This window comes from Saccoglossus kowalevskii, chromosome 4 (assembly GCF_978046115.1).
Source record: "Saccoglossus kowalevskii chromosome 4, keSacKowa6.1, whole genome shotgun sequence".
NCBI lineage: Eukaryota > Metazoa > Hemichordata > Enteropneusta > Harrimaniidae > Saccoglossus > Saccoglossus kowalevskii.
In genome coordinates this window covers 30842932-30958909 of record NC_140644.1, presented here as the reverse complement: position 1 = coordinate 30958909, position 115978 = coordinate 30842932, and the positions used below count along the sequence as shown (strand labels likewise).

Sequence of the window (115978 nt, the reverse complement as noted above, 5' to 3'; positions counted from 1 at the left end):
TGTAACTGTGAGTCATGATTTTACAAGCACATGTAACTGAGTTATGATTTTACAAGCACATGTAACTGTGAGTTATGATTTTACAAGCACATGTAACTGTGAGTCGTGATTTTACAAGCACATGTAACTTGAGTCATGATTTTACAAGCACATGTAACTGAGTTATTATTTTACAAACACATGTAACTGTGAGTCATGATTTTACAAGCACATGTAACTGAGTCATGATTTTACAAGCACATGTAACTATGAGTCATGATTTTACAAGCACATGTAACTGTGAATTATGATTTTACAAGCACATGTAACTGTGAATTATGATTTTACAAGCACATGTAACTGTGAGTCATGATTTTACAAGCACATGTAACTGTGAGTTATGATTTTACAAACACATGTAACTGTGTGTTGTTTTTACAAGCACATGTAACTGTGTGTTAAGATTTTACAAGCACATGTACCTGTGAGTCATGATTTTACAAGCACATGTACCTGTGAGTCATGATTTTACAAGCACATGTACCTGTGAGTCATGATTTTACAAGCACATGTACCTGTGAGTCATGATTTTACAAGCTCATGTACCTGTGAGTCATGATTTTACAAGCACATGTAACTGTGAGTTATGATTTTACAAGCACATGTAACTGTGAGTTATGATTTTACAAGCACATGTAACTGTGAGTCATGATTTTACAAGCACATGTAACTGTGAGTCATGATTTTACAAGCACATGTAACTGAGTTATGATTTTACAAGCACATGTAACTGTGAGTCATGATTTTACAAGCACATGTAACTGTGAGTCATGATTTTACAAGCACATGTAACTGAGTTATGATTTTACAAGCACATGTAACTGTGAGTTATGATTTTACAAGCACATGTAACTGTGAGTCATGATTTTACAAGCACATGTAACTGAGTTATGATTTTACAAGCACATGTAACTGTGAGTCATGATTTTACAAGCACATGTAACTGTGAGTCGTGATTTTACAAGCATATATCTGCAAAGAACTAAATGACTCTCACTACCCCTGGTAAATATTTATAGGTTAAGAAATGGCTACATACTTGCATCACATTACAGAAACAAACAATGTAACATACATGTAACTGAAAATATAACCTGAATTGTTACTTTTAGAAAAAAAAAAAATCAGCAAAAGATCTACAATGGCTTTGTTAAACTTACAAGCAGATTGGCAGGGGTTGGATAAGCTTGGCCAATGACTGCCTTACTCATAATTATATGCAGACAGACATGTATTTGGACAATCTAATTCGTTCACTGGCATTCTAGAAAGTACAAGCCTCAGAAATGGAAATTTCATTCCTTCTTCAGGAAAATAAATAACGAAAAACTTGAAATTGGCAAAAAAAGACATTTTAAAGTTCCTATAATAAGCCAAACCTATTTTGACCAGAATCTCATTTGAAAGCTATTTTAAAACTTGTTTTTATCAGTAAAATTGCCCCCCTTGTTATGATAAACCAATTATAAGAGAAGTAACACCAAATGTACTGACAATCAGGAGATGTGAACACCTTACATCTTATGTTTTTAATTATGCTTGGTGTCACAATAACATACTTTTATCCAAAGGGAACTTGAAATGTTGTCAGAAAAAGAAGTGAGACACTGACAGTCAGATGTTTAATAATATTAAGAGAGAGTTAAATCATTGTAAAAAAAACATATCATTATTCCAGGATAAATAATAATAATTTATATCACATTAAACCAAACCTTTTGAAAGATGAGGCAAATGTTTGGTGCTGAAAATGTTAAAATTCTCACAATAAGTTATGTCATGCACATAGGAAAAACAATTTTTTTTCCTGAAAACATGCTCAGCTATATTTGCACAAGTATAAAAAATTTAATAATTTAACACTGTTTACAATAAATCTCACCTGACTATTATCTTATTACAAAGTAAACAAACAATGCACAACTAGATGTCACATCTTTTTTATATGTTTTGCTCTCACACTGTGAAAAAGTATTTTTCACTTAAAAAAAAAAAACAGTTTGGTACAGAGATTAATTTTAAAATAATACCTGAATATATTCATTGAAATCCTTGAATATGTATCACTTTTATTTGGCGGGAAATAAGAGCATTCACAGTGTCAGAATAAATAGCAACTAGACAGTATTTATAATATATACACAGCAAACAATACAATCAGCCATATGTCTAAATTTATTTAAAAAAAATGTCTTTAAGTAGTCGAGTTGAAGTACTGTAAATTTCTTTACAGTCCTTGGGGTTTGGTCTTCGTTGTGTCGTATGCACGAATCAATTCAGCCTGAAAGCAGAAACGGAAAAAAAATATGAATATTCATGAGGCAATTTGAAAAAAAATCCATAAGTGGTCCTGTTTGTTAAACAGAATGGTCTGATATAAATTATTACATGCTGTGCTGGTGTGAAGAAGGGAGGTGATGGGGGCTGGTGTGAGGGAGGGAGGTGATGGAAGGATGGGAGCTGGTGTGAGGGAGGGAGGTGATGTAAGGATGGGAGCTGATGTGAGGGAGAGAGGTGATGGAAGGAAGGGAACTGGTGTGAGGGAGGGAGGTGATGGGAGGGAGGGAGGGAGGGAGGTGATGGGAGGGAGGGAGGGAGCTGGTGTGAGGGAGGGAGGTGATGTAAGGATGGGAGCTGATGTGAGGGAGAGAGGTGATGGAAGGAAGGGAACTGGTGTGAGGGAGGGAGGTGATGGAAGGAAGGGAGCTGGTGTGAGGGAGGGAGGTGATGGAAGGAAGGGAGCTGGTGTGAGGGAGGGAGGTGATGGAAGGAAGGGAGCTGGTGTGAGGGAGGGAGGTGATGGAAGGAAGGGAGCTGGTGTGAGGGAGGGAGGTGATGGAAGGAAGGGAGCTGGTGTGAGGGAGGGAGGTGATGGAAGGAAGGGAGCTGGTGTGAGGGAGGGAGGTGATGGAAGGAAGGGAGCTGGTGTGAGGGAGGGAGGTGATGGAAGGAAGGGAGCTGGTGTGAGGGAGGGAGGTGATGGAAGGAAGGGAGCTGGTGTGAGGGAGGGAGGTGATGGAAGGAAGGGAGCTGGTGTGAGGGAGGGAGGTGATGGAAGGAAGGGAGCTGGTATGAGGGAGGGAGGTGATGGAGTTTCCACACTCTTTTGAGTGTCAATAAACCATGATCAGTGTATGTGAAAATTTCAAAAGAAATTGAGAATAAGAAAGCCTACCTGAGGAATAACACCATGCTCTTCTTGAGAAAATGCATAGCCATCTGTAACATGAACACACTTATTTATTCAGTTTAACACAAAAATAAACAGAGTAAAAAGGTCACATTCAACTTGTCAGCAAACCTCCAACAGTTCACAAATTGTATGATGCAGTAGAAACAACTCTAGACACTAGATGGCACTATTTCACAATATTTTGAACATCAAGTCATCCACAATCTCTCAGCGATCTTGGAGTACATTGAATTGTTGTTTGCAATTACTCACAGTGCAGTAAATGTTGCCTTCTGGCTCATGGCTAAAACAATGATGCGTTAGTTACTTAGCTAATCACCATGTTCTATCTAGTACAAGAATATACAACAATATAATGCACATTATAATGCCGTGCATTGCCGTATACTGAAATGGCATGTTCTGATTGGTCAAATAATACCACGTGTAGGTGATATATCACACGATATACAACAGTGTTCATTGAATATATCCAATCAGCTGCTCGGTCCATAACAAGCAGATGACAGGAGTCTAAATCTGTGTGATTTGCAGTCGATATGACAAATAACAATATGGAGGTAGAAAAGTATTCTGAAGCAAATTTTGATCTCAATTTTAATACCGGTACTGCTGACCAAAACGATTCCAGACGAGCTTGTCAGCATCAAGCAACAATGAAACAAGTGGGCAACGGTAAAACAGACGAGTGACAGTGACAGCGGGGAGTGACAGCTTTCCAAAGTAAGTTTAGTTATTGACTACATTTTTCTGTCAATTACATTGGTATTATGATTGTGTCTTATTTTATAAAGTAACTGTGAGTATGTGTTTATGATTGGGAATATCAGTCAGTGAGTTTACGTGGGGCGATAAGAATGAGTGAATACATGATGTAACCGTCTAAATACCTGACATTATTCACCAACTAAAACCAATACAAGTTTTTCATATTTTGTTCACAAATTTAAACAAGACCTGTAGCTAAGAGACAATTATGTCCACTTTGATCCAAAACAAAGAAATCATTAAAGAAAATGTATAAGGCACCAACATTTTGGCAGGAAAAATAATAGCATTTAAAGACCATCTTATAAAAAAAGTAGAGCAAAATTGTGGAATCACGACCACTCCCCTGTCAGTGTATCCTTCGCTGTAGAAGTGAGTTGAAATGATAAAATTATTCCACTGAACACCTGAATGTTTTCTAGTCCTCTACACTATTGCATAATTGTTATGTGATGTACCTACTTATCCACCTTACTGGCACACAATGTGGTCCCCATAGAAAGCAATTAGTAAGTGAAATGCATGCCACTTAAGTGTCAGTCTCTAGTTTCCACTGAAAGACATTTTTTTGTCTCATACAGAACCCTTACCCCTAAACAAGGCTAGGATAAATATACTGTCACATACAAGTCACAGTTGTTATCATTTTGGCCCAAATACTATCACCAGTCTCCATCAGCCACAAAGACCAATGATGAACAAGTCTCATACTAGCAACTAAACTTTATATATTGTTTGCTATTTTACATGATTCAAACACAGAAGTTGAAATTAAAAGACAACTTATAAACAGAGAATTATGTAACATGTTGTCATGATGAAAAGTTGTCTTAGTTTTAATGCAAACAATGAAAATACCTTGCAGACAAACACACAAGACATGCAACAGTACAGCTATCAGGTAAGAAAAGTTGACCACTTACGTTGTGTCAGACAAACACACAAGACATGCAACAGTACAGCTACCAGGTAAGAAAAGTTGACCACTTACGTTGTGTCAGACAAACACACAAGACATGCAACAGTACAGCTACCAGGTAAGAAAAGTTGACCACTTACGTTGTGTCAGACAAACACACAAAACATGCAACAGTACAGCTACCAGGTAAGAAAAGTTGACCACTTACGTTGTGTCAGACAAACACACAAGACATGCAACAGTACAGCTACTAGGTAAGAAAAGTTGACCACTTACGTTGTGTCAGACAAACACACAAGACATGCAACAGTACAGCTACCAGGTAAGAAAAGTTGACCACTTACGTTGTGTCAGACAAACACACAAAACATGCAACAGTACAGCTACCAGGTAAGAAAAGTTGACCACATACGTTGTGTCAGACAAACACACAAGACATGCAACAGTACAGCTACTAGGTAAGAAAAGTTGACCACTTACGTTGTGTCAGACAAACACACAAGACATGAAACAGTACAGCTACCAGGTAAGAAAAGTTGACCACTTACGTTGTGTCAGACAAACACACAAGACATGCAACAGTACAGCTACCAGGTAAGAAAAGTTGACCACTTACGTTGTGTCATTTCATGAGGATCAGTGACACGACGACCTGGTGTTTTTCTAAACAGGCTCTTCAGCAGCCGAGATGTCTCAGTGAATCTGAAAAAAACAATGGTAAAAAACACACACCTTGCAGTTGAATTATATGATAGGTCAAAACCAACTGGAATAGGATTTCCTGATGTCAGCCGAGGGAGTCCAACTACTCATTGAACAATGGATCAGTTGAGTGGCAGTTCAGCTATAAGTAGATGGTGTGATCAGTTATATGTAAACACAAATAACATAAAATTGTGATGTCTCAAGGAAAAATTTGTTTGAAGGCTAAGTTGTTTTGTTGACTAAGAAGTTGTATTATTTAGTTCCCCTAGCTATATCATAATAAACACCAACCAGTAAGACCCCATAGGATAGTGATGAGAGTACAAACTTTTTACTATTTACATTAGCTGGAAAGCTAGGTGGTCATATAAACATTTATGAAAGACTAGCCCCCTAACTCCCAATAAATAAATAAAAATGCCTTCGAACAAATTTTGACTTGCGATGATATTACCATTTTTGAAGTTATTATTTTAATTTTTTAACAAACAAGACAAAGCAATTAAATCAAGAACTGAAAACAACATTTTTGTGATATTTCTACATCAAAAATTCTCATTTGAATAAATCTTTCAAATTCCCACTCAGAGTTTGTGACAATAGCTAGGCAGTGTGCAATATATGCAAATAAGAAAAATGAATAGTCATGCATGCTCATTTACATATCATCATTGATGCACAGGATTGTGAAACTGCATTCAAATATGTAAATGATAAGTTTTCCTAAAGCAAGAAAAACCGACTGCAAGACCAACATATTCATAAACATTCAAATTGTATAAAAAATTGCCATGCTTATCAGAGTCGCATTCTGAAGTGGAAATAGCTTTATTCTCGGCTTCTCATTACGTTGAAGTTTAAGAGTGCATTGCATAGACGTACTAGTCAGATACATTCAAGGAAGCATCAGCCATTGCAACTTTTGATTTGCTAAACATTGTAGGTGTTTTCAATGAAACAAACAACAGTTTACGTTCAACATGCACTACTCCTTAACTCGTTTTGAATAATGAGAGCCGAATACATTCAGAAGATTTTGAACTGTAAGTAACAAGGTGTTCTGACTTATGTTGTCGTTAACAATGAGACAACTTGATACTTATGGTTGGGAATTAGTAGTTGAACAAAGCAGAGACCTCGTACAATGCAATGAACATGACATGTACACAGTCACCTTTACGCTGCTCAATGCGCATAATTTTATTTTAAAAAACACATGTGTGTATGGTTAGTAAGACTAAAGCAAATGTAACCCACCACCAGTTAGCAAAACTCTACTGTGCACTCATAAGACTGGGGAAAACAAGTTTGGCTATAAATTTAGAATATGCCAATTAGAGATCAAAGCGAAAACAGAACAGTCTTTGAAATCCAGTATTTTGTCTAGCGAATCAAGGTTTCTTGAGAAGAGATTTTTACACCCACCAAATACATGTAAGACAATATTATATTAAAACAATGAGAACAAGGCGTACACAAACACAGACAGTCACCACAACCATGGATAGTTAAAAAGAAGGCATCTAGGTAACTATATTATAACAGGAGGTTGGTAAACAATCAGCCATGCTTTGACAAAAGATGGTCTGACTTGGAGGTTGGACTATCAACTGATCTCTATCAGGGAGGAATAGACATGTTGATATTTCAGAGTTACATTACTAAGAATTATCCACTTACTTTTTCAGAGATGGTAAATGTATACCTGCAATTAAATAACCCAACAAAAATGAATCGTAAATTTGGATTGGCTTTGAAGTGAAAATGTTGTCACAGTATTGACCAAATTGTTTCAAAATGATTTCAAATTAATCCTCCACAATTTAGACTCTGTCATGAAATAACCTTTTAAACTCTACTTAGGGTGTTTTCAAGGACATGTAGCTATTCTTTATATAAAGCTAGGGTTTTTTTAAGGGGTTAGGAGCACAGATGAAAATTGAAAGGTGATACTGTGACTGCCATACTCTACCCAACACCAAAACAGCAACATTGCCACCTAAGTTGCTGACTGGTTTGCTATGTACGCCTGGAGATCGTTACATGATTAGAACCAGTTGGGTCAAACCAACTTCAACAGGAGACATGAAACTAATAGTGGGGGAGTCGGATATGTTGAATGTAAATAGAAGATCGTGAAATGGCAAAGTTATCCAAACAAAATGTACCAGTATGTACTGACACAGTCAGGAAACAGTCACTGGTGTGTTTGGTGTGTGTTATAGTTCTCGTCAATGAGAACATTTAACCGAGTGGCGAACCCTCGTAACTAGTTCTAATCATATATCGATCTAAGGACGCAAATAGCAAACAAGTCAGCAACTTAGCTGGCTATGTTTCTGTTTTGGTGTTTGGAACAATATGGCAGTGATAGTAATAGTTGGTTCAAAATCGAAAGGACAACTATGTTTTCATGTGGACAACCAGTTTCTCAGTGATTGCAAAACTTTGGCAAACTTGTTTCAATTTTATGCCAGGTAATTCTACTTTTATGATCATGAACTAAGTAAAATTTTATATAATCGATAAATGACATCAATTCTGTATCATGAATGTACAATATTTGGTTAACAGTGAGAACCAAGGGTACAAGTTTCTGAATGAAAAGTTCTGCACATGGGTTTAAACGTTTTGTTTTGAGGCGTTTGCTCGAGAAAAGCAATTGCCCATAGATAATTTTGGGCCTAATGGATGGAAAATAAATAATCCAGTATCTATGACAACCACTTAATTAAACTAATCAATGTTTACTGTAACACATATATACAAGATATGTCACAAAAAACCCAGAAAGCCTAGATTTGAGGGTAATTTCTGTCCTGTTTTAGAGATTAATAGACTACTGGTAATAGAGATTAGAAATAAATAGATTTATGGAAATAAGCTAAGTAGTCTATGATATCACTACAAAGGCACCCCTAACCCCTTACAGATAGGTTGACCAAGTTACCATGCTCCTTAGCCTGCCTTCAAACCACCAAAATAAAATTTACATGTATACAGAAACTCAAAAAACCTTGATTCTGCGTGTCATGGATTGTGCGTTCTAAAATAATTTACTACGTGTAATGGGCATGGCACACACTATGTCCAACATACCACTAATACGGCTGCCTTTAATCTAATAAACTCATTTTAATGCAACCGCCTCTAAAGACCATCGGGAGTCATGTACATTGCATCTCGACCAGTACTGATAATAAGTGGCGTAGTTTCGTCAGGCGACTGAATGAACTTATAGCTGGGCAAAATAAATAAAGAATTGAAAAAGAGAGTGGTGCTCCCCGTTGTGGGAAACAAGCAAACAGACCAGGCAGCAATCAGTTAAAGTTACACCATATCCCAAATTAATTACCAAATACTTGGTAAATAGGTTCACCATACCAGTCTATGGTTAATTTTATTTGCTATCTCATCAAAAGGTTAAGAGCACGGTTACACATATACCACGAGTCTGTTGGTGAAAAAAATAACAAACAAAAACAATCTTTCATTGATTTTACTATTTGGAAACTATTATGACATTCGTAATCCAATTTGTTCTTAGAAGAAAAAACAATTTGACTGATTGAGATGGATGGATGGATGACTCACATGGTGGTGGAGTTCATCATGAAAAAAACAACAAAATAATTAGCAACTAATGGATTGAGGGCGCTCTACAAGCCCATGTATAGTTGAAGGCCATGTTGTCAACTAGTCTTTGGCGAAAAGTGTGATTGGTTTGATATACAGACCCGCCATAAAGTATTTACGCACCTGTCATTTGATCGTTTTCGTAACTAAAATAACAATTCCGGGTAACATGATGTGTTGACTTTAAAATATATTAAATTTAAGAAGAACTAGTGCATTTTAGTCAAAATAAAATGGTTGATTTGTGTTTAGTTTTTTTGTATGTAGACGTTTTTTCAGTGAGCGAAAATCCCCATGGTTAACTCTATTGGAGCGCGCTCATTTGCATATCATTTGCATATCATTAAAACTTCGCGCCATAAAACATGTGCGATAGTCGTGTCCTTTCTCATGCAAATTTGAACCAATTGAGAAGCTGAAATTATTTCAACAGACACTTCTGGGCGGGAATACCTGTCAGTTGTAGTTCATGAATATTCCTATAGAGGTCATAGTGTCAGATTTGTAATTTTTATTTACAAACATTGAGCCATGCCGAAAGTTAGGGAATTGTCAGAATTTACTAAAAGGAACATTGAAGCACTGTATACAGAAGGAGTTTCTAATAGGGAAATAGCAAGAAGACTGGGAATTTCTGAAGGCTCCATACGTTTCAACCTGCGAAAACTTTGTCTGCGAAGTAGTATGGGCAATCGTCGTCGATCAGGTCGACCAAGGCGTACAACGCAACACGAAGACCGGCTACTCATCAGGTCTAGTTTAGCGAATCGGTTTCACAACGCCCATGATTTGCGTGCCAATTTTAATCAACTCACTGGGAAAAGATTGAGTTTGAGCACAATAAAATCAAGACTATATAAGGATGGTAATCTTCGCGGCTGTGTTGCTAAAAAGAAACCAAAACTACAACCTCGACACATCGCAGCGGCAGATAACACATCGACTGGACTCCGGCGCAGTGGGCTCAAGTTATCTGGTCGGACGAATCAAAGTTTACGGTGTTTTGTAGCCGTGGAAGATTATTTGTACGTTGGAGACCAGGTGAAGAGTACGAGTTGAAATGCATTAAACCTACAATAAAATTCGGTGGTGGTAGCGTCATGGTGTGGGGATGTTTTTCGGCTACCGGCTTAGGGTCACTAGTCCGTGTACCGACGACCATGAACCGATGGAAATATTTGGATATCCTACAAAATGAAATGATACCGTCGACACTAAGACTCGTTGGACCCAATTTTCATTTCCAACAGGATAATGCCCCCCGTTCACACAGCATTGGCAGTGAGGGATTTTCTAAATAATCCACAAGAGTACGGATATCTTTTCGACAACTTTACCACTTTGAATTGGCCTGCATAGTCTCCAGATTTGAACCCTATTGAGAACCTTTGGGAGTTGATTGATTTAGAGGTGCATTCCCGACCAGTTGCTAACATCGAGGATTTATACGCGAATATAATGGAAGCTTGGGGACAGTTCCAGGTGAACATGTGTCGGAAACTCGTCGATACCATGCCAAAACGGCTCAGAGAAGTCTTTCAGCGAAGAGGTGGACACATGCATTATTGACAATCGCCGCGTTCTATGTCTCATGAATAATCATGAGCTTGCGTTTACACGGTATTCTTCATTGAGAATTCGAACGTTTTTTCACCGTTTCGTTCAGACTGCCGTTTTTATTCAATCTGGCATGACAATGACAATTTTGTTGTTTTTATTGTGTGTAAAACCGCATATTTTATTAGATATATAAATATATATTTATTTTATTGAATGATATCGTAGGTAGTAACTGCGTGTAGTGTGGTGCGTAAATACTTTCTGGCGGGTCTGTATATCAGGTGATTAAGACATATTTATTAACTCAATTATTAACGTATGTCCCCATGCCCCAAATAAAAAAGACACAGAGGGTATTCAATTCACGGATGGTGGACGTCTCATTAATTTATTTCATTAACTTAAACAATATACATGTTGTGATGAATCTTGTGACAGTAAAATATCAATTTTATGTAAGGTTTCTGGTGTGCACGTACATCAGTTAAAAATGTGTCGTTCACAAGATTTTTAAAAAAAAACAAAAATATTCATCAAAATTGGAGAATTGAAAATATCATCACGAAATTAACAAGTCTGAGTGAGGTACACATGTAGTACATATATATGTCATATCAAGGCAATCAGACTTGTGGTTTTTAACAAAAATTACAAAAATATTCACTAAAATTAGAGTTAAAGATATCACCATGAAATGAACAAATCTGTAAGAGGTCTTCGTGTAGTACCTATATATGTAATATCAAAGCAATTGGACCAGCTGTTTTCAACAAGAAGTCGAAAATATCACTTTTTAGCAAAAATTACAAAATATCCATTAAAATTAGAGAATTGAAGATATGATGAAATGAACAAATCTAAGAGAGGCCTACACAAGGTACATATACACCAAGTATCAAAGCAATCAGGCTTGTAGTTTTCAAGAAAAAGTTGAAAAAGTAAAACATTGACACAGATGGACAATCACTCATATATAAGCTCAGCTCGACAAAGTGGACCAGAAACAGATGCGATAATCATAAAAAAATTGTAGTCACTTTGTATGCGCTGGTAACTGTGCGGGCAAACATGCGCAAAAGCAGCCTGTTAATACTTTCCAGCTGTTACTGAGGGAATGGTTAGCCCAGAAGACATGAAATGACATGAGCAAGATTTGATAATATGGAATTCATTATAAATACATCACATGACAGTGACTTTACAAACATCAAAACAAAGACGACTAGAAAGCAATAATTAATAACTTACGTTTTACGCGTGGCCTGCTCAATTACGGTAGTCGGGTCTTCATGTCGAAGCTCAGCCTCCTGTACTTTTTCAGCTAAAGATTTAAACATTGTACGTCTTATGCTGTAAACAAATCAGAATGTTATAAATTATCATTTTGGGGCGTGAATAAGGATAATGTAAATTGCTTTAATTTTGTTGGAGACAAATCTGCTCTTAGCTGTAAACAACTTCACACAGCTTTAAAGCAGATATTGGAGGGGGACAAATGTGGAAAATTCAGCAGTTCATTTCTGTATCAAACAACTAGAGGTGTATTCTCTGATGAATGAAGGACTATATTAGAATATCAATATTTGATGTGAAGCAGTTTTTATTAGTTAAGTCTGACTTTTGAATTGTTTTCCACCCTATTAATGTTACAGGATGACAGGATGACTATTTGACCACCAAACACAATGTACATTTGTACTTTCAAGGTCTGTTTTGTTCAGAACTCATAGTAATTCAAACAGCAACAAGTCATTGTCAATGACACGTCCCCGTTCCGTTCATATTTGAGTGACATATACATTCAAAGCAGATCATGACCGAAATGCACCTGCATATGTACAACACATTGTACTAAATCTTAACAAAATCCATCCATGCATGACTGAGATCTGGTTCCGGAATTGTGAAAATACGTGATTTTAATGCATTTTCGGTCTTAAAATGGCCATCATTCAGCTATTGTTAAGCGGATCATGAAACAAATGCACATATCTATTTGTGACATGATGCACCATGTGTGTGTGAAGTTTGAACTTGATCAATCCAGACATGTCTTGGATACGGATCCAGAACTGAATTCTTTAAGAAAATGGCCGCCAGTCGGCCATTTCGAACTTGATCCGGAAAAAAAAATTACGTGCATCAAGGTCCTATTATGTTTAATGTAAGTACCAAATTTGAACGAAATCCGTCCATGCATAACTGAGATCCGGGTTCGGAATGGTGAAAATGTGCAATTTCAATGCATTTTCGGCCTTAAAGCGGCCGCCATTTGGCTATCGTTAATGGGATCATGAAACAAATGCACATACATATTTGTGACATGATGTACCTTGTGTGTGTGAAGTTTGAACTTGATCAATCAAGACATGTCTCGGATACGGATCCAGAACTGAATTCTTTAAAACAAAATGGCCGCCAGTCGGCCATTTCGAACTTGATCTGAAAAAAAAAATGACGTGCATCAAGGTCCTATTATGTTTAATGTATGTACCAAATTTGAATGAAATCCGTCCATGCATAACTGAGATCTGGGTCCGGAATGGTGAAAATGTGCGATTTCAATGCATTTTCGGCCTTAAAGCGGCCGCCATTTGGCTTTCGTTAATGGGATCATGAAACAAATGCACATACATATTTGTGACATGATGTACCTTGTGTGTGTGAAGTTTGAACTTGATCAATCCAGACATGTCTCGGATACGGATCCAGAACTGAATTCTTTAAAACAAAATGGCCGCCAGTCGGCCATTTCGAACTTGATCCGAAAAAAAAAAATGACGTGCATCAAGGTCCTATTATGTTTAATGTATGTAGCAAATTTGAACGAAATCCGTCCATGCATAAATGAGATCCGGGTCCGGAATGGTGAAAATGTGCGATTTTGATGCATTTTCGGCCTTAAAATGGCCGCTATTCGGCTATCGTTAATCGGATCATGAAAAAAATGCATGTGCATATGTCCCATATAATGTGTGATGTATGAGTGAAGTTTGAACATAATCGGTCCATGCATGTTCGAGATACAGGTACGCACGGATGGACGAACGGACGCACACAGGGCAAAACATAAGTCCCCGTTTTCGGACTCCGTCCGAACGGGGACTAATGAATGCTTGGAGTTAATGTAGTGCAGACAATAAATGGCACAATATACATGTCAGCTTTTGATCAGTATAACTTCAGTGAACTCTGTAACTTCAGATCTGATTATTGACCAATTTTCTTAATACTATATTAAGTACACCCAATGCACACTAAATCATTGACTCTAATTTTGTACGCTTCCAATAAACAGTATAGTGAGTGAACCGATACATAAATTTGCATGATAACAGAAGTGGTGTTATTTTTTAAACATGCCACAAGTATGTAAACTTGGCAAGTCAAGATTGCAAATGTGTTTACCAATGAGACCTCACTTGCTCATTTAAAAAAATGGAATCCAAGACAAAATGTCTATATTAGCTCTGCTATCAAAATAATTCAAGTGTTTAATATTTGGTTGATTACAAGTATATTTGCATGTTTGTATACAATTACATACTTTCCTATGTCCAGAAAGAACACTATTCTGTTTTGAAATACTTACACCTTCCATACAATGTCTCTCATTAAGACCAAGACAGGCATCAAAATTAATAATATCCAGAAGATACCTGATGAAAACACTGCATGTGCCTGCAATCAAAGGTACTCAGTGAAAATAAACCATTAAGACAAATCAAAATATAAAATATTGCAATAGCATCAGCCTAAAAATGGTGTCAATAATCAATATTCTTCATGTTCATTTTTGTTTGACAACATTGACTAAAATACATACAAAAACGCATTTCTTCTTTGAATCATTGAAGAGTTCATAAATGGCATTTACCGTATTTTTTTAATTACCCATTTTTTAAATTTATTATGTTCATTGCCCAGCAATTTGCAAGTTATTAGCCAAAAAATACATAGTATAAACTCTTTGATTGTTAAAGTCAATCAAAATGTCATTACTCATTTTATACAGGGAAGGTAATTTTGGATTAAGATTACATAAATAAATTGGCAAACATACAGCTTTAATAAATAAATATTAGTTGAAACAAGAATTACATTAAAATTTTACAATTCAAAATGGCGTCTCACATGGGGTATACAATAATTGCTTTATTTTAAGCGAGCATAGAAACCTTTTTCAACTGTAAGCTTTCATTTTGATGTAAACATATTGTGCACAGTAGGGAATAAAATCTCTGTAATGTCTCCATTGAACCCTTGGGTCACAAAATAGCATACAAGGAACATGCATTCAAATCATAACAGAAATGCAATTTACCTGACCAGACATCTCCGCTGATATTGGCACCGTTGGCCACAGTGCTGAATACACACCAAAGAAGAAAATCCACAAGAGAATACTACCCCAGATAGCAAGGTGAGAACACTGGTGAAAATAATTGGAATATTAATTAACTCATTTGCATAATTAGTGATGGGAATGGGTTTCACTGATTTTAGTGAATGTATAACCAAGCAGTATTCGATCGCTAACAGTGCACGCTTGCAAAAATGGCACATTAAATCAAAGTACCGTAAAAACCCTCAAATAAGAGCCACTTTGTAACACTTTCATTTCTGGGTGGTGCTTATTTGAGGTAACATTTTGACAACTTTGTAGCCAGTGGCTCTTAAACCAGGGTGATCAAACTTTTTCATTGTGAAATGGGGAAGGGATAGGCAAACACACACACACAACCAAAACAGACAAATAATTATTAATGATGTATCATTGCAATTAATTTATTCCGTAAAAATACTGTTATGGGAATAACAAATGTCAAATAAATAAGAACGGCTGCTCGCCGACCGTGCTGCTTAGCGTACACGACGATTCGACGTTTCACCGACAATGTGTAGCGATGCCTGAAGTCATGTTTCACTGACAATGCGTAGCGATGCCTGAAGTCGGATTTTGTAGCACTCTCAGGGTCTGACCCACACTTGTACTTCCGTTGTACAATTGTTTACCAAGTCTGGTACGGCAAACTCCAATTTTTTTCTTGAAAACTGGGAATAACTTGCGTGGCTGTGGCTGGCGTGGTGGTTGATTTGGTGACGATATAAAATAGTTTCGATAGAATTTATCTGACCAGCAGCGACAGGAGCATGGAACGAATGAAAAAAATGATGCCCAATCATTTGTATTTATGGCACAAACAATAAAGAAAAACACGTTTTTCTATAGATTTTTACAGCTTGGGTACTTGGGCATTGTTTTAATTGCGCTAGACGTCTGAAAGTACAGCTTTGGTTTATATATTCCCTGTTTCATAATCAAGCCAGCTTATAATGATATGTTAATGATATTCACGTACTTCACAGTCCAGGCAAACGGGGTCAAACTATAGCCCCACCCCTATATAACCAAATACGAAACGATACCGAGAAAGTAACAATTACATGTATTAAAAATAATTTCCTGTGACCAATCGGAGAGACTAAATCATTTACGAAAGCCCAGGCCTGTTATAAGGCATTTTCTAATTGGTACAAGTCCAGATTATTTCCAATTCTCACAAATAGCTAATTTAAATATTTGGGTCAGGCGGGTCACGTCGACTTTGCTTTGCTGTAAAGTTGATCGCGCAAGTTTGTGGAACTAATCCATTCGACTTCAATTTTGATTATTTTCGGCAAGAGAGTCCTCTCCAAACTAATGCCAGTTATTTTGTCACTTCCCTGAACATTTTGTCTCGAATCACCCCAAAACGAACGTCTCAAATGAAATGCCAAAAATAACCCAAAACCACGATCAGCGAGAGTGGGCTGCGTAATCATTACATTCTCACAGTCGGAGCTAAGTCACGATCCCTCAAACGTTGCCAGGACCGGATTAACACCTCTGTTTCCCCCCACGCTAACCAAATTTCCCCCACGCTAAGGAATAAATCTTTTGTTTTCTATTGACTTCCTGTTCCGGTCCATCTGTGAGAAAGTATTTTCGATACCTCCGATTTTCCGATAAAGGCGTTCTAAAATCGTGACGTTTTTTACTTGGTTATAAAGACAACATTGGCAATGAATATCTCAACGTGTCCTTCGGTGTTTCGGCAAAAAACATAGTTACTACTAAATAGTTTTGTGAATTGGTCGATTGTGTGTCAGAAATTTAAAATAGACAAGTTGACAGTCACATTCACGCTCTCAGTGTATTTCTTTCGTCTGTCATTCTTCCGTTTTCAATTATACTGGACATCAGGCAAGCTATGGGGATAATCTTTATTTGTCTCACACCTTCTGTGGGGCAATAAACAATGCAGGGTGGAAGTGAGGCACGACAAGCTTGTGTCTGCCTGATTGTAAACAACCGGGCGGCTGGCGCTTATTTCTGGTTTCTTATTGACAAAACCACTCAACTCTTGGTGGCTCTTAATGGAGGGTCAAATGTAACAAATTTTCACTGAGTGGCTCTTAATTGAGGGTGGCGCTTATTTGCGGGTTTTTACGGTATATACCATATACAGTTACCATTGGGAGTTCTTTCTTGCTTACATATGCCATAAATGTTCTCATTACTTCACTCATGTTTTACAAAAATACTTACCCAAGTCCAGGCATCGGTTTCCAATCCAGACTTCAAACAGACCACTACCACTACATACTGTATGGGTAAGATAACAATTTAGCATAAAATGAAATCAGACAATCTACAATGATACTTGAGAGATATACATTCAGCCATGGAATGACAATTAAAAGCTTTTGTACGTGTTATTACATTTGCGCACTCAACAAATAGACAATGGTATTTTTAACATGACTATCGGTATACTTTTTTTTATCAGATGTCTGAAATCTAATTGGTTGAAATTAAAATTGAAATTATTTTACGTTTTATAAAGGCCAGTACTGGCTGCAGTAGATCAGAGAGAAACATGTACAAAGTATTTCCAATCTGACTTAATCTGAGGTATTTATAATAGCTTTTGAGTTTAACCAACAATCTATGCAGGTAATATTCAGTATGACTTCCTCTGACTAAATTTGTAAACCAATCAGAGTGTGCCTTACAAAAAAGTTCTCATTGGTTGCTAAGCCTGTGAGATCTGAACACGACTCGCAGTGTTTCAATACTGCTGTTACAAAATGAAAAAGAAATGAAGATGAATAATCATTGATGTGACTGGCCTTAGCACGCAAATGACCATTAATCTCTTTGAGAGTATTCAAACAAGTCGAGTTGAACATTTGTATCAAGAGATACATTGTTTATCAACAACTCCTCTCCAAACTACATTGAACTCACCGTATAAACCATGTTGCCTAGGAAATAATGGTCTCCTGTTTGCCCATTGCCCCATGCAACGTCGACCACAAGTGCTCCGAGTGGAATCCAGAATAATAACGCTGAATGATAGAAAGCATTAAGTGTCCACATCCAAAACACCTGCAACAAAATCCATTTTGATAGAAAAAGTATTATTTCATAATTTTCAAGAGTAGTGCTTGTAGTTTTGTTGGGTATCCAATTTTATAAGCCAATTCACAAGTCACCTTGCCAACATGGTGTCCTACAACTACTTACTGTAAAGGCACCAAGACAGTTGACTATATTTGACAATGAACAGATATGTGAATTGATCAATTGACAGGCTTACCTTTGTATTGAACAACTCTGAGTTCTGAGAAGGTTTATAAAGCTGTGGAAACTGAACAAGACTATGCTCACTGCAGTTTCTATCAAATAAACCTATCACTATTGGAGGTAATGCTGTGAAAAACTGAAGCACATGAAATGATTATTTTAATTATTTCATATTACCGGTAAGGTTAGATATAAAAGCTAAATTTACATAAAGAAAGACACAAGAAGAATTCTCAGTTTCTTCAATATGAACATATGCAACTTGGAACAGTCTTTATAATTTTGTGCTTTGCCTAATAGCAATAGGTCTATACAAAGACATTTGATTAACATTTTGGAAAAAAAAACCATTTAATATAACCGTTACAGTCATCAGAAGTGCTCGAAATTCATAACCAGCATTCATATGTAATGATTTGGTACGCATTATACACTATTTGACAATGATAGACATTCCTAAAATGCAGTTTTATTGATTACCTTACAACAGAACAAGATCTTTGCCAAAATGAAATACGAGATGTGTGTGTGTTGGATTGAAATCACTTTGTGCGATGATTCATCATGTATGCACAGTGAATGATATTAATACATTCTTATCATATTCTCAGCAATAAAAATGCTTATACCGGTATATAACGTTTTTTCAATCAGGGTTCCAACAGTTGATTTTATTTCAAGCTTTCCATGGATGAAGACCAACTCAAAAGAATTGTTGACACAAATATTGAGAAAAGTAAACATCATATCAACACTACACATTTAACGCACAATATTAAAAATAAATTCAACAATATGCCCTGAGGTAAAAAAATATAAACAATTGAAAAGTCATAATCTGTCAGAGTTTTCATCAACAAATTCTTTCTATCGTTGACAATTTTAATTTAGCATTTCATCGTAGCAGTGAATGTTTAACTGGATCTTCAAAGTGACAACGTCATCAAAACTGCATATAATGAGGGGCTCACACATCAGTCAATGTTTACATATTAAAAACGTTTTTAGAGTTTTGCTTGAAATCAGGTGTGCATATCGAGGCAAGTACATTAAAATTATTGTCAAAATTATTTGTCATGCTTAGCCAGAGTTAGAGGTACTGTGTCATGATAAATGTTTACTGCATTTGAATGAACTTAATATAGTGCGCGTACAACCAATCAAAGTACAGACGATAAATGGTAGAATGAGTACATTCTAGTTCTGACAAAAGTGTCGTTTTAGGTCACAAAGTCACCCTCAAATTGTAAAAACAAATTTTGCAGTTTAGCATTTGTCAGACATGATCAAAACCTTGAAAAAGATAAAAACACTGGTTTAAATCTTTGAATACCTGAGTCAAAATGTTATATTACATGCACAAAATAAACTCACATGTAATTGTTCCTACATATCACACTATTTTCTTATGCGAAAATAAAGTATGCAGTATGGAATTTAAAAGGTTTACCCACGCCTTGTTTATCCAGACAACTCACACCAACACCTTAATCTCAACACTTCATGCACATTTATTAGTACAGTTTATCTCAACACTTATATCCACACCTTAATCCAGTTAATCTCAACACTTCACACTCACACCTTAATCTAGTTAATCTCAACACTTCACATCCACACCTTAATCCAGTTAATCTCAACACTACACACCCACACCTTAATCCAGTTAATCTCAACACTACACACCCACACCTTAATCCAGTTAATCTCAACATTTCACACCCACACCTTAATCTAGTTAATCTCAACACTTCACACCCACACCTTAATCTAGTTAATCTCAACACTTCACACCCACACCTTAATCTAGTTAATCTCAACACTTCACATCCACACCTTAATCTAGTTCACTCCAACACCTCATACCCATGCATTAATACTGTTTATATCGACATCTAACACGTACACCTTAGTCCTGTTATCACAACACCTAACGTTCATGCATTAATTGGGTTTATTCTTGCACCAAACATTAACTCACTGCAAAAAAATATAAACAAAATTTTATAATTTACCACCACCAACAAACTATCCCGAGACCTATAACCAAATATAATGACAACAATGCTGAGAAGACAGCGACTACTGAGTATCGCGACGATACCAGCGTTCAGAATCTTACCACGTTATAAAATGCTATAGTCCACGACTCAAATACAGCTTGCCCAGAAAATGCAGTAACAAATTGAAACCAAAACTAGAGAAGTAGAGAAGGTGACAAAAACAAACACAACAACATGTCTATTAAAATGTGAAATGTACATAAACAAGCACATGTCAGCACGTACTTGGACACTTACCACATTGTAGAAGCCAATACACCAACGATCAAACAATATCTGAGCTGAAAACCCGTTAACCCATATGAACCAGAACTAGATAGGTCAAAAATGGAGAATACATGACAAAGAAAGCATGCATGGTTAGACGGGATATGGAACGAGATCTACATAAACAGGCCACAGTAAATAAAATATATGCTGGATGTCACAAAGCTTTTAAAATGAAACATAAACCAAAAGACATGTACTTTAGGTAATAAGAGAAAGATATCAAAATGAGTTGTACCAATATGTTCTAGTAATCAAGAAATGTGAAGGACATCCAACATAAAATTTAATCACAGTGGCTGTAACTTTATGGGGAAATACATTATTTTTATTGTAACTAAAGAAAACCTTATTTCCCCAGTGATGAAATACAAGAATACAATGCAAATCGTACTGTGGTGTACAGTTGCAGAAAATTCATTATCAATTGGCCTCATGTGACATTTTTATTTGCAGATATAGGAATTGCTCTCTAAATAAATCTAGGCACTAATCAGACAGTCATTACATAATTTATAAACATGTCACGATGACACAAAGTTTTTTGCAGACCACTATAAAAGGGGTACAGGAATGCACCAATATGCAAGATGTGTCAAACGAATTGGTCTGCTGCGTCAAACGAATGAGTCTGCTGCGTCAAACGAACGAGTCTGCTGCGTCAAACGAACGAGTCTGCTGCGTTCAAAAGAATGGGTCTTCTGCGTCAAACGGCTGCGCAACTATAATCTTTTTCTGTGACACACTACTGTAAAACCATCTATTTTCACTGGCATTTAATTTTTTTATTTTGAAGTTTTGAGCAATTTCACCAGATTTTATGACTTAGCCAGAACAACAAGTTCTATGTTATTTAACATGGATTAAATTTAGCGAATTTGACTTATCAGTGTAAATAGCAAAATTAAAAACCAGTGAGTAACTGATGTGTTTACAGGATATTGTTCCCACATTGGATGAAACAACGGAAAATGTTTGAATACAATGAAAATAATCTATACCATGTTGACTGTGAATACACCAAAACTGAGAACAAGAAAACTTTTAGAGACGTTTGAGTCAATATTATAGATTATATGTTCTCTATGCTTTTATTAATTACGAGGTCACGCAATCAGGATACCGAAAATGAAAATAAAAATTGTGCCATTTTTTCAAGTGTCCGAAATGTCATGAAAAATGATCAAAATTTGTATTTTTACAGTGGTTGTTATGGTGAGAATATTTATTAATATTTCAAAATTTTGCTTGGAAACATGGGATGATAAGTCATATGTTATTATGATACAAATTCTAACTGTGTGAATACATATCAAAAAATTTACATAATTTAGTGAGATTTCTGGATGTTTCCATTATATACAATAAGAGGTTGACTCCCACAATGCATTGTGTATACATGAAGTAACATGCTCAGTAGTGCAAAATATGAATTAGGCTTGAATTGCCTTAACAGAAAACTTAATTTTATTGTTTTCTGTGTTGGACATATAATAAACAAAGTTTTTACCTCTATGATGTACAATGTAATATTCTTATAGAAGGAATACAGAATAACTTTACTGAGTCTACTATAACTCCAAACACCGTGTACCAGCAATAACTTGATAAGAAAACGGAACTGAGCAATAGAGTAATCCGAGGCACATGAAGCCTGGAGTCCTTCTTGACCACTAATACCCACTCCAACATGAGCAGACTGCAATAAAATACAGTAACAGTAGATATAGATAGCATGGCTGCATTCTGTCAGGATTACCAGCACTGTGCTCCCACATTTTTATTTTTTGGTAAAATTAAAAGTGTGACCTCAAAACAAATTTGACTTGTGTTTTTATTTTACCGATAACTTGCTGGAAGTTACATCATATGGCCTTTTAAGATGTCTCTCCCATTTTTTCCATAGAGGGCATACTTTTATTGAATTGAAGTATGGTTGATGCACTATGATATGTTGATGTGTTAAATTAAGCAATCATGCTTTCATACCACTGTGCAATAATATTATCACGTATCACCTGATATCATATGTTCGTTGACATGAGTGACATCATGGGATAGTATTATCCATGCATTAAAGAAGAATGACTTATGACACCACAAGTATCAGCTGGTTCTATGAATAAGTGATAATCTTTTTATTTATCACAAAACCAACTTCAAGTGCCAGAGACATTTGTAATTTTTACAGAACTATGCAGACAAATTTATACCAATGAAGTGTTATACATAAGAGTTACTGTGAATGAGCCTTTATCGTTATGGTTGCCAGCGGCCATCGGCAAAAATATTACCCTTCCATCAATATTTTCTAGAAAAAACTTTTTGTTGATAACAGTCCAAGTTAGTCTCATTGCAACATTTGAATGTCTGTTCTTATCCAGTCTGAAATTATTGTATTGTTACAATAATTAAGGTATCACCACCATTGCACTGTTTGAACACAGTTTAACATGAATATGGAGGTTTACCACACTATGTCAGTCAGTCATATTTCATACTAAATGTCACTTCTGTGACAATGACGTCCACCATGGTCATGTGACAATGCATGATAACCACTCATTGAGTCTGGTAAAATGATGAATACATAAGTCAAAGTAATTTAATACCTGAATCATGCCAACATCATTAGCACCATCTCCTATGGCAAGTGTAATGGCATTACAACTCTTTTTGACCATCTCAACAATTTCTGACTTCTGTAAAGGTGACACCCTAGGTTGGTGAAAAAAAATCAATATTAGCACATAGTGACACCCTAGGTATAAAGGAAAAATCATGATCAGCATGTAGTGATCATTTGATGCACTATGCACTTGTAGCAGGTCGCTGTTCTTCAGACATCACACCAAATTATACGCTTGAAATAAATGTGACTGTGAACTTGAAGCTAATATGAGCAACAGTTACAAATGACATCACAAAGCATTTCTGGATGCTAAAAATTATCCATGAAGACTTTAGACAAACACAAATATTTATGGTTGACTTGTCAGTGACGTTGAAATATTCGTTCCATAATTGATGTCAAATGAAAACCACACCGATTTTTGAAGGGCCATTCTCGTCTTTACACATTGCATACTTTGACCTGTATTATATGCTGTTCAGTATTTCAGTATAGTTTATGTCATTATTATTAAATCAACAAAATGCTATTACTTATGAAGAAATCAAATAAACTATGAATTCCTATTACAAATGATTTCTTGCATCGTCACTTACCTGCAGCAAATTACAGCCTTACATGACACAGCCAAATCTAGGAAGTCTTTTCTCAGCTCAAAAGAGAGGGCATACTTTAAAGACTATAAGAACAAAATAAATCCCATTAAAATACTGGACAGTCGCAAATTAACACAAATGTAATGTAATAACATTTGACTCTATAGTGTGTTCAATGCACACATACAAATAATAACATTTGACTCTATAGTGTGTTCAATGCACACATACAAATAATAACATTTGACTCTATAGTGTGTTCAATGCACACATACAAATAATAACATTTGACTCTATAGTGTGTTCAATGCACACATACAAATAATAACATTTGACTCTATAGTGTGTTCAATGCACACATACAAATAATAACATTTGACTCTATAGTGTGTTCAATGCACACATACAAATAATAACATTTGACTCTATAGTGTGTTCAATGCACACATACAAATAATAACATTTGACTCTATAGTGTGTTCAATGCACACATACAAATAATAACATTTGACACTATAGTGTGTTCAATGCACACATACAAATAATAACATTTGACTCTATAGTGTGTTCAATGCACACATACAAATAATAACATTTGACACTATAGTGTGTTCAATGCACACATACAAATAATAACATTTGACTCTATAGTGTGTTCAATGCACACATACAAATAATAACATTTGACTCTATAGTGTGTTCAATGCACACATACAAATAATAACATTTGACTCTATAGTGTGTTCAATGCACACATACAAATAATAACATTTGACTCTATAGTGTGTTCAATGCACACATACAAATAATAACATTTGACTCTATAGTGTGTTCAATGCACACATACAAATAATAACATTTGACTCTATAGTGTGTTCAATGCACACATACAAATAATAACATTTGACTCTATAGTGTGTTCAATGCACACATACAAATAATAACATTTGACTCTATAGTGTGTTCAATGCACACATACAAATAATAACATTTGACTCTATAGTGTGTTCAATGCACACATACAAATAATAACATTTGACTCTATAGTGTGTTCAATGCACACATACAAATAATAACATTTGACTCTATAGTGTGTTCAATGCACACATACAAATAATAACATTTGACTCTATAGTGTGTTCAATGCACACATACAAATAATAACATTTGACTCTATAGTGTGTTCAATGCACACATACAAATAATAACATTTGACTCTATAGTGTGTTCAATGCACACATACAAATAATAACATTTGACTCTATAGTGTGTTCAATGCACACATACAAATAATAACATTTGACTCTATAGTGTGTTCAATGCACACATACAAATAATAACATTTGACTCTATAGTGTGTTCAATGCACACATACAAATAATAACATTTGACTCTATAGTGTGTTCAATGCACACATACAAATAATAACATTTGACTCTATAGTGTGTTCAATGCACACATACAAATAATAACATTTGACTCTATAGTGTGTTCAATGCACACATACAAATAATAACATTTGACTCTATAGTGTGTTCAATGCACACATACAAATAATAACATTTGACTCTATAGTGTGTTCAATGCACACATACAAATAATAACATTTGACTCTATAGTGTGTTCAATGCACACATACAAATAATAACATTTGACTCTATAGTGTGTTCAATGCACACATACAAATAATAACATTTGACTCTATAGTGTGTTCAATGCACACATACAAATAATAACATTTGACTCTATAGTGTGTTCAATGCACACATACAAATAATAACATTTGACTCTATAGTGTGTTCAATGCACACATACAAATAATAACATTTGACTCTATAGTGTGTTCAATGCACACATACAAATAATAACATTTGACTCTATAGTGTGTTCAATGCACACATACAAATAATAACATTTGACTCTATAGTGTGTTCAATGCACACATACAAATAATAACATTTGACTCTATAGTGTGTTCAATGCACACATACAAATAATAACATTTGACTCTATAGTGTGTTCAATGCACACATACAAATAATAACATTTGACTCTATAGTGTGTTCAATGCACACATACAAATAATAACATTTGACTCTATAGTGTGTTCAATGCACACATACAAATAATAACATTTGACTCTATAGTGTGTTCAATGCACACATACAAATAATAACATTTGACTCTATAGTGTGTTCAATGCACACATACAAATAATAACATTTGACTCTATAGTGTGTTCAATGCACACATACAAATAATAACATTTGACTCTATAGTGTGTTCAATGCACACATACAAATAATAACATTTGACTCTATAGTGTGTTCAATGCACACATACAAATAATAACATTTGACTCTATAGTGTGTTCAATGCACACATACAAATAATAACATTTGACTCTATAGTGTGTTCAATGCACACATACAAATAATAACATTTGACTCTATAGTGTGTTCAATGCACACATACAAATAATAACATTTGACTCTATAGTGTGTTCAATGCACACATACAAATAATAACATTTGACTCTATAGTGTGTTCAATGCACACATACAAATAATAACATTTGACACTATAGTGTGTTCAATGCACACATACAAATAATAACATTTGACTCTATAGTGTGTTCAATGCACACATACAAATAATAACATTTGACACTATAGTGTGTTCAATGCACACATACAAATAATAACATTTGACTCTATAGTGTGTTCAATGCACACATACAAATAATAACATTTGACTCTATAGTGTGTTCAATGCACACATACAAATAATAACATTTGACTCTATAGTGTGTTCAATGCACACATACAAATAATAACATTTGACTCTATAGTGTGTTCAATGCACACATACAAATAATAACATTTGACTCTATAGTGTGTTCAATGCACACATACAAATAATAACATTTGACTCTATAGTGTGTTCAATGCACACATACAAATAATAACATTTGACACTATAGTGTGTTCAATGCACACATACAAATAATAACATTTGACTCTATAGTGTGTTCAATGCACACATACAAATAATAACATTTGACACTATAGTGTGTTCAATGCACACATACAAATAATAACATTTGACTCTATAGTGTGTTCAATGCACACATACAAATAATAACATTTGACACTATAGTGTGTTCAATGCACACATACAAATAATAACATTTGACTCTATAGTGTGTTCAATGCACACATACAAATAATAACATTTGACACTATAGTGTGTTCAATGCACACATACAAATAATAACATTTGACTCTATAGTGTGTTCAATGCACACATACAAATAATAACATTTGACTCTATAGTGTGTTCAATGCACACATACAAATAATAACATTTGACACTATAGTGTGTTCAATGCACACATACAAATAATAACATTTGACTCTATAGTGTGTTCAATGCACACATACAAATAATAACATTTGACTCTATAGTGTGTTCAATGCACACATACAAATAATAACATTTGACTCTATAGTGTGTTCAATGCACACATACAAATAATAACATTTGACACTATAGTGTGTTCAATGCACACATACAAATAATAACATTTGACTCTATAGTGTGTTCAATGCACACATACAAATAATAACATTTGACTCTATAGTGTGTTCAATGCACACATACAAATAATAACATTTGACTCTATAGTGTGTTCAATGCACACATACAAATAATAACATTTGACTCTATAGTGTGTTCAATGCACACATACAAATAATAACATTTGACTCTATAGTGTGTTCAATGCACACATACAAATAATAACATTTGACTCTATAGTGTGTTCAATGCACACATACAAATAATAACATTTGACTCTATAGTGTGTTCAATGCACACATACAAATAATAACATTTGACTCTATAGTGTGTTCAATGCACACATACAAATAATAACATTTGACTCTATAGTGTGTTCAATGCACACATACAAATAATAACATTTGACTCTATAGTGTGTTCAATGCACATATACAAATAATAACATTTGACTCTATAGTGTGTTCAATGCACACATACAAATAATAACATTTGACTCTATAGTGTGTTCAATGCACACATACAAATAATAACATTTGACTCTATAGTGTGTTCAATGCACATATACAAATAATAACATTTGACTCTATAGTGTGTTCAATGCACACATACAAATAATAACATTTGACTCTATAGTGTGTTCAATGCACACATACAAATAATAACATTTGACTCTATAGTGTGTTCAATGCACACATACAAATAATAACATTTGACTCTATAGTGTGTTCAATGCACACATACAAATAATAACATTTGACTCTATAGTGTGTTCAATGCACATATACAAATAATAACATTTGACTCTATAGTGTGTTCAATGCACACATACAAATAATAACATTTGACTCTATAGTGTGTTCAATGCACATATACAAATAATAACATTTGACTCTATAGTGTGTTCAATGCACACATACAAATAATAACATTTGACTCTATAGTGTGTTCAATGCACACATACAAATAATAACATTTGACTCTATAGTGTGTTCAATGCACATATACAAATAATAACATTTGACTCTATAGTGTGTTCAATGCACACATACAAATAATAACATTTGACTCTATAGTGTGTTCAATGCACACATACAAATAATAACATTTGACTCTATAGTGTGTTCAATGCACATATACAAATAATAACATTTGACTCTATAGTGTGTTCAATGCACACATACAAATAATAACATTTGACTCTATAGTGTGTTCAATGCACATATACAAATAATAACATTTGACTCTATAGTGTGTTCAATGCACACATACAAATAATAACATTTGACTCTATAGTGTGTTCAATGCACACATACAAATAATAACATTTGACTCTATAGTGTGTTCAATGCACATATACAAATAATAACATTTGACTCTATAGTGTGTTCAATGCACACATACAAATAATAACATTTGACTCTATAGTGTGTTCAATGCACACATACAAATAATAACATTTGACTCTATAGTGTGTTCAATGCACACATACAAATAATAACATTTGACTCTATAGTGTGTTCAATGCACATATACAAATAATAACATTTGACTCTATAGTGTGTTCAATGCACACATACAAATAATAACATTTGACTCTATAGTGTGTTCAATGCACACATACAAATAATAACATTTGACTCTATAGTGTGTTCAATGCACACATACAAATAATAACATTTGACTCTATAGTGTGTTCAATGCACATATACAAATAATAACATTTGACTCTATAGTGTGTTCAATGCACACATACAAATAATAACATTTGACTCTATAGTGTGTTCAATGCACACATACAAATAATAACATTTGACTCTATAGTGTGTTCAATGCACACATACAAATAATAACATTTGACTCTATAGTGTGTTCAATGCACACATACAAATAATAACATTTGACTCTATAGTGTGTTCAATGCACACATACAAATAATAACAATTTTATTTTAAAAGAGAAAATGTTCACAATTTAATTTAGACGAGAAATTTCAAAGACAGTTGTGAAACTTAGTTGAGAGAAACGGTTTAAATCTGTGAAATGGTGAACACTTTTAGCGATGAAAAGTCAATGGTTTATAGTAATTTTTTCTCTCACCTCAAATTATTACAAATGAGAATGTATAACATCATGCTACTATGAGATATAGATCTCAATACAAAGTCACATAAAATATGCGATGAGATATACAAATAAATTAGACTGTAAAAACTGATCAAGTTTTGTCTTTGGTTGTATTTCCAGTAGTAGTCTTGCTTATTCACAAAAAATATATTTAATGTGTTTTGTGTGTTTCAATAAGGTAATAATCTTGATTCATTTCTGCTTACTCGATCAAACCTTTCAATGTGTTCACAGTGTTCTATGTCTCTATTTAGTGTGAAATTTGTTCAATTAACGCAAGATCTTCATCGTATACAACTAAACATAAATATCTAGACTGCATATCCTCAACATAAAATCCTTGGTCAAACCTAAAATATGAATTTAGACTGATCACTCACCCGTCCATCTATAATCAGACCAACACAATTTTCTTTACCAATCTGATCACCAAATGTGTTGACATGGCGGAGTAGTGTCTCACGTGTCTCATCAAGAGTCTCTTCATTTATGATAATCAATGGCATTCCCTCTTGCAGTAATTTGCAAGAATATCCTATAAACATAGCAGAACAACTGAAACCTTGCCTTATCACATAATAATTTCTGGTAAGCGATACCAAAGCACACAGAATTTTGTTTATAAATATTTAGAGCAAAATCAACCAATTTAATGATCGATTATTGTGAAATAATTTAAAGGGCGATAGTTGTGTTTTTTTACATGCATTGTACCAGATTCTGCCGTAAATTTGCCTTGGGCCGTTAAATGGAAGTTTTTTGGCAGTTTTTTTAATCTTTTCTGATGCCTAAATGTTTCACCATAGTCATTGACGCCTATTCGAGAGTATCATGTTTATTGCGACTAGCGTGAATTGGTAAGCTTCGTTTCGGCAATGAGCTGTTATCACTTTAAACAATGTTAAATTATTCTTCAAATGCTCAGTTTATCTTTTGGAAACAACTATTTTCTTTATTTAAAAAGTTGGCATCATCCATCGTTTTCATTAGTTAATTATCGATTTGACCTTACAGGTCAAAGAACATCGTTCCAAGTCAAAACATGGTGGATGATCATTTCTACAGCATTGAGCATTGAAAGCGCGACTGGAATTCATTCGCTTACGATGATATAAGTTGAAATTTATTTGCAATTCATAACAATTCAACAAATTTTTGCACATTATTATAAGAATTACTAGGAATAATCGACTATTGTGAAATGCAGCATTACTAAGCAATGCAAATATATGTCCCAAAAAATATTTGATGATCATTTTTTGAAATTTTGAACCCCAAATAAGGGCCAACCAGCCGCGAAATCGTCCAGGGCGATTTTTCGGATGGGCGAAATTACAGCAGAATATATATGATATATGTCAATATGAGACCCATATACTCTGTATACTCACCAATATTGACAGCGGTTTCCTGTTTATCTCCTGTTAACACCCAGATTTTAATATCAGCTCTCGACAGTGTATCAATGGTTTCAGGCACACCCTGAATGGACAAAAACATTACAAATGTAGCAATGAAAAGATATTTTTTATGGTCTCAAATATAGTGAATTAAACACGTGATAGAATACATTTTTGAATATCATTAATAACAGCTTACTTTATAAATTGTTTCATGATAAGAAGTAATTTTCAACCGATTACTTTTACGAAAATATTATAAAACTAACCCATTGCAACTTGTCCTCAATGGCTGTTGCTCCTACAAGATGTAAATCTTTCTCAATCAGCTCTGCAGCCTCCTCTAACTTGGTATCCCGAAAGTGTATAGAAGTGCTAGCTTTGTAATATACCTCACTCCATTCCTGCAGAAAAACATAGTGAAACTAGCTAAGCCTTGCCTATATGAGACTGTTAAAATCCACATTTTATATTACACTGGAGCAGTATGTGTGTTTCTATCAATATTGTCCCCAGAAATATGTAAATTAGATAGTAACCTATTAAATTCATTACCATCTTATTAACATAAAAAAAATGTCATTGGTTGAAAATAATACTGGTCTTTTATATCAACCAAAAATAAGACTTGATATCAACCAGTATGAGACTTACAGTAAAAGTATAGAACACAATTCAGGTAAAATGAACAAATATGGCTTTGACAGCCAACAATCAAATTTTAAAACAAATATCTGACCAAAAAAAGCAAGTCAGAGACACTGAAGGAAAATTACATGTGACAATAGAATTACCTCATATTCCCGTTTACTGATTTCTCGGTATGCCAAACACAATGTTCGCAAACCTAGAATGAAAGCAGACATGGGAAGGCGAGTATGGAACCCAAGAACTATATAGTACTTTAAACACATTAAATATTCACTGGGTTTTAATTTTTAATTTAATCAATAACATATGTAAATAACAATGAATTTAAAACTCAGAATTCAAAATAGTGAAATTAAATTCCAGTGAAAATTAATTCACTTGCATAAGACGCTGCAGTAAGGGTTTGGTTTATTTCAGCACAGCATCATGCTTCTGTTGCTGACCAATAATTCATTTTATTGTCGCTGAAACTTTTATTCCTATCAGCACAGTTTTTTCATCAATATTATATAACACTTATATACAGAGACTTTAGGTTTAATTTTTGACATACTTTGCATGTGGTCGAATAGCAGTAAATAAATTATGAACCATATTAATCAGCAAGTTCCTGTAATGATTAATTGATGTCAGTCTTACCTTCAGAGGCGAACTCAGACAAATGATGTAACGTTATATCTTGATATAGTTGACCTTCGGCTAAACGTTCATATATCACACTATCCTGCAATATGAAATAAACATGGTTACCATATTGACTGCATTAGAAGCACATAGTAGACAAAAATGGCATTTAAAACATATTTTGACATTAGACACACCTCTGTGATTTAGTAAATGCATGTGTTAATAATAGAGTTAATATGGTATGTTGAACATATACATTGTACACTCTATACTTCATTCTCTTTTGAAATTGTTTGTGTTCAGGAGATTGGCTTGTTGAGATTGAAAGAGTCGAAGTGATAAACAAACATCCCTGGCAATGTTTCTAGGAATACTGCAATGTTGCAAGGAAGATTGATAGGAAGAAAGTGTTTATTTTGGCATCCACTGTAAATCAAGCAGCTTTATGTAATTTTTTAAACTTAGCTTTCTCTTTTAATTGTATCTGAAACAAGCTTTTGTACTAATCTACATTGCGCAACTAATTAGGTCACAGATACAACTAATAATCTTGTTTAATACTTAAAGTATTTTACAGTATAACAAGTCATTGAAAATGACACAGTCCGTGTTAAGTTCTCTTTGTGCTCGTCATATTAAAGCGGAGGGGTTGTCGTGAGCGTGTCCTTGAAACTTGAGTTCCAAGTGGCGTATACAACAGTTTATTAACATCAAAACACGTGTTCCGTGTAGTAGTAATATGGCCAAAATAAAAACAGCCGTTATTCAGCCATCTTTGATCTGATTATGAAACACACTGATATGTACGATGTATGTGCCAAATATGAATGAAAATGGTACATAAATTGTGGAAATATAGTAGTAAGGCCAAAAAGTCAGACGGCTGTCAATCGGCCATCCTTGACCAGATTTTGAAACAAATTGTCATGGACATGCATCCTAACATGTATAATCTATGTACCAAGTTTTAATGACAACTGACAAAGCATGTCCAAAATACAACATTTTCAAAAAACATGATGGCTGCCAGACGGCTATTTTGAATCGAATCACTAAGCACTGCATGTGCATATGTCCCACATAAGGTACTAGGCACATGCAAAGAATGAACGGAATCGGTCCACAGAATTCTGAAATATGACGTTGGATAGACTGACGCACAGACAGACGGTCGGATGGACAAACTCAGGAACTCACGGACGGTCTGGGACATGTATCATAACATGTATGATCTATGTACTAAATTTGAATGAAAACTGACAAAGCATGTCCAAAATACGACATTTTCAAAAAACAAGATGGCTGCCAGTCGGCCATTTTGAATCGAATTGCTAAATCACTGCATGTGCATATGTCCCACATAAAGTACTAGGCACATGCAAAGAATGAACGGAATCGGTCAAAGGGATTCTGAGATATGACTCCGGACGGACGCACTGACACCGAATTATAAGTCCCCGTTTTTGGACTTCGTCCGAACGGGGACTGATAACATCAGCCAAGTCTCATTTTTGTTTTTATTTATGGCAGCCTCCAGAAATGGTTTTGATATGCTGACTATGATATGCCCACCATTAGTATTTAGAACACTACCTGCCTTGTGGTAGATTCAGCACTATAGAAGGGCATTGATACGTAGATGATACACCCTACCATATATCCAACTACTATTCATTAGTCTTGCATTGCATTGTATTCCTTCATACTACAATAAGGTCATACTATTATAACAAACATATTACTTACAGCTCCTTTGCAATATAAAAGTATTTTTCCTTCCACATTACGAACTATAACGGACATCCTTTTACGAGTACTACAAAGAAATGTAAAGAAATAAAATATCAGTTATTTTATGACGAGAATTCAAGATTTAATCAAACGCAGCACAGACACAATAATATCACTCTTCTATAAATAGAGCAATTAATGAATGAAAACAGCTGGCATGCTACGAAAGGTAGTTAAAAAGATGGATCTTGATTTGTCAACACTTTTTTTAAATCTATTTCGCACACATCAGTTAAAAATGGGCATAATTTGTTTTTCAGAAATCATAATTATCAAATATCATTTAAGCATCAACTTTGGAAAAGAAATTGAACAAAAACCATCTTTTTCTTTTTTTTAAGGCCACATATTTCAAAAAGTAAAAGAACAGACTCATAATATTGAAATGTAAATCAGTGACAAATACCTGGAGAACTCTAACACGCTCAATACATCATATTTTACGACTTGACCCATCTAGAGATAGTAAACAAATATTAAGTTACAAAAGAATTTATCATAAAATCAATATAATTTGTATTATTGTAAAAACTGAACTACAATTAATGATGGTTACAATGTACATACATAGTAATAACATAACACGGCATACTGCAAATACTAATTGATTCAACCTTTTTCACCCCAAGAATTTCTCAACAACATCTGATATGATCTGTCACTATTTCAATTAGTCCAAATGTCAGTTTACAAGTCTGATTAATCTTATGCTATCAGATATCTGAAGAAAATAATCTGATGACAACATTAGTTCAGACTGTACATCTTTCTATAGCACCATCAGATTCATTTTATGGAAATCAACAGGTCCACATTTGTTTCCTGAATATGGTTTTAAGGAATTTTAGCAGTTTTGGTTTTGAAACAAGTGTAAGTTTACAATACGACTATGACAAAGAGTCTGTCTTAGTTCATCCAAAGACAGAAATGGTTCAACTAATCCATTTATTTTTTCAACAATATGCAAATTTTTTTTAATTTTGAATGAAATTGGCATAATTTTAAGCAAAATATGCAGATTTATTTTATGAAAGGTGACTACTGGATTATATATCAAGTTACTGATATACTCACCTCTTCAATAATGATATACTCTGGTGTTCGCACATTGAAAACAAATCCAAGACCTTTAGCTCCTTTCACAAGAGCAGCTTCATCTAAAAACAAAACATATAGTTTGAATTAAAAATATGACAAGAACAAGAAAAATATGTCAACGTAGTCGCTGCTTTCGAGCTTAAGTGAACACTTATCAACTGAACAAGATGTTTTGAACACTCTTCTGATGATTTACATAAAGTATTTGACTATTGTCATGGAAACTGAAAATTTTTGCATAATGATATTTTATCTTAAATAGTGCAGATCGTCATGCTGTATCATGTTCAATATAGGTTCCATCTGACATTTTGTCTATGAAATACATACTGCCCTTTATTGAGTTTTTGGTTTATAATTTAGTTGCAGTGGTTATACCATATCACTATGTATTATTAGAAATTCAAATATCCGAAAGCAAACCATGAGTCCTGAACACTCAGTACTCGGGTAGACATGAATATTATTGTTGTTTTGCTCTGAAAGACAACATTGTATGTACTGGGACAAAATGCAGCTACATATACCTGGAGATGCTGACTGATAGTGAACTATGTCTGGATCGTTTCGATCTTTTTCAGGAACCACAGTGTGACACACAGACATCAGTGTCAGAAAGTTGTAGATATCAGAAGCAGTTTCCTGAGAAGATAAAAACAATACAAAAATTAGAACACAGATAATTAGCCCAAATTATTAAAATTAAAGAGCTTCTTAACCTTTAATCGTAACACCAAAGTATACTTTTGTGACCTGACCTTTTGCTGCTTTGCAATTATTTCTTTTTGGTTCAGTGAAATATGTGAATAAAAATGTTAAATATTGCAGCAACAATTTTGCTTAAAAATCTATGGTATTCCAAGAGTTTTGTATGAAAACATTGCCACTTCAATCTTTCTGCCATCACAACTAAACCTCCCTAACCAAAATCTTATTTCAACAGCCACTAACAATACACTTACATGACTTCGGTGCAAGTTTTCCACAAGTCTTGGATCATTGAATAATTCTTCTTTCTCATCATCACTTCTGCACAGAGAAAAAAAAATATAGTCAAATGAGTGATGCCTTAGAAGATTGTTTCAATCTAGACTACTAGTGTCAATGAAAAAAGTTAAATGACACTGTAATCGATTCAAAATTAGGTTAGTCATTGACATGTGCAACAGTAACGGAAATTGTAAATCAGAACCTTCTGTCTATGCACGACCGTGGAGAAGTTCTAGAATGGCAGAAATAATTGAATTTGATAATTTATTTAAATGGAATCACAGACAAATATATCTGCGCCTAATATGTGTGAAGATTTTGACATATTGGTTAAGACATGTCAGAGATATGGTACTTTGTTAAAAGAAAATGGTCGCCAGTCAGCCATTTTGAATCTGATCCGCAAAGAGAAGTAATGCAGTTCTGGAAGGGCAGAATTTTTTGATGAATTTTCACAACTAAAATGGTTGTCTAAATGATTGAACATGCCTATATATATCTCAATAAGTATGATGTATGTGTGAGGTTTGAACGTTGTCACTCAAGATAGCTTGCAAACAGATTTAGAAATTCTCATTGATAGTATATTCTAGCAAACAACACAAACACATTTGAGTGTACATGATGTCATCAATTTTATTATTCAATAATTAATATTTGCATGGATGTAAGGTCAAGATTAGACTTACCCATAAGCAATACCCGCAATAGAGCATTTCTTGAACGCCATCACATTCCTTGTTAACGTGCCCGTCTTATCAGAAAAGATATATTTGACTTGACCGAGTTCCTCATTTAGATTGGATGTCCTTGCCATGGCTGGTGTGTTACTATCTACATGGTACATGTCAATATCCTGTGTAATGTCAAATATAAATTTAAATTCAAGTGCCGATGTTTTTTTACAGAGATTTTCAAAGTTTGTGTTGCCATAAAAACAAAAATTGCAGCCAAATGTAGTAATCCAGATCAAGAGAGAATACTTATTAAATGAAAAATGCCTGTATAAACTTGACAACTTTGAAATGATCACCCAGCCAATGAAAAACGCCTGCATACTCACCCAGCCAATGAAAAACGCCTGTATAAACTTGACAACTTCCAGTGTGACTGGCAAACTAATAGGTATCAAATTATTGTACAGGATTATAAACGTCATGAAAGTCAAAAAGAAATTACTGTTCTCTTGCTCTGTAAAAATAAATAAAAAGTAAGTTATTGCACAATGTCATGTAACCATGGTGATTTAAATAAAGTACACAATACTAATTTTACTAAAAGACTGGATTAAGTTTCTCACAACTGATCCCCTGTGCAAATAATTGATACAAAGTATCTATCATCTGAAGTGTCTGAAGAATAAATTCAACAAAATCAGAAAATGTACTTCAAGCGATAAAAAAAATGTATCTACACAATTTTGTTAGTATTCATTTCCTTCAACATGATTTTATTGGAACACCTGGTAGATGATCTTGTAAAGTAAAATATTTTTGATATTCTTACCTGGTAAGTACCAGTGATCATCTCTATGATTGTTATCCCATAACTCAGACGCAATTGCACTTAGCAACGCCAAAGATAATAGTAATATCAGCATAAGTAAAATCTAAAAGAAATACAAATATCAATGATATCAAAAAGATCAAATACCTGAACTTTATTATGTTAATACAATAAGTACAAATAATACCTATTATTATTATTATTATTATTAATAATTATTGATAATGCATGCAGCACACACTAAAATCAAGCATGGGTGAAATTTCTTAATTGTCTATAATATCAAAAAGTTTGATGAAAATCACAACTAAATTACTACACAAGAAAAGTTAACCGTGAATACAGTGAGACAACACTAGCAGTTAAGTTAACACCATTTTCTTTCTTTTTTATTCAGGAAAACTGAACAGTGAATTGTGAAGCAAAGTAGCAGATAGACACGTGTACAGTACCACAGTGTGTAAGACGTACCTGTGAATTGGTCATAACTTCCATGCTAGATCTTTTCAAAGGAGCAGCTGTAGAGTTCTACAAACATAATATTTCAGGGATTACTGATATATACAATAGATAAGAGTAGAGTACATAGGTAATATTTCAGGGATTACTGATATATACAATAGATAAGAGTAGAGTACATGATATTTCAGGGATTACTGATATATACAATAGATAAGAGTAGAGTACATATGGACATAAAAATGATATTTCAGGGATTACTGATATATACAATAGATAAGAGTAGAGTACATATGGACATAAAAATGATATTTCAGGGATTACTGATATATACAATAGATAAGAGTAGAGTACATATGGACATAAAAATGATATTTCAGGGATTACTGATATATACAATAGATAAGAGTAGAGTACATATGGACATAAAAATGATATTTTGTCTAACTTTGTTGTGGTGTATGTATGAATAAAAAACAAACAAGTTTTTCATATGTTATGAACATTTGGTAAACTTTAAAAGTGAAAATGTCATCTACCGTAAAAATCCGCAAATAAGCGCCACCCTCAATTAAGAGCCACTCAGTGAAAATTTGTTACATTTGACCCTCCATTAAGAGCCACCAAGATTTGAGTGGTTTTGTCAATAAGAAACCAGAAATAAGCGCCAGCCGCCCGGTTGTTTACAATCAGGCAGACACAAGCTTGTCGTGCCTCACTTCCACCCTGCATTGTTTATTGCCCCACAGAAGGTGTGAGACAAATAAAGATTATCCCCATAGCTTGCCTGATGTCCAGTATAATTGAGAACGGAAGAATGATAGACGAAAGAAATACACTGAGAGCGTGAATGTGACTGTCAACTTGTCTATTTTAAATTTCTGACACACAATCGACCAATTCACAAACTATTTAGTAGTAACTATGTTTTTTGCCGAAACACCGAAGGACACGTTGAGATATTCATTGCCAATGTTGTCTTTATAACCAAGTAAAAAACGTCACGATTTTAGAACGTCTTTATCGGAAAATCGGAGGTATCGAAAATACACAGACGGACCGGAACAGGAAGTCAATAGAAAACAAAAGATTTTTTCCTTAGCGTGGGGGAAATTTGGTTAGCGTGGGGGGAAACAGAGGTGTTAATCCGGTCCTGGCAACGTTTGAGGGATCGTGACTTAGCTCCGACTGTGAGAATGTAATGATTACGCAGCCCACTCTCGCTGATCGTGATTTTGGGTTATTTTTGGCATTTCATTTGAGACGTTCGTTTTGGGGTGATTCGAGACAAAATGTTCAGGGAAGTGACAAAATAACTGGCATTAGTTTGGAGAGGACTCTCTTGCCGAAAATAATCAAAATTGAAGTCGAATGGATTAGTTCCACAAACTTGCGCGATCAACTTGTCTTACAGCAAAGCGAAGTCGACGTGACCCGCCTGACCCAAATATTTAAATTAGCTATTTGTGAGAATTGAAAATAATCTGGAATGGACCAATTAGAAAATGCCTTGTAACAGGCCTGGGCTTTCGTAAATGATTTAGTCTCTCCGATTGGTCACAGGAAATTATTTTTAATACATGTAATTGTTACTTTCTCGGTATCGTTTCGTATTTGGTTATATAGGGGTGGGGCTATAGTTTGACCCCGTTTGCCTGGACAGTGAAGTACGTGAATATCATTAACATATCATTATAAGCTGGCTTGATTATGAAACAGGAAATATATAAACCAAAGCTGTACTTTCAGACGTCTAGCGCAATTAAAACAATGCCCAAGTACCCAAGCTGTAAAAATCTATAGAAAAACGTGTTTTTCTTTATTGTTTTTGCCATAAATACAAATGATTGGGCATCATTTTTTTCATTCGTTCCATGCTCCTGTCGCTGCTGGTCAGATAAATTTTATCGAAACTATTTTATATCGTCACCAAATCAACCACCACGCCAGCCACAGCCACGCAAGTTATTCCCAGTTTTCAAGAAAAAAATTGGAGTTTGCCGTACCAGACTTGGTAAACAATTGTACAACGGAAGTACAAGTGTGGGTCAGACCTTGAGAGTGCTACCAAATCCGACTTCAGGCATCGCTACGCATTGTCAGTGAAACATGACTTCAGGCGTCGCTACACATTGTCGGTGAAACGTCGAATCGTCGTGTACGCTAAGCAGCACGGTCAGCGAGCAGCCGTTCTTATTTATTTGACATTTGTTATTCCCATAACAGTATTTTTACAGAATAAATTAATTGCAATTATCCCTTCCCCATTTCACAATGAAAAAGTTTGATCACCCTGGTTTAAGAGCCACTGGCTACAAAGTTGTCAAAATGTTACCTCAAATAAGCACCACCCAGAAATGAAAGTGTTACAAAGTGGCTCTTATTTGAGGGTTTTTACGGTATATCAAAAATACTTATTGCTGCTGACTGAAAGTGAATTACCATGTTTCAACCCAATAAAACACATTGTCGCTAAGCAACGAAATAACCTGAAATTAGTGTATTGCATCCAATGCCTTAAGACTACAGGTGAGCTGGTGGCAAGTTAATCTATTTATGTTCGATGAGTGCCTGCATTTTAATGTGTGCTTTCACTACTTGGACTTTTGAAAACATGTTGCCTCACACTTGTTAAGATAACACTCATGTTGCCTTCAAAGCACAACCCTAGAACAGGTTGCATGAACCTTTGTGCATTTAGAAACATTATACTAAAATTGACTAAGGAAACTGTATATACTTGAATACAAAAACTACTTTCCACTACATACAAACAGTAATACGTAAAGGTCTTACCATCATAAGTTTTGAATCATGACCGGTGTAAATGACAGCTCCAAATATCCAGTGAGTGTTCTTTAGTTGTGCACCACGAAGTAGAATTTGATCAGTTCCTAAGGGATTAGCCCTGCATGTCAATAATAGTTTAATATCCTTCTACATACATCTTTCAATGTAATACTTCTACTTGAATAATTTAAAAAAACTTTAAAAAGGTTTTTATCTCCTATGGACATGAAGTATAAAGTTTGGCCATCGATGCCAAATATTTTACAAACATGTTAACAAGGATAGATGACTTACATTTTCGTACTACCACGTAGTCGAATATTTCCTACAAATTCATAAAGATGTCTATTTGGTCCTTCACATTCTATTCTACCTTCCATAGAGGTGAGGTCCTCACGAGATAAGAGATTTGCTGTCTGCGGTAAACCTTGACGAATCTTCAGATTAGTTTCACCGTCCAGATTAGACGTCTCTACATAACACATGGCTTGCGGCTCACTGGAGAGATTAATGAATTGTTATTACTTGCTTTAGAATGTAAGAATATTACGCTCAGCATAAGTTGCGCACGAAGCAGAGATCGTATCAAATGACACATAGCAGAAATCCTGTTATTATGAAGTCAGTGTTGTAAAGAAATATTCTGAGATGGAGGTGAATGCCGCTGAGGGCAGTGATTACTCACCTAGACGACAGCAAGATTAAATCAGCTGGAAACTCATGTCTGTTCACTATTTTCACTATATCACCTACTACAACCTGCAAGTATATGGGACACGATGAGTGCATGTGAAAAAAAATACATGTATGTGAGACACAGTAAGTTCCGAACACGAATATTTGGGAGAAAGTGACTGTATGAACACATGAATATTAGTGACATAATGAGTACACGAACACACAAATATTTTGGACATAGTGACTTCATGAACGAATGTCATACTTTTGATAAGATCCATTACATTCCTAGACACGACTGAAAGTTAACGAAGACAGTTAACAACGAAGAGACACATTATGCATACAGACAAGTTCCTATACAAGTTTAAACTCACATTACCTTTTTCCATTTCAAATTGACCCATTTACCACCTCGTAAAACTGTAACACAAAAACAAAATTCCTGTCTTGAATACTTCATCACAAACAATTATAGTAACCACCACCACCACCACTATTTATTGTGTAGCAAAAATTTGTAACATAAGAAAATTATTGAATTCATTTTTTGAAAGAAGTTTCACCCTGATTGATGTCAACAGAAGTGCACCTTTTAGGCTAGACTATCATTAGTAGTCCTTGTATCTAGAAAAATCAACAATAGACAAACAAAAGAATTGCACAGTACAATCAATAGAGGGCGTTATCAAAGTTTGTGTAATTTGTTCAACTATCATCCCCTTGTGTATTCAGCATGTCAAATTGCTTTGAAGTATATAGCGTCCTCTATAAGAACAGTGGGTGATGTATAATTATATAGAGGGCACTGTATATTTTTACCGCAGTACCCTCTGAATGCTTACAAAACAATTGTATGTATTCTTACCCAGTACTTTTCTATTGTTTGTTTGACCATCTGCTAGATGCCGTTTCTATCAAGATAAGAAAATCATAGACACAGGTTATTTCATTAATGTGTCACAAAATCACGATTCGTGTGTGTGCGCGAGTCATTCGATACATGAACAAATAGTATTTGTACAAGATACAAGTGATAACCTCAAAGACCACAATGATCACATCTAAATGAGTAGTTAAATATTAACACAAATTCAAACTTCTGATATCATTTAGTCACCACGCTTGTTACATGACCTATTTATAAATGACATTCTAAAGCATTACGCAATATTTTTAATTGTTGAGGTTTTTCGATTCGAAAAACAAAAGCTAAAATACTGACACAAATTGTTATGTTTGTGTCATTGAACAATGTAATGCAATTTGACTGTGTATAATGTTCATATTGTCAATGCTATATCGCTACATGTAATGCAATTTGACTGTGTATAATGTTCATATTGTCAATGCTATATCGCTACATTAGTTCTTAATAAATCAACCCAATATTATGTTTTCATATTGCAATATGAGAACCAAAACATGAGACAAAGAAAAAAATGAAAAACAAATTTTGGTGATTGTAAAATCTATAGTGCTTCACTTTGGATATTTCAGGAGAATACATTTTTTGGAAAAGGACTCATTTTGAGCTGCATATCCACTAGGACTAGAACGCTGAACACTTTTTTAACTGTATGCACACTGTGTTTTAGGATCTAAGTTTTTTTTAGCAAAACAGATGCAACAAAGTTTTCACTTTACAAACAGAGCTTTCAGTGAGATACTTACAAAATCTTCTATAATTTCTTTCACTGCTGATACAAATAATATAAATAACAATGGCACTAATGTAGTAAATCTGCCAGTTGGAGAGACACCAGGAATTTGCTGTCAACATGATAGAAAAAAAATAGGTTAACTTAAAGATCTCATTTTGGAATTAAGAAGGACAATCAGGGGCAGACAATGTACATGTGTATTGACTTCCGTCTAATTTTATATCATGGGTCGTTTCAGAATCTTACTATGCTTTATTTTCAATTCAGCCAAATTTACATAAATTTTAGGAAGAATTAGAAAACTGTACAAAGCAAATATTTCACTAGGAGACTGGAGTCGCAGTAATTTTTGTGAAATTTCGTTCACACAAATACCTTAAAAGTTTAGAATCTAGCTGAGAAAACATCTTTATAAAGTAAAACTAAGATTGGCGATGAAACTGACAAATTCCAACTTGTAGCCCCCTCAATAGAATATTATTTTCATTATTCCAGGTTCTCACTAGAAAGGGAGTTACAATCACACAACATGTATTCTTAAATTTGTAATGAATATTACTCATGTACCACCTTAATTAATGCATATGAGTAAACACCTTTATAGAAGATGTGTTACCATAGCAATGATACTGTAGCTGGTAGCTCAAGTATATCCCTTTGTCAGGCAGGTCAGTCAAAACTGCTGGTACAACATCGTACAATATGAAAATTATACAGGACATTGCAATATGTGATTTGAACCAAAGTGTATGTGTGTGACATAATACGACTCTTAGCAGGCTTGGTGTGACCTCTAAACAAATGTGACATATAATTATTTTAATATTCCACGGCACAGAATGTAACACATCTGTATTTGACATAGTTTAATCTTTAGGCATGCGTGGTTACGGATGTAATCTGAATTCTACAATTTATCTAACATCAATTGAGGTCATCACGGTAGATAGATGCATTAAGGCAGTCACAAACATTGTAACCATGGTTACGGGAATGGCCGCCAGTCAGCCATTTTAAATCCAATCTGATAAATAAAACGACGAGCATCAGGAGCCCATAATGTCTAATGTATGTACCAAGTTTGAACGAAATCCACCCATAAATGCCGGAAATGCTTGATATTTGATGATTTTTTTAGCACAAAAATTACCACCATTCGGCCATTTTGAATAGGATAGTCAAACCAATATATATGTTTATCTATGACATAATGTATAATGAATATTTAAAATTTGAAAATATTATCAGTCAAAACAAGTCGGAGATATGGATCTAGAAGCCCATTCATTAAAACAAAATGGCCGGCAGACAACCATTTTGAATCCGATCTGAAAAATAAATGATGTGCATCAGGAACCTGTAATGTCTAATATATGTACCAAGTTTGAACGAAATCCATCCATAAATGATTGTTTAGCACAAAAAAGGCTACCATTTGGCCATTTTGAATAGGATCGTCAAACCAATATATCTGTCTATCTATGACATGATGTATAATGAATATATTTAAAATTTGAACATAATCAGTGAAAGCAAGTCAGAGATATGGCACGAGAACCACATTCATTAATACAAAATGGCCGCCAGTCGGCCATTTTGAATCTTATCTGAAAAACAAAATTATTTGCATCAAGGTCCCATAATGTCTAATGTATATACTAAGTTTGAACAAAATCCATCTGTAAACAGCCGAGGAATGGTTGATTTTTAGGATTTTTTAGCACAAAAATTGCCGCCATTCGGCCATCTTGAATCAGATCGTAAAACAAAATGATGTGCATCAAGGTCCTATAATGTCTAATGTATATACCAAGTTTGAACAAAATTCATCTGTAAACAGCCGAGAAATGATTGATTTTGATGATTTTTAGCACAAAAATGGCTGCCATTCGACCATCTTGAATCAGATCGTGAAATAAATTGACGTGCATATGTATAATATCATGTATGATGTATGTGTGAAGTTTGATTGTGATTGGTCAAGGCATTTCTAAGATACAGGTCCAGACGCACGCACAGACGCACGCACGCACAGAAACACGGAGGTAAAAACATAAGTCCCCGTTTTCGGACTGCGTCCGAACGAGGACTAACAAAATAAAATGTTATAGGTCCCATATCAAACATGATGCAGCGTCCTTTAATATACAAAGTTGAATTGCAAGGTTTTCAGGTCTGGACAATTATTGTATCACAATTTTCTGAAAATTGATGTTGTTATTTAGATATACTCAAAATAGATTGGAATTTATAAAATTCTGTTCAGAAAATACTGGCCAACAAAACAGAATTAATCTTATTGTATGAATCATTTTAGTTAGTTATAGTTGTAAAAATAAATGTAAAAGATATATAATGTGGAATTGAGAAACAAGAAATAATAGACACAGTTATTTGTCCTTTATTATGCTATAGCAGATGTGACCATGTCAGATACAAGGTGACATTTATATACAGTGGTAAATAGTATAACAATGGTGTACAAACTCTAGAGTACTGTTCCATAATTTATTTATATGTTTATTGGAGGAGCACTGTGAGATACAGTGTATGTAATCAACTGGTTGTGCTCCGTGAGATACAGTGTATGTAATCAACTGGTTGTGCTCCGTGAGATACAGTGTATGTAATCAACTGGTTGTGCTCTGTGAGATACAGTGTATGTAATCAACTGGTTGTGCACTGTGAGATACAGTGTATGTAATCAACTGGTTGTGCTCTGTGAGATACAGTGTATGTAATCAACTGGTTGTGCTCTGTGAGATACAGTGTATGTAATCAACTGGTTGTGCTCTGTGAGATACAGTGTATGTAATCAACTGGTTGTGCTCTGTGAGATACAGTGTATGTAATCAACTGGTTGTGCTCTGTGAGATACAGTGTATGTAATCAACTGGTTGTGCTCTGTGAGATACAGTGAATGTAATCAACTGGTTGTACTCTGTGAGATACAGTGTATGTAATCAACTGGTTGTGCACTGTGAGATACAGTGTATGTAATCAACTGGTTGTGCTCCGTGAGATACAGTGCATGTAATCAACTGGTTGTGCACTGTGAGATACAGTGTATGTAATCAACTGGTTGTGCTCTGTGAGATACAGTGTATGTAATCAACTGGTTGTGCTCTGTGAGATACAGTGTATGTAATCAACTGGTTGTGCTCTGTGAGATACAGTGTATGTAATCAACTGGTTGTGCTCTGTGAGATACAGTGTATGTAATCAACTGGTTGTGCTCTGTGAGATACAGTGAATGTAATCAACTGGTTGTACTCTGTGAGATACAGTGTATGTAATCAACTGGTTGTGCACTGTGAGATACAGTGTATGTAATCAACTGGTTGTGCTTTGTGAGATACAGTGTATGTAATCAACTGGTTGTGCACTGTGAGATACAGTGTATGTAATCAACTGGTTGTGCACTGTGAGATACAGTGTACGTAATCAACTGGTTGTGCTCTGTGAGATACAGTGTATGTAATCAACTGGTTGTGCTCTGTGAGATACAGTGTATGTAATCAACTGGTTGTGCACTGTGAGATACAGTGTATGTAATCAACTGGTTGTGCTCTGTGAGATACAGTGTATGTAATCAACTGGTTGTGCTCCGTGAGATACAGTGTATGTAATCAACTGGTTGTGCACTGTGAGATACAGTGTATGTAATCAACTGGTTGTGCTCTGTGAGATACAGTGTATGTAATCAACTGGTTGTGCACTGTGAGATACAGTGTATGTAATCAACTGGTTGTGCTCCGTGAGATACAGTGCATGTAATCAACTGGTTGTGCACTGTGAGATACAGTGTATGTAATCAACTGGTTGTGCACTGTGAGATACAGTGTATGTAATCAACTGGTTGTGCTCTGTGAGATACAGTGTATGTAATCAACTGGTTGTGCTCTGTGAGATACAGTGTATGTAATCAACTGGTTGTGCACTGTGAGATACATACAGTAAATGTAATCAACTAGTTGTGCTCTGTGAGATACATACAGTGAATGTAATCAACTGGTTGTGCTCTGTGAGATACATACAGTGAATGTAATCAACTGGTTGTGCTCTGTGAGATACAGTGTATGTAATCAACTGGTTGTGCTCTGTGAGATACAGTGTATGTAATCAACTGGTTGTGCTCTGTGAGATACATACAGTGAATGTAATCAACTGGTTGTGCTCTGTGAGATACAGTGTATGTAATCAACTGGTTGTGCTCTGTGAGATACATACAGTGAATGTAATCAACTGGTTGTGCTCTATGAGATACAGTGTATGTAATCAACTGGTTGTGCTCTGTGAGATACAGTGTATGTAATCAACTGGTTGTGCTCTGTGAGATACAGTGTATCTAATCAACTGGTTGTGCTCTGTGAGATACAGTGAATGTAATCAACTGGTTGTGCTCTGTGAGATACAGTGTATATAATCAACTGGTTGTGCACTGTGTGATACAGTGTATATAATCAACTGGTTGTGCACTGTGAGAAACATACAGTGAATGTAATCAACTGGTTGTGCTCTGCGAGATACATACAGTGAATGTAATCAACTGGTTGTGCTCTGTGAGATACAGTGTACGTAATCAACTGGTTGTGCACTGTGTGATACAGTGTATGTAATCAACTGGTTGTGCTCTGTGAGATACAGTGTATGTAATCAGCTGGTTGTGCTCTGTGAGATACAGTGAATGTAATCAACTGGTTGTGCTCCGTGAGATACAGTGCATGTAATCAACTGGTTGGTCTCCGTGAGATACAGTGCATGTAATCAACTGGTTGTGCTCTGTGTGATACAGTGTATGTAATCAACTGGTTGTGCTCTGTGAGATACAGTGTATGTAATCAACTGGTTGTGCTCTGTGAGATACAGTGTATGTACCGGTAATCAACGAGTGGCGTTGTGAGATACGGTGTATGTACCGGTAATCAACTAGTGGTGCCCTGTGAGATACGGTGTATGTACCGGTAATCAACTAGTGGTGCCCTGTGAGATACGGTGTATGTACCGGTAATCAACGAGTGGTGCTCTGTGAGATACGGTGTATGTACCGGTAATCAACGAGTGGTGCTCTGTGAGATACGGTGTATGTACCAGTAATCAACGAGTGGTGTTGTGAGATACGGTGTATGTACCGGTAATCAACGAGTGGTGTTGTGAGATACGGTGTATGTACCGGTAATCAACTAGTGGTGCCCTGTGAGATACGGTGTATGTACCGGTAATCAACTAGTGGTGCCCTGTGAGATACGGTGTATGTACCGGTAATCAATGAGTGGTGCTCTGTGAGATACGGTGTATGTACCGGTAATCAACGAGTGGTGTTGTGAGATACGGTGTATGTACCGGTAATCAACGAGTGGTGTTGTGAGATATGGTGTATGTACCGGTAATCAACGAGTGGTGTTGTGAGATACGGTGTATGTACCGGTAATCAACGAGTGGTGTTGTGAGATACATGTACGGTGTATGTACCGGTAATCAACGAGTGGTGTTGTGAGATATGGTGTATGTACGGTAATCAACGAGTGGTGTTGTGAGATACGGTGTATGTACCGGTAATCAACGAGTGGTGTTGTGAGATGTGGTGCTGCATGCATTTTAACAAAAGGCTTTATGTTTACTCATACATAAAGTGAACTCCATAGAGGTGGATCATGAATGTCATTTTACTCTAATCATTCCATTGAAAAAACAGAAATTATGAACAAGAATTTTTATATTTTAAAGATTTTAATAAACCCAGTGTGAAGATGAAATTACCAATATACTTATTCATCGATTTTTTATAATTGCTGCATAAATCATAGTTATATTTTGGATTTTCATAATTAATGCATGTCATATAGAAATTTCATTTTTAATAAGGTAAAATTATTATTGCCTAGCAACCGTTTTAATGACTAGATCATCATCATCCCATTCAAGGCGTTCAAGGACAGAGTGTTCTTTTCAATCAGTCAGCAGTATTTTAATCAATTATGCAAATTACAGATGACATATTATGTGGATGGGAGAAGATATGCATCGTTATCATGTTACTTAGTATTACTTTTTTCCAATTTGTCAACTCATTATATAAGAGTGAAATTTGACAGGGTCCATAGCACCAAGACTTTTCCCGACCTTTTCCCAAACTTTCCAAGACATTTTGGCTCTTAATTCCAGCCAACATGGTAGAAGGGCGGGTATGGGATAGCTGCAGACACTTGTCGGAACTGGGGTAGAAAACGATTATGAAGAGAAAACTGGCCTTTCTAAAATGAATTACCGGTAAAAACTATGAAGAAATTTGAAGACTTTACAAAGAATTTTTTTGTAATTTAAAGACAACTCAAAGACTTTCCAGACCTCAAAAAATCCAAAGACATGCAAAGGATTTTCCCAACGCTATGGACCCAGTTTGAGACATCGATGACAGACAGACGTGATGCAAGTTGAATTTTGGGACAAAGGGGAGATACCAAAAATATAAAGACAACATGCCAACAATGACTACCTATATATATATATATATATATATATATATATATATATATATATATATATATATATATATAGACAACACACCCACAAAGAATTCAAGACTAACAATTATCATATTAATTCATTCCAGGCTTTTAGCAGGTGATATGTTATAAATGAGAAATTCTTGTTAATTTCACAAATGAATTATTTTTATAAAGACAACCTGGCTATAAAGGCCAATTTTTTAAGATACTCAACAGTGGTTACTATACACAGGTTTTACTGTACTTTGAAATGAAGTCAGCTGTGAATTTACAGTTTTGTCTGAATTGGTGATTGGTAGCTAGAGAGATCTAAGTATCAAAGCATCACAACTAAACTGTGGTGATATAAATAACTTCAGATCAGAGCAAGGGTTAAATATATAACAGATCTATGACATTATATTACTACTTGCTCAATGAAACTGACATCACTGTTTCTAACATAGGATAAAAAGCAGAAGCGGACAACCCTGTGTATATGTATAGTACAGCTCCCAATACGGAAATAGTGTCAACATTATAATTACTGTTACATTGTAGATTTAATTTATAACTTACAATCAGTTACTTTACACTCACAAAGACAGAAGTGACATCACCGACCCTCGACCCCTCCCACACTTAAACAACTTACCTGTATAATTGTTATGCACAAGAAGAATAAATTGGAATATTTCCTAAACTGTTCAAATAAAAATTTTGGTAGAAACGTCAAGACATTGTATTTTGCTGTGCTGTGGGAAAAAGCAAAACAAGAACATGACAATTAGAAACAAAGATTTTATATTCAGTATACATACAGGAAATATTTCTGTCAAAATAAACAAATAATTGATGTTATAAATTATTTGTTGTTACAGACTAACACAAACATGTATTTTCTTAATTCAGACAATACTATTGAGATGACTTATACAATAATCAAACAAGCAGCCTATCGGCTGAGATAGCTCCACTGTTAGCAAAGCACATTTCAATTAAAGAACTGAAGACATCATTAGAAAATGAACAATATGTATAGTATCAAAGCAATCGAATCTACCAAAAATGACAAAAATATTCACCAAAATTAGATATCACGAAAAGAACAAATCTGAGAAAGGTTTACATATATGTAATATCCGGTCCTACTACTTAACACGCGGAAGTGAACAGGGGGGAATACCTAACCCGCGGGGCAGCGGCAGCAATCCTTGTACTGTATAATATTCGTTTATGTTCAAAATTTGAAACAGAGTGGCAAATTCGAGCAGCTATCCACACTTTTTATGATCGACGCCCGGGTATTCCAGCGAGTCGAGTCCGCCATGTTGTTTACTAATTTTGGTTAGCGTTTAACAATAGGACAATACTATTCGATCCATGGGGGTGACAGTCCTGCGAATGTGTCGACATTGTCGAAGGACAATGACAGGACAAGTTTGTGGAAGTGTGGCGAGACTCCCGTAGTATTGTTTAGTAAGATTCATTTAAAAATGACCTCGTAAGACGTCTGTTACGCAGAAATTATTCACCTCATGTCGTTTTCTCATTGTTATGTGTCCCCGTAAACACAGCATTGTATGCAGGTGACAATGCTACGCACACATGCAATGAAATCGGTATCCTAAGAATATCGTAACGTCTTTGTGTTTCCTGTTGCAGTGCAAGTTTGTATACGGTAAATATCGTGAACGGTACAGAGTTCGGTAAATCTTGTGTCCGTACATGGTACAGAGGGGATATTTTCGTAGACTGTGGTCCAATGTTTTAATACTTTGTAATTCAAACAAATAAAAAACGTATATTTGTAGCCATGGACAAGATTTAAAATGTAATCAACCGTTTTATTCATCCATGATTTGTACAAAGATGCTTTTTTTTATTTCCTGTATCCTGTACCAGTCACTCACCCCCTGTCCCCACTCTTACAGTATGCGGTAAATTTCTTATTGTACACGCAGTTTACGGTAAACCTGGTTTATACCTCTTGTCGAAAGCACAGAGTTTGGTCAATCTCGTGCACAATATAGCGTACGGTATATTACGTTTCGTCCACATATTTCAAAGTGTTGACGCCGCGACACATATTCAGCTGTGATTGACACTCTATTGTACAACTACAACAAAGAGGGGAACATACACTGTCCCTAATTCAGTTCAACTACGGTCACTATTTTTTAGTAACCGTCGTTCAACCCAAGCAAGGCACGTTTCTTTTAAATAAACATGACATACCAAATATGATGAACTTTTGTGAATTCAGAAAAAAATTTGTCATTTGTTCTGGCTTGGAGCCTGATGGTAAGGGAAAACATTTACATAACCAGGGCGAGTTGCGTCGAGAGACAAAGCATTTGTTGTTTCTGTTTGGAGCTATAACAGGTAACAAAAGGGTTTGAATAAATTAATGGCGTGATAAACGCCACCTTGTATTTCTATTTTATGAAACCTCTTGTAGTTTGTTTGTGCGGTGTATAGTTGCAGTAGATTATTTACAAGCTGATCCCAGACCAATTTGTAACGGCCGGACTTGTAACACGGACCACATGATCCCCGAGCAGGGTGTGAGTCCGGTATGTGAGCTACTATAAAACCTCTATTCGCACACATGCTTCCGGTGCGCTAATGTAACCTGCTGTTAACAATGAAACTGAAACTGAATGACGTTCCCACTTTTATTGAATATAGGTAGTAATAAAAAGAGTATCACAATGCCTTGGAAGCGACACATCGAAAGGTCAAGTTCAGTTCATCGCCTGCTGTATGAATTCACGTTTGCGAATGAATGACCACTTGACGCGATGGAGAGATCCCAAGCCCAGTTGGCGAGCTACATACCAGTAGTTTTCTGTATACACGCCCCGTGATCGATCAGTGATAAAATCAGTGTATGACGTTGCTTTTAGTTTGAACAATTTAACTTGCCGACATGATAACTATTACAGAGTTATGACATTGTCTTCGGTGTCAAGGGCGGGTGTCTGTCTATTTACTATACATGTTTTAATTTTCGTTTTAGTTGACTTGTTCTTCAGTAGCATATACAAGACTAATTTTGAATAAAACTATTTTATGTTATGCGTGTTTTAATTTTCGTTTTAGTTTACTTGTACTTATTTTTAATAAAAATATTTTCTAAAAGGGCGGTTTGTTTACTATACATGTTTTACAGTGGGCGCAAACAAGATTCAAGTCTTACTGAACGTTGCAATATAGCGAGACATGCTTAGCGGCACTGTTTTGAAAACGATTTGCTACATTTTGCAACAATCTCACTTTTCCTGGCAACACTTGATTATCGACAAATTATGTTTTGTCTCGATACATATTATGGCTGAGTGGTTGTCTGTTTTCACATTGTAACATTATTTTGACTACACAACCACGAAGCTCTTGGATGCTAGCCCTGCATACAGTGCTGTGTGTACGGGGGTGCGTTTGGTTGATAGACGACCCCACCACAGCCCGGCGTACCTCCATAGACTGTACACAGGACTACCTAGATCCATGATACGATACAATATAGCACAACAATGAGAAATGATGCTTTTTTACATGAGGTAAATAATTTCCGCATAACTATGGGAGTCTCGCCACACTTGTACAAACTTGTCCTTCAACAATGTCGGCACATTCGTAGGACTGTCACCCCCATGGGTCGAATGGTATTGCCCTATTGTTAAACGCTAACCAAAATTAGTAAACAACATGGCGGACTCGACTCCCCGGAATGCCCGGGCGTCGATCATAAAAAGTGTGGATAGCTGCTCGAATTCGCCACTCTGGTTCAAATTTTGAGCATAAACGAATATTATACAGTACAAGGATTGCTGCCGCTGCCCCGCGCGTTAGGTATTCCCCCTGTTTGCTTCCGCGCGTGCCCGGACACTCCCTCGCGTGTCCGCGCGTTAAGTAGTAGACCCGTAATATCAAAGCAATTGAACTTTTGGTTTTTAACAAGAAGTCGAAAATATCACTTTTTACCAAGAATTACAAAAATATTCACCAAAATTAGAGAATTGAAGATATCATCACAAAATGAACAAATCTGAGAGAGGACCACATGTAGTACCTATATATGTAATATCAAAGCAATTGGACTTGCGGTTTTCAACAAGAAGTCGAAAATATCACTTTTTACCAAAAATGACAAACATATTCACCAAAATTAGAGAATTGAAGACATCAACATGAAATGAACACACCTAAGAGAGGTCTCTACCCAAGGTACATATACACCAAGTATCAAAGCATTCAGGCTTGTAGTTTTCAAGAAGAAGTCGAAAAAGTAAAACATTGACACGGACGACGACGGACAATCACTCATATGATAAGCTCCGCTCGACAAAGTCGACAGCGAAGCTAAACACTGCCTTGATATTGATTAACACTGATCAATAAAAGCTCAAACAACCTCCTGACTTGTCATCTACATACGAATAGGGATTAGGTTTATTTTTAGTATCCGTGTGTGGAGTATCAATGACTAAGTGTAGAAGAATTTTTTTGTGTAAACCACATTAACTACTGTAGAATACTTTATTTTCGCTTGGAATTTATTTTCGCTGAAGGGATGATTCCGTGAAAATAAAATCCAGTGAATATACTTTTTCTCCTATATTTCACATTCAACTCATCAAAAATCAGTGAAAATAAATTCCATAAAGAACGCCCAAAAAGTCTTTTCAGTGAAAATTAATTCCAGCGAAAATAAAGTATTCCACAGTATGTGTGAGATAAAGTTTTGTTAATTTGTAACAGTAATGTTTTCCTAATCATAATCATAAGGAGACATGGATAATTAAAACAAGTGCACGGGAAATGGTATCTCTGCGTTGAACCTTTGTAATCACAAATGATCCTGAATAAGATCAATTTTTACATTTCTAACGGTTAAAACATATTCAGTTATTTTGCGTAACTTTATCACAAATATCTCGGTACTTTGTACTATTTCCAACAGGGGGCCATATTAGGTTCAAATGAGGATGAAAAGAGTGTCAGAGGCAGACAAACTTTTTTTTTCTCCCGAACAGAAGCCAAGCAATTAGCATGTAAAAAGCATATTTTCCACTCCACCTTTTTTTCCTTTGAGACATTACACCCAGCGAAGTAAGGGCTGACACAACCAAGAATCAGGGAACACATGTACAGATAGCATATCACATACTGTATATTCTTCTCAGTCTCAATACCACAGAATAATAGTACAGCATAAAATGAGTTCATTTCATGTCACACAGTCAAACTATCAATTTGTGATCAACCCCCTTTTACCCATAGATGTTACTTCCTCTAAATATGGACATTTACAACAATATACTTAATAGTGTACACAACACTTTACCATGCTCATGAATTATAATCCAAACCAAGTAGTCTCTAGTGAATTCATATTTAAATAACCCTGAATTCAACACAGCTGTACAACTTAATAAATGACTGATGGGTTCTAGTGTCAGGTCTAATTACTATACTTTCCTGTCTCTATAAATATATTGATTAAATTGCGTTTTCGTTAGTTTTATAATTGAAACAATTTTTGTATCATCTTATTCTCTTTAATCAAATATTTGACATGAGGGTAATTTTATTTTAGCAGATATAAAGAATATATTAACACATTCAGCAAATATCAGAAGACAATTATCATCTCTGTTCTTTCTTCACCTATTTCGAGTAGATTGTAAATTTCCAAACTGTTTTACGTAACCATAGAGACATCAAGTAAAAAGGGGGCTGGTCCCTCCCTCCTGACTATAGGTTGTGCAGTATCTCACGAGAAAAAATCATTGTCAGTTTAGAGCACCTCCCCCATAGTAATCATATTCAGTTCTTTACTAAAGGATGATTCTTCACACATTTCTTTATAAGCAATAACAAATATTGCTTCACAATCTATACTTCAAATTTATATTAAGTACCAGGATGTGTGACCTTTACCCATAGTAAAGTACCAGGATGTGTGACCTTTACCCATAGTAAAGTACCAGGATGTGTGACCTTTACCCATAGTAAAGTACCAGGATGTGTGACCTTTACCCATAGTAAAGTACCAGGATGTGTGACCTTTACCCATAGTAAAGTACCAGGATGTGTGACCTTTACCCATAGTAAAGTACCAGGATGTGTGACCTTTACCAATAGTAAAGTACCAGGATGTGTGACCTTTACCAATAGTAAAGTACCAGGATGTGTGACCTTTACCCATAGTAAAGTACCAGGATGTGTGACCTTTACCAATAGTAAAGTCTCAGGATGTAGGCCCTTTACCCACGGTCAAGTACCAGGATGTAGGCCCTTTACTCAAACATTTCTGAAAATCAATTCCATGACAAAAAATTTGGCGAAGACAATCAAAAATAGCAATAAGTAATAAAAAAAACCTTTCATATTTGGCAATTTTATTTTATTTATTCCCTGAAATGTTTATAAAATAACTTGACACTAACCTGACAGAGTTATGCACAAATTTCACTTCCTGGGGTCTGTTAAGGTTGATGATCCGGACTTCACTACTTTCTGGCGGCTCTGTGGCACCAGATCCAGCGTCATCTCTCTCTTGTTGACCTGTAAGATGCAAACAAACAGTTAAGATAATGTCAGGAAGAACACGATAAATAATCAGATAAACTGCAAACATTCCCATCTTTTTTCATGTATCATTCTATGAATCAGTTTAAGGTGGATATCAACAATGGATTCTACAAACTAGTATATAAACAATAGTAATGCAACCACTGCCTTTTAAGCTCACTATCATTAAACCAAACACTTAATTTTCACTGTTAAGATTTGTTCATAATCAATAATTTTAGAAGAGTTCGCAGAATTAGATTTTACAAATGTTATGCTAGCTCGTTTCAAGGACCCAGTAAAATGTTTGCTGCTCAAAATTTCTTGATTATAACCAACTGAAAATGATATCACCATGGAACTAAGCTGTTCTAAGCTAAAGTAATATATGGCACTTTGCATCTAGCAGATACTGACCAGTCAACATTATACCAACAAATCACAAGAGTTGATTTAAGATGATAAGACTCGGCTGCATAAAAAGGAGAATAACCACTTTTATCATTTATCACGGCATTTGGAGCTTTGGGAGGATATGTAGCTTACATCATCAATGACATCACTGTTGTCATAGTTACAGAGCAAAAGCTTTTTGGCCAACCATGAATCAGCAGATTGACAGTTATGTAATGTGCGACTGTCATTAACAGTGATGAAAAAAGTCATTATCAGATAGCAATATCGTCATGGAAACAACACAATAAATCCAACTTTGCATAAATAAAAAAACAAAAACATAATGCAACTTGTTTTCTTTTAAAGCAATGTTTTATTAAAAACTGGTGTGATGTTTGCTGGAAGCAATGGCGACTAAGGACTAGATAATAAAAGAACTTGTCTGTTTCTGTACTTTCTGTACTAATTTCCATGTTGAAGTACATTAAAATTTGCAATGATCAAGTTGAGCTTTCTGCACTGACAAGAGTACAAGTTCATGAGACACATTTGTCTATGTAATGTTTAAGGTATGTCTATGGTCACAATAGCCTTTTTGCGCATTCAACCGGAAATGCTTAGTGCGCATGCGCACCATCCAACTTGACCTAGTTGGGATACGGAAGTCGTCAGTATGATATTTATACCATGGCGATAACAGACACGAACTTGATGATCAAAGATCTGAAGAAAAAAACAGTGAAACAGCTTAAAGAAATTTTAAAATCTAAAGGTGTGAAGACTGGTGGCAGCAAAAGCGAGCTGGTTGCAAGGACTTTGGTTGTTTTTTCCGCCGATTCAGAGGCAAGTTCATCGAGAACGCAGGCAACAGAATCAACGCAGTCGCGAGAACTAAATGCTGAAGATGGCATTATTGAGCAAGAAAATGATAGTTCCTGGTCAGTGGAAGGGTTGCTACGTAGAACTCATGGTAAAACATGGTCTTCTGATCTCAGACTTGCCCCGATGCTCACGTTTGTGCAACTGTACAATTATTTGGTTGTGACGTCCGCTAAATATACACCAACTTTCATGGAAAAAGTTGGATACAAGCAGCTGAAGGCATTTAAATTTTTTGCGGAAGGTCACGTAACAAAGATCGAAATATTAAAAGAAGAAATTACAGCAACAGTGAAAGGAAAAGTGAAAGCTATATTATTTTTTCAAGTGCCCGGTCGACTTCGAATCAAAACAAATCTAGACAAGAGGCACTTACCATGTCTCACACCTCAAAAAATTATACTTTATTGGTATTGGGTGCAGTTAAAAATAATTTCATTTCAATAAATTATATAGACGTCACGTATTATGTTGCAACTGTTTTGGGAATTATGATTTATTTCTAGGGTATATTGATATATTTTTATGGGAAATATATTATGTTCCTGTGAACAAAAATTTAAAGATTTAAACTTGCATAACGTTGTTGACATATATTATTGAAGTTAATAATAATTATATTATTATTTATTGCAGTAAAGGTATCAATGCACTTGGTAAGTGTAACCATGTTACGGCACTGCTATTTGCATTGGAAGACTTTTGCCGTAAAGGATTACATGAAAACGAAGACCCAGTTTCATGTACAAGTACCCTATGCCAGTGGACTAAGCCAAGAACCCTGCAGACTACAAGTGCCCCACTACATGATTTGACAATAAGAAAATACCAATACAGTCAAGACTATAACAAGAAACCATCCATCAATCTATATGACCCCAGAGCACCACACCAAAGACACACTGATGGTGAAAATGTTCAGGTACTTTGTCAAAGTTTTCAAGAATCAGTCGGACAATCATCACTTTTTTTATTCCATGATGTCCAGCCATTACATGGAAATGCTAAACAGGCTGTTAAGGCATCGGACATCATTGAAGACCAAGGGTACGAGTTGCCAACAGAGAATATTGTGAATTTTAATACCGAATCACAAGATAGTGTACCATCCAATAGTGCTCTGCCATTCAGTGACGAGTATAACATTAACACTTCACACTTTCATGAAATTGTTAAGTTTGTGGCATCAAGGAATGCAAAATCTTTGTCAGAAGACAATATTAAAGCAATAGAAAAACAAACACGTGGTCAAGCAGGAAACATCGCCTGGCAAAATATCAGACGGATGAAAATGACTGCGTCAAATTTTGGAAAATTTGTCAAAAGAAGATGTGAGCCTGACAAGCTTCTGCATTCACTGTTGTACAGACCAAGCTTTTCAACATATGCAACTGAATATGGTCGAAAACATGAGGCAGATGGTGTTAATGCGTACCTCTCATACAAGCATGAAAATGGTAGTCCTGAATTACAAGTGCAAGAGGTAGGATTCACAATTTGTAGACACAATACAGATTATGGGGCAAGTCTGGACAGGATGGTTACAGATCCAACTGAGGCTGTCCACACTGTAGGAGGCCTGGAAGTAAAATGTCCCCCCTCATTCCTGAATATGTCACCTGAGGATGCTGCCAAAGAAAAGAACTCTTTTCTGAGTCTCAACAATGGTGTAATCATGTTGAAGAGATCCCATAATTATTATATACAAGTACAAGGACAAATGTATGCAGCTGGTTTACAGTGGGTAGACTTTGTAGTATGGTTTGGTGAGGGCTGTAATATATTTGTTCAAAGAATAAAGTTCAATGAGGACTTGTGGTACAGTTATTTTCTGCCAGCCCTTAATCATTTCTATTTTAGGGCTTTCCTTCCAGAAATATTAACCAGTCGAGTGAAAAGAGGGATAAAACTATATCGCCATGGGGGTTGGAAGCCATATAGAAAGTAAGTCTACTGTAAAATTAATTATATTGGCAAGAAAGTGTTTGCAGTCAAAACATGTTATGTACAGTATATATATGCCATCAAGTGCTGACTTAATTTGTTCTAAATTTTTACTTGAGGGAGAGGAAGATGGCTTGGAATTTTTCATCTGTATGTAGAATTTTTTTTCAATGTCATATCAAAACATATTTATTTACATTGACATTATTTACACAATTTTTTTTAAGTCAATATTTATTTGTGAGCGATATGGGAGCTTTGTTTATTTGATTTACTTTCATACATATTTTTCTGATGGTAACATCATATTAAAACTTATTTACATTGTCATTTAAGTTTATTATTTACATTGATATTCTGAATGGAATTATTTACATGTCATCAATATAAGTGCTTCATTTACGTTTACACACTTGTAAATAAAGAAAATTGCTGATAACACAGACCTGGTGTCTTGCCTCAAAAATCCACAACTAAGATGTGGAGCTTCTATTATTAAAAGTTACCATAATAACTCTATTATTTAGACAGCCATTTCTTAATGATATTGGTCTTTATTCACACCAACTACCGTAGATTGACAGGCTATTATTCCTTTACTCGATCAGATCAAGTTAATGGTATACCTCATAAGACAGTTAAGATCGTGCCATTTGGTAATTTTGTAATGAAAATTGAAGTACAAAGTTCCGATGCAAGAAATTACCCTGGCTAATTAATAGCGTTATTATGGTATTTGAAAGCTTAACACAAACCAAGTGTAATAAAAATACACAATATATTTGACATTTTATTGTATAAAAGCAATTAAACAGTTTTCCATGTTTTTGGCACTAAAAGTGGTGAATGAAAATTTGTGAGATATGAACAAACTGTAAAAATCTGGTTAGTGACCTTGGCTAAAGTTAAAGGGATGACCCCATCCAATATATGATAATTTTTAATTCGGCCTATAGCACGTTCTACATGAATACGCACAGATGCAATATCCATGGTATCTTGGACTTCCCTAGCAGTCAGCTGTGCTCTGGTGCCTTTAAATGGAGGAATGTTTAAATCCACCCCTGCAGGGAGAATACCTTTAATTTCAAATCCCCTATCGGCCATTACATTGTCGCCAGACTCCAATATCTCACACAGACCAGACTTCTTTGTAATTTCTTTATCAGATATCCTACCCCCGTACAAATCAGAAATGAAATTTACTGCGCCATTTGGAGAAATACCCACCAGAGCCTTAAATGTATTGTGGTGTTTGTAATTAGACCACGTCTGGCTTTGCGCTAATAAAGATGTGGGCACTTCAACAAATAACTCTGTACAGTCAATAATAATTCGCGTGGTTGGATACTGCACAAATTCTGCTGGCATGGTATTTCGAATCTGAGACTGAGTTGGGAATGGAAAAAGTAGTTTTAGTTCATAATACAAAAAATTGATCCATGTAGTAAAAATTCTTGAAAATGTACTGCAACTAATATTAAATCTATTGGAGATATCTTCAACAAATAAGCCTAATTTTAGTCTAACCAGTACCATAAACAATTCATTTAAAGTACAAGAGGTACGTTTACGACCTGGTTTCCCTCTGCCCAAAGTCTGATAATACTGTGGGTTCTGACGTAGTTTTTGAATTTCTCCAGTACTGTAAATTTTCAGCCTTACTCTCAAGGAACTTATAAAAAGCAATCAGTGCATTATATGATTGAAAACCTGTGTAAAAGTTAACAGCTTTGTCATCATTCTTAATACTATCAAGAGTAAATTCCCTACTGCGATACGACTCTACCTCTGCTGTCAGATTTGCAATTCTAGCTTTCAAATCAGTTAGTTTATCAGTCTGTTTTTCAAGCTTCTCCACTAAAGATTTTGTGTATGATTTCAAAGAATCAATGTCCATATATTCTGCAGGTTTCGTTACAGGAAAACAATAGTCATGTTCAGTTGGTGGTACAGTGCTGACAGGTATATCAGAGACATCATACTGGGTTCCCGTGTCCACAGTAAAACTCTTAGGTGTCTATAAAATAAAATAAAATACAATTGAATTATTTATTCAATGACACTCGTAGTAAATCTATGAAGGTCTGCCAAAATATTGCACACAAAGGGAAGGGGTCACTTGAAAGCTTGGCAAGTTCTACTATGTCCACATTTTCACTTTGTATACCTTGATGTAAAAATGTTATTACCTGTTCTGAAATGTGAACTTTAGACTCTTCATCTTTGAAAGCATCAAGATCAGGTTCTGCTGCCAACATCGCCAATAATAAACTGTTTTGTTTTCCCTAAAACATATGAAATATATTATGTTTTTATTCATGGTTCAACATTGTACTAAAAAAGATTAAAAAATATAACAGAAAGAAGAAAACACTTTCTGTTTTTGTGCATTTTATATCTGGTCTGGTCTAATCGCATTTGCAGAAAATATTTAATTAGAGAGAAAACGTGCAATAACTACTATAACTGACCAGCACCTCTTTGGGCCAGATTTGCTGTCTGTACATGGGAAAAGCATTGTCATGGGTTCATTTTAGTGTTTTTTAAAGCTGTGTGAAGGTGTGAACACCACTTCAGAAATAATAGGGCAAGCTGTGAAATCATTGTTCAGGTTGACATAAAAATGATCAAGACATCCTGTAAACCTACCCTAAAGTTGTTAGTGTATTAAATTAAAAATCCGGTAAATACTTCCACCTGTCAGTGCCATGGAAAATAGGCAAAGAACTGAATCGTGACAAACAAGCTGTCAAAATATTACTACTTACTATCTTTCCCCTGTAAACAATTTTACGTCTAGCAGTCTGAAATGATTTCTTTGGCAGCTCCAATGTTGGCACATAGCTTTTTGATTCTGGAATGTCAAGTTTCTTCCCATTCTCAAAATGTCTGCTACAAATACGAGAATGCTGAGAAGGCCTCCAGTTGTCTTCTCTCTGTATAGCATGAAGAAATGCCTTGTACCTTCCAATGGGTTTCCTTGGAATCGTATAAAATGAAACATTATCGCCACAAGTGTTTCCCTTTCGAGGTTTTGACTTGTTTGTACACCCGGGGACACAGCAAAATCCCATCATCGATTCAAAAGCCACCTAACAAAATAATAAAGAGTAGTTGTCATTGGAAAAAAATGAGTACTCAAACTGTTAAAATTCATGGGGCGAAATGACATAAACGTTACAAAATTTCATCGTGACGTGAGTACTAGTATATCATAGCTTGACCGTGACAAATTTGCCGATCCTCTACAAAAAATACTGCCCAAAAATATTTCTAAAAGTTCATTATTAATCAGAGTATGTATCCATGCTATGTACTCTATTCAAAGTCCACGAAATGTGAACATAAAACGTGAATGTAATACTTACCCGACAAGACGTTTTGCTCTGACTTCCGTATCCTAACTAGGTCAAACGGTCAATTTGCATACCGATGCGCGTGCGCACAACGGGCTTCCGGTAGAATGCGCAAAAGGTCTATAAGTCATATATGAAACATACAGCATACAAAAATTGCAACTTTTGATTTATGTGTGCATCTAATGAAGATACCAGTAACGAAAACAAATTTCTATTTGTTATATTACCGGTAGTAGTACCAAGGATATACAAGACGAAAGGATGGAAGGGTCTGATATGGAGTAAAGATGAAGAAGTCACACAAATAAATGTAGCATTATGATCACAAATTCGCTAGAGAAACCTACATTTTCAAATATGGTGATAAAAATTAGTGATTGTATGTGAAAGAAATGATCTGCATTCATCTCAGACTATATTTGGTAATGTCATCACATATTCGAGGTATGTACGGTACCCTCTAGAAGGCATTTGAGACCAGTTTTGAGACTCTCCCACAGAGGAAGATGCCGTTTGAGACCGTGTTTGAGACCGATTTAGAGACTCTCGGATGCCACATAGACCGTGAATGAGACTGTGTCTGAGACCAGCTTTAGAGACCGTCAATTCGCGCAGTCTGATTGGACAACCCTCTGACATCCGAAATTGTATTCTCTACTCTTTTCACCATAGATTTAGGAACAGAAAAATTGTTGACAGACTTGTTAGCTACGAGAAAATTAAGACGCTAAAAAAGAGAATAGTTTGACGACATACAAGACTGTATTATTATGATGTAGTGTATTCTGAAACATGAAGCTCGGAATATTTAGTAACTGTGTTGATTGTTTGTAGCAGTTGACGTAATCGTTAACAAACCCGATATTATTCAATAAAACAGGCGCAAAATTCACCCAATTAGCCAGTTAACGGGTAGTAACAATGGTCTGTGTCCATCGATAACGATCGTATTTGAGTTGCAAGTGTTTCTTTATTTGTCAATGCTAGGTTGGGGCGAGTCGTGGCTCCATGGGTGAGTGGGAGTACGTCATAGTTTAGAGAAAAGTTCCGCGATTTGCGTTCCTTAAATAGTACTAAGTATCAACAGAGGTGCGTGAAACCGCAGCTACGGTGCCCAAAATAGTCACAGGGGCTTGTCGATTTTCGCGCTCAGTCGACAAGCCCCTGTGAAAATAGTCGGCGTCCCGGCAACCAGGAGACGGCTGTTCATTTCCCTTTATCTGTAATTAGTTCTTGGCGCCATTGAGCAGCGAACGAAATTACGTTTGTTGAACGTTGGGTCGCATATGCACGAGTTCCTGTTTAGCGAGTTAACGTGTTTTTACCGATGATAACTACACTTCTGTGAATATTTCAACGCTGAGATGCCCATTTTCATTTTAACGAAACATATTACTACTGGTTTATATTTTGTGTCCATCTCTAATTTTATTTATACAAGTTAAAATGGTTAGGTTGAAGTGCTCGGGCTCGTACATCTATTTAGCCCTAAACCTCAAACCCAATACACAGCCCCTCTATCCCGGTCAAGCAACGCCAGACATTTTTTTTTGTTTCAATCCGGGTTGCGGTTAAACAAACTTCTTGCCCACGACAGGGATAGAGAAACTCGTCACAAAACATGTACTTTATTTCTTCATATATTCTATGACTTCGTGTTTATGGTTTATCTCGGAAATGTGTGCTCTGTGTCCGAACTACACCAGTAACAACCATTGTAGTTTTCGTGTCCATTGTGGCAAATTTAACACCTCTGTGAGGTGTGACTACTTTTGAAGCCTTCTATTGTTTTCACCACGGTTACTAAAAGAGACTGTAACCGTGTTTTCACGTAATCGGCGGCGCGTGACGCAGGAATAACCTTTTTACAGGCGTGACCACGTATTTTTACTAACGTAAAATAAAATATTTACCATGGCTGTCTGAATTTATGACAGACAATTATTCACACGTTCAGATGTTAACAGTGTGTGACTGTTAGTGAACAAGAGACAGACTAACTCCACCATTAAACAATGAAGCAAACAATTGTCATCGAACTGTTATTGGCGAATACTAGTACATAATTTACTAACCATGGGCTTGGCGGAGCTTAGTATTCTGATTTGACTGATTATTCAACGACAGCAACTGTCAATCGTTCATTAAATGTAGATAGTCCTAATCTTTTGTTTATGTGTATAGTTACTGATTTGAGCCCTGTAAAGTGAAATAAACAATTTATTTTCGGTGACGAGGCAGCTTGTTGGAATCCGTATTCAAGTCGGGTATACTAGTATGCACAGTTCATTCTAAAGTGACACGATCTATGCTGCAATGTTCAATATATATATATTCACTTACATAAATTACGTTGCGTAGAGTAAATCTCTTGTCTCTGAGCGACCACATTTTACCCCAGACATGGAGCTAGAAAAGGATCTCTTTTTACCTCCATGCCACTAAGAAAACTGTATATTCAAATAATATTTATGTTGATTGTCCTTGCATCATCTCAGACCCAGGTGAAATGAAACGCATTCGTTCACGGATTTGACCTACATGTATTATCATAGTTTAGCTGCTGTATTCTTTATGATTTGTATTTTCTTTTCTTTACTATACTGCGACCTCTGATGGCATAGTAGTGTAATAAAGTTATTATTATTATTATTATTATTATATTATTATTATTACTAATAATATTATCTTCCATAACCTCACAGGCAAGAGTGTCTTGAATCGATTACCGGGTCGTAATATTTTTTTATCGTATTCACGTACGTGTTCGTGCCCATGCCTCATTTTATTATTTTGGCTAGGCTGCGCAACGACGAAAGAACATCAGCGGCGACATTGTTTACATTTATACTGGAACTTGCTACAAAGTATCATCTAGGTTCCCACGCAATTTTGAATTTGATTGATAGGTCGTTCACGGACATCAGGCAGAGAAATACGAATTGTGAAACTGCTTAAGATTTCTTTCGCAGCCACAGGTTATCGTCTATTTTTTGACAAACTAGAAAGAATTACAAACTATGCCGATCTAGTCAAACGCAAGAATGCGTAAATGTGCATTTTTATCGGATATATGTCAATTTGGCCCAAAACGCAATCACGGCAAAACTTGGTCGAGCAATATCACGACAAAATGTACTCTGTCCTTACTCATTTTGCATACGAAATTGTACGTGAATGTCTTATTGTAGTGCTTCGTTGATCCACAGTCCCTCTAGAGGGATAAAGGGGGACTGGGGTTGATCACTATAAAAATAATCATTCTCGCTACTATCAGGGGTGAAATCTCTTTCTCTCGGGTTCTCCACACTGTCCGGGGGGAAACTCGTCTCGACTCTCTATCTCGTCCCCTTGAGGTACGGGATCAGGAAAGTCACTTATACTTTACAGTCAAATAAGGCACACACAACGAAATACGTTTCAGCTCTCGTCTTAGTCGGTCAATCGAGCACTCTATCAGACACAGAGCCCTGGGGAAAAATCCCCAAGACTCTCGCAAGGCTGACCCAAGACTAGCCCAAGACTGGACTGCCTCAAGGCTCGCCCCTGGACTCTCTCGGACTCTCGACTCGACTCTCCAGGACTGCTCTCTCTCTCTACTGCGTCTATCGTGCTCTGTTCGTCAAGACCAACTCAAACTCTCTTTATTCATTTTCAAAACTCTAACCAATTACAAAGCAGTAAAAAGACTCTAAGGCGTAAACTTCAATCATAAAGTCAATCACTAAGTACTGAATACGTCATATCTTTTGATTAATCGTTCACTACATTAATAACTATGGAATACCAACTGTCAGAATCGCGACGGATATCTCGTAATTAGTTCCAAACCACTGAGCCAAGTTCCGTCCAAAACTTCAAATAGACCTAAACGATGACAGACATAACACAGCAATTCAGCTAATAATCAGTTAATTAAGTCGGTCAACAGATACGCGAAAACAAATTCATGACACTACGATCCGGAAATAATGAGATAGAACATTACCGACTAGCACGGCGGCAGCGAATCTCTTTCGCTTATTTATTCAGAATTATGTATATCATAACTACAGGCAAAATTGTTGGGAACGGCTTACGGCTTCTGAATGCCGTTTATCGTTGACAAGTTGATTTCAACCGCCGGCTGTGTTTTCAAACAGACACTTTATATTCTGTCTGGTTTTGACGTTGCAAAGAAGTTCGTGTGTGTTTTCTTTCCTGTGATTCCTTTCATTGTATTGTCTAACACAAACAACGCACTCGTGGCGTTTTTTCACCTCATTTGCAAAGTACCGGTAGGCATTTTGAAAACAATGTGGGTGGAGCTTTCAGTGCCGGCAAATTCGAAACTCAACGCTTTTGAAACCCATTTCTCCGGCAAAAGTAAATGCTCTAGCTGTAAAATTCATTACTATTTTTATTTATGGCTTCCCTGGACATTCACGGTGCCACTCACGTTTGAAAAATAGAAAATATAATGCAATGAATCACTGTTTCTCGTGTTTTGTGGAACTTTTAGTCACCGTTGTTGATGTGGGTGAGGGCGACTCATTCGAATAATGAACTCCGCCCGCACCTGTTTATATACCATGTCGGTCTTTATAAGTTTAAACACGACCTTTTAGAAACCCCAGACACCGAACGCGTTCAACCTGAAACATGTATATGCAAATAGTGACGTTAATATTAATACAATTACATGGCGAGATTATTACCAGAGTTCATAATACTAGTAATAAGATTGATTTGCATTGTAACCGTAGTGAAAACAATAGAAGGCTTCAAAAGTTGTCACACCTCACAGAGGTGTTAAATTTTCCACAATGGACACGAAAACTACAATGGTTGTTACTGATGTAGTTCGGTAACAGAGTTATTTTCCGATAGAAACCATAAACACGAATGCATAGAATATGTGGAGAAATAAAGTACATGTTTTGTGACAAGTTCCTCTATCCCTGCCGTGGACAAGAAGTTTGTTTAACCGCAACCCAGATTGAAAAAAAAAAATGTCTGGCGTTGGCGTTGCTTGACCGGGATAGAGGGGCTGCGTATTGGGTCTGAGGTTTAGGGGTAAATAGAAGTACGAGCCCGAGCACTTCAACCTAACCATTTTAACTTGTATAAATAAAATTAGAGATGGACACAAAATATAAACCAGTAGTAATATGTTTCGTTAAAATGAGAATAGGCATATCAGCGTTGAAATAATCACAGAAGTGTAGTTATCATCGGTAAAAACACGTTAACTCGCTAAACAGGAACTCGTGCGACCCAACGTTCAACAAACGTAATCTCGTTCGTTGCTCATTGGCGCCAAGAACTAGATACAGCTAAAGGGAAATGAACAGCCGTCTCCCTGGTTGCCAGGACGCCGCCTTTTTTGGGCACCGCCAGCCAATGGTAGCTGCGGTTTTACGCACCTCTGTTGATACTTGGTACTAACGGCGTAACGCAAATCGCGGAACTTTTCTCTAAATTATGACGTACTCCCACTCACCCATGGAGCTAAAAATCTTTTATTTCGCCCCAACCTAGCATTGACAAATAAAGAAACACTTGCAACTCAAATACGATCGTTAACGATGGCCACAGATCATTGTTACTATCCGTTAACTGGCTAATTGGGTGAATTTTGCGCCTGTTTTTCTGGATGATATCGGGTTTGTTAACGATTACGTCAATTGCTACAAACAATTAACACAGTTACTAAATATTCCCAGCTTCATATTTCAGAATACACTAAATCATAATACAGTCTTGTATGTCGTCAAACTATTCTCCAGATGAGATATTCATGTTGTTGTCACGTTTTCTTTTCTCTTTTTTTAGCGTTTTAATTTTCTCGTACGCTAATAAATCTATCGACAATTTTTCTGTTCCTAAATTCATGGTGAAAAGAGTAGAATACAATTTTCTGATGTCAGATGGTTGTCCAATCAGACTGCGCGAATTGACGGTTTCTAAAGCTGGTCTCAGACACGGTCTCATTTCCGGTCTGCAGGGCATCCGCGAGTCTCTAAAGCTGGTCTCAGACACGGTCTCATTCCCGGTCTATGTGGCATCCGAGAGTCTCTAAATCGGTCTCAAACACGGTCTCAAATGGCATCTTCCTCTGTGGGAGAGTCTCAAAACTGGTCTCAAATGCCTTCTAGAGGGTACCGTACATACCTCCATATTCACAAAGTGTGTAATACACACGATTCACGTCTTTGAATACGATAATAACCTCACTCATTTTTGACTCCCATGTGCGAAGCACATAATGGGAGTCTTTGCAGTTAGTGTGTCTGTGTGTGTGTATGTGTGTATGTGTGTCCGATTGTTCCACTGCTATCTCAAGAACCATACATCGGTTTTTGATGAAACTTGGTGCATAGATGCTCTGGGCCAATGCACAGATTTGATTAGGTTTGGTAAAAATCCATGCTCGTTAATTACCTAATTTGCATGATAATTAGCTGATTTTTAGCTGTTCTATGACTGTTCCACTGATATCTAAACAACCACTCATTGGATTTTGATGAAACTTGGTACATAGATGCTCTGAACATATGCGCATTTTTGATTAGTTTTTGGTAAAAATCCGTGCATATTAATTACCTAATTTGCATGATAATTAGCTGATTTTTAGCTGTTCCATGATTGTTCCACTGATATCTAAACAACCACTCATTGGATTTTGATGAAACTTTGTACATACATGCTCTGAACTAATGCTAGGTTTTGATTAGTTTTTGGTAATAATCCGTGGATACTAATTACCTAATTTGCATAATGATTAGTCAATTTTCGGTTTTTCCACTGATATCTCAAGTACTAATCATCACATTTCAATGAAACTTGGTACATAGATGTCATGACACTGCACAGACCTGATAGTTTTTATGGTAATATCAGTACATATTAATTACCTAATTTGCATAATTAATTAATTTTCAGCATTTGATATAAGTAGTGAGCATTACATTTCAATGAAACTTGGTACTTACATACTCGAGGACTATGCAGAGATTGATTGTTTCCGATAAATATTTGTGCATATTAATCACCTAATTTGCATAATGATTAGTCAATTTTCGGTTTTTCCACTGATATCTCAAGTACTAATCATCACATTTCAATGAAACTTGGTACATAGATGTCATATGACACTGCACAGACCTGATAGTTTTTATGGTAATATCAGTACATATTAATTACCTAATTTGCATAATTAATTAATTTTCAGCATTTGATATAAGTACTAATCATCACATTTCAATGAATCTAGAATTATGCAGACCCAATTAGTTTCCGGTAATTATTTGTGCATATTAATCACCTAATTTGCATAATTAACCAACTTTCACACTGATATCTCAGGTACTAAACATCACATATCAATGAATGTACATGGATGCTGTAGGACAATAGACAGACCTGGATAATTGTGGGTTAAAATCTGTACATATTAATTACCTAATTTGTATAATTAACCAATTTTAAGCTTTCACATTGATATTTAAAGTACTAATTATTCCATTTCAATGAAACTTAGTACAAAGATGCTCTAGGACAATGTACAAACCTAATTAGTTTGGGGTAAAAATCTGTTCATATTAATTCCCTAATAAGCATAATAATTCATAATTTTTTGGTTCTAATCACATTTCAATTAAACTTGGAAACATAGATTTTCTGTTACATTGCGCAGACCTCATTAGTTTTACACTCAAATCTGTTCATATTAATTTTCTGATTTGCATAATTAGTTTTCAGCTAAGTAATTTCAAATTTTATATTTAATGTGTCTCCAATACTATCAGCACATGGGAGTTCTTTCTAAGCTTTCTTTGATTATTTATGCAATAACAAATTTCCATGCATCCACTGTGTTCTCTAACGAAATGGGATCATTTTCAAGCATTCATAAATCACGAGAGTTCGCTTCTTGTGAGATATTCATTGGATATCATATGGTTAGTAAAGTTGTATACCCTTATCTAACAAATCTTATCTATTGTATAATTTGCATACATTATGTAACTGAGTAACAAGTACCTATGGTAACAAATTAAGCATTCAATAAAAGTGAGTTTCAATCTATCTAAAGACCGAGTCAGATTATGAAAGCAAGTATTTCTAAACAAGATATCTTTTGATGGTTCTTGGGTTTTGAGTGGTCAACCTCACAAATAATATAAATGAAAGCTGAGTTGATGAGAGTTTCAGAGGAAGTGCATGTGCTTATAGAGGGAAGCCAAATTCAGATATGTAAATAAACTAGCAGCCTGTCGGCTGAGATAGCTCCGCTGTTATCAATGCACATTTCAATAAAAGAACAGAAGATATCATTAGAAAATGAACAATATGTATGGTATTAAGACAATCAGACTTGCTGTTTTCAACAAAAATTTGAAAATATAACTTTTTATCAAAAATATTCATTAAAATTAGATAATTGAAGAACAAAATCATCACGAAATGTACAAATCTGAGAGAGGTCTACCTGTAATACCTATGTAGTATATATAATATCAAAGCAATTAGACTGCGGTTTTTAACAAGAAGTCGAAAATATCACTTCGTCGACTGCAGAGCTAACATAACTCTAATAAATCATATTTTCATGATTATTTCTTGCTTGGTATTCACATTTGGTGAACTCCATGGCCCAGCAACGGTGTTAATTACTCTAATTGTATCATTACTGGACCAATATGAAGTCACACAGAATCATAAGACAAACAGACATTTCTAGAAATGAGTGAGTTTGTAAAAGAACTGATTAGCATTCATCTAGTACTAATCATTGTGTTCATGTACATTTGCATTCAGCCTGCATTATGTATGTGTTGTTTTTTGAATATAGCAATAATCTTACTTATATTACGCAATCATATTTTGTGCATACATATCATTTAGTGATGCTACAGCTTAAGATAAGTTAGATGCATACAACTCTTACAGAATAAGATTTTTATTGTGTATCACTGAACTCATATACGAGTTGCATATATTTTTATAAGTTCATTGTGGATTTAATCAGATGCACATTGCATGACGGTTGTGCCTTAAAAAAATATGCAAGTCAGGCAGCAGGGGAGCCATAGCATGGCATAGCTATTCAGATATAAATAATTTATGACAATGCCTCATACCTCTCATTGCATCATATTTAATTGCACACACATTTTAAATTTAATTAAAATTCCATTAATTTAATCAATTAGAGTTAAGAAGTAATATTAAATGGTGGTAATTAAACTTCATTTAAAACATTTCTCAGACTATTAACACACTACAAGCAATAAGATTAAATCTATTAAATAAATAAATTTTCAATTCTAAATATTTTTTAAATCACTGGAACTGCAAACACATGTTACATACAAGTGAATGCTAGGGATTAAAAATAACAGACATTCTGGCTTGGATTACAGTTAACGTGATTACACAATGAACCTCCATGATATCTGCCTGTTGTGTATGAATTACATATGCAAGGAAACTCTTGCCAACTCTTGGCCTCAGGCCTCAATAAACATTGATCAAAATGAAAAATATTGGTTAACAATAAATGTAAATAATAATAAATATATTTAAAGGTTTATAGTTTTTACATAACCCAATTCATATTTTGATTTATCAAATGTATCATGTCAATACATTATGTGTTAACACCATTTGCTTGATTAGAAACCCAGACTGTAAAATGTGTCTTTTTAGCTACCATGTTATTTTAGCTAATTTAGCTAATCTGTAATTTTGCTAATTTAAGATGGAGCTAATTTCAAATAAAGTATATTCTCAAAATGAGATCAAATTGCATAAATTGCATGTAGCTATTTTACAGTTATCAATGTTACTCTTCCTCATTCTATTTTCTCACCATAATCTTTTTGTATGCTTTTCAATTACTTGATTCTTGAGTAGGAATTATTTTTGATGAGAAATTTTTATGTATTTTTTGACAATTGCTTTGTTAATTTTTGGATTAAATGAGTATAATTTCTCACTGGAAAACATTATACATGTATGTGTTTAATTTGTGGAAAGTAACAAAAATTGACTTTGGCTTTCAAACATTTAACGGTTTCAAGTAGTCAATAGCAGGGAGAAAAAGATGAAACCTGATCCATTCATGAGCTGTGAAATCTTTCAAGATAAGCGTTAATGAGAGTAGTTTGTGCCATTATCAGCTAACACATATGTTCATTTCTGTAAGCGCTTCTGATTTGACCCTAAATGTCATCAACATCAGCAAATGTTCTCCTATCAAATGATTTATAACCAATTATAATTATCTTTCAACTATTCTATTCTATTCTATGAAATTCTATTACACAGATATTGATATTTTATTGATTTATGTGTTGTACAATGTTATGTAAATTTTTGCTGGGACAAGTAAAGGAGCTCAAACGAATGAATACGTGCATAAATAAAGAAATAAAGAAATAAATAAAATAATGAATTAATAGAAATAATAAAAAACTGAAAAAATATTAATTGAACCAAAATTTATTTTCATAGCTAAGAAATTCTGTGATTGGAAAGATATCCAAGATATACTTGAGTTACAATAAAACTGGCACTGGATGCTTGTCAAAGAAAAATTTGTAATGCTACAAAAATGTTATGTTTTTTCCTGATCAACAAAAATGAAATTAATAGCTGTTGGTTGGTATTCTTATGTACAATAAGTAATCTACTTTCAGAGTCTGTTGACAAAATTTCTCCCAGATACCAGATTTTAATAATAGTCACTAAAGTGATAAACTGTTAATAACAAAAACACAAAGTTTATAGCTTGTCCAGGCAGGACTATTTCAGTAATTCTAATTCATACACATATGTATACTGGTAAATGTATAGACATCCAAAATATTTTAAACAAATTCCACTGATTGCAAAACAACTCAGCACGGAAAACAAAAATCTACCCATCATGCAGAGAGGAAAATTTCAACAACAAAGCTGTGGTTGATATCTTTCAAAATGGGCAGAATATTTATAAATTTTATATAATAAATAAACAAAATCATTCAGATAGGTATTGTGTTTAATATAGAAACAAAACAATTAAGTAGTGAAAACAAATAATATCATATTTGCCTATTTTTTTAACTGTACCTGCACGGAATTATTTTTTCAAAATATGAATTTATGTCTATTCAGTCTAAAATTAAAGAGAAATCATAGGTAGAAAAAAAAATGTGCATTTTTATGGAGAAAAAAAGATGACACCAAAAAACATGACACAATTAAACACACATACAAATCTTAGTTCAAAGTGCAAAAATCACAGAAAAATAAGGTTGACTGCAATGAAGAACAAACCTGAAAATAAAATTACACATTAGAATTGAACAGCCTTGTTGAAATGAATTCCACTATAAATCACTCCAATCTACAAGTATAGCTCTTAAAAACGTTGGCCACATATCACCAGGCAAGGAAGAATAGTTTTCCAAGAATCAAAACAAAGCAGCATGAATATTAATAGGAAATCAAATAATGCATAAAAGTGTTTCTTAAATATGTCAAATCATTAAATTAAAATAAACAAATATCGGCCCTTTATTTAAAAAAATGTTATCTTCATTGTCAGAATCAATTTTCACTTAATACACTGACAGCCAATCACAAAATTGAAACACATTGAGTTTGTAAATCATAATGTATTCTTTCCTTCACATCAATTTAAAGCCAAATGAATATTTGTAGACGCCAAATCCATCATTAAACCCAGTAATGTTTATCCGTTATGTAAATTGTGTTGATGGCCATTTACCTTTAGTGCTGAAACACATGCACAAATAAAGCAAACCCGGAAATTGACTCAAAAGTTCAAGAGTTTATATACACAATGACAAGTTACAACCAAACATTTCACTTCTATTCAAATGAAGTAGGCAGCAATCATGCATCATGTGGGTGGGGTTTTCCTTGTATTGGTGAGTTACTGTCACAAGTCTGATGGTCATAGGAAATATGAAACATATTACGATATAACTATGTTTTTCAATATAAAGAAAACCCCACTTAAGATGACTAACATATTGCTGGACAAACTACACTACTAAATTTGTTCTAATAGAAGCACATAAACATTAAATAAAAAAAATCTACATTCTTTTATTTTCAAGATTTAATGAAGACATAATTCAGCGAAATTTACTGACATAAAATTACAGCAGTTTATGATGCCTTTAAGGGAGCATCATTAGAAATGATAGGGGGGGGGGGCTATATTTCTTGTTAGATGCACTGCTAAAAAAATTATTTTATTTTATTTTTAATTATTGGTGCACATATTCCTCTGTGCTGACACCCCTAATATTGTAATGAAATCAACACGTATTGTAGGACAGTGTTGAAGAATACTGTAACCATATTTAATTTTCATTTTGCTATTTTGGCTTGAACATGCAAGTGAAATTTGCCAAATTAAATGACAAATGAAAAATCTGATTTTAAATACAATTAAATATCAAAATAATTAAGTTAAATAAATGTGAAAATTAATGCATCTACAGTAGAACTACATGAATCAGGAGATTTCTGTGACAAGATAATTGTGAATTATTTATCACCTTTAACAAATGAAACCTGTGTAATTTATTTCTACATTTAAAAGAAAATGTGATCAATATCTGTAGTGAATCAAAAATTCAGTCCATGGGGAAGATAGCCATGGCATGAAACTTTAACCCAGTAACGGCCATGCTTACACACAGGACAACTTTGATCACCGACGGTCACCTCATGTAACTGCTTGTTAATAAATATCTATAGGGCTAAATTTCAAAGTTCATAGTATGGAAGAATAGAGTATTGCATCATTTTTTTAATTTTCGTTATTTAAATCACATTGGTGATTGGTATCTCATGAACATTTGGGTAATTTTTGTAGTTTTATAAGTGAACCAGTTGGACTGCAATCAAATATTGAAGTAAACAATGATATAATAATTGGTACAAAACTATGACCGTACATATTTTAGAAAAACATGTATTAAAAAAAGAAAGCAGGAATTAGATAACTATTCTATTTATAATTTTTTTGAATGGGTGGAATTTTTGCTTAATTTGAATAAGAATACATTGAGTATATATATGCTGGTCTTGTTTTTTTTTTTATAATTGAGTAAACAACTTCACAAATATTTTATTTTTTGTATTATTATAATTTGTTGTGCCCTTATTGCTTTATTTTTTGTTGAGTTTGTCCTGTGTCAACAAAAATAGATTTTAATTAATTAGTGTCTGTAGTGTAGCCCAGACATGTTAGGCGATCCTGTACAGTATATGAATGTATTATACACACTTCATGTCAACCAAATTTACAAAGCGTGATTCTCCAAAAAATAATATACATCAAAAAAACAGCACAGTACACGTACAGTACCCAAAACTACAAATGGGCGGGGATCCATAACGAAATTCGAGATTGCACGTCCAAACAGAAAATCGCTAGAAGTTTAACTATTCAAATCAACTCACTTACAGGTTTTACAATCTAAATCTGAATTCCAAGTCGTTACACTTTCTATAACTGTGTTACTACTAAAATAGAAAACCCCGAGAAAGGCCCCACTTTTAGTTTCACATTGACTTACCTGAGACTGATCCTGACAAACGGTCAAAATCTGTTTCTTCTTGTGCCGTGGCCATCTCAATTACCTCCACCTTCAATATTCCAAAAACAACTTCACGATTTTCACGGCTTGTCCATACACAGATATTACAACGCGCTTCCCATGTGACAAACTCTACTTTGGTTAATATTTCACCGACAAGTAGCTATCGAAATGAAGCAGCAGCCATGTTTGATATGAGAGAGCTCTCATGAATATTCATCACTTCAAGTCAAAGGTCATAAGGTATGAGGGCGCTGTGCCTTTTTATTGGGCTGGCCAGCCGTGACAATTTTACAATTCTTTTACATGTAAATCTTTGTCCGACTCTAACTGTTTTAGGAAACGTATTTTTTCAGGTAAAGAAACAGCTATTTTTGATGTCAATATGGCTGCACATTATGAAATAAAATGCAGGCCCATAAAACAAAAGAAACATAATCTCGGTGATCACGTCAAGGTCAAGTATTGGCAGGGATTTTTTTAGCCTATATTACGAAATACAGCATTGTTACTAAAACGAAGTTGCACAAGCAAAACAAAACAATAATATTAAAATACATGTACAAATTAAATGTTGACCCGCTTGTGGACAGCGCCCCCAGGGTACAATGTATACTTTCCATCTCAATAAATAAAAGTGACAAGAAAGGGTAATGAAAAAGCGAGTGAATATAACAATATTTTCTGTATTAAAGTCTGTGATGTAAAGATACACTGAAGTCTTGTGATTTAATGATGCACTATAATGGGTTTACCTGATAATTAACTGTGTACTTGACACACCACCCCTGGCCCCGCACCACGGACGCCCACCCGCCCGCACAGACTGGGCGTACAAACATGCTGGGCATACAGCTGAACACCGGTGTTGAGGGACGGTGAGCTGAGTAAAGTTCATAACCATGGGTACCCGCATGTAAAGTGCGTGTACTACGGCAATGGCATTTCATTGACGTGTATACTGTGTAAAAAAAAGGAATATCTATAGGGTATCTATTTTAAGTTTCTGTATTTGAAAAGGAGTATAATTTCCCAAAAATAAGTTCGTGTTTAGAGGCTTTTTTGAAAAGCTATACTTCAGTATGGGTACCAGGTCTGGATTGGAGACCCGCCCTGGGAATGAAACAGACATGACTACAATTTTTAATAGGTGGCATTTAATAATTAACAGATTCTGAATAAATGAGTGTCTGCTTAAAATAGGGAAGTTCTACCATAATTTCCATATTTTGAAAAGCTCTGTTATTTATTTAAATGCCATTCAGTGTAAACTATAGTCAAAATATGTTTAATATATGCATCGCATGAATGGTACAGGTGCACACTCAATATTTTTACTGTAATGACATGTAGTGCGTGTCTGCTGAAAAATAGTTTAATAATTATTTCCATATCTTAAAATTCTTTGAGAGTTATTAAATGGCACCTGTGATTCAAAGCATTTGTATGCTTGATCACTGTTCTTTAACACGGCCTGATAGACAGTAGTATCGATGCACACTCAATATTTTTACTGTAATTAGTGTCTTAATCAGTGCCTGTTGAAAATAAGGAAAGATCTATTATGATTTCTATAATGTTAATTATTAAATATAACCCATCATAAATTGGAGTCAATTGATTGAATTGATTGTAGGCTTGCTAGCCTTTGAGGTGGAAGGGCCATAATTAAAAATGCTATTTGTAGAACCAGACAAAGAGGGGTACTTGGAACCAGAATCATAACATAATAATGTACTGGTGGCATGTAATCATTCAGATATTAGAAAAAGAAAAGAAAGCCACGAAGGCACTATCCCAAGTGAAGTTCAATATCTGACAAATTGCAAGACATAAGAACATTATTACAACATGATATCACAGTGGCGGATCCAGCAAAATGTGTTTTTTTTTTTGGGGGGGGGGGGGGTCAAAGCTTCGCTTAAGATATACGGAGCGTAAATCGCAGAGAAGCTATGCGTAATCCAGATATGAATCATCATGCGTTTGAGGGGGGGATGGCCCCCCCTCTGGATCCGCCACTGTGACATCAACACCTGAATCACATGTACTGTGAAACACTTTGAAAATAGCTATATGCTATTTAATGAATTTGACTCCATACATGAATTAACATAAACCTGAATTTAGCTGAAGTGCCAATAATCTCACTGTGAGAATATACTTTATTTTAGTGACATCTTCATATTCGCTGAAAAGACACGTTTTACATGTATTCTATAGAAATGCTTTCCTTTTTTGCATAACATTTACATAATGATCAACTTCAAAATATATTCATAGTCAGACATTTGACTTAAAAGTTCTGAAAGTTCGATATTTAATTCTTAGCTGACCAAAAAAGTGTTACCGGTAATTTCCAACCAAACTAGCGATGTTGAACATTACTGCCAACCATTGAAGGGTGGAATAAATTAAACATACATTGATACATATTTTACAAAACCAAGTTTTTTTTTATTTATATTTACGTTGCAACATTAACAAGCTTATCTACAAAAGTTTCCTGTTTCCATGTAGGATTGGCAGCCAACAATTCCCAATACCTATTAATCAAAAAATGTGTTAGTGAGCACAACAGAAAACTTGCTAATTGTACAGAAAAAAGTTTTGACAACCCTACAACTCAGGAATGTTAACTTAAAAAACAAATTGTAAACAATTAATTCAGATAAAGAAAAATAACTGAATTTCAAATGACTGTACACTAAAGCTGCATTCACTCTAGGGTTTATTGAGACTCATCATACAATCAAAAATGACAAGGTGGCCAACAAACAAACCATGGTTAACCATATGGTGTAAACCCAATCAATTATCGAGTTATGTACCAAGAAATTAAAACGTTTCTGGTAAAAAATAGATCAGGTGCACAAATTATTTTTATTTCCTTTAATTAATATTTTGAGGTAAGCAAAAGCTGAATTTCTGCAAACCTCTAATCAAAATGATTTTTTGGGTGATCTATATGGCAACTACAACATTGGGAAAACAGGATTCATATTTCACATTAGTCATTCGTACAAAAGGCTTTGGGAAGATTCCGCAAAATAAGATTGCCGACTGCTGAGGAGGTAGATATAATATTTCAAAAAACTTTGAACAGATAAATCTAACATGATTAATTCATCAATACACATTTTTGATTACAGATTTGTTATTTCAGTATTTTCCAATCTTCTGCATAGGAGTAATTACAAATGAGAGATCTATGTCAACTCAATGGCTTCTGATTCCCTTACTTATATGCTTAAAACAAAGTCTAGCAAGGAAGAGTAGTCCCTTCAAATCCAGGGCTGTATAAAACAATGTGTTTCAGAATATATTTTGCAATGAACGTAATAAACAAGATTGAAGCAATGCAGACGTCACTCAGTGCCATGTCCACATAAACAAAGTATTTTATGGGCGTTGTACAAGTCTAACAAGATTTTGAAACACAAAGTGGCATTTCATGAAAATCTTGTTCAACGTCCAAGAAACAAATGGCATGATTAATAAGTTACTCAGATGCGACTAACTGTCAGTCACTTACTTGGGTTTTACAGTGGTTCTGAGAATCAATCTAACAGCCAGTTAGCAAGATGGCCTGCAATTGGAGTTTACCTTGTTCTGGACTTGACTGTCATTTGACTAATAGTGTGCTGTGCGAGATTCACTATTTCATGAAGATGATCAACATTATGATTTTTTTTTGCAAATCTAGTGTACATACTCGAGACTCAACAATGTACATAATTCAAAAACTAATAAAAAAAACACTAAAAAATAACCTGTTCATGTACTCTTATGCTTTGTTTTGAAAAACTGAGCCACAGCCAGTAAGTCTATATTACTCAAGCACCAAAGTTTCCTGCCAAAGTTTTGAATATTTTTATGCCCTTTTTTCCATAATTTTGACCTAAATAGACAACCTTTAATCTGTGAATTTTAAACGTGTTGTATACAATACATGGGTCCTATATTGAACACAACTCACAAATCAAATTGAAGGCAGTTTCCTTATTGGAAGATGTGGTGGTTGTGAAATCCTGCTTTACTTGCATTTTGCTATATTTAAGCTCACTTTATGCACCCCCCATGTACTTACACTGTTTTTAAAACACTGTAATAGAAAGGAGTACCAGTACATGCTGATAGTTTGAAATTACATGGCTGCTTGGAACAGGATTCATTGAGACTTTGAAGTCAAAGAAATTATGTGTGAACCATGGGGAAACAACAATTCAGACACATGAAGTTTAGCTCAATTTCAGCAACAAATTCTACAACTCATAAAAAGCAAGACATTATCTCACTAAAAATTGAAGTGAATTTCTAGTTGAAATAAAGCAACATGATGTAATTTGACTATATTCATAGAATTTGACAAAATGTGAACAAAATGAAACTAACAAATCAAATGGAGCAAACACCCCCCCCCCCCAATGAAAAAGATGAAAGTTGTAAATATGTTCTCAAAGTCCTCAAAATCTTCATCAAAAGAGCTATTAGCAGACATTTACAATGATTTCAGTATGCAATTTGAAAAAAATACAATATCTTGAAAACTAACTTGACAAACTTAAACCCAAACTTTGGAAAAAATCAATTACTGTACAGTACTTTATTTTCACTTTGAAATTATTTTTGCTGAAAGGATTAATCAGTGGAAATACATTTTTTTTCTTTATTTTTTAAGAAACTCGTCAAAAATCAATGAAAATAAACTTCAACCAAAATGCCTTTTCAGTGAAAATTAATTCAATCTTAAATAAAGTATTTTACAGTATTTAAATTTCACCAGTTTCAGTCTGAATGCAATGGACAAGAATTGATATCACAAGTTTATTAAAAGTAAACCTTTGGCAACAATCCAAAGGCACATAGAAACAGACAAAAAGAATTTTTGTTATGAGATTCTAATGTAAATTTGTTTGACAAGGACATTCGAGTATCTCTATTTCCTTTTCAGACACAGCAACAAATTTGAAATCTTTTTTTTACATATCTAATTATTTATGGGGTTGTCACTTCAAAAGGAAAAAATTCTTGATACCCATTTACACAGCATCATACGATATGTAGAAACTTATTTATACCAGTACAATTGTAAAGTGTCACCGTTGTTGCTATGGTTACATTTGATATAGCTCTATACACATTTTTTTAAAAAAATTTCGAAACGATTACTGGTAATGCAGTATGATTGATGGAAATAAGAGTTTACAATATCACCATGAATATTTGCTGAAATTTATTAAAGTGTTGATTGGAATTTAATTCATACTTGTGAATGTATTAAAAAAATTATAATTCATACATAGTAAACAGAAATACCTACTACTTAACCCGCCCCCCTCCCCCTCCCCTCCAAATTTACCAGTTAAGGCATCAGACTATCAACAGTTAATCAACACACATCATACACAAGTAAACTACAAAGTACGGTACAATAGAAAGATATCCATATACTAGTACTTGTTTCTGTTGAAAAAAAGGGGTTAAATTTTCATGGGGCACAGAGCACTCTATGTTCTGCTTTTAAAAAAAGAGGGAAAACTCAAAAGGGAAAGAATATTGAAGAAAAGAAACAACAAATTCCAAGTTCTGATAAGTTTTTTTTTCTCTTCTTATAATACAGAACAATATCAATTAAGATGTAGGATAAATTTGTTAATAAAAGGACATGCTTTCATAGTGATCTACATTTCCACACTGTTCAAAACAAGTTATACCGGTAATCATATTCTAGGTACATCATTTCATCAAAGAATTCACCACCAATTGTTGTTGAAAAGCTCATGAAAATTCCTATAAATTGTCAGACATTGCGCATTTAAATATTGTGTAAACAATTCATGTTATGAATGTTGCATGGGACCCATTACGACCCATGTTATGAATGTTGCATGGGACCCATTACGACCCATGTTATGAATGTTGCATGGGACCCATTACGACCCATGTTATGAATGTTGCATGGGACCCATTACGACCCATGTTATGAATGTTGCATGGGACCCATTACGACCCATGTTATGAATGTTGCATGGGACCCATTACGACCCATGTTATGAATGTTGCATGGGACCCATTACGACCCATGTTATGAATGTTGCATGGGACCCATTACGACCACAATGTAGCACAACAGCTGTTGGCACGTAAAATTTACTACCACTAGAAATGTTCACTCTTTGATAATATAATAGCGATCACAATGACTATATTTCCTGAATGTAAATATGTCTTGAGATGACCAATAAAATTCCAACTAATAAAAAATGTTTTCCTTTAACTGACAAAATTCTTTGCTTTAAAGGTAAAAGTAATTTTTAGTATGTTGACAACGGTGAATGGTTGCTGTGGCTTAGCAGCAAGAAAAAAAAATGGCTGCCTACTCACATACTACACATAGTGCAATATGACATTATTTGGAACCAACTCTTAACTATCGGGAGTAAAGCTGACATCTTTTGTCATTTGTGTTAACGCAAGCTAACTATTCGTCAGGAAGCGACAACATCTTCAGGTAAATCAAGTAAAAAGCAGGCAAATTTATTTTAAAGCATCTTTGAGCTTAATTGTATTGGAAATAAGAATTATTCTCATAACTGAATACTTCATAAAATTTAATACTGTCCTATCGTTTGCTATGAAATTAATCACTTAGAAATTTAACAGCAAAAAGAACACAATATTTACAAACTATTCAAAGAATGGCTATTCTTCAAAGGCAGTGTTTTACTGAGGAGAGAAGTCTGGATACTGAGGCAAGTTTTGTGTTCCATCTCTGCCATAATGCGGTTCTGTATAGAAAAAAAAACAATAATTAGAATAAAAACTAGTGATTGACACATAGACCAAGATGCACTGCAGTTGACCTTTGACACAGACCAAGATGCACTGCAGTTGGCTGGAGTAAAGAAATAACAAATAACCAATTCATGTCAATGTCAGAGGCATATTGTAATGAAATAATACATGATACATTTTTGCCAGCAAGCTGATAATGATGTTAGAATATGCAAATTAATATAATTGAAAATGCAGTAATCAGTGGCCAATTCAGAAATTTAGAAAGTTGTTTTCTGGGAGGAATTTGAAATACTGACTTCATCAATAACTACTGATACACATTAATTTGAGCTAACTGGTGTTAGGATATCAACATAACATGATGAATTCAGTTAATTGGTATGCAAATTAGATAATTAACAAATGCAGTAGTATTAGACATTCAACTATAGAAACAATATACCAGTACATGTACATTGTATTAAGTTTTTACTGATTTAAGCCAATAGTTGTTAATATTAATTAAACATGCTGAAAGGGGTTAATTAGAATACAAATTAGCTAATTATATGTGTAGATGCAGATTAATTCTGAATTCAATTACAACAACAAAAACAGTTTTAATCTATTTGAGTAAAAAGTTGTTAGGAAAATAAGAAAACAAAAGTAGTTAATTAGTATATTCAGATTAATTACTACTGGTAATTAGTATTAGAAACTACACAAACAAAATGCATGTACTAAGTTTTAACCCATTTAAGCAAACAGTTGGACCTTTGGACACCATGAATAATTTTTTTTTATCACAAACGTATAATTTCATTTAAAATTTGAGCATCGAATTCAAAAATTGTAGGACTGACTGTAAATGAATGTTCTTATGCTGGCAATTGCTGTTGCAAAGAAGGTTGAAAGGAAGGTTTTTCTGATTGCGTTATTTTGGCACCCACTGTAAACTTGCAAATACCAGGCCAAGATTACAGCTGTAGATTGACAAAAATAGAATATATACATCTACTACTTTAATTTGACAGATAGCTACAATGATGATTAGTGGGTTAGTCTATTTCTACAAGCTGTGACATCACCCACTTGAGTTTACATATAAGGTGAACCTAGATTGAGATCTACTTGGAAAAACAAAATATCCAATCAATGAACTAATAGAAGCATTATGATGAGATGGTGAATGGAACTAGTATGTAGAGAAAACACTCAGGGTATCAGAGGGAAGAAAGAATTATGTCAATTCTTGTTTCCTAAGTTTGTTCCCAGAACATCTCAAAGATTAACAATGACTATGCCCTCAAGTAATATCTACCTTGAAAACACAAGAAACTGTGAGTGTTACTGTTAGTAAGCATCACAACAAGGATGATGTCAGTAAAGCAGCGATGCACAGATCGTACAGCAAAGCACAGACCAAGCGCAGATGGAGAAGTTAAGTGCAGCCCGGGCAGCAATGCGCAGACCGGGCCACGTTTTGTAGGCAGGGCAGCAACGCGCAGGCCGAGTAGCTAAGCACAGACCAAGCGCAGACCGAGCAGCGATACGCAGGCCGGCAGCAATGCGCAGGTTGGCAGCAATGCGCAGACCGAGCAGCTAACATTAACTCTTTGAACTCCATTCTTTTTCTTTTTTTTCATTTCAGTCAGGTATTTTGCAGTAATTTCTTTGTTAATTTTAGATCAAAAAGAGAGAATTTCCCATCAAACAAATATGAAGAAAAAGATGCAGGTATAATTTTTGTGAAATGTGACAAAAAGTTGATATCAGTGTTAAATAAGTACTGTTGAAAGACACCAAAAGAGATGATTTGATGTAATGTCAAGCCCTATGAGAATACTTATTTAATAGAACCTACACTACCTCAGACGAACTAATTTGTACAAGACACTCTAAACTTGCATATGAAACAAGAATGTAAGAATAAGTTACAGAATATTGTGACACTAATTGTATTTGTCCAATGCCGGACATGTTAATCTTTATAAAATGTAATTTGGGGTTTTGTTGGGAATGAGCACAGAGATTTGATTGAGGTGATTTTACTGCACCGTAAACTGAGCTGTTCAGACATGTTCATTACATGTACTTCACGTTACGAGTTTATAAAGAAATTATCAGCAAGTCTAATCAAGATCAATAATCAAATAGAATTATTGTTGTTTGGTCACAATAAACATTTGACAAAGTTGAACAATTGTTTTTAAATTTAAAATTTGTTATTTTTGGGCAGTATTAAAAATAGACGTGAAAGCGTAATTTTTATTTTAAAATGAAAGGTTGACCTTCCTTGTTAGGTGCTGTTAAAATAGAAAACACATTTTTTTTTTCATTTTCTGATTATTTTATACAATTATCAGTATTAAAAATGAATGGAATTTGGTCACTACAATATGACATAGCAAAATAAAGTCAATATATGATGCATTTAAATATGAAATATTTGAAAACTGATTTTTGATGCTAATAAAGGTCATTAGTTAATTGATCAAGCTAAGAGAATTTATGGAGACAAAAAGACCAGAATCCCTAACAGCAGATTGGCTGGCTGATGTAGCAAACAAACGAAGGGAGTTTATCTCTACAAGTGACGATTAGAGATGAATTTACCTGTATACGTCTGGTGTTGAAATGATTGCAAAGAAGGCGGTAGCTGTTGTTGAGGCGGACAGCTATGCATAGAGGTAGCAAACAAAGAACCTGAAAAGCGTATATACCAAGGAAAACTGACTTTAATTCTGTTACAATATCATGATTTTAAGTGATTTGATGAGCGTTTATAACATTATTTTGGAACTTTTTAAGGATGTTAAGTTAGCAGCACATGCAGAGGATAGAACAAGGCAAGTTACCAGGATTTTTATATATATTTTTTTTAATTTTGCTACAACTACAGCATGTTATATAAGAGTTTGCATGCAAAAAAGGCATTCACGCATGCGTATGTAGACACGTACAAATGAAGAGAAGTTGAAAATATGTGACAGTATCCCACACCTACTGGATTTAACAACTATTCATTGAAGTTATTTATGTAATGAAAATTTACTTTAAATTGGACTGTTTTATGCTGTTGTTTCTGTCAGTATGGTGTATCTCACTAAAAACTGTAACTGTACTGTACTGTACCAGCATGGTTTACCTCCACTATAAACCAGTACTGCACTGTACCAGCATGGTTTACCTCCACTATAGACCAGTACTGCACTGTGCCAGCGTGGTTTACCTCCACTATAGAACAGTACTGTACTGTGTCAGCATGGTTTACCTCCACTATAGACCAGTACTGTACTGTGTCAGCATGGTTTACCTCCACTATAGACCAGTACTGCACTGTGCCAGCATGGTTTACCTCCACTATAGACCAGTACTGTACTGTGTCAGCATGGTTTACCTCCACTATAGAACAGTACTGTACTGTGTCAGCATGGTTTACTTCCACTATAGACCAGTACTGCACTGTGTCAGCATGGTTTACCTCCACTATAGAACAGTACTGTACTGTGTCAGCATGGTTTACCTCCACTATAGACCAGTACTGCACTGTGTCAGCATGGTTTACCTCCACTATAGACCAGTACTGTACTGTGCCAGCATGGTTTACCTCCACTAGACCAGTACTGTACTGTGCCAGCATGGTTTACCTCCACTATAGACCAGTACTGCACTGTGTCAGCATGGTTTACCTCCACTATAGACCAGTACTGCACTGTGTCAGCATGGTTTACCTCCACTATAGAACAGTACTGCACTGTGCCAGCATGGTTTACCTCCACTATAGACCAGTACTGTACTGTGTCAGCATGGTTTACCTCCACTATAGAACAGTACTGTACTGTGTCAGCATGGTTTACCTCCACTATAGACCAGTACTGCACTGTGTCAGCATGGTTTACCTCCACTATAGACCAGTACTGTGCCAGCATGGTTTACCTCCACTATAGACCAGTACTGCACTGTGTCAGCATGGTTTACCTCCACTATAGACCAGTACTGTGCTGTGCCAGCATGGTTTACCTCCACTATAGACCAGTACTGCACTGTGTCAGCATGGTTTACCTCCACTATAGACCAGTACTGCACTGTGTCAGCATGGTTTACCTCCACTATAGACCAGTACTGCACTGTGCCAGCATGGTTTACCTCCACTATAGACCAGTACTGCACTGTGTCAGCATGGTTTACCTCCACTATAGACCAGTACTGCACTGTGTCAGCATGGTTTACCTCCACTATAGACCAGTACTGCACTGTGTCAGCATGGTTTACCTCCACTATAGACCAGTACTGTACTTTGCCAGCATGGTGTACCTCCACTATAAACCAGTACTGCACTGTGCCAGCATGGTTTACCTCCACTATAGACCAGTACTGTGCTGTGCCAGTATGGTTTACCTCTACCATAAACCAGTACTGCACTTTGCCAGCATGGTGTACCTCTACCATAAACCAGTACTGCACTGTGCCAGCATGGTTTACCTCCACTATAAACCAGTACTGCACTGTACCAGCATGATCTACCTCCACTATAAACCTGTACTGCACTGTGTCAGCATGGTTTACCTCCACTATAGACCAGTACTGCACTGTGTCAGCATGGTTTACCTCCACTATAGAACAGTACTGTACTGTGTCAGCATGGTTTACCTCCACTATAGACCAGTACTGCACTGTGTCAGCATGGTTTACCTCCACTATAGACCAGTACTGCACTGTGTCAGCATGGTTTACCTCCACTATAGACCAGTACTGCACTGTGTCAGCATGGTTTACCTCCACTATAGACCAGTACTGTACTGTGCCAGTATGGTTTACCTCTACCATAAACCAGTACTGCACTGTGCCAGTATGGTTTACCTCTACCATAAACCAGTACTGCACTGTGCCAGCATGGTTTACCTCCACTATAGACCAGTACTGCACTGTGCCAGCATGGTTTACCTCTACCATAAACCAGTACTGTACTTTGCCAGCATGGTGTACCTCCACTATAAACCAGTACTGCACTGTTCCAGCATGGTTTACCTCCACTATAGACCAGTACTGTGCTGTGCCAGTATGGTTTACCTCCACTATAAACCAATACTGTACTTTGCCAGCATGGTTTACCTCCACTATAAACCAGTACTGTACTGTGCCAGCATGGTTTACCTCCACTATAAACCAGTACTGCACTGTACCATCATGATCTACCTCCACTATAAACCAGTACTGCACTGTGTCAGCATGGTTTACCTCCACTATAGAACAGTACTGTACTGTGTCAGCATGGTTTACCTCCACTATAGACCAGTACTGCACTGTGTCAGCATGGTTTACCTCCACTATAGACCAGTACTGCACTGTGTCAGCATGGTTTACCTCCACTATAGAACAGTACTGTACTGTGTCAGCATGGTTTACCTCCACTATAGACCAGTACTGCACTGTGTCAGCATGGTTTACCTCCACTATAGACCAGTACTGCACTGTGTCAGCATGGTTTACCTCCACTATAGACCAGTACTGCACTGTGCCAGCATGGTGTACCTCCACTATAAACCAGTACTGCACTGTGCCAGCATGGTTTACCTCCACTATAGACCACTACTGTACTTTGCCAGCATGGTGTACCTCCACTATAAACCAGTACTGTACTTTGCCAGCATAGTTTACCTCCACTATAGACCAGTACTGCACTGTGTCAGCATGGTTTACCTCCACTATAGAACAGTACTGTACTGTGCCAGCATGGTTTACCTCCACTATAAACCAGTACTGCACTGTGCCAGCATGGTTTACCTCCACTATAGACCACTACTGTACTTTGCCAGCATGGTGTACCTCCACTATAAACCAGTACTGTACTTTGCCAGCATGGTTTACCTCCACTATAGACCAGTACTGCACTGTGTCAGCATGGTTTACCTCCACTATAGACCAGTACTGCACTGTGTCAGCATGGTTTACCTCCATTATAGAACAGTACTGCACTGTGTCAGCATGGTTTACCTCCACTATGGAACAGTACTGTACTGTGCCAGCATGGTTTACCTCCACTATAAACCAGTACTGTACTTTGCCAGCATGGTTTACCTCCACTATAGACCAGTACTGCACTGTGTCAGCATGGTTTACCTCCACTATAGAACAGTACTGTACTGTGCCAGCATGGTTTACCTCCACTATAAACCAGTACTGTACTTTGCCAGCATGGTTTACCTCCACTATAGACCAGTACTGCACTGTGTCAGCATGGTTTACCTCCACTATAGAACAGTACTGTACTGTGCCAGCATGGTTTACCTCCACTATAAACCAGTACTGCACTGTGTCACCATGGTTTACCTCCATTATAGACCAGTACTGTGCTGTGCCAGTATGGTTTACCTCCAGTATAGACCAGTACTGTGCTGTGCCAGCATGGTTTACCTCCACTATAGACCAGTACTGTACTGTGCCAGCATGGTTTACCTCTACCATAAACCAGTACTGTACTATGCCAGCATAGTTTACCTCTACCATAAAACAGTACTGTACTATGCCAGCATGGTTTACCTCCACTATAAACCAGTACTGTACTGTGTCTGCATGGTTTACCTCCACTATAGACCAGTACTACACTGTGCCAGCATGGTTTACCTCCAATATAGACCAGTACTGTACTGTGCCAGCATGGTTTAATTCTACCATAAACCAGTACTGTACTATGCCAGCATAGTTTACCTCCACTATAAACCAGTACTGTACTGTGCCAGCATGGTTTACCTCCACTATAGACCAGTACTACACTGTGCCAGCATGGTTTACCTCCAATATAGACCAGTACTGTACTGTGCCAGCATGGTTTAATTCTACCATAAACCAGTACTGTACTATGCCAGCATAGTTTACCTCTACCATAAAACAGTACTGTACTATGCCAGCATGGTTTACCTCCACTATAAACCAGTACTGTACTGTGTCTGCATGGTTTACCTCCACTATAGACCAGTACTACACTGTGCCAGCATGGTTTACCTCCAATATAGACCAGTACTGTACTGTGCCAGCATGGTTTAATTCTACCATAAACCAGTACTGTACTATGCCAGCATGGTTTACCTCCACTATAAACCAGTACTGTACTGTGCCAGCATGGTTTACCTCCACTATAGACCAGTACTACACTGTGCCAGCATGGTTTACCTCCAATATAGACCAGTACTGTACTGTGCCAGCATGGTTTAATTCTACCATAAACCAGTACTGTACTATGCCAGCATAGTTTACCTCTACCATAAACCAGTACTGTACTATGCCAGCATGGTTTACCTCCACTATAAACCAGTACTGTACTGTGCCAGCATGGTTTACCTCCACTATAGACCAGTACTGTACTGTACCAGCATGGTTTACCTCCACTATAGACCAGTACTGCACTGTGCCAGCATGGTTTACCTCCACTATAGACCAGTACTGTACTGTACCAGCATGGTTTACCTCTACCATAAACCAGTACTGTACTATGCCAGCATAGTTTACCTCTACCATAAACCAGTACTGTACTATGCCAGCATGGTTTACCTCCACTATAAACCAGTACTGTACTGTGCCAGCATGGTTTACCTCCACTATAAACCAGTACTGTACTGTGCCAGCATGGTTTACCTCCACTATATACCAGTACTACACTGTGCCAGTATGGTTTACCTCCACTATAGACCAGTACTGTACTGTGCCAGCATGGTTTACCTCCACTATAGACCAGTACTGTACTGTGCCAGCATGGTTTACCTCTATCATAAACCAGTACTGTACTATGCCAGCATAGTTTACCTCTACCATAAACCAGTACTGTACTATGCCAGCATGGTTTACCTCCACTATAAACCAGTACTGTACTGTGCCAGCATGGTTTACCTCCACTATAGACCAGTACTACACTGTGCCAGCATGGTTTACCTCCACTATAAACCAGTACTGTACTGTGCCAGCATGGTTTACCTCCACTATAGACCAGTACTACACTGCGCCAGCATGGTTAACCTCCACTATAGACCAGTACTGTGCTGTGCCAGTATGGTTTACCTCTACCATAAATCAGTACTGCACTGTGCCAGCATGGTTTACCTCCACTATAGACCAGTACTGCACTGTGCCAGCATGGTTTACCTCCACTATAGACCAGTACTGCACTGTGCCAGCATGGTTTACCTCTACCATAAACCAGTACTGTACTGTGACAGCATGGTTTACCTCCACTATAGACCAGTACTGTACTGTGCCAGCATGGTTTACCTCTACCATAAACCAGTACTGTACTGTGCCAGCATGGTTTACCTCTACCATAAACCAGTACTGCACTGTGCCAGCATGGTTTACCTCCACTATAGACCTGTAACTGCACTGGGCCAGCATGGTTTACCTCTACCATAAACCAGTACTGTACTGTGCCAGCATGGTTTACCTCTACCATAAACCAGTAACTGCACTGTGCCAGCATGGTTTACCTCCACTATAAACCAGTAACTGCGATGTGCCACTATGAGTCATCTCCTTTTATATATTGCATTATAAAGTACACTTTGTTCATTTGTGTATATAGTGTGTGTACCAACCACCGAAAAGTGATGATGCTATAACACTACTCCCACATAATAACTAACACAGCTACAACCCAATACAGTGACATTTGCAACCATGGATAGCTTGCCCATGCATGAAATACAATGTAGAAACATATACGTAACTATAGAAACATGCATACATGAACTTAATTACATGACAAGATGTATGCAATCGTCACAACTGACAGTGATCTCATTTCCTTCATAAGACTGATTTGTTCTGACATTGCACTGTGTAATGTCACTATATCATACATATTGAAATGAAATGCAGAAATGACTACTGATAATGGTAGTATACAAAATTTCTGCATTGAATTATTGGCTTAAAAAACCTTCTAGAAACGTGATGTTTTCGCATAATGAGCATGAGATCAAATCTGTCCCAACTGAGTATGAATATTGCATACCTTGATATACCATCCCCAACAGTATTGGACCAACCCACGGGACTGGGAAATGACAGTACTATTACAGAGAAGCAGAGTTTCCATATACAACCAAATAAAACAATGTTCTTACATTTGATCAAAATTTAATTTCAAAAATAGACAATGAGTTATTTTCAAGGAAATGCTGGCTTCAGTAAAAGTACAATTGTGGAGACCCAACTAGTTATAAATGATAGTTCAAACTCAGGGGGAAGGTGATATTGAACTATGCATTTTACCTTGGCCATGAGTGTATGTACCTGGGGCTGGTCCTGTAATAATGGCGTCTCTTGATAAGAAGTTTGGATGGTGCTTCGGTAGACCGTTTGGATCTCTTGTCAGATCAACAAGAGTGATACTCTGGTAACCAGCAGCTATATTGGCACCAGGTGACATTGCTACGCTGGCACCTCCTAAGAGTCCACTGGCTGAAGTTGAGTGCAGTCCCTGCAAGGACTGGGTGGTAGGCAATGAGCCCTGAGATACCGGAGACGTCTGCAGCAGTCTTGGCGGTAGATTCCTACTAACTAGCCCCTCATTGTAATTGGGTGCAACAGACGAAGGTGGAGATCGCCGAGATGCCAACATGTTGGCCATTGTTTGTTTCACATTAGGTACGGTGCGTGTCGTACTAGACATTGTTTGTTTCACAGTAGAAACATTGTGTTTTGCACTTGGCATTGTCTGTTTTACAGTTGGCATTGTCTGTTTTGCACTTGGCATTGTCTGTTTTGCACTTGGCATTGTCTGTTTCGCACTTGACACAGTCTGAATCATACTTGGCATTGCCCGTTTCATACTGGCCACTGTCTGTACCATGCCTGGCATTGTTTGTTTCAAACTAGCTGCAGAGAGCTTCATACTGGCCATTGTCTGTTTTGATGGCTTTGTAACATTCCCACTGAAGACAGCTGCTGTGGGCACCGAATGTTTAACTGTAGATACCGACTGCATTCCAGGATATGTATTGTTTTGTTTCTCCATCATAGAATATACATGTCTCGGCGACACCTGAGAGTGAGTTTTCGTGGTCATCGTCATAGGCATACACACAGTATTGTTCTTCAGTTCCTTTTTAATCATCGGCATAATTGATGTAATTGGTGACTTCTTTATTTGTTGAGCAGATGTCATGATGCTGCTGTTTACTGCATTAGTAATAGCTGATGAGTAGGAGGAGACGAGACAAGTTGAAGACGTTGTGAACAGAGTTCTGCTGGCAGCCGATGGAGATATCAATTTGGCGGGAATCCTGACTGATGCACTCTTCATTTCCCCTTGAGATGAATTTGATTGTGCTGATGTGTTCACATTATGGGAGTTAACAGGAGAATATCTTGGCACTGGGATGCTTGGTTCCTGAGGTGACTTCATAGTAGCCTGAGTTGTCAATGCTTTCATTAAGGCTTCTCTGTTATGATTTGTAGAGATTGGTATTGGAGAAATGCGCACTTGCGGATTTTGTTTTGAGGAGAACGATGACATAAATGAAATCTTCTCTCTATTAACGTCAGTTTTGCCGCCACTAACTGAATCAGCTGCTGCAGAAAGAATGGCTGAAGATGAGAAAGAACTTGACCCGCCAATGACTTTCTCAAACATTGCTTGGAAACTTGAATCTTGGTGAAATGTAGGACTCGTTAGTTTTCGAGCAACACTTGGATTGCTGCTCTCCTTTTTACAGGCAAATTCTTTCTTTAGCAGTGTAGGAACAGGTTTCTCCTTTTTAACACTATCTAAACCGATTCCACCAGCAATGCCGAAAACACCAGCATTTACATGTGTGGTAGTGTTCATAGTTGTGGTTGCAGTCGACAATAAATTTTCAAACCTCTTGGCAGCTCCATCGTCACTTTCTTGCGACTCTTCATTTGTATTCAACGATTTATTGTCAGCGTAATCTAATATTGTGAAGGCATTGGATTCGGGAATAGGATTGCTCGTATCTGAGGTTGCATCTCCGGGTTTCTTGACTACGGTGACCACTTTTTTGGGAGGGCGCCCAGGCGGTCGAGAAACTTTAGGAATGCTCAACGTTATGGGGGCATGGGCAGCACGACTCTCTTTGAAAAGCATTCTATAAGAGAAATAAGAGAGTAGAGTTATTGTCAGCTGATATAGCTATTATGTATAGATGAAAATGAAATTTTTCACCAAAAATGATAAAAATATTCACTAAAATTAGGCAATACAACATATGGTCACAAAATGCTCAAAACTGATGGAGGTCCACCCAAGGTGACCGCATATAAAATATCATATCCAATTCGGCTAACCATTTCCAAGAAGAAGTTGAAGCCATTTGTAGCATTAGAGAATTGAAGGCATTGTCACAAAATAAACAAATCTGACTAAGGTCTATCCAATTGTTTATATATTAAGGCAATCAGGCACTTTTTACCAAAAATTTCAAAAAAAATTCATCAAAATTAGTTATGAAGCTATCATTACAAAGGTAGATATATACCAAGTATCAAAGCAAGCAGACTTGCTGTGTTAATTGAAAGTTGAAAATGGAAAGTTGATGCCGCCTGATGATAGATAATCAGATATATGATCAGCTGTGCTGCTGTGTCAACTAATTATGTAATAATGACAACTTCCCATCTTAAGTGTTTTAAGAACAGAAAATGCAGTTCTACGTTCTTGAAGAGTTTTTTTTCTAACTTACTGTATTCCAAGAAAATACAACATCATATCTGCTTAATTTGCATATTAAAATGGCTGCCATACAACATGACATCATATCTGCTCAATTTGCATAATAACATGGCTGCCATACAACATGACATCATATCTGCTTAATTTGCATATTAACATGGCTGCCATACAACATGACATCATATCTGCTTAATTTGTATATTAACATGGCTTGATATCAGTGTTACTTGATATTAGTATCTGGTTACTGATACATTGCATCCAGTGACTACAATAACTCATTGTTTTGAAGGTTTTGCAGTTAAGATGTCTACCTTGTCTGTATCCAACCTTGCGGCCAGAATGACTTTACTTCAGCTTCAAGAAAGGCTTTGAGGTAGTCTTCAGCCGACTGGGATCTCGTCTTGGACATTTCATAGGTTTTCACTTTAATTGCCACAACGTCGCATAACAACTGCCTGTATGTTATAATTGGATTGGATTAAAATGTTCATTACATATCATTGAATAATGCGAGAATAACACAAATTGCCAAGATTGAAGTTCATATCAAGATTATTGGAGAAAATCTTACACAGACAATGTGAATTGTTGGTAACTGCCACTTCAATACTATCAAGGCAATAAACAGTAACAGATGGTAGTGTATTTTGTACATTGAATCAAAGCATCAAACACTTAAATTATTTTGTATGTATATACCACAAATCACAACAAACAGGGAAAGAAAGCCGTCTAAAGTGTCGCACACCACCCTGTAGGATTCTCCCAATCATGTGATGACCACAACTCACAATGAAGAGTGCAGATCGATAAAACCAAACACAGTGGTGTGATATAGCATACGATTTATATGTCTCAAATCCGATTCTCCGATTGGTGCAAGTGCAGACCAATCAAAACAACTAAACACTGCACTGCACAAAAACCATGTGTCACATGGCAGTTTGCGTAGACAAATAATACTGGCCTGATTTTATCTGTCCAGTGGAATTTCTTTCTGGGTGCTATGCTTCTCTTTCCTCCTTTGTCTTCATCTTCATCACTTGTCAGCCTATCTTCTCTCATCTTATCTTCCATTATTCTGAGAATGCATTGAATAGTAATCAGTCTCACAAATCTAGCACTGCTATTCCTTAAAAAGCTGTATCATCACTTGTAAGGTGTAACCCAACATTGACTCATTCCAGGTGTAACCCAACATTGACTCATTCCAGGTGTAACCCAACATTGACTTATTCCAGGTGTAACCCAACATTGACTCATTCCAGGTGTAACCCAGCATTGACTCATTCCAGGTGTAACCCAGCTTTGACTCATTCCAGGTGTAACCCAACATTGACTCATTCCAGGTGTAACCCAACATTGACTCATTCCAGGTGTAACCCAACATTGACTCATTCCAGGTGTAACCCAACATTGACTCATTCCAGGTGTAACCCAACATTGACTTATTCCAGGTGTAAACTAACATTGACTCATTCCAGGTGTAACCTAACATTGACTCATTCCAGGTTATTGACATCACATTCAAACACTTTCTTTGTTTATGTAGGATGCAGAAGCATCCTAACACTACAGAAATAGAATCCTGTCCCTGGACACGAATGTTCACATATTTTGGGCTATAATCTCTCATTAAAAAAAACAGTCAAGTTTTTGGAAAACAAAATAATGGTAAATTTTTCAGAGTAAAAGTTGTGTTATACACAGTTGCATCGCAAATTAAAAATCAAACAAAATTACACACTTTCCTGCATTTCACAGCAAAAAGAAGGTAAAAAACAAGCTCATCAATCAGCATTATGTATTATGACAAGAAGAAACAAAATAGCAGGATGCTTATAGAAGGCCTTCAAACAGCGATAAGTTGTCAACATGGAAAATCACGCCTCTCTAAAGGTTTTCAGTGTTCAGTCTATTTACTTGATCTCTGCTGATTATTTATTAATTTATTTTAGGCCTGATAAGTCGTTTGCTGTATTGAATAGATGTGTTGATAATATATGTATTATATTTTCAATACATGTATTGAATTATTTATAATTATTTATAAATCTCTAATTTAAGTATTATTTTTTCTAAAATTTTGATCTTTCCTGACACATAAATTAGAGTCTAACTCAGGTTTTCCGTGGCAAATCTCTTCCATGTCTTGTTTGCAATGAAGTTGCTGAACTGTAATTGACATATTCAAATGAGCTGTGGTAATTTTAACAAGTTGGTTCCATTGAGTATTCTGATTAGTTAATTGGCAATTCAAACAGAAAAAAACAAAATGATGTGAATCAAGACATCATAATGTCCAACAAGCAGCCAGTCGGCTGAGATAGCTCTGCTGTTAGCAATGCACATCGCAATTAAAGAACAGAAGACATCATTAGAAAATGAACAATATGTATAGTATCAAAGCAACAGGATTCAAAAATATCACTTTTCACCAAAAATAATTATCAAAATTAGATAATTGAAGATATCATGTAGTACCTATATATGTAATATAAAAGCAATCAGACTTGCGGTTTTCAACAAGAAGTCGAAAATATCACTTTTTACTAAAAATTAAAAAAATATTCACTAAAATTAGAGAATTAAAGATATCATTACAAAATGAACAAATCTGAGAGAGGTCCACATGTAGTACATATATATGTAATATCAAAGCAATTGGACTTGCGGTTTTTAACAAGAAGTCAAAAATATCACTTTTTACCAAACATGACAAAAATATTCACCAAAATTAGAGAATTGAAGATATCATCATGAAATGAACAAATCTGAGAGAGGTCTACCCAAGATACATATACACCAAGTATTAAAGCATTCAGGCTTGTAGTTTTCAAGAAAAAGTAAAACATTGACACGAACGACGGATGCCGACGGACAATCACTCATATGATAAGCTCCGCTCGACAAAGTCGACAGCGGAGCTAATAAATGTACTAAATTTGAACAAAATTGGTCTACACACAACTGTGAACCAGTTCCGGAATGGCAGCACAATGCTTGATTTTGAAGCATTTTTAGTACAAAGATGGCCATCTTGAATCTGATTTTAAAACAAGTGGACATGCATATGTCACCCAACATATGTGATGTATTTGTGAAGTTTGAATGTGATTGAACCAGACAGGTCTGAGATGAAGGTCAAAACATAAGTCATCGTTTTGGAACTGTGTCCGAATTGGGACTAAAAATTACATCTGATTGAAGGGCTCAGTAAAAATCTCAAGCCTTGACAACAGTTGTTGCTAGGGACATTGTCAACTTACTTGTCATACTTATTTTTAGCTGCTTGTTGGCATTCTTCCTGGAATCTGTCCAGTTGCTCTGGCATTGTTTGTCCAACAGCTATAAAAACAAAAACATGGAAAGGTCACTGTACTATCTGATATGAGATTTCAATTTATCTGTTTGATTGCTTCTAATATGGTTACATAAACCTGTACTGTTTCCCTTGTCATTCCAAAATTTTTAATGAGTCCATAATTTCAAATTGTGAAAAAATTGGAAAACAATTTTACACCTCATTTTTAGGTTATCAACACAGTATTTTCTAGGTAGACAGAGACAGCTGCAACATAAAAATTGTGGTTGTTACCCAGAACTGTCGTCATAACAACAATAAATGATATTTTGACTTTTGAAACTGCTTTATTTGAAATATGAAATATTTTCAGACATTTCATTTGACACATTACACACTACTCATATTTATTAAGATCGGACACTAACCATAACAATGACCATTCATTTGAAAAACGTCAAGGTCAACTATACAAGAATTCATAATGGTCAGCTAAATGGCGGCTATTATTAAAGAGAATGTTTCACTGAATTTCAAATCACAATGAAGTCAAAACAATTGGACCACATTTAATTTGAGATTAGTCTGAACAACAGCTGTTGCCTTGGAAATATATCAATAATATCATATATCCTGTTTTCATAGACACGCAATTGTTGCTATTTCCATGTTACAGAACTACAGAGTTGTAACAGATTTATTAACAGTTTTACCTTTCAGTATAATTAAAGAGAGAAAAGCCTATTATTAACATTGACAGAACCAAATTAGGAATGAGATGGGGCGGATATTGTCAATACAAGTGATTGCAAAAATGTTTTTTCATGCTTTCCCTACATAGTGAACCCAGTTTCTCACAAAAAGGCCAAAATCTCAGAACTTTAAATACTATTTTGAAAATAGAAGAGTCCAAAATAATATGACAAAGCCCATTGGTCTAAGGAAAATAACAAATTTTTCGCAAAAACGACAATAAGTGAAATACCTTCTTTTAGTTTCTGTAACGGTTCTTTCAATATTCTGTCTTGCTCATTCAGTCTGAGTTTCTTGGCTCGTTTCAGAAGTGTTTCTTTAGAACAGGGTAAATGTGACGCAAGGTGACCATAGACAGACGACCTTGATCCGCAGGATAACTCCCGTGCTTGGCTCTCAATTCTGCAACGAGAAAAAAACAAATATCATTACGCCATCTGATAACTCTTTGGGACATCGCATACGTTATGAAGTATGCATGATAAAATTAAGCAGTGATGACACACGAACTGTCAACTACACTGAACCTTGCAAGTAATCAATAACTGTCAGCAATACTAATGTATATATATCTGTGTTAAAAATACAGACCAGGTTGAAATAACAAAATTCTGAACAATAGATCATAAAACCTATCAAGAAAACACGCGAGAATGTTCAGTGTCATGGATGTTAAACTTGTTCTGCAGTTAGGACATCATCTTAATTTAAGTTTACCACGGTATTATAAATAACTCCTAACTCCTAATAATGTGCTATGATTGTAATTGTTCCTGAAAACCATTACAGCAGTGAGTAATTCAAAAAATATTAAAATGTAACATACTGTAATAGAGTTCTGTTGACATCAGGCGTGAAAAACCTGCACTTCCCATCTGCAGACATGGCAGCCTGTTGAGAGAAATAGACAAGTTATAAGACATGTACACGTATCATTGCACCTGATATTGCATACATACTGTACGTATCACTTAATATTCTGTTGAAATTCAACAACAGTCATCCACTCTGTTTTCACTTTGTAATAATCAATAGATTGCTGATACACCTATAGTTGTGTGAAAGTTGGTGAGATATTAGTTTCATAAAGAGCAACATGCAGTTCATAGGACATGGACACAACTTCTCTTGCAAAAAACACGTACCACTTACTATACTTGTTACTAAATAAGATGCAAGAAAAAAACATCTCACCGATTTCAGCTTATCAATATTGCTTTCTAATTGGTTTGATAATCCAGAGGGGAGTTTTGGAACAGCCTCAACATTTTCACTGTTGGTGTTCCCATCACTATCACTCCCTGCAGTTGTATTATTCTCTGAGGTGGTGGCCGCTGCCATGGCTTCTTGCACAACAGCGTTGATACTGTTGACGATGTTTCTATGCATATCTTCACTAAGTTCTTGATCACCATCACTGCTATTGGCTTTAGCCGACTGTTGTTTCTGTAGTAACTCGGCAACAGTGGGAGTTGTGCCCTTTTTAATCCTTGTGCTGTAGTTCAAACATATTTAAAGATTATAGTGTGCAGTACGGTGTACCATCTAAAATATATTCTACAATGTTTTCACAAAATGATTTTTTTTTAATTTTCTGTAATTGATTATAAAAGATAAGACAAGTTTACAACACCAATGAATTGCATCACAACTGCTGAGAATAGGGCACCCTTGAAACAGGCACAGTAAAATGAAGCCATGCCATACAATGTATGCTGAGAATCGGGCACCCTTAAAACAGGCACAGTAAAATGAAGCCATGCCATACAATGTATGCTGAGAACAGGGCACCCTTGAAACAGGCACAGTAAAATGAAGCCATGCCATACAATGTATGCCGAGAATAGGGCACCCTTAAAACAGGCACAGTAAAATGAAGCCATGCCATACAATGTATGCTGAGAATCGGGCACCCTTAAAACAGGCACAGTAAAATGAAGCCATGCCATACAATGTATGCTGAGAACAGGGCACCCTTGAAACAGGCACAGTAAAATGAAGCCATGCCATACAATGTATGCCGAGAATAGGGCACCCTTAAAACAGGCACGGTAAAATGAAGCCATGCCATACAATGTATGCTGAGAACAGGGCACCCTTGAAACAGGCACAGTAAAATGAAGCCATGCCATACAATGTATGCCGAGAATAGGGCATCCTTAAAACAGGCACAGTAAAATGAAGCCATGCCATACAATGTCTGCTGAGAAAAGGGCACCCTTGAAACAGGCACAGTAAAATGAAGCCATGCCATGTCAATAAATTCAAGTGTGAGCCATTGCAAATTTCATCTCATCAAATGTAATATGCATTACAGATCGCATGGGACCCACAACAAATGTGGTGTTATAAATGATCTGCTTCTAATTCATGATACTGTAAATTGTTTGAATTTTTTGACAGAAACACGAAATTTTGTAGTAGTGAAAAATTCTTCCTCCTCCAAATGCCATTAATATCATTGAATCAATGAGTGCTGCATGGTAGAATGACTAATACAATTTGTGTTGATGAAACAAAGCTAATGTTTACAGACACTCCATAAAAACTCCATACCCATTTTTCATCAACTGCTTCCTGGGCTTTTTAAACGGATCTTTGTCTTTGTTTTTTCTCTTCCTTTCTTTCTCAAGTCCATCACTGCTCTTCCTTTTTTTCTGCAATAAAGTAACCTTTCATTTGTTGTATTTTTAAACAATCTATAAAATTTGGTAATCTAAATGAATTGATATTTACACAGCACATTTTCTTTTGCTGGTCTGAAAACACTTTGTTTAAACTGGGGTTTCTCAATAATAATATACTTCAATAATTGATGTTGAATGTCTTAATAAGTACGATTTTGTACTATTCAGTCAATGAAACAAGTGTATACATGAGGCACAAATTTCGGTCCCAAATACGAGTGAATTGCATAACTCAGTCGTACAAAGTTTGTTTAGTGGTGAGAACAACCTTTCAAAATCGGTAAGAGTAGTTAAATTCCCAAATAACTTCTGTATTTCTTAATTTTATAATATGATGAATGACTGATAGTAAAATCTGTAAATTAAAGATAAATATGCCAATTTTGGGTCATGTCACAAGTTGTGTAACTTCAAGAATACTGATTGATAAGTGTTAACAGTTTATTAACCCGCTACACACAAAAGTATAATTGACTCGATAAAATTTTCAGACCAAGGAAAGAGGAACAATAATATTTACAAGGTTACCACCAAAGCATTGTGGGTACTAAGTAGGGAAGAAGCAAAATGAATTTTCCCCAAATCATGAATATAGCAAATGATATTTATTCTTGTAAAAAACAATACCTTAAAAGCTTTCTTTTTTTTGTTTGGATCTTGGAAGTCATTGTCACTGTCCTCAGAACTGGATACCGGTCTGAACTCCAGTTGACCGGAATTAATGTAAAAACCTCCAAATTTTGTGGTCAACTCAGCTGGTACAAGTTCATCATACTGAGGGTGAAAATAGACATACAAACAATTGGTAAATATTAATGAGATAAACGTATGTAAAAATTATTATAGCAGGTGTAACCATACAGTACAGTTCTCGCGGAAGCTTTGGCTTTTGTGGCTTCATTGTCGCATACGCATGGCTTCATTGTCGCCTCAGCATCGCATCATTGTGGCATCAGCTTCGCGTCATTGAAAATTGAAGCTGTGTTCGCCTCTCTTATTTTGTGGCATCAGCGTGGCCTCAGCTTCGCAGTCTCATGGCATCAACATGGCATCAGCTTCAAAGTATTGTGACATGAGTATGACCTCATTATTTTCACATGGAAAGGCAGTAGAGAAAAAACACATGTACAGAAGTTCGATATGTAATCGATTTGAAATTCAAAGCGGTAAGGGGAATAAAATAATATGACCAAGAGTATAAAATCACATTTTAAAAAGATATCTTGTTTAATTATTTAATGTTGCGAGTACTGGGTACCAAAAACAATGTGAAGTACATTGCAATCTGCAAGGTGACGAGTGTCATATTGACTGCAAGAAAAAACGTGATAAATTTAAATCACACGATGCAATCGTCCGGATACAACACAATTTGCTATACGAAATGAAACTGTTCTTGTTATATTACCTTATTTTCGTTCATTTTATTTGCTGGTAAGAGGACATATTCAGATTCCTCATTTTGGTGGTATTTTTCTATGTTTCGTTTAGTTTTAGCCAAGTCCGATCCCATGCCCGGACTACTAATACATGCAAAACACGCGAACGCCGCCTGGCGTTGTCGCCTGCCATTTTGATACAAAGTTCCAAAACAAGTGCGTACATTTCCAACTATGATTGGATGGTTGTGGTGGCCTCGGTCTGGTAAAATTTTACATCCAATTTTCAAAATTAAGTCACAATCAGTGACATGACCTTGATCTATACGTACTTTAAAAGTATTCTCACAAAAAAATATTTTCGAATAAAACGAGCCACAGGCCTGGTAAAAAATCGAATAGCACTTGACGTGCAGAAATAATTTATTGGGCTTCAGAAAAAAAGTGTTCATTTAGTTTTAGCCGTAAATATTTGGTGACCAGTCGAACAATTGAAACTCATTATACACATGGAAGTCATTCGATACTGAATATCATCGACCCCAATCTGGTTTACCTTATTTCCCAACTTCCAAAACTGATTTGTATCTCAGCCCAGTTTTTCTTTTTTTGAACTGAGGTCAAATCCCAGCCGTTTGTCAAAATATACCGATGTTTTTCAGTGAATGATTGTGAAGCCTGTCACAGCACAGTTAATCGACGCCGGAGATTGGACAGTACGACGACCCTTCAATTAGCGTCAAATATGCTTTGTTACAACATCATTGATTGGCTGAAAGTCACCTGATCGGAGCACGACCTGGGTCACAGAACCATATTTGTCCGTATAGTAATCAACGGGACTTTGCGAGAGAACCACACCCACATTTTCAACAAATGTCGAAAAACTCGTGAATTTTATGGATTTGAATAAAATAAAGCTAGCGATTGGTAAGACTGGTTAATAATATATCCCCCGATGCTCTTAGAATTTTTTAAATTTTATTTCAAGGCGAGAAATGGATAATTGAAGTTCCATCGATTTCAAGGCGACTGTTTCACCGCGACAACTCTACGCTGTGTTGTAGTTTCACAAGGTAAAAACAATATATATAATAAATAGTACATGTTTAATTATTTGGTTTTACAGCCCGCAAATTACGGGACATGATCCCCATGAATTACGATAAATAAATGCTGATTGTGTTGAATAATGGACGTCGGGACCGTTTGGAGAAACCAACGGGGATCGATATTCCAAACAAATTATTGAGACACGGTTGGTAGACATTTCAAACAAATGAAATTATTAACGAAAGACGAGATTTTTCCAGATATTTACAAACATACTGTCACAACAAATATATGCAAAATTGACAAATACACAAAGAGATATTAGGTTTTATTTTAGCCTTAGAAATATTTTCTTTCACTCCATGTGTGGGACTTCTATTTAGCTCCATGGTCCTTCGGCTTGTGTTCTCCTTGGGGGAAATAACAATAATTTTACAAATCGTAAACTCAGGAAAAGAAACCCGGACAACCATGTCGTACTTCTGTTGAAATATATTTTGTAGCAGTGCGACACGTCAGAATATTGTTCAAAATAAAATAGTCAATCCCAGCCAAATCTAGGTCAAAGGGTCAGATTGCGTGCATATAATTATAGATAGTTAAAACAAAAAGTATTTGACGGTTGTTTAATATCTATGCATGGTTACTAAACTAGTAACTAAACTAGTAACCGTGATCTATGAAAACTAGAAAATTGTTAGTAGTCCGAATTTTTGCACAGTCGAAAATAAAGCGGAAATTCAACAAGCGGTCGCAAAAGCGAGCGATTGAAAAGCGGAAGCGGGCGAGAGGTTGGGCGAAATGAGTTCTGTACTTCTTTGTTTGATGAAGCGATGCTGATGCCACATTGTCGCCATAATGAGGCCACAATGAAGCGAAGCGATAACCGCCTAACTTTTTAATGTCGCGACATTGAAGCAATGCTGAAGCCATAACAATGCCATAATGATGCGATGCTGAAGCGAAGGTGAAGCTGAAGTGAAGCCAAAGCTTCCGCGAGAACTGTACTGTATTTCAGGGGTAATCATATTTCAGGGATAATCATATTTCAGGTACAATCATATTTCAGGGGTAATCATATTTCTTGCATCTACATGATGCCAGTAAAAAATCTGATGAATTAATACAATATGCACTAATGCCTTTCATTGCTTGGTGTCATGGTTGGTGTCATGGTTGGTGTTACTAGTACACATGTAATACAAGCAAGATTAATCTAGAATCAAGTTGGATAATTGTCAAACCTCCCAACAGCACACAACTAGCCCCAGGTAGTCATAGATACATAATACTTTTCTATTTCATTCAAACACAAATCAAGATTACATTCACACTTTTCTACTAATTCCCCCTTTATTCAATTTCCTTCTTCTATTTTTACTTTAAATTGTTACTTTTCTATCAGTTGGTACAACGATACGGCTACACACCTTTGACACAGACAAACCAGTACAGCTTTTGTACAACTATTCCCTGTTAAGTTATGAACCTCAATGTAGTGTGTAAACCAAGTTCCAATTCAAAATGACCATCAAGTCACTGTTACCCCAATTGGTACCGCAATGATGAGACTTTTTACAAATCTAAATATATTAGATGTACATGGAGCAAAAGAATTTGTACTTACAGCTTGGGAGTTGTCGATAAAAACATCAGATTCATCGTATCCCCATGATGCATCAATTAAATCTTCTATTCGGTCTCGTTTTCGCTTCTTTTTTCCAGTTTTCGGCCCCTGATAAAAATAATTATATATTGTAAGAAAATGCATTTTTGGGGTCTTGTAATTTTACATACCAAGTAGAAAACCTGGTTTGAATGCTCTGGCACAAGTCAAAAATAGTTTGTGTTCACTTTATGGACCCACCCATCCTGGGAATGTACCAAGTTTAGTTATGTCCATCCAAGTTAACAAGAATTCATAAAAAAACAGATTCCATATAAACTTAAAAAATCCTCGTTTCCATCTAAAAAACTATATTTTACTGCACTCTGGAAAGGAGTGTTGTTTCACTGATGACCTCTTGGCCTACCTCATTCTGAGGTCAATGGCACAATATCCTACTTGATTTACATTGGAGTATAATGCATTCTTAATGTCTGACTATGAAATGTGGTAACAAATGCAAGACATGGCCATTGGGTCTATTGAATCATAGGCACTAGATTCAATGAATTCAATGACTGAACAGATATGAAAAAGAAAAATGAGAAAAAAGAAAAATAATTTTTTTTATATATACTTCTGTTTACCGTCAAATTCATTGATTCCAGTGCCAGTTCCAGTCTTTTGAATAAATTTTTAATTTTTTCCTTGCACGTTACATTTTCACCTTAATAGTTCTTTTAATAGAGAATTATTCAAACTATATTTTGCTATTTGCTAGTATTCACTGCAAAATACAATATTTTAGCTAGAATTGATTTTCACTGAAAAGACATTTTGGGTGTTTTGTTTGTATTTATTGAACGTAAAATATATAAAAAAGGTATATTCGCTGGTTTTTATTTTCACTGAACCAACCCTTCAGCAAAAATAGTAAAAATAAATTCCAAGTGAAATGAAGTATTCTACAGTATTCTTCAAATTCTAAAGAATGAATCATATCGTACCTTCGGCACCGGTGAGTACTGACGGAAAAAAAAATTGTATTGGTTCACAATATTTCTTCAAACCTTATTTTTCTTACATTATAACAACAAAATTGTTCACAATATTTCTTCAAACCTTATTTTTCTTACATTATAACAACAAAATTGATGCATGTACATTTAATTAACGCAGAAATAAATCTCCTAAGGGTGTGATTTCCACATCGTGATTTCGGCTCATTTACATTTATGGTCTTGTTTTTGTCTGAACGCAACAACAATAATCCCTCTTGCTAACACCTTTTTTTGGTATTTGCTGTAAAGCAGTCTGAATGAAGCTAGTGTAATTAAAACCCAGTGAATAATTAATGCATTTACAGTATTTAGTGCTACTATTTTAGGGAGCACTGCATCCACAATTTTATTGCAAGTTACCGGCAATTAATATTTATTTGTGTCGTGTGAATAAAATATCACGATTACCTAACATATTTCACGTACTGCTACGTAGTTCTAAGTTCATATTTTCACCAAATATAACAATATGTCAATAAACGAGTCCAAGTACTGATATAAACTTGTATCTGATTCGCCAACAAAACCATTATCCAAGTAAGGCCTTTCCTGGTTGGCCAGTTGGTCAGGTTTTCAGCCAATCTAGTAAGTCACTTGTTAAATTGACTGTAATGATATTTTATCCCCAATGCATCATTATTTGTGCCTGTTGCATGTAGAGCAGTACAGGTCTGCACTACTGAAGGTCATTGCAAAATATACACACATTAGTGCTAATTTGTGTTCTGCACAGACTAGAGACAAAAAGACAACCACAATTTCTGCCAATTTTCACTGCTCTTTCCAATTTGGAAATCTTAAAATTAGATTTTACATTTTTTTTTTTAACTACTGAACCAATTTGGGTGATTTGGACATAGATTTAAACAGCCACATTGAGAAGTGACATTTAAGTATGTAACTATAAATCTAAGTAATAAAGGTGCATAGGTGATCAGGTTACCATGGTTATGGTCATATATTGTGAAAGCAGCCAGCTGTGAGACAAGACAGACCAGATAGAAGGTTAAGTTACTGCAGTTAACGAGAATAAGAAGCTATGAAAACAAACTGAAGAAAACTTACTTAAATTATTACAGGAGATTATTTCATATATTTTATTAATTAATACTAATTAATGGTGTTTGATGTCAGTCAAGTTTGTTTTCACATTTGTATTTGCTGTAATGTGTTAAATTACAGTAGAATAGCATGCACTGTCCACAGAGTTGCATCCTTGGAACCAATGACTGAACACCTCGGTCCACAGAGTTGCATTCTTGGAACTAATGACTGAACGCCTAGGTCCACAGAGTTGCATCCTGGGAACCAATGACTGAACGCCTCGGTCCACAGAGTTGCATCCTGTGAACCAATGACTGAACGCCTAGGTCCACAGAGTTGCATCCTGGGAACCAATGACTGAACGCCTAGGTCCACAGAGTTGCATCCTGGGAACCAATGACTGAACGCCTCGGTCCACAGAGTTGCATCCTGTGAACCAATGACTGAACACTTCGGTCCACAGAGTTGCATCCTTGGAATCAATGACTGAACGCCTCGGTCCACAGAGTTGCATCCTGGGAACCAATGACTGAATGCCTCGGTCCACAGAGTTGCATCCTTGGAACCAATGACTGAACGCCTCGGTCCACAGAGTTGCATCCTGTGAACCAATGACTGAACACCTCGGTCCACAGAGTTGCATCTTTAGAACCAATGACTGAACGCCTCGGTCCACAGAGTTGCATCCTGGGAACCAATGACTGAACGCCTCGGTCCACAGAGTTGCATCCTGGGAACCAATGACTGAACGCCTCGGTCCACAGAGCTGCATCATTGGAACCAATGACTGAACGCCTAGGTCCACAGAGTTGCATCCTGGGAACCAATGACTGAACGCCTAGGTCCACAGAGTTGCATCCTGTGAACCAATGATTGAACACTTCGGTCCACAGAGTTGCATCCTTGGAACCAATGACTGAATGCCTCGGTCCACAGAGTTGCATCCTTGGAACCAATGACTGAACGTCTCGGTCCACAGAGTTGCATTCTGGGAACCAATGACTGAACGCCTCGGTCCACAGAGCTGCATCATTGGAACCAATGACTGAACGCCTAGGTCCACAGAGTTGCATCCTGGGAACCAATGACTGAACGCCTCGGTCCACAGAGTTGCATCCTTGGAACCAATGACTGAACGCCTGCCAAGATAAAGGCTCATACAATTTGCAAATTTTTACGCATTTTTCTTTAAAAATTGTGGCCCAAATGTACATATTTTGTTATTGCCTACAGATTGAAAATATTATGCAGGAATTTATTTTGTGACAAGTGACAGGCGTTGAAGCTGATATTTACATAATTGACATTTTGCTATACATCTAAATGTATTATTTTTCACATTTTAACATTACAGAAGTGTGTATTCTTGAATAAAAAAAATTATATTATAATATAACATAACTACTGCCATATCTATCTGTTGAAAGTTTCATTTTATTAGTGACAGTCTATAAGAGAACGTCAAAGATAAGGTATAATGAAAAACAAAATGGCCTATACAGATATAGATACAGACCTGATCAGTTTTGATCCATGCATGTTAATGTCCTAATTTTTGCATTATAAATAATCTATTTTCAGCTTTTTCAGTGATAGTTCAAGTAATTGTCATATTTTAATGAACCTTGGTACATAGATGCTCTAGGACAATGTACAAACCTGATTAGTTTTGGGTCAAAATCTGTTCATAATAATTATCCAATTTTGCATAATAATTAATCTATTTTTTACTTCTCCACTGATGTTTCAAGTAATCATCACATTTTAATGAACCTTAGTACATAGATAGTCCAGGACAATGCACCTTATTAGTTTGGGGTAAAAATCTGTTCATATTAATTATCTAATTTACATAATAATTAGTTAGTTTTTAGTTTTCTATTGATCCATTTGTAATCAAGGGCAATCGGTTTGTATGACTGTGATCACACTATTTTGACACCAACAATTTGTCAATGGTACTTGTTACTGTTATTTGCTAAAACTTGTTACTGTATCAGAAGAGCATATCAATACATAAAAGACCCACAATGTTTGTTTGGGTTAAATGTTAAGGACACTAAGTGATTGGTTAAAATTGCATCCCCTAACAAATATACACACCATCTAATGCTGAGACTGAGGATGACTAATGAGAAATTAGCGGCAGAATATGAAGATATGCTCCTTAATTTAGTTAGATTTATAAACATTAGACAATCCCTGAGTTGGGAGACTTTGTCAGTTACATTCACGGTAGTTGCAAGTTGGAGCAAGCATATTTATTTCTATACTAAGTCTACAATTACTATATGATACAAACTAGCTATGTACCACATGGTGCATATATTAGGTACCTTGAGGATAAATTTGTCAAAATTGTAGAAATGAACGATGGGTAAATACAAAGTAACTTACATATTTTGCTTCAAATCTTCGTGCAATGGCTTGTAAACCTTCTATGTCTTCTTCATCACAGTCCATAAACACTGTATCAGGGTTATTCTTCCCATTTATCGCTTTATTCTACCACAATAAGTAAAAGAATACACTTGTTAAACAAAATCACTGTAAACCATTAAAACGTACACTGCTGAAAAATCCAGTTAAATCTTCATTGTTTTAATATTTTGTGCATTTCCCAGACTCTTAATTTATTCATGATAATCTCTTGCGAACTTAAAAGCTGCTAACAGTACCTCATTTACATGTAGTGTCACCTTACTTCTAAGTTAAATGTAGTGCCCCTAACTTCTGATTTACATGTAGTGCCCCTAACTTCTAATTTAAATGTAGTGCCCCTAACTTCTGATTTACATGTAGTGCCCCCTAACTTCTGATTTACATGTAGTGCCCCTAACTTCTAATTTAAATGTAGTGCCCCTAACTTCTGATTTACATGTAGTGCCCCCTAACTTCTGATTTACATGTAGTGCCCCTAACTTCTAATTTAAATGTAGTGCCCCTAACTTCTAATTTACATGTAGTGCCCCCTAACTTCTGATTTACATGTAGTGCCCCTAACTTCTAATTTAAATGTAGTGCCCCTAACTTCTGATTTACATGTAGTGTCCCCTAACTTCTGATTTACATGTAGTGTCCCCTAACTTCTGATTTATGAGTAAGGTCCCCCCAATTTCTGATGTACATTTATAGGGTCCCCCAGGTTATAATTTATATGTGTGGTTTCCTACTAATTTATATGCAAGATCCTCTAACATCTCATTTACAAGTAAGTAGGGTCCTCCAACTTTTTATTTAATAAAAACATATTGGAGAAGGGGGGTTCGGAATTTGTTTTCCACCTCATCTAAGAGATGCTTATGTCAATAAAAAAAAATATTCTCTTGAATAGCAATTATAAAAGAGTTTTTTTGAGTTCAACCATTTGAAATGTAGACCCATCTACCGTGTTCCGCTTGCAAAATAACCATTGCATTCCAGCCACAGTAATAATACCTATATTATGTGCACTTGATTTGACTTCAGTTTTTTCCCCACTGAATTCTAAATCCCAAAAGTCTATTTGCTCCATATTTAATCTGGAAAATGACATTAGCCATCAACATCAAGATAGATTGACGCAGCCTCTCATTTCTGAACACTTTGCAATGGATGAGAAGGAGTTTTCACACAAATTATCTGATCATACCATATTTCATGTACTGATTATAGTTCAAAATAGTTAATTTGATTTGTTTTTATTTCCAACAATTTGTTTTCCTTGGCACATTCTCGTTCTATCTGTAGGTTTCAAAATGTTATTTTGGTCTTAATTTGGAAGCGCCGAGTCATAACTAAGGAAAAATGGCTAAAAATAAATGCATGCCTTTCACTAAAATGGATATGATGAGATTATGTTTTATTCCAACATCAAATAATAAATTCTCCCATTTTGCGAAAATATCAAGTCTAACATTAATTTGTGAAGTCACATCAATGAACCTTAGCAGAGGCTAAATTCAACGATATGTTGGCCCAAAAAGTATACCATACAGAATACATAGAACTGATATTATAGTATAGTATAACAGATAAAAGAGGTGGTTACAATGCTCGTCTATAACACAGCTTAAAACATTTGCTGGTTCTTGCTGCATGCATTATGATTGGATGATGAGGTGTCTGGTGAATAAACTCCACCATTTTGAATAATCTTACTAAGAATTATAATTTTAACAATGTTTGAAACCTCAAATCGTGCCAAACTTCCTGCACTATATAGACCCTGCATAATCATTGCACTTCTGTGTTGTGTAATTAAAGATGGTCAGACTACTACTAACACCTAGTATACACTGAAACCAATGAATCATAACAAGGTTTAATTAAGATAAAAACATTAAAAAAAAAAAATAATTGATTAAAAAAGATTTGCTAATCAAAATTAATTAAGACATTCTTAACAATATAAGCATGGCAGAGTCAATGTCACATTTCAATGTGAAAAATTTGCCCTAATTATGTTTTACTTAGTTTTAAAGTAAAATAAGTAAAGATTATGAGTTACCATAGCAACATCACTAGTACCATCTGTTCTTATATATCAATCAACAAAAACAATTACGAAAAAACAGAGCATTTATATAATGTGTAATGTCACTGAGTATACTAAAATAAATGACAAAATCAAAGAAATTCACAATATTTTGTCATAGAAACAAAGAACAAACTAAACTCACTAAAACCAGTGAAAAAAATAATATATGTAATGAATTAAAAATAAGACAATTAAAAACCTACTGCACGCACAGCGATAAAACAACAATAATAATAATAATAGAGAAATTATTGCATTTGTTCACCCAAGATATACATGTCGAGTCTGATGCTGATTAATTAACGCGAGAAAACATTATCTAGTGTTATTTTTAAAATTTACTTCGATTATTATTATTATATATATATAATTTTATTGTCTTGTTGTTGTTGATATATAAGCTTTCAGTTCAACTTTTCGAGCATCTGTCGAAAAATGGCAATCACCGATACACGCATTTGCCACCACGGTGACACTACCTCGCAACGAACGTGCACATCGAGATGCTCCGCCATTGACTAGGCACATGTCGTCAATTAATCAATCTTAGATTCAATCCGAAATAAAGCGAGTCCCACTATCAAAATGTTTTATTAAAACGCCACAGAGTTTCTTTTAACAAAAGAAAAAAGTTGGACACTATAAGAAGTTTGACGGCACTGGCGCAAAGTCTAGGCTCACAGAACATCAGAATCCATCATGGCGTCCACATTTGTAAACTGAATATAGAGTCAGTTTGCACACGAAACCCTCGCTAACAATACACGATTTAGAAAGGGTTGAAAAAAGCTTAGTTTGACTGCCAATTGCCCCCATTTTATCGTTTTTTACACGCAATCCAACAGAGCCGAAACTCGAAAATGACATGCCGATATTGAGCTGCCAAAAACTGTGTAATAAAGTCGACAAGAAGGGATACAAATGTGCTTTAAAAAGAGTGAAAAATGTCCATTTTTTATCGTGTATATTTAGTGAAAATTAGAGACGTCAAGGTCTTACCAGGGCGTTTTTCAGCAAGTCCGCATATGAAAACTCCGGACAGGTTCCAGGATTGGACTCTGTCAAAGTTACGTTAAAACGCAGCGTTGGTTCTGTCCTCTTCTCCTTTTCTTTCTTTGGCGGTTCCCAGGCAGATGTCGGTATAATTCTCCTAGGTTCAGCCATGGCTGATATCATACGTGTCCTCTCGATTTCGAGGTTTTATCGTAGTATTCCCCATACAGTCATGTAACTGTGAAAACAGTCGCCATCTTGACCTTACTCAGGCAAATCACGCATGCGCTACCGTCCCACACAAACGTAACGCGCGCCTCGTTGTTGATATCGGAAGTGTTGTGGTTTCCATGTGTGGGCCATGTGTCGTAAAATCGGCTCGTTCCTTCCAAATCCAGGAAGTGTTGTCTAGATGACGTAAACAACAATAGACGATGGAAAACATGAAACAACACTCGAATTTTCTCTGGAAATATCGCTCGTAAACAACAGTAGACAATGGTGATACGGAAAACAAGAGACACTCTTGTTTTTCTTCGGAAATATGCCATTTTATTAGTCTCGCAAAATATAATGTTAACAATTTTATTATTATTAAACTGATTATCAATTAGCTAAATAATGATCTATTATTGTACAAGGATGCGAGTTATTTTCACAAAGACAGAATTTCAACACATGTCGATATGCAATTGTGTGTGTGCGTTGGGGGGGGGGGTAATTTTATGAAATGGACATATCCTCGAAATTGACAAAGGCGACTCCCGACGGTGACCGCCGTACATTTCATTTTATGTCAAAATTCAAAACTCTTTCTTCCTGGGCTTGTTTAAAAAATGTTCAGTCTCTCCGAAAAATACAAATTATTGATGTAAGAAAAAACAAATTCTTGTCGGATTAAAAGATGTAGTAATTAAATCCCAAGCAACCGCGTGTAAACGCAAGAGTATGGAAGCCGGTCTACAATTTTGAGTTCAGTATTTAAAAGTCACGTTTACTCGTGTTTAAACAGGAATTACTTTACGCCATAGAACTTTAAGCAACAGCCCGAAAAAAGACCGTAAAGCGAAAAAACTATAAAAAAAACTGTAATTTTAAATTAACATTATAACAAAATACAAGTCGCGATTTTTCCAGTCTAGCCTTTCCCGGGAAGGATATATACATGTATTTGCATTACTCACTATAGAGACGAAATTCCCCTATTTACTTGTAAGGATTTTAGTGTTCAATATTCCTGCTATTTTTGTTTTGTTTTTTATAGCTATGATAATTAATATAACTGAATCAATGGAGGTTCCACATGTCAATCATGGTTACTAAAAAACTAACCGTGATCACAGTATCAATATAATTGATATAATTGAGGAACAGAGCAGTTTTTCCCTATTGAGTATTGTAGTATATTCTTGGTTGTAGTTCAAGTTTTTGCCGGCTGACAAAGCAATCTACAAAGAACATGCTAATGGTTAAATATTTGATATACTCGCATTATTTGGCACTTTTGTACACACTCCTGTAGTTCTAACAAAAGTTTGCATATTTTTACAATAGCACGCTATTTATATAGCCGACTTTCCCAGAAGTCGAAGATATGGCATGCGTGCGCATGCGAAATTGGGGTGTAACGTTAACTTGCACGCGTGATATTGTGCTTCTTGATGTACCAATTGAGGCAACAAAAATAAAATAATTTTCTATCGACTATCAGTAAACTGACATGTTTGTATTTTCCGCCACGACAAAGCAGGAATATTTTTGCACCCGATTATTGCTACTTCCGGGAAATTGGTCTATACGTTGATAAGACAACGCCCTCTACCCAGCACAATTCAATTAAAATCACTTTCGTTTTTTAATAGAGATGTCATGATAAAAAAAACATTCAATCATAAATGCCCAAACTGTTACACCACGCTACAATTTCTGCATACCTTAATAGCGGTTATATAAATTATAATGGCTATGTAGGAAAAAAACTAAAGGGTCTGGGTGTACATCTCACAAGTCTTAATGAAAACTTTCACATCAAATATAAATTTTTTAATTTGGTCCATCTTTGATTGCCAAACTTGCATGCAATTTACGACACCCTATACTGAAAACTCTAACACAATCGAATACATTTGACTGCTTCGTGATGTTCGGCTATTGGTAAGACGGATATCTTGCAAATACTGTGTTTGTTGTACAACAGTACAAATAATACTTGACATGTACAACTTTGATATTCACTGGATTTTAATTTGGCCATTTTCACTGATAAGTGAAAGCCGTTAAATAAAATCCATGAGAACATGTACAGGTACAAAATTACTTGTGATTTCACTGAAAAATCTGTGAATACCTAGTGATTATGCTCAAAATATTGAAAAAAATATCAGTGAAAATGAATGCTTTTATAGAAATGGCGTTTGCAAAGACGAAATTTGTTACCTCGTCTTCAAGGATCCTATTATTCCCTGCTACACAAATTTTGCA

General features: G+C 35.6%; 5 protein-coding genes across 10 annotated transcripts; 1 reads left to right on the top strand and 4 right to left on the bottom strand.

The window, feature by feature from the left end:
• Positions 1-2078: 2078 nt before the first annotated feature.
• On the bottom strand, positions 2079-76818 carry LOC100369974 (phospholipid-transporting ATPase IA-like). Of its 3 annotated transcripts, none has more exons than XM_085498060.1 (36): positions 76609-76818; positions 56315-56432; positions 50515-50614; positions 43382-43480; positions 42576-42621; positions 42090-42130; positions 41715-41788; positions 41324-41527; positions 41036-41147; positions 38252-38308; positions 37781-37883; positions 37338-37465; positions 36964-37130; positions 36247-36313; positions 35812-35926; positions 35261-35343; positions 34593-34642; positions 34142-34211; positions 32408-32492; positions 31912-31964; positions 31387-31521; positions 31109-31199; positions 30098-30252; positions 24012-24094; positions 23396-23501; positions 22294-22482; positions 20754-20828; positions 18467-18589; positions 18115-18255; positions 17413-17469; positions 15145-15252; positions 14413-14501; positions 12069-12170; positions 5536-5621; positions 3215-3258; positions 2079-2320 (listed from the first exon to the last, which is right to left on the bottom strand). In XM_085498060.1, exons 1-36 carry the CDS (start codon positions 76661-76663, stop codon positions 2267-2269), a joined length of 3465 nt encoding a protein of 1154 aa, XP_085354186.1. In that variant the 5' UTR covers positions 76664-76818; the 3' UTR covers positions 2079-2266. The 3 variants fall into 3 exon arrangements, 2 of the variants coding, with proteins under 2 accessions (XP_085354186.1, XP_085354187.1); XM_085498061.1 differs by lacking the exon at positions 20754-20828 and adding an exon at positions 20576-20650; XR_014929106.1 differs by lacking the exon at positions 2079-2320 and adding an exon at positions 8724-8865 and having other exon boundaries at positions 3217-3258.
• Positions 57522-59661, top strand: LOC144356967 (uncharacterized). The gene is made up of 2 exons (XM_085498147.1): positions 57522-58123; positions 58350-59661. The coding sequence occupies exons 1-2, from the start codon at positions 57522-57524 to the stop codon at positions 59659-59661; spliced, it is 1914 nt and encodes a 637-aa protein (XP_085354273.1).
• On the bottom strand, positions 59973-61190 carry LOC146747354 (uncharacterized). The gene has a single exon (XM_085498607.1). The coding sequence runs from the start codon at positions 61026-61028 to the stop codon at positions 60465-60467; it is 564 nt and encodes a 187-aa protein (XP_085354733.1). The 5' UTR covers positions 61029-61190; the 3' UTR covers positions 59973-60464.
• Positions 61228-69178, bottom strand: LOC100378477 (uncharacterized). Its single transcript, XM_085498143.1, has 4 exons — positions 69173-69178; positions 62429-62752; positions 61850-61945; positions 61228-61677 (listed from the first exon to the last, which is right to left on the bottom strand). Exons 1-4 carry the CDS (start codon positions 69176-69178, stop codon positions 61228-61230), a joined length of 876 nt encoding a protein of 291 aa, XP_085354269.1.
• A 2246-nt stretch (positions 76819-79064) lies between the features above and the next one.
• Positions 79065-113878, bottom strand: LOC100370569 (uncharacterized). 4 transcript variants are annotated; one of them, XM_085498056.1, is made up of 14 exons: positions 113504-113878; positions 110383-110490; positions 105902-106009; positions 102470-102616; positions 101712-101812; positions 100350-100650; positions 99982-100046; positions 99388-99557; positions 98368-98446; positions 96062-96179; positions 95410-95549; positions 92674-94511; positions 86026-86115; positions 79065-83420 (listed from the first exon to the last, which is right to left on the bottom strand). In XM_085498056.1, exons 1-14 carry the CDS (start codon positions 113678-113680, stop codon positions 83356-83358), a joined length of 3507 nt encoding a protein of 1168 aa, XP_085354182.1. In that variant the 5' UTR covers positions 113681-113878; the 3' UTR covers positions 79065-83355. The 4 variants fall into 4 exon arrangements, with proteins under 4 accessions (XP_085354182.1, XP_085354183.1, XP_085354184.1 ...); XM_085498057.1 differs by having other exon boundaries at positions 92695-94511; XM_085498058.1 differs by lacking the exon at positions 86026-86115 and having other exon boundaries at positions 113504-113877.
• Positions 113879-115978: the final 2100 nt, after the last annotated feature.

Excerpts from the sequence above, each read along its gene's own strand:
- LOC100369974 (XM_085498060.1), bottom strand. The coding sequence starts at position 76,663 with ATGGCCACGGCACAAGAAGAAACAGATTTTGACCGTTTGTCAGGATCA. Across the intron at positions 41,789-42,089 it reads TCAATTTGAAATGGAAAAAG|GTTGTAGTAGGTGATATAGT; the intron begins GTAATGTGAGTT and ends ATATACTTGCAG. Across the intron at positions 22,483-23,395 it reads ATGATGTTGGCATGATTCAG|TCTGCTCATGTTGGAGTGGG; the intron begins GTATTAAATTAC and ends ATTTTATTGCAG.
- LOC144356967 (XM_085498147.1), top strand. The coding sequence starts at position 57,522 with ATGGCGATAACAGACACGAACTTGATGATCAAAGATCTGAAGAAAAAA. Across the intron at positions 58,124-58,349 it reads CAAAAAATTATACTTTATTG|TAAAGGTATCAATGCACTTG; the intron begins GTATTGGGTGCA and ends TATTTATTGCAG.
- LOC146747354 (XM_085498607.1), bottom strand. The coding sequence starts at position 61,028 with ATGCCAGCAGAATTTGTGCAGTATCCAACCACGCGAATTATTATTGAC.
- LOC100378477 (XM_085498143.1), bottom strand. Across the intron at positions 61,946-62,428 it reads TTGTTTACAGGGGAAAGATA|GGAAAACAAAACAGTTTATT; the intron begins GTAAGTAGTAAT and ends CATATGTTTTAG. Across the intron at positions 61,678-61,849 it reads AAGTTCACATTTCAGAACAG|ACACCTAAGAGTTTTACTGT; the intron begins GTAATAACATTT and ends TTTATTTTATAG.
- LOC100370569 (XM_085498056.1), bottom strand. The coding sequence starts at position 113,680 with ATGATATCAGCCATGGCTGAACCTAGGAGAATTATACCGACATCTGCC. Across the intron at positions 95,550-96,061 it reads GGACAGATAAAATCAGGCCA|TTGTTATGCGACGTTGTGGC; the intron begins GTATTATTTGTC and ends ACATACAGGCAG. Across the intron at positions 83,421-86,025 it reads TCAACACCAGACGTATACAG|AACCGCATTATGGCAGAGAT; the intron begins GTAAATTCATCT and ends TTTTCTATACAG.